This window comes from Cryptomeria japonica, chromosome 3 (assembly GCF_030272615.1).
Source record: "Cryptomeria japonica chromosome 3, Sugi_1.0, whole genome shotgun sequence".
Taxonomy (NCBI): domain Eukaryota; kingdom Viridiplantae; phylum Streptophyta; class Pinopsida; order Cupressales; family Cupressaceae; genus Cryptomeria; species Cryptomeria japonica.
The window spans coordinates 480,493,619-480,637,797 of NC_081407.1; positions in this window are offsets into that span (position 1 = coordinate 480,493,619).

Sequence of the window (144,179 nt, forward strand, 5' to 3'; positions counted from 1 at the left end):
AACATCTACCATTAAATTCATAAGCATTAAATTGCCTTACCAGTGCCTTATGGTTTTGATCTTCATTAGCAGTACCGGAACTTTGTCCTTGCTCAAATCCAAGTCCACTGGAATCTCCAATCTGCCTTTGTCTCTTCAACAACTCATCTAGCTGTGCTGAGCTAATCTTGATTTTTTCTTTATATTCACTTGCAGTAGTTAAATATTCTCTCAGAATTATTATTTGTCTCTCAAGCTCTTGTTCATTACTTTGGGATTGTACTAAATCAATTCTCAACATATCATTCTCCTGAACCAACCTACCACATTCTTCAAATTTGGTTTTTAGGGATACAACAAGATTTTCTTCCTTTTTATTTTGGTCCTCAATCTCCTTAGACATTCTCATAGTTATAACTTGCATTTTATTTCTCATAACCATGTTCTCTTGGCTCAATTTATGGCATTGTTCCTTAAGTGCATCTTTCTCTTTATCATCCCGACTTTGCAAAAGTTCCTTCCTCCTAGCTTGAACAGATGATAGCCTCTCTTGAAGGACAATAATGAATTCCTTAGCAGAATTCAATTCATATTGTAGCTTTAAGTTCTTCAACCTTTCAACATCATAATCTTCAAGTGTCATCTCAAGTTGTTTCTCCAAACCCATGTGCATGGATTCTGGATTGAGGATCTTCCTCAAGCTGTTAAATTGCGTCTGAGGCACAAGGCTCTGATACCAATTGTTGGAATCCAATAACACTAAGAAGGAGGGGTGAATCAGTGTTATACCAGATGAATTAATTTTAGCCTTATTAAAACATTGCATACACCAACCGGTATACCGATACATACAAAATTGAAAGAAGTAAAGCAACCAATAAGCTAATCACATAAATGAGAATCATAAGACACAAAATTATTCATGGAAAACCTCAAAGAGGAAAAACCACGGTGGGATTTGTGACCCACAATATCAATCCACTTGCCACATGAAGAGATATTACAAAATATAAGGGGACTGCACTTGCAGGAAGGCTTATAGCCTAGAGAAAACTGCTTAATTACAAATGGAGCCTCACTGACTACATATAAATCCAGACTACAATCTGAAGAAGTGTTGAAATGCTAAGATAACATCTTCTATGCCAAAATACAGTTTTGGTTTAAGCTCTGTCTGTTCTGGTCTGAAGCCCTAAACCCTTTACCAGAATAATCCTTACATAAATATCCTCACATACATAATCTCTCTGATATATTTCACATTATATCACATTCACATATCCATCACCACATCTAGCATCCCATCTATCTCAAAATGATCTAATCCAACTAACCTATATACCCTATACAACTTATCATGCCTTATGTCGGCTTACAAAGATAATTACAATATCAAATTACATGTCGGCTAGATAACATAAATGCACGAATATCAAAAATAATTGCTGATGCCAGATCCAAGAGATGTCAGCCTCCAATACCGATAACCATATTCTAAACCATGTCGGCCTGCATTGTCGGTAACCAAAGAAATCCTTTTGCCCTGTCGGTGCCAGTGTCGGTGTAGTGTCTGTGAAGTGCCTGCCGGTACACAAATGAACCGAAACATGAAGCCGAAACAAGATACCATGTTGCCATCAATGACAACATAGTGAAACCAACCAATTGAGTGTCAATTGCCAACATTTTCTTCTTTGACAACAAAAATATGTTTAACTCTTCTTTGCCACAAATTAGTTTATAATTAGAGTATTATCATAAATGAAGTTGGCTATTCTTTGCCATCCTTTGATGATTAATGAAGTGATTTGTGGCCTTTGGCCTTTGATAACTTTCCTCTTCCTTACTTTGGCATCCATAACTTTCTTTTAGCATCAATGACTCCTTTGACTTCAGTTATGACAATAGTCTTCCTTTGACATTAATGACAACAATATTTCCAACAATATCCCATTTGTCATTGATGTTAACCTTGCATAGAGATAACCTATGAATATAAAAATAATTATACACCCTTTGTTTTGAACTGCTCCCCCCTTCTGTATCTCTCCCCCTTTGGCATAAATGGCAAAGGAAAATTTAGAACTTTCACAAAGAAAGCTCGCCCCTTCTATAATACTTCCTTTTGGCATCAATGACATCAATTCCCCTTTTTTCCTATAATTTTTCCTCTTCTTAAAATTAACAGGCAACAAGATTCTCATTATACTTCTATCCACAAATAGATCGTGGGAAACATCTTATTCTCTAATATCTACGAGACTTCATCCTTCAAGTTGTCTTTTCCATGGAGCTAACAGATGATGCAATGATTAGCTCTCCTTGAATTCATACTTCTCCTTATGAACTTAGTGATACCTTTTGTGTATGAAGTGTAGTTTATGGGACCAAAGATTTTTCTTTATTCTCATTACCTTGTTCTTTTTTCTTTCCCCAAACTTTTTGTAGTCTTTATTTTATGTTGGGCCCTAGTATCCTTCTTACTCTATTTAGGTTCTGCAAAATAAATTTTACAAAATTGTGCTATATTCCCATGTTGTTGCATTTATAGCATATAACATTATAATCCACTAAATAAGCAAAGTAATTGATATGAGAAGCTACACAATTCGATTATGTGAATGTTTTCTTCATCAACATTTCGAATCACACTCTGTGATTCATCATCAGGGTTCCAAGAGCTCAAGGAGTTTTAAAAATTATTTTACAACTCCTTGAGCTCTTGGAATCCTGATGATGAATCACGGAGTGTGATTCGAAATGTTGATGAAGAAAACATTCACACAATCAAATCCAGAAGCTACTTATATCAATTAGATGGATTGTGGAAATCTACTAGCATTAAGCAAAGTAATTATAATTCCTAATTGAGAACCTACATGTGTCCTACAATCTCTTGCTTTATGACCAAAGTGATAAGAAAAAGGGCAATAATCATAAAAAGAACTTTTAGAACCATGAAATACATGCCTACCTTGGGGAAAATGACTTTATTTTTGTCCTTGCTAAATCTTGTTGGAGAACTTATTTAATTTAGTGGAACTTGATTTTCCTTAATCTTTCTATTTTTGCTTTTGATATGGCCTTTTAGTGTTTAGCATAGCTCTTTGGTTATTCTCCATTTGTTTTGTTAGGTGTCACTTTGGAGTATTCTTCATCGGCCATCTAATTTTCATTATATTTAAGACTAGAGTCTTTATAAATGATAACCTATTCTTATTTATAATAGCATTTAAGATTTTGGTACTCTTTTCAATCTTAAGGCTTTTGTTCAACTTAGTGATTGTATTTTCTAGTTCCTTCATCAAGGGAACAACTTTGGACTCTAATTTTTCACATTTTTACTTCACATTGGATTCTCACCTCTTCTTCAATCCTTTTCTCTTCTTCAATTGAATTTTTAGATTGATGATCATTTGCTCCGACTCTTTAAGATTTTGTGATATTTCAGTCTTAGATTCATAATCCTGTTGAAGCTATAATTTGTGCTTCAAATTCTTCTTTTTAAGTTTCTTTATTTCATTTAGAGCACAAATAAAGTTCCTCTTCCAAATTCACTTCACCTACATTTTCATCATATTGTTCAGTTTTTGAATCAATGTCTTCTTTTATTTCACTCACAAATCCATCTTCACTTTCCAATACATTACACCTTGTTTATACTATCATATGTGCTTGAGATCTACTGTGGTTAGATTGTTTGAAGGATCCTACTCTAATACCAATTGTCAAGCACAAACTTATACTTGAGGGGTTGAATCTATAAGAAAAATTTACTTTTTCAAAACTTAACAACCATAACAATATCAATCACACTAGATATAGCAATTATACAATAGAAGAATAACATAAGATTTATGTGGAAACCCTTTCAAGAGAAAAACACAACAAAATATTGCTTTATTAAATTCTCTTTATAAGATTGGTAGGAATCAACCCACAGGAAACTCCAATTCCCTCTTAGATGATTTGTAGGTATCAACCCACTTGAGACACCAATCTCCACTTGTAGGGTTTGTAGGCACCAATGAGCCTATAAATTGTCCATATTATTCCATGTTTTATGTCACTTTACCTCATGTTTATAATATCCTTCCAATTTATTTCTAAACATTACCTTTGTTTTATAAAGCATTAACTAGGATTAATGGTGTTTGATATGCATTTGTATGTCTATCTAGTTGATGCTAAATAAAGGTAAACTATTATAATAAATGGTTATTGTTTAATGTAAAGTATTTTGGGATGTTTAACATGTTATTTTTTAGTGGTTTGAGTCATTCGTACAACTAGAAAGGAGGAGGAACAAGTTGGCAATTGATAGATGTAGCAGTTGGCTGGAAGTGCAGAAAAAGTCAAAAGACCAGTTTCAATAAAACAACATTCACCAGAAATTGATTGAGACAAAATGGCAGATTTCCAGGTGACAATTAAGGATTAAGTTCTAATTCAACTTGGACTCTTCTACCTCTTGATGAATTCGTGTATTTGGAGTTATTGAACTCAAGGAACACTGGAAAAACTTGTGGAAACAATATTTGGTGATTCATAAATAATTATAACATGTTTTGTACACATGTTTACTCATGACAGTATTTTATAGTTGTAGAGTTTGAAGAGGATTAGAAATCTCTCAACTCTTTTTAGTTTAATCTTTATTATCAATCATGAGTAGAATAGGTCATCTCCTTGTTTTCATGGGAGAAATGACATTTGTAATAAGTTGTTGAGTTTGTAATTACTCCAACTCTTAAGCCTCAAACATAAATATGAGATTTTGTTGAGTTGTGAGATAGTAGAGTTGAGAGTGTTTAGAGAATATCCAGTTAGTGTTGAGTCTTTTTAGTGGTGTTAATGTTCAATCAACAAGTCTGATATATGTCCATGTAATATTTGATTTGCAATAAGAAGATTTTTTTAGCATTGAAGCTTGTTTATTTAAGATGGAATGCAAATGACATATTGAAGCAACTCAAGCAAGGGCCACTTGAGGAACTGAGATTTCATCATAATTTAAATTTGAAATAGTTTACACTGTTATTCATTATGTTTTTATTAGTGAGTTGGTTATGATAGGTTTTGTTTCAACATATTTAATTTCATTAGTTTTAGAATAGTTTGTCTACTACCTGCAACCACTACTGTGTAGTTAGTTTTATTTCTAGAATTGTTGTGTTTTTAATTCAGTTTATTATTCTGAGTTTATTTGCTATGCAAAATTAAAATAACAACTTAGAAGGCTTCCATAGTGCATATACATTATTGTCTCATTTCAAGTTCATGTCCCTGGGTTGATAATTAAATGTAGCTTCTAGTTCATGAAGGGTTTCTTAGTGTGGATAAAAATACCTAAGTTGTGAATTAGTATTCCAACCTCAATTGCAATTAAAAAGATTAACATTTTTGGCACCATTTTTGGGGATGATTAAAGATATGAGAGTCTCTAAGTTTTTTTAGAATGTCTACATTTTGGAAGTACCAACAAGAAGTCAATGAAGCACAATAATCAAAAGTCAATGTCATTACCAACGAGTTTGGAAATCAATGAAGACATATTCTCTAACATAATAGAGGAATTATGTTCATGTATTGATGACAAGATGTTGGTTTGTGAGAAGGTAAAGGAAGACAACCTTGTTTTGCAAAATGAAGAAGTTACCATACACAAGGTTGTCGAATGTGATGTCAAATCAGGACTCTTACTTCAAAAAGAGAGTTATCATAAAGCTAAATTCAGCCTTCTAATGTTGAAAAACAAAGAAGATAATGATGAAGACATGTTTTGGGATGAATTAGAGAAGCTTTTCTTAGAATTGGATACTAAACAAGTATATTTTATAGAGAAAAATCATGAGAAGCAAGAGCAAAGTGCAGAAATTTATATATTTTTGTCAAATCAGTCATACGAAATGGACTCTACAATTCAACAAGATGATGAAGAAGCAACCCACCAACACAAAAGTAACAAGAAGGGTTCCAAATTTGTTCTTTCACAAGGATGTCCCATTAGATATTTAGCTAAGATAAAGGCAAACAAAGCTTCACCAAGAATGAAGTTGCAGTTAAAGAAGAAGTTGAAAATGCAGTTGCAGCTAAAGAAGAATTGTTTCAACTCTCTTATCCACTTAAAACAACTATATATATTGCCATAATGAAGTTGTAAGTGAGTTTATCAATGTCTTTCAAAAGTCATTACAATTTTTTGTTAATTTTTTACTGATGTTGCAACTCTTTTTAGTTTCACATAAGCATGTGAAACATTGTAAGATGCTGAGAATGGGCATATATTTCACATAACCAGTGAATGGCTTTATTTTATTAATTCTTGTTTGTTGGTTAGTGTAGGTTAGGATAAGTTTTTAATTCAATAAGTTCTCTTGCACAATATCTTAGATGTATTTTTCTTCAATTGTTCATGCATAGTTAGTTAGGTGTTGTCTAGTGGAGTTGTTTCCCCAAATCCTTCTTGTTTAAATGACTCCTTTAGAGGTGTTTAAAACCTGTTTGTTGGTCATATTTTTCAAGGTTGTGAGTAAGTCATGTCTTCAATTTTGAAAGTCTCGGCATATGTTGTCAAAAAGTTTCCATTAGGTAGTTGGGTATTCATGGAATGAAAAATGTCTATCCAAATGGTGTAGTTCAATTGATCTACTCATGTTCTATTTACTGATAAATGGAGAGAATATGAAGTTGTATTAAAATCATTAGATGGATTTGTAGTAATTGTTCAATAAGTTTTTAGCCTTTTGAAGTTACTTACATTAGTTGTAGTGTGACTAAATAGTCAACCTACACAATCTTCCAAGAAGTATACAACAACTTTTAATGTCAAATGTGGAGCACTCTTCAAGGGAATTGTAAAATCAACTCTTTAGGGGCCTGTACTTTAAGATCTTCACCAAATTTCCATATTTTCAAATCACTAAAGGTACTTACATTTATAATTTATATTTATTAATAATATTTATTATTTTTAGTTAATTGACTATCTATGCATTACAATGTGTTTGTCAATTGTCATTTTCTAGTTACAATATTGATAAAAGCTAAGGCCTCATCAGAAGCAGTACCTATAAAAGAATGAGAGCACAAGGTCTTTTGGGTCAATGAGGAATAATGCATATGCTACTTAATCTGGGCCTAGCTCTTCCTAAGTTTCGAGGTGGTGTGGGAAAATAGTTGGAATTGGAATGGACTCAAGGTCATTCTCCAATAGATGGCACTGCCTTGGAGAATAGTAGGGCAACCGAAACTTATATTGACTCTATAGCGACCTATAAAATTGGGGTGCATATCTCGGTCTGGATCTTCACTAGGAAACAAGGAAACGGGTGATCCCAAACTTTATTAGAACTCTGAATCTACCTTCGCCTCTTCTCTCCTGGCCCCATCTATACTATTGCTTGCTTCTCTGTCACTTAGCTATCAAGCGATAAATTAACTATATCTCCCACCCAATCCCGGGGTGGTTCTAATCGGTTGACTACTATGCTTGCATCTTTCGGTAGTGAAAGGGGTGTTGTCTTCACAACTGATTTATTTTTCCACCCTCATCCATTTGTTGTCATTTGAGGACAAATGATCTTTTAGCTGGGGGGAAACATCCATGCCTTGTATTGTTGTCCTACACCATAGAAATATGATCTTGCCATAGTTTTATATATTCATACTTTCCTCCTAGATTCATGACTATGTTTTCTTCATTTGACATGTTGTTGTATTCATTTTTCGTTTACAATTTTTGTTGCAAAGTGAAAAAAATAGAAGTGTTTAGGGGCAGCTAAAGTAGGTTAAAATGGTGGAAGCAAATAGCATAGGCAAAGAACAACAAAACATACAATTAATCAAATGACCAAGTTACACCTTCATTTTTTTACCTTATTCCTTGGATTGAGCGAGATGAGGTTGAAGTAGTGCCCCTTCTCCAACCCGATTGGATGTGCTCCTTGATTGAATGTGGTGGCTCTCCAAATGTGCACAAAATTATTAAAAGGATGATGAGATGGATGGGTTGAAAATGGAATGGATATGTAAGGTAGATGACTAAGTGATGGACAAGTGGAAATTTTGCTATAGTCTAGGTGCTTGGATGGATTTTTGGACTCAAAATGACAACATGAACTTACTAAACTTGGAGATGTCAAATAAATGGGTGGAGTCCCCAATTTATAGAAGAAAAGGGGAAGAAATGAAGGGCTAGGATTGATCCAAGATGGAGGGCCAAGATTGCATGTGAGCCCACACATGGATCAAGAGAGGCTGATATGACAGGTGTGGAATCCAAGAGATATGTCATAAAGACATTTCTTGTCTCCACACTCCTCAAGGTTCATTGGGAAGGCTTCCCAATGAACCTAGGAAAGACAAAAGGAATAAAATAATCCCTGGATGATGGGAAGGAGGATTTTAAAATTCTCCAAAAAGGGAGCATGGGGATTTGAGGAATAACAGGAATTAAAAATTCTTTAGGTGAAGGGATACATAGAAGAATGTGAAATTTTTGAAAATCTCACATTCACCTAGGAAAAGAGAATTTAAGGAAATGGTTGGATGAGAATCATGGGGGGGTGAACTCACAAAGCTACTTCCCACTTTTTGGTACATCCTGATTTTTGCTGAAATCATACATTTTTTGGAAAATATAATTATTTAAGCTTTAAGAGGTCCCATTTGAAGTAATTAATTGAAGAGAGTTAGATCAAAGGCTCTTAGATCAAAATTTCTTGGATAGAACCTCTCTACTTCTAAATCATACTTGCAATGGAGTCTCCTTTGCATCTATCAAATGCTGATAAAAAACCAATTTTATATTAGCTTTTGAGGGGTCAAACGAATTCATTTAGAAGTTTTGTTTTCTTAAGGATTTAGTCCTTATTATAAGCTTTCCAAATAGTATAATTTTTAATATATTTAAGTTTATTAATATATTTTTATTTTATTTTTTATGAATGTAGGTTTTTCACCGAACATGAACTTCTTTGTTCAATGCATTGGGAAAAATAGCAAACTAATTCAAAAAAATTCTGAAAAATATCTATGCCCTAGGTATTGATGTCTTCTTTGAAAGACTAGGGGTTGACTTTGTGGCTAATCATGGGGATTAGCCACTAGCAACCCATTAGAAGAAGGATTAGAAAAAATTAGGAAAGGGATTAGGTGGGATTAGAGCAAGTGGGATTTGTAGGAGGATTTGACTAGGAGAGAGAATGAGTGGAGGAAATTAAAAATTGAGGATTAATGCTAAGTAGGATTAAGAGAGTTTCTAGAAGAATTAATTAGACTAATGATGGATTAGAAAAAGGTGAATTGTAGGAATCACCTAGATTAATTAATTAATTGAGATTAATTAATTAAAAAGGGGGAAATTAGAAAGAATTAGTTTTGATTGCCTTGGAAGAAGAAAGGGAAATTGATTTATTAAATAAATCAATCACTGGACTATAGTGACAACATTAATTAGATTAAATTTAATTAATATTGAGAAGAATAAGGATTAACATAATTAAATTAATTAATTATGTGGGAGAGTTAAATTAATAAAAATAATTAATTTAAGTGTCTACATTTTTCCCCTCTTTTACGCATCGGCAAACTTTGGCGTTGGGTAAAAGATAGAAGAAAGAGGATGCCCCAGTGTAAAGCGCACGTGGTGTATACCCCCTTGAGAATTTTTTAGAATTTTTTGAAAGAATTAGTGGAATACTCTCGAAAAGGAGGGAGGGAAAATGATGAATGAACAAGAAACAAAGGAAGGAATGATTGAGGAAATGCGAGAAGAGATAGAAGAAGGGGAGAGACGAAGGGGTAGGCCCGTGAGGGGACCCATATAAGCCACACAAGGCCCAATGAAGGGTCATTTTCACACATAAACATTGGAGCGAATCAGAGCTTAGAAAGAAGAAGGAGAGATGGACCATAGTCTGATACGCGAGCATCGCTTAGAGAGGGTTCACCATCACAAGAGGCCCACCCATAATGGTCCATAGGTACGTACCCTAAGCCCACTTTGTGATTTGATAGGTTTAGGGTAGAATTTAGGGCTAAAATTAGGCTTAAGGTTTAGCGGGGTGGTCGTACTGATCATTGTTTCAGCGTGGGCACCCCTAGGTTAGTGTGAGCATTGGCGAATAGCGCTAGTGCACGTGGGGGAGTAGGGGTCTGAGAAGGCTTTAGGGTGGGCAAAAATGTGTGGTGCAAGCGCTTGCACTGGTCTAGGTTAGGGTTTAGATTTGGGAGGGGAAAAGGGGCACGTGGCGCTAGTGCTCGCATCGATCGGGGTTAGGTCCCAGGTTAGGGGTTTTGGCGTGTGTGACTGTGGCATAGCACAAGTGCCATAGATTTGGTACGAGCACTGGATAAAACAACGTGAGCGCTAGGTGTTGGAATCCAATAACACTGAGAAGGGGGGGTCAATCAATGTTATACTGGAATGATCAATTTTTGCCTTATTAAAACATGCATACATCAACTGGTATACCGGTACATACATAATTGAAATAAGTAAAGCAACCAATAAGCCAATCACATAAATTAGAATCATCACATAGAATTATACTCAGCAAACCTCAAAGAGGAAAAACCACGATGGGATTTGTGACCCACAATATCAATCCACTGGTCATATGAAGAGATATTACAAAATATAAGGGGCCAATACTTGCAGGAAGGCTTACAGCCTAGAGCACACTGCTCAATCACAAATGGAGCCTCACTGACTACATATAAATCTAGACTACAATCTAGAGAAGTTTTGAATTGCTAAGATAACATCTTCTATGCCTGAATATAGTTCTCATTTAAGCTTTGTCGGTTCCAGTTTGAAACCCTAAACTCTTTACCGGAATAACCCTTACATAAATATCCTCACATATATAATCTCTTTGATATATTTTGCATTGTATCACATTCACATATCCATCACCATGTCTATTACCATGTCTATTATCTATTACAAAAATGATTTAACCCAGCTGACCTATATACCCTATATAACTTATCATGCCTTATGTCGGCTTACAAAGATAATTACAATATCAAATTACATGTCGGCTAGATAACATAAATGCACAAATATTAAAAACAATTGCCGATGTTGGATCCAAGATATGTCATCCTCCAATGCCGATAACAATATTCTAAACCATGTCGGCCTGCATTACCGATAACCAAAGAAATTCTTCTATCCTACTAGTGCTGGTGTTTGTGCTAATGTAGTATCTGGTAAGTGTCTGTCGGTATACAACTGAACCAAAACATGAAGCCGGAACACAGTACAATGTTTCCATCAATGACAACATAGTGAAACCAACCAATTGAGTGTCAATTTCCAACAATCTCCCCCTTTGGCATTGATGGCAACACTCATGTGAAAAATGGTCAAGGTTTCATCTTTCGGTTTCATCCTACCTAGTCCCCCTGAGCTAAATATTCAATAATGCAAAATACTCCATACTCCCATATCTCCATATCTCCCCCTAATGTATACAACTCCTATTCTTTTTCACATCTATATCACTCCCCCTTTGACATCAATGCCATTAGAAATCCTAAAAAGAATGTCACAGATCCAAAAACTGTACAATGAATATCCCAAAAATATCTTACCGGAGCTTAACAAATTTCAAAATTTCTAGATAAGCCTTCTCCAATAGCTCAAGATAAGTATCCCAATCAGTTTTGAAAGTGCCAGGAATGGATACAAGTCCACTTAATATATGTGCAAATGAATCTTTCTCATTTACCTCTGCTAGTGTGGGCTTTCCCACCATATCCATACATTCTTTCTTATGTACACTAAGCGAATCCAACCGAGGACTCACCGAGCCTCTACGAGTTCTATCTCCTCTTATAATTTTGTCTCTTTCCTTCTAAAGAACAGAAATTTGGGCTTCCAAAATCAAAATTTAACCATCAATGGATGTATTCAACGAAGTCAATCCATCAAAAGAATTAGCTATATTTGCAATTTTCTCTTGAAATTCTTTTATCTTCTTATCCACATTAACTGTAAGTATATCTCTATTACAACATACGCTATAAATATGTGTACACTACTTCAAAGAATTATCTATCAGTTTCAGCTTTTCATCAATCTTCTTCTTCTCCGATTCAATCACTTGATCAAATGCAACTCTCTTAGCCTAAGTGAACCTCTCTAGTGCTCGCCAGTTTGAAATCTGTTGTAATGATTGAAAATCCTTTGAAATGTGCTCAGTAATTATCTTAAGCTTGCCGGATGGGCTTGCTTCATTGTCAATCTTGCACTCCAGGACTAGTCTGTGTAAAACAGTGATTGACTGATCAATAATCTATTTATCTGTAGATCCCTCCTTCATTAGTTTTTGTGCTGCCATCATCATGAGTTTAGTAGGACTCATCTCGTTTATGTTTTTCTTTACAACCTACGAGGTGTCAATTGACAACAATGATGAACCAACTACCGGTTCTTTGTCAGTTTCCCCTTTCTTCTCATCTGATGATTTATCCTTTATAGCTTCCTCACTTGCACTAGTGGCTTCGCCACTTGGTGCAGTCTCTGTAACTACTAGTTCCTCAGTAGGAACTGTAACCTCAACTTGTACATTTGTATCTGAGGAATGGTTATGCTCAATATTAGTAACCTGTACATCATCAGCCTTTTCACTCTTTGTGTTAACCGGTATCTCAATATTTGTCTGTACATTTGTATCTACTAGGGGCTTGATTTTCACTATCTTAATATTTTTCAAAATTGAGGGTGAAGTACCCATAATCCCCTTTCCTTTTCCTTCAACTAGGGTGTCTATAGTGTCAGTCTTTGATTTCGGTGAAATAAAGAAACCCCTATTCTCTTCAACGAACTTAACCCATTCCTTTTGAGTCTCCTTTATTATCTCATTTACCCTTCCTAGCATTAGACTGGTTATTCTATGTTTGCTATTAAAGAATTTTCTAAATGCCACCTCAAGTGTCCTTTCCATTTCCCCTGGAGCAATAGTAACACAAACAGATAATAACTCTTGAATTTTAATATGCATGTCTTCTTGCATTGCTGACAGTATTCTAGCATCCAATATATTATATAACTCTGCCAATATTTGGTTTTCAATTTCTATTAAGGCTTTCTTATAAATATCCAAATATAATAAGACTGCTTCCTCTACCTCTCTTTGTTCATCATCCTCTAAGTGTTCATAATAAAACTATACATTCTTTAACATGCCATCCTTAGTGATTTCATCTACTAACTTTGCATAAGTTTTAGGTGGAATGATAGCCACATTACCAGATTGAATTTCCAGATCGATGTCACTCTTCTGCTTCCTCTTCGTAGTACCAGATCCAGCTAAAGGTGTTTCCTTTGGTGCTTGCTTCTGTGCCAGTATTTTGAATGTAACCTTCCTAAATGGTTTATTTTTAACTTCTACCTTTGTTTCCTCTGTTTTATTCCTCACGACCCTCTTGAATGCCAAGGGTGTGTCATCCTTAGATTCAGACTTTGTTGTAACAGGCTCAATGTTTACTTCTTGATTCTTCCTTTTATTTCCTTTCTTCGAGACAACATCAATTAATACTTTGATGTCCTGTGAGACTTTCTCAACAAATTTGCTTGCTTTTCTTTTTTGCATCTCTCTCTTCTTCCGGTTGAACTTAGTTTCAACCTCTTACGATTTTTGTTTCACAGTACCACAGGGCTTCTCTACCTCATCAATAGGTGCATCAATCAATATTTTTGCATAAGCCTCAAGGATCTGTGCATCCACTTCATAGCCCATTTCCTCAATCCAAATATTTTGGGGCTTAACTACTTCCACAAGTCTTTCATCCTTCTTCACCATGAACCATGTCAGTTTAATATTTTTCTACAATATGCTTAGGAACCCTTTCCCTAGACTTCATAGATTTCTGAAACCCCTTGAAATATCCCCATACTTTATCATCTCTCTGACTTCCTAAAGTAGCAATTGACTGTTTCAATGGTCTCCCTACAGGGATGTAAAATGCTTGTTGTCTTTTACCAAAACTGGGTGTATCATTCATGAAAAGTAACATTAAGAAAACTATTAAGTTGCCATACTAGAAGGTTCCCTTCTTTTCTCCCTTAGTCTTTCCTGGGTTTATTAATAACTCATCTAACATCCAATTGCATAGATCCAATTTCACATTCTCTCTCATCATTTTGTATGCAACAAAAATGTAGGAACCTAGAAACAAAATTCAGTCGGTTTGACTAAGTTATGTTATACCCGATGATCATGCTACTAAATCTGATGTCTGTGTCGGTAATAGTGCTTATTCTCATAGATCTCCTGTCAGATGTCGCACCGGTGATTTTGTTGACATAATCATTAGAAACCTTCTTATCTGGATGTTTCCCAACCGATGGTAAACTAGTGATTGCTCAGATGACTTGGTGATCTTGTAAGGTCTATCTAACCAGATAAACTCCCCATGTACTCTACTCAAAACATACCTCATTATCTTATCTTTGAATTCTGGGATGTCCAGAATGTCGGTAAACCCTAAGTCTTCAATGTTCATGTATGTTGGTTTGATCTTTCCAGATTCTCCCATTAGCTCGCTCATGTACATGCCCTTTATTTTAGATGTTCCCAAGTCCTCAATGTGACACTATAAGTATGCCCTAATATCTTTAACATAGACAACTCCCTCTGGAACATGAGAAAATGCTCCAAGCAAATCTTCTAGGGTAGCCACATGTGGATACCACTTAAAAATTGTCCTGGGGCGGTCCTTGACCTCTACTACAGTTGGGTTTGCAACAAAGATAGGAATAGATGATGATCCTGCTTCCATGTTTAAAAATAAATACCTGTTGATCACTTTTCGGTGAAAACCCTTAATAAATTCTTTCAGTCGCTCGTTAAATCTCTCTAGAAGAAATTTGATTGCTCTAAAATGCCTTTGATTTCTCTTAATCACTCTGAATGCAAGGTGATCAATAATGAAGTGAATTCAACCTTTTAACCTTCGATAAAAACCCTAATCTTTCATTGACATAAATGACTGCTAGTGAAAGATACTAGATCTCGAACATAACATATCCATGTCAGATAAGCATCTCCAATGTCTAGAACATCTTCTAGAACTTCTTCTCGGGGCATATGCAACATCTTCTTGAATTTTGCCTACCGCTAAGGCATCTGCCTCAGTTATCGGATGAGCTACTTGCTGGTGCAGGAGCAACCTCCTCTACCAGATAAGTAACTGGTGCATTTCCATCTGCTGATTGTTCTTTAATCTTTCTGACCCATATCTAAGTATGATGTTGTCAGATGTCACTAACCTTCTCTTTCCCTTTCTCATTTGATCACCGATTACCAACCGGTGGATTTTTGCTTCTACATAATTTAGCAATATGTCCAACCTCATTACATGCATAACATGTAACATTGTTCCTTTGAATTGCTTTGCTAAAACCAGTGAAATTGCTTGACCTGCACTGATTAGCCATATGTCCAAACTTTCCACATGCATAGCATTTAACATTCAATCTGCAATCTTCTATCTTATGACCATACTTATTGCATTTAGAACATTTACAAGGACCAGAATCAGGGTTCTAATTTGCTCTGTTTCTACATTGTCTAGCCATGTGACCAAATCTATTGCAAACAAAACATCTACCATTAAATTCATAAGCATTAAATTGCCTTACCAGTGCCTTATGGTTTTGATCTTCATTAGCAATACTGAAACTCTGTCCTTCCTCAAATCCAAGTCCACCGGAATCTCCAATCCACCTTTGTCTCTTCAACAACTCATCTAGTTGTGTTGAGCTAATCTTGATTTTTTCTTTATATTCACTTGCAGTAGTTAAATCTTCTCTCAAAATTATTATTTGTCTCTCAAGCTCTTGTTCATTACTCTAGGATTGTACTAAATCAGTTCTCAACATATCATTCTCCTAAACCAACCTACCACATTCTTCAAATTTGTTTTTTAGGGATACAACAAGATTTTATTTCTTTTTTTTTTCGGTCCTCAATATCCTTAGACATTCTCATAGTTATAACTTGCATTTCATTTCTCATAACCATGTTCTCCTGGATTAATTTATGATATTTTTCCTTAAGTGCATCTTTCTCTTTATCATCTTGACTTTGCAATAGTTCCTTCCTCCTAGCTTGAACAGATGATAGCCTCTCTTGAAGGACAATAATGAATTCCTTTGCATAATTCATTTCATCTTGTAGCTTTAAGTTCTTCAACCTTTCAACATCATAATCTTTAGGTGCCATCTCAAGTTGTTTCTCCAAAGCCATGTCCATGGGTTCCAAATTCAGGATCTTCCTCATGCTGTTAAAATTCCTCTGAGGCACAAGGCTCCGATACCAATAGTTGGAATCCAATAACACTGAGAGGGGGTGGTGAATATGTGTTATACTAGAATGATCAATTTTAGCCTTATTAAAACATGCATACACCAACTGCTATATCGATACTTACAAAATTGAAAGAAGTAAAGCAACCAATAAGCCAATCACATAAATGAGAATCATAACACAAAATTATACATGGAAAACCTCAAAGAGGAAAAACCATGGTGGGATTTGTGACCCACAATATCAATCCACTGGTCATATGGAGAGATATTACAAAATATAAGGGGCCTGCACTTAAAGGAAGGCTTACAACCTAGAGCACACTGCTCAATCATAAATGAAGCCTCACTGACTACATATAAATCTAGACTACAATCCGGAGAATTGTTGAATTGCTAAGATAGCATCTTCTATGCTAGAATACAGTTCCAGTTTAAGCTCTGTCTATTCTGGTTTGAAATCCTAAACTCTTTACCAGAATAACCCTTACATAAATATCCTCACATACATAATCTCTTTGATCTATTTCAAATTGTATCATATTCAAATATCCATCACCATTTCTATTACCATGTCTATTATCTATTACAAAAATGATTTAATCCAAATGACCTATATACTTTATACAACTTATCATGCCTTATGTCGGCTTACAAAGATGATTACAATATCAAATTACATGTCAGCTAGATAACATAAATGCATATATATTAAAAACAATTACCGATGCCGGATCCAAGAGATGTTGGCCTCCAATATCGATAACCATATTCTAAACCATGTCAACCTACATTACTGGTAACCTTAGAAATCCTTTTGTCCTGGCTGTGCCGCTGTAGTTTCTTGTAAGTGCCTGCCGATACACAACTGAACCAAAACATGAAGTTAGAACACAATACCATGTTGCCTTCAATGACAACATAGTGAAACCATCCAATTGAGTGTCAATTGCCAACACTAGGGAGGTTTGAAAGATGAAGAATTTTATAAGTATAGGTGTAGGAAGTGGCTTAGGAGGTGTTGGTGCTTTTTTATGTTGAACAACAAAATCAACAACCAATATAATCTCCAACCAAAATTTGAAAGGTAGCCAACCTCAACTATGATTTCGAAGGACTAACTGGACCAACTTAACAAGGATATTTAATCCTTCTTCTCTTTAGGCTCTGCAAGGCCTAGGCGGGTTTACCTATGATGCACTTCAAATACAATCTAAACTCACACATAACATCAACATTAAAGCAGAAATCTCAAACATAGCTCAACAATAAGGAAAGTAACGCAAACTAGCTACATTTACATTGACTCTCAACTATATTGGAGCTTGAGATAGGTGGGTCATTACCACAAAACAGAAAGAAAAGACATTAAATTCTGATTTGATTTTAAATCTCTGAGAAAACCCCAAAATATGCAAGACCAGTGCCTTATCCAAGGGCAACAGAGTCATACATCAGACTACAAATGAAAACACTCATTGCAAATCCATCTTCATCATGAAATATTCCTGCATAAATGCATTACTAAGCTTATCCACAGAAAACATCAGATCCAGAAACATGAACCCCATTTCATTAATGTTTGCTCACAGAGTTTAAAATCTCCCTTGAAGATTACTTACAAACAAGTATTACACTCACAGACACAACTGCTCATGACAAACATGATCCTCCTTAAGAATCAAATTTGAATAAAATGAAAGTACATTTTAGAACAAATTCTATGCAAATTTTTGCATGCCTTACATACACAAGAACCTGCAACAAATAACACCTATAGCAAGAAGACTCCATTACTTAAAATAAGACATTACTCTACAACCTTGAAAATAAACCCAGAATTGGAAACCAAGAAATTTGGAGCCTTTCTCACAAAATTCTGGAACCCTTACAATGAGAATAAGAAGGAGAGGGAAAAACATTAGGTCTGCAACCGAAATTGCCAAGTGTCTCCTTTTCCAACTGAATTTCAATTCCTTCATCTTTCCTATGGAAACTTCTCTCAAAATATCCCAAATTGGTTCAAATTAACTGCATGATTGGATTCCTTATCCCGAGAGCTTTCCGGTGATATATGATACTTGCCATTTCGGGCAAAAATAACCCTCTGAGCGAATTAATCTTGAATGTGGAACCATCATTTAAATTTTTCAAATTTCTCTATAGTTTCAACTATATATTTAATCTAATTTTAACTTTGATTTTTGGCCTGATTTTGCCCTGACACCCTGCCACATGGTAGCCTCTGATTCGTTGATGTGATCCGCTGGGTGCCACCTCAGATGACACCTCATCAATCCGCCACCTCACTGCCTCGTCACTGCCACTTGTCTGCTTGCTTGTCACCACGTCATCGCCACCTCAGCAACACCTCAGCAAGACCTACAAGCTGTCTTTCCACCTAGACCTGCCACCTGTCTTTCGCCATTTCACAATGGCTAACTAGCTTGCATCTTCGGGTCACGAAGTCATGCGGGTCGTTGGATCCTCTGCAAGATGCATGCTCTTTAACTCTTCGCGATTTCACGAACCTTAACAGGAGAGCATCTTTCTTTCGCAAAATCACATCGGCCGTTGGATCTCCTGGACTTGCATGGCCTTTAATTCCTTTCGCTGAGCTTTTCGCCATTTCGCAGAGCTTAACTGGCGAGCATCTTTGGCTTGCAAATCCACATGCTTCGTCGATCTCCTTGGAACATGCTCGAACTTTAAGCTGCCCTTTCTCTACAAAACTTGCCTGCCTCAGGATCTGTGCCTGCATGGGGTCCACCTTGTCGCCACCTGTCAGCCTCCTCAGTCACCTCAGGAAGCGTGCCCACGCACGTGGGGTCCGCCTTGGGCGCCCATAGCACCATTTGTCCAAATCCTCTTGAGGCTTTGACATATTAGATATGTGGAGTGTTACTTTTAAATATCAATAATTTTCATTGCCCAGTGAATGTGGGATAATAGCATTTAGCCTGGGCCTGTTTATTTTGAAGATTTATGAGTTTTTCATGGCTGCCATTCTTCTAAATTGGAAACTTCTTCAATTCCATTCCATCTTCAATTCCTTTACCCATCCATACTGTTGCTGAATGCACTGGTTTTAAAAGTGAAAACCCTTTACCATGCCACGTTCTGCAATTTTATTTGCATTTGGTTGAAATTTTAATAAGCATTGACCCATATTGGTTTAGACGCACAACAGGGAGGATTTGCCTGGGTTTGGCTTGCAACTGCCAACGTGCATTTGCTTTAAGCATTTTATGCCTTTGCTTTTGCTTAAAACCTCAATGTGCCCTTCACCATCCATCACGTGAGAAGAGGTTTTGAGTTTGTTGTGGAAGTTTAGTTTTCTGTTGTGTGCCTTGTCTGTTCCACGTGGGAGGGGGGCTTGGCCCTGCACCATTCTATTTGCAAATTTCATAAACTTCAATGCTATACCATGTATTCAGCTTTGCTTGCCACGCAGAGGAGATGTGAATTGCTTTAAGGAATTTGGCTTTTACACATAACAATGCATTTTACTACAGTTTTAAACTTTCAAACATGCCACACTACCCACTGTTTTTCCTCCTTCCACCTTGCAGAGGGATTCACCATGCCACGTGAAGGAGGAGGGAAGTCATTTGCTGATTGCATCGCATGAAGGTTTCAAAAGCTTGAAAACCCCCAATGTTGGTCAAGGAGGAGGCATGAGCTGCTGGTTGCATTGCTTGAAGACTAAACCCACGTTGGCTTTGCTGAAAGTTTATAAAGAATGCCATTCCATTCATCACGCCACACTCCAATGGGTTTGGCTTAATGCCTGCCAATTTCATCGTTTGAAATTTATAAAAACATCTCAAAACCATGATTAATGCACAAGAAGATGTTGGCTGGCATTTCACATGCCAATTATATTTGCTGAATGATCAATCCCCTCTCCATTCCACACCATCTCCCAAATACATTTGCATTTTTTTTAAAAACTCTTCTCTGTCGCTGAAGGAGGATTTGGCATTAAAATCGCCAATCTGAAATTGCTTGGAGGTCTACAGTCTTTTCAAATCTTATGACACGTCTCATGATTATGATCCACATTTAAATGTATTCTTTTAGAGAACCAAGTCGCCAATAAAATCAATGCACGAGCATGAACCAGGTCGGGCCCCAAAGTGGGTCCGGCTAAATTTTTTTTTGTTTTCATGCAACTGACCTCTGAAATGCCTCATGAACCTTAAACTTACCTCTGGAAATGATCGACACCATTTTTGGATCATCAAACTGAGTTTTACAACTTTCAGGTACTTACGCCACATTTTCGCATTTAATCACGAAGACGTAATTTTCAAACCTGTCAAAACACCTTTCTGGGCCTCGCCATCTGACATGCATGTACTCTGATATACAAGCATGAACTCTACCAAACGGTTTCTCAAGATGAATCCCAAGCGAAGAGATATTAATTATTGAAAATGACCAACTGGCTTTGTTGACAATGCAGACCTGATGAAGTCAATGCTCAGGCAACTCATGATGCCTTTCTTAAAAATATCAAACGACCTCCATAGACCCTCAAAAATGAGACATAGGTACCTTGAAGTACATATCAAAACTTAGAATTCTCAGTTCAACCAAAATTCTAACTGGGTGCAAATGGTGCGCTCATGAAAATGGCTACTTTAATTGATATGACAATGAAAGTACTGATCACTGAAAAAGATGACTCAAGAAACCCTTTTGAAAACCAATCAAACAGATTAGTAGAGGCTTGAAACTTGACACATATCTTGTCATCTATACCGGTAACAGCCCAGACCAAACATTCTGACATGACACTCACTGAGGCAACTTTTACACTTATGCAAAACAGGGCTCCGACTAGCAGCTGAAACAGGGACCTGTCAAAACATACAAACTGCAAACGGATTTGGCTTTGAAAACTAAGCAAATGGATTCATAAGGACTTGAAATTTTGTAATATAACTCGTATTTATTCATACAATTGAATCCATTTTGAAATTATTCATGATGATCAACAAGGCAAAATATATAAACACTCAAAGTAGGCTACTCAATAAAATCTGCATTTGTGCCTAAAATGCACTTTCAGCTCACCCCTCGAAATGGGTACTTGATAAAATGATCCAAACTGAAATCTGAAAGTTGCACATCACTGAATAGGCCAAATGAAAGGTGCAGGACATGATTCCAAAGCCTTACCCTTTGAAAATCAACCGACTCCATTTTACCCTCTCTCTGACTAGGCCATTCAAACTAACTCATTTGGAAAAGCAGAGCAAATTTTTGAAATGGGCCTCTAAACTTGACTCAAATTTAATGAGTCCCAACATGAGGTACCATGTATGCATCGGGAATAAGATAAGGGGAGGGTTAAGAAGAATGACAATGGATAATCAAGTGATTTGCATGAATACAGACGAACTTAAGACCGTTGGCATGGAGGGAGCACTGGCCGGTGACTATGAGGCTTTATAGGTGGTTAGGGGTAGACAAGATAGAGATATTTAGCATCGTAGGATTGCATTTTATTGGCCGATGGCCAAGGATCAAAGAACACACCGCCATGATGACTGCGCTGGTGGAGAGGTGGGATAGTAGGACCTATACCTTCCATCTTCCTACAGGAGAGATGAGAGTGACATTATTAAATGTATGGAGGATCTTGAAGATCCCCATTCACAGTGTGATTGTTGATTATCGGCTGGATGTGACAGACTTCTATCTTTGGGAGGTTTGTGAGTGGGATGTGCTGCCTATGTTGAATAAGAGTCAGATGCATTTAGGGAGAGCGATGGCGATCCAACACATTCCTCACTTGGTACTCTTGATCTGTGGATTCTTGAGTGGACGGGTGATGCCTGATCTGGGAGGGCATGATTTTCCTATTGGGTGGAGCAGGTGCTTATATTATATGGTACATGATCGCGTAGAGTATGCCTGAGGAGCAGTGATGCTTTCTCAGTTATATCATGATATGCATCTCGTTGTGTACAGAGATTATGTGAGTCAATTAGCAGGGGCTACCCTACTACATGTATGGGCATGGGAACGCATCATAGTGACTTGGTTGCATGGGGTACAGGATAGATGGCCTAACCGGCCTTACATTGACCAATACAGGGGCCTGCTTCATTATACATGGATAAGAGCTATATGTTTTTGGTGCCGCATTTTTGATGAGCTCGTGGAGTTTAAATGGCAGCCATTTTTGGATAGCGAGCGGTGGAGGGGAGACTGACAGCTGCATTGGGCAGGTGTGGAGATGTGGCTTTTTGGGTAGTCAGTGTATACACCTAAAAGTGGTCTTAAGACAATTAAATAAGCAATTATTTAATTAATCCCCCTTCCTAATTTAACTGAATTGATTAGCAATTTGATTAAATTATCCCTTTCATCTACTTATTAATAAATCTAAAGATTTATTCATTAAGTTCATTCCATAATTCCCTTTGATTAATTAATCCTCTCCCCATTTTAAATCAATTCTTCTAATCCCGTAATTAATTAAAACAAATCAATTTATGAGTTGTTGAAAATTAATTAGTCTTTTTCCTATTATTTGAATTTTTAAATTCAAATTGCCCACATGCCTCCTAACTTCTAACCACCTAACCTAACCATCCCCTAACCTAACCCATTCCACCTAACCTTGGGTTTTAACTAACCCTATCCTATCTTATCTTGCACATCCTAACTTCCTTATCCTATCCTCTTATGGGTTGGATATTCTCCCCTTGAGACACATGGCACTTTGGCCACAAGTCTCCTCTCTTAGACACTTGCCCTCTCACGAGCAAGGCTCCTTGACACTTGGTACCATAGAGATGACAAGTGTCTCTTCCTCCAACCTCTTCTTCAACCTCCTCCAATTTCACCATTGATATCTTCAGACTCAATCTTGACCATTGATTCCTGCCACCTCACCCCTAGCCTTGGAAATTCTATAAATATCCCCCATTTTGGAGCACAAAGGATCCCATCTCATTTTCATCTTATGCATTGTTATTATAGGAATATCTTTTGAGCATCATTGTTATAGGCAATTGCATCTTAGATTTAGCTTAATTTGATCATTTTCTAGCATAATTGTTGAGTCATGTAGCTTAATCATGCATATCATTTAGCTTAATTAGACTCTTGGATCAATCTAGCATAATCAATCTCATCTTTACATATCATTATCATTTCAAATCCTCCATCTAGGTGTAGTCAAGTCACTGGGATTTCTTATCTAGATCTGAGAGAAAATCCATACTCACATCTCTTAGGAGGTGATAGATCACTTTGTCATGGTTCATCTTTGTTTGCTTGTAATGATCTATTGAGTGTTTTATGTGTGAAAAAACAGAAAATCCAAAAGAAAATCAAATTTGAGAAAAAATGCAATAAAAACAGATGGTGAAAACCTGGCAAACAGGCGCTATCTGTCAGCTAGCTCTTTCATCTATTGGTTCATGCATCCTTTTGCTTGCATTTCATTTTCCATCAGCACTGTTCATATCCATAATAAAGCCTTTGTACCTACGTAGGCATCCTGAGTAGTTTCTAGCCATGGTTTGGATCATTGGGTATATCATAATGAATTTGTTTCTAGGCTTGGGGCAAAATCCTGCACCTAGTTGGGGGCAACATTTTTGATCATTTTGAGCTTAATCAAACAGGTAGAACAACAGCTAGGCAACCCTTATCAAGTGAAAACTGAGACACATCCAACGTTGAACATGAGATCAAATTATCAACCATCAAAATATCAAAAAGTCAGTCTAAGCAAATCACACACTTTTCAATGAATGATATCTTTTGAATAATGATTTTAGCATGATTGTTCAACTTTTCTATCTTGATTTTCACTATCATGATTTTTGAGTAACTCCAGGATGTCTCTGACTAGAGGAACAAGGAAGGAACATGATATTTTTCTTGTCTGTTTTCTGTAAATTAATCATTAATATGTGCAAATTTGTCTCAGGACATGATCATCGAAGACATTTCCAATTTGCGTATTCAAATTATTAATACTGTCTCTTTTACGCAAGCAACACTCAGGTCATCTTGGTTCAATTATACCTCGATACTTGTGCTAACTTGCAATATCAAAACCAAGGAAAGTAGTGCTCAGGTCATCATGGTTTAATTATACCATCAATGTTTGCACTTATTTCCCACATTTTAAAAAGCTCAATGATGACAAAACGTAATAACCTAGTGACTGGTCCGGTCGTAGCTTTGCATTTAACTTGCATTTTATTATTGCATGGGATTCCACATGCTCATTTTATCCAAGGTTAAATATATCGTAGGAATCATCAAGGTATCATCATACGTGTATACGCAATCAGAATGATGACTCATCTCTCTTCAGATATTGTCAACCCAGCCAAAATTTCATATCTCCCCCTCAACAAAACCAACATCAGCATATCTGAATCTTCCTACAACTTGATATCAACAAACTATCAGTTCTTTATCCAATCAATCTTATCAATTCTATCAACCGATCACATCTAATCTATCTTATCATGGCTTATACAGGATGCATCTTTCCTGGAACCAAACGTTCTGACCAAGTCTTATATAGGATATATTGTTCCTAAAACCAGACACTTTGATCATCTTTGTCTTATACAGGAGATATCATTCCTGAAACCAGACTCCATCTCAATCGTATCAACCTAATCCATCAAGCTTTATCAATAATCAAGAACCACATCACCGTTATCGTAGAAATTGCACTTTCATCAACCATAGTTGCAACAATCAAATCATATCTAATTGGGATATCAATTTCATAAAAAAATTTACACACTCCAAAGGTCAATGATCTCAATTGATCTCTCGAGGGGGCGTAATCATACCATGAATTTATCAATCAATGTCTAGGGCATCCTATCGAACTAGTATAATCATCAAAATGAGATTATTCTTTGAATCAATGCATCATCACACCTCGCTTCAAAGAGGGGCAAAATGTATACACCTAAAAATGGTCTGAAGACAATTAATTAAATAAGCAATTATTTAATTAATCCCCCCCCCCTAATTTAATTGAATTCATTATCAATTTGATTAAATTCTCCCTTTCATCTACTTATTAATAAATCTAAAGATTTATTCATTAAGTTAATTCCATAATTCCCTTTGATTAATTAATCCAAATTAATTAATCCTTCCCCCCATTTTAAATCAATTCTTCTAATCCCCTAATTAATTAAAACAAATCAATTTATGAGTTGTTGAAAATTAATTAGTCTTTTTCCTATTATTTGAATTTTTAAATTCAAATTGCCCATATGCCTCCTAACTTCTAACCACCTAACCTAACCATCCCCTAACCTAACCCATTCCACCTAACCTTGGGTTTTAACTAACCCTATCCTATCCTATCTTGCACATCCTAACTTCCTTATCCTAACCTCTTATGGGTTGGATATTCTCCCCTTGAGACACATGACACTTTGGCCACATGTCTCCTCTCTTGGACACTTTCTCTCTCATGAGCAAGGCTCCTTAACACTTGTCACCACATAGATGACAAGTGTCTCTTCCTCCAACCTCTTCTTCAACCTCCTCCAATTTCACCCTTGATATTTTCAGACTCAATCTTGACCGTTGATTCCTGCCACCTCACCCTTGGCCTTGGAAATCCTATAAATATCCCCCATCTGGAGCACAAAGGATCCCATCTCATTTTAATCTTATGCATTGTTATTATAGGCATATCATTTGAGCATCATTGTTATAGGCAATTGCATCTCAGATTTAGCTTAATTTGATCATTTTCTAGCATAATTGTTGAGTCATGTAGCTTAATCATGCATATCATTTAGCTTAATTAGACTCTTGGATCAATCTAGCATAATCAATCTCATGTTTGCATATCATTATCATTTCAAATCCTTCATCTAGGTGTAGTCAAGTCACTGGGATTGCTTATCCAGATCTAAGAGCAAATCCATACTCGCATCTCTTAGGAGGCGATAGATCGCTTTGTCATGGTTCATCTTTGTTTGCTTGTTATTTGCTAACCATGCTTGTAATGATCTATTGAGCGTTTTGTGTTGCAACTATAGGTATCACACTTCACAGGCATGTCAATTAGTATATGTTATGGAGTATTTGTTAGGTCCCGGAGGCAAGTGAAAGGGGGGGTGAATCAGTTGTCTATTAATTTCAAACCAAAACTAACTTAACCAAACTTAGTGCATAATACCAGTAAACCAAAATTTAATGCCGATAGACAATTTAGCAATTAATAACAGTACCGATAAAGTTTAATGCAAAAGACAAATAACATACACACCACACAACACAATTATTTGTACGTGGAAACCCTGTAAGGGGAAAACCACAGTGGAAACCTTACCCACAATCAGATGATACTACTACAGATAGTATGTGTGTACAAATGGGTTCTGCACATGCAGAAAGGCCAACTGCCTAGAGCTCACTGCTCAATCACAAAATGGGAGTCACACTGACTACAATTGGATGGTTAAATCCAATGATAATGTACTACTGAAAATTGCATCTTCGTATGCTGGATTCAATACCGGTTAAGCTCTGATTGTCTTCCTCATACCTTCCTTGAGTCTTCAAATGATGTCTGCATGTATAGCTCTTCTTATATTCACATATACCTTATTACAATCCTTTTTTGACTCTCTTCTACTTAATCTCATAAATGAGATCTTACATATATACCAAAACCTAAGACCAAATGTGTAGGTCGGCTCACTAAGATATTACAATGAAATCAATTACAAATGAATCAATATGTGATGCATGATGTCGGGTCAATGTATTTACAACAATAACAAATCATCTCCATAACATGTCGTGCTGATCTAGAATAGATAATGCTTGCTGATCCATAACCTAGACCTATTTGCCGGTAACAACAAATATGCAAACTCGATTGTACCAGTAATCAAATCACCAAAACCAAGTGTCCAAACAATGTCTTCGACATAACCAAGTAATCTCTAGATGATAACAGATCATCCTTAGTGTCAGTGAACAATATAACCTACCGGTGAACTAGATATCGGGGACTGTGCATAAGTCACTGAACATATCAGTGAACATAGCCAAAGATCTCTAAGTGTTGACAAGTGTTCTCAAGTGTTGACAAGTGTTGACATCAATGAAAAAACCAATGCAACACATCCATAATACCAACAATCTCCCCATTTGGCATTGATGGCAACACAAGATGGAAAAACCATCTAAGTGCCAGAGCAGAAATGCCAAAAACCAAAAACCAACAATCTCCCAAAGAGATCATTGACCAGAAATCAAAATACAGATACAGATAGTAACAATCTCTCCCCCAATGAATAATCTCTCCCCAAAAGATAATGTGTTTTTCCATAGATATCTCTCCCCCTTTGACATCAAATGCCAAAGCAATACAAAACCAAATACAACCAGTTCATAGAACTTGTTACAAATACCAATTGTTATAACCACATTTATTCAATCTACTCCCCTTGAGAAGTATCTTTCCTTCATCAAAGCCGGAAAAAAGATTTCTCTGTTAATTATGTCAGTCTCATGCCATGCTCCAACTATCTAAGTTTCTACCAGTGAGGGTATAACTCCAAGCTACTCTCTTAGATATTCAAAAGTTTCTTTAGGTAAAGATTTAGTAAAGATATCTGCAATCTGCTCTTTAGTATTCACATAAACCAATTTCACTTCTTTTGCTTCAACATTCTCTTTCAGAAAATTGAACTTGATAGAAACATGTTTAATTTTAGAGTGAAATACTAGATTCTTTGATATATCAATTGCTACCATATTATCACAGTAAATGATTATAGGTTCTTTGCATTTTAACTTTATGTCCCTCAACATTTTCTCAATCCATAATACCTATGTACAATTAGTTGTTGCTACAACATATTTTGATTCTACTATTGATAGTGATGTACAACTTTGTTTCCTGCTCAACCATGAAATTAGTCTACTGCCAAGAAAAAATGCTCCACTGATGGTGCTTTTTCTGTCATCTACATCTCCTGCCCAATTTGCATCTATGTATGCACATAAATCAAAATTTTTATCTTTAGGATACCATAAACCAAGATTTGTTGTGCTTTGTAGATACTAAAAAATCCCTTTTACTGCTGATTCATAATTTTCCTTATGATTACTATTAAATCTTGAAACAATACATAATGGATTTATAATATCAGGTCTTGTTTGTGTCAAATAAAGTAAACCTCCTATCATAGACTTGTATCTTGTCAGATTGATAGGTGCTAATTCATCCTTCAATGATAGTTTATTAGTTGTAGTCATAGGTGTACTTACCAGTTTAGAGTTTTCCATGCCAAATTTATTAAATAATTCCTTCAAGTAATTTGATTGATTTATAAATATACCTTTATCAATCTATGAAAACTGCAGTCCTAAAAAGAATTTTATCTCTCCAATCATAGACATTTCAAATTCTTCCTACATCTTATTAGAAAAGTCTACACACAATCCATCTTCCCCTCCAAAAATGATATCATCAACAAAAACTTCAATAACCAAGATGTCATCATTAGTCACTTTGTAATATAATTTGTTGTCAGCATTACCTTTGGTGTAACCAAGCTTCGAAAGATATTTGTCCAATCTAGCATACCAAGCTCTAGGAGCTTCCTTCAATCCATATAAAGCTTTCCTTAACCTGCAAACCATATCTTTGTCATCTGTCATAGAAAATCCATCAGGTTGTTCAATGTAAACTTCCTCTTCAAGATCTCCATTAAAAAATGCACATTTAACATCCATTTTATATACTTTATAGTTCTTGTGTGCTGCAAAAGCTAAGATTAATCTGACTGCCTCAATTCTAGCTACCGGTGCAAAGGTTTCATTTCTATGAATATCCCTTACACACTAATCTTTCTTTGTTTCTGATTACCTTACCATCTTCATTAAGTTTATTTCTGAATACCCACTTAGTTCCAATTACATTTTTGTTTTTAGGCCGGGGAACCAATGTCCATGTGTTATTCTTTTCAATTTGTTCCAATTCATCTTCCATAGCCTTAATCCAATGTTTATCTTCCCATGCCTCATTAATAGTTGTTGGTTCAATTTAAGAAATTAGACATACCTTTTAATTTCCCAGTCTTCCTCTAGTCATAACACCTTGATACTTATTCCCAATTATCTGACTTTCAAAGTGGTTCAATCTTACATACCTGGGTGTATTCACTTGCTGCTATTCTTCAGTCACTGTGGAATTTTCTGATGATGCCGGTGTGACTGGATCAACATTCTGTACCGGTGTACTCATATTAGGTTCATTTGTGATTATCTCAACTGCCAATTCAGAGTCTATAGACCTTCTAAACTGTTCATCAATCTTCACATTTGCACTTTCAATTATTTTCTACAATCTCTTATTAAAACATCTATATGCCTTGCTTTTAGATGAATAACCAAGAAATATTCCTTCATCACTTCTAGGATCAAATTTGCCAATATAATCATCTCTCCTAATATAACATTTGCTTCCAAGGATACCCTGTGTAAGTTTGCTTTTGCTTTTGGCCAACTTATCAATTGGGTTAAAAGCGAAGTGTTTTTCATCAACACTCTTGAGAGGAGACAACATAGAATCAACAAAATTTTGGAATGTCGAATTGCTAATCTTCCGGCCACTTACCTTGGTCTCCCTCTGGGCATTGCACCACTTGATTCCTTTTGGAGTTCTCTGGTGGACAAATTTCAAAAAAAACTTGCTAGATGGAAAGGTGCCCTTTTAAGTCAGGCTGGAAAGCTTCAACTTCTAAAAGCCTCCCTTCAAAGCATTCCTATTTATGCCCTTAGCCTCTTTAGAATTCTTTTTAAGTATGCTGAAGCAATTGAGAAAATTCAAAAAAAATTTCTTTGGTCAGGGGTTGAGGAAATGAAAAGAATGTCTCTTGTGGCTTGGGAAAAGGTGTGCAGACTGAAAAGTAATGGAAGCCTAGGCCTGAGAAGAATTCGAACCCTCAATGAAACTCTCTTGTCTAAACAGGTTTGGAGACTGTTCCACTCTGACAATGAATGGTGTAAAATCTAGAGAAATAAGTACTCTCTTTTGTCTTCTTCTCTTCCAACTTTCATCAATTCTGATTTTAGTATGAATGGGTCCCATATCTGGAATCATGCCTCTAAGTGTAAAGACAACATTGCCAAAGGGGTTAAATGGAATGTTGGCAATGGTAGGAAAGTTAGATTTTGGGAAGATCCCTGGCTCTTCGATAAACCTTTGGTAGATATCCTTGAATGGGCCCCTTTTGCTCCCTCCTGTATTAGAATCTATGGCCCTCTGGTTGAAGGGTATTGGATAGGTGATAAATGGAAGAACATAGAAAGTATTCACCCAGGCCTTATTAGTCTTAAGAACCACCTTTCTTCTGTTTGGTTGAATAAAGAGGAAGACTCCCTTATTTGGAAATTTGATTCTAAAGGCAAAATCACGGTCTCTTCAATGTATGGTGTTCTTTCCCCAACCCTCTCTAATAATCCTTTTTGGTCTAAAGCTTGGATAAAGGGTTTAATCCCTAAAATCATTTTTTTCTTTTGGACTAACGTTCAAAACAAAATCCTAACCTTAGACAATCTGAAGGGTAGAGGCTTTTCTTTCCCTAATAGATGTGCTCTCTGTCTCAAGGAGGAAGAGTCTGTGGACCATTTGGCTATCCATTGTTCCTTTACTGCTTCAATTTGGGAAAGATTTCTTAAGAATTTTTGCATTGATTGAGTTTTTCCTAACACTGTAAATGATTTGTTCCATTCTTGGAATTATCATTGGGCTAACCCCTTTTTGATATCTTTGTGGCATCTATCTCTCCCTCACATTCTGTGGGGATTATGGAAAGAAAGGAACAACCGTATCTTCAGGGATACTTCTCTCACCTAGGATGTTGTTTTCCAGAAAATTCAATGGGCTATTGTGGAGAACATTGCTCATTGGGAATCCTTGCATTTCTGCCAACCCCATGGAAACTCACATATTAAGTTCCTGGAATCTGAAGTATGCTGGTAGTCCTGAGCCCACTCTAAACAAAAGACTCAAAGCTAGATGGCATACTCCCCCACATGGTTGGCTCAAAGTCAACTTCAATGGTTCTACAAAAGGCAATCCTGGTCCTGCAGGATGTGGTGAAATCCTCAGAGATGAAAATGGTAACTATAAGGAAATGATTGTTGTTCCTATAGGGAGTCAAACTAACCACAAGGCAGAAGAAATGGCTGCACTCCAAGGTATTCTCCTGGCCAAAAGATGGAATTGTCCCTATCTATGGATAGAAGGGGATTCTAATAACATCATCAAATGCCTAAAGGGAACCTCTAAGCCTTCATGGACTAGCAATAACATAATAAAGGCTGCTAGAGATCTCATCAACACTTTTGAGAAATGCTTCATATCTCATATCTATCATGAAGCTAATGGTTCTGCTGATTGGGCAGCCAACGTGGTAGTCATCCAAGATAAAATGATCACATGGAAGGGCGAAGAGCACATCCCTGATGACGTCAGATCAATCATTTTTAAGGATCGATATAATAGTGCCCCAAAGATCATAAATGGACAAAGTAATGATGAAACGGATTAAAAGGAGTGCTATGAGTAATACTAAGGTCAGTACCATTTATTGCAAGACTCACGCTACCGCTTCCCATTTTTTTGGGTATATTTGGTAGTTTCGAGAAATTTTCCTAAAGCTCTCTGTAACCCTCGACCTGCTGCTCTGAATAGTGAAAAAATGGGAGGAAACCAATGCCGTTACGAACCCAACAACTGCAAGGAGTGGAAGCAAAAGGAGGTTGTCTGGAACATTTTATAGAAGGGTGGGTTTTCAAAGTTTATGGAGAGGCTCCATGGGCGCGACACCACAGTTACTAAGTTCTTCTGTAAAACTGGAGAAAGGGCACTCTAAAGATGGGAGATCAATTAATCTCCATAGATGAGGAGCTCATTTCTCATGTTACGAGTCTTTGTAGGGAAGGAAGCAATTACGAGTCTTTGTAGAGAGACAAGAAATTGAGCAAGGAGGCCATTGAAAGATATCTTGAAACGACAAAGGAGAAAAAGCGTCTGGTTAAGCTAAGTAAAACTTACTATCCTCCTAGGGCTTTTGTTAAACCATGGAGGGAGGTCTTATTTTCTATAATGCGCTATGTAACTTTGGATGGTAGATTCACTAAAGTGTATGGCTACCATTTTGTTTTGCTGAACCATTTTAGGTATGTTGAAAAAGTCAATATCCCTTATTTTCTGTTGTGCTCCATGAATGCTACCATTAAGGCCCATAAAGAGAACCCTAAGGGTGATACTGCCATGCATCAAGGTCTCATGGTTTTAATTTATGACCACCTTAAAGCCAACCAAATTGCCTACCCTCAGCCTTCTATCTTAGAGTCTAAGGAGGAAGGGTCGGATTCTATTTTTCTTTAGGTGAAGAGTTAGATAGTGATTCAATGAGCGAGTCCAAAGAGAGTCTGGATGACTCTGAAGCAGAAGCTGGTAAGAAAAGAAAACATGTGAGAACCAAGCCTTCCTCCTCGAAGAGAAAGAATAAATCTAAAGATAAAATTCTCCAAATTAGCTCCTCCTTGGAGGAAGAGGTCTCTGAGGATTCTAAGAAGGAACCCCCGTCTCCCCAGAAAAAGAAAAAGAAAATTTCTATTCAAACAAGGAACAAACAAAAGAAACAAGATGCCAACATTACGAAGCTTAAGGAACAGGTGTAGAGAAAGAACCTGGACCTCAACCAGAATGTGGAGGAGGAGACTATTGGGGAAGGTTCTGAATAGAGAATTGTAAAAGTTGGTAAAGTTATTGTTGGAGACACCTCCAATATGCAAAAAGACAATGCTGGTGAGAAATCACCCTCTTCATGTCCTCCTCCTAGGGGTTTGAAAGGCTTTGTGGACACCATTGATTGGCTAATTTCCAGTTACAAGAAAGCTATGGAGGATATTAAGAAGCTCGATCATAGAATCCAAATTTTGGAGGCTATTAGTTTTGGCGGAGGTAAGTCGATGGAAGAATAGGTTGAGGATCTGACTAAAATAGTTGCTAAAGCCAAAGAGATCAGAGACTCCTTTAACCCTAGGTTCGAGCAAATCGAGAAAGACCTGACTGAGAGGAAAAATAATGAGATTGGTATGAATCAAATAATGGAGGAAACTGATAAAAAAGTCAACAAAATTGAAGAAAGCCTTAAAAGCATTGCAAAACAAAGCTTAAATAATCTGAAGGCTTCAGCTGGAAACACAAAAATCCTCATCAGTAAAATGGAAGAGGAGAAGGATTCCCTGGAGATTGAACCTAACATGGATGGCACGAGAGAAGTGCAAGGACCTAGAACAAGGGCCAGAGGTAAAAAAGAAGGAGAAAAAGCCAAACAAGGATCTGGAAGAATTCAAAACTGTCGTGATAAACTATGATTAGTTGGTGAACAAGGCGGAGGAGCTCCTTAAGTATTTTTAGTTGTGTTGTGTTTTCTCTGGTTTTTTCTGCTCGGTTGTTCCTTTCTTGTGCTGTCCTTTTGGCTAACTGGGTTTTTTCCAGTCTTTTTGTAAGCTGTTCCTAGCAGTTCTGGATGCTTTTTGATGAGCTCTTATGCTCCTATGTAAAGGTTTCGGGTCCTTAAAACCTATTTTTCTTATTAATCAAAACATTTGCTTCCAAATATTCTAAAATATTTAAGAGTAGGAGTATTACCAAACCATAGCTCATGAGGGGTCTTACCAGTTTCACCTTTGATGTGAAATCTATTGAATTATAAATAGTTGTATTGACTTCTTCTCTCCAATACACATGAGGTAGGTTTGCTTATAATATCACGCTTCTAGCTGCATCCAAAATAGTTATGTTCTTCCTTTCCACAACTCTATTTTGCTGGGGTGTCCAAGGTGCTGATAATTGTGTTCTGATTCCATTCACTTCCCAAAATATATTAAATTCCTTATATGTGAATTCACCTCCTTGATCTGATCTCAAGCATTTGTGTTTCTTGTCAGTTTCATTCTCTACCATCACCTTGAATAGTTTGAATTTCCCAAATGCTTCTGATTTCTCCCTGAGAAAACTAACCCAACACATTCTAGAATAATCATCAATGATTAGCATGAAATATCTATCTCCTTGTAAACTTCTAGTTCTTGCTGGACCACATAAATCAGTATGAATTAAGTCAAGAACATTATTGGATTTTTCTGGAATACTTTTGAAAGTTTCTCTAACTTGCTTTCCAAATTGACATTCCTTACATACCGGATTGTGAGGTTTAACAATCTTAGGTAAATCTCTTACTACCTTAGTTGTACTAATTTTCACAATGCAATCAAAATTTACATGACACAATCTCTTATGCCATAACCAACTTTCATCAATATGTGCAATCAAGCATGTCTTCTTATTGTTATTCAAATAAAAGATATTACCTCTAGTCTGATTACCGGTTGCAATTTCCAAACGAGTTCTATTCATGATTTTGCATTTACCATTCTTGAATTGTAATTGAAATCCTTTTTCAACTAATTGACCAACACTCAGAAGATTATACTTCAAACCTTCAACATAGTAAACATTATTAGTATTGTGCTTACCATGAAAAGATATAGTCCCTTTTCCTTTGATCAAATAAGCTTTATCATCTCCAAATCTTACTAGAGCTCCATTGTATTCCTGAAAGGTTAAAAATTTACTCTTATCACTAGTCATATGATGTGAGCATCTGGAACCAATGATCCATTCATCATTTTCTTCTATTTTAGCTGCTAGGGCCTGCTCTACCGGTTGAATAGTAGGTGTCGGTTGATCTTCTGTTATAGCAACAAAAGCCCATCCATTGTCTGTCGTTTCCTCATCAGAATCATCACTAACTCCTTCATCAACATAGTAACATGTTTTGTCTCTATTCTTCTTAAATTTGTACCTTTGATATTCGGGGTTAGGCTTATATGTTCTTTTAGCTTCTTCTTTCAATCTTGCATGTCTATTAGGACACCTAGATGCCATATGACCAATTTTATTGCAGTTAAAACATTTAAAAGGCACTTTACCTTCATACTTACTTCCAATTAGACCTTTAGGCATTTTCCTTGCAAATCGTGCTTCAAGCTCTTCAAGTTCTTCATTCTCTCTTCATTCTCTCTTCAAGTTCTCTAGCATAGAGTGCTTTCCAATCAGATTTTTCAGATAATGATGATGATGCTACAGATGATGAATCTTTGAAAGTCAAATCTATCTTAATTGTAGCAATAAGACCAAATTCCTCAAGTTCAAAAGCTGAAAGTTTTCCAACCAAGTATCTCTAGATATTGATGCATTAGGCATTGTTCTCAATTCATTAATAGCAATTACTTTCATTTTGTATGCCAGTGGCAAAGATCTTGAAACTTTAGAAACAATTTCATCTTCACTTAAGGATCCTCCACAACATTGTATGCCCAAAACAATTTCATTAACTCTTTCCATAAAAGCAGAAATCCTTTCATCTTCTTCCATTTTCAGATTTTCATACTTGACCCGAAAGCATTCCAGTTTTGCAATTTTAACAGTGGTATCACCTTCATTCAATGTCTCCAATTTATCTTAAATATCTTTAGCAGTAGATCAGTCTGATAATCCCATGATTTGCTGATCTGACAATGTGCTCAAAAGTGCTTCTCTTGCTTTGCAATCATTTTCTTCATCTTTAGCCAAGGTTGGTGGATTAGATTGACCTTGAGTAGGAGCAACATAGCCATTCTTTGTAACATCCCATATGTCCTTTCCAATGCAATTCAGATGTGTCTCCATTCTAATCTTCCATATACCATAGTTGGTTCCATCAAGCTTTATATTATCCTTCTTGAAATAGTTAGTAGACATAGGATCTCCTCAAGTTGTTAAACTTATGCAAAAAGAGGACTAAGCTCTGATACCAATTATTAGGTCCCGGAGGCAACTGAGAGGGGGGGGGGGTGAATCAGTTGTCTATTAATTTCAAACCAAAACTAACTTAACCAAACTTAGTGCATAACACTAGTAAACCAAAATTTAATGTTGGTAGACAGTTTAGCAGTTAATAACAGTACCAGTAAAGTTTAATGCAAAAGACAAATAACATACACACCACATAACACAATTATTTGTACGTGGAAACCCTATAAGGGAAAAAACCACGATGGGAACCTTACCCAAAATCAGATGATACTACTGCAGATAGTATGTGTGCACAAATGGGGTCTGCACATGCAGAAAGGCCAACTGCCTAGAGCTCACTGCTCAATCACAAAATGGGAGTCACACTGACTACAATTGGATGGTTAAATCCAATGATAATGTACTGCTCAAAATAGCATCTTCATATACCGGATTCAGTACCGGTTAAGCTTTGATTGTCTTCCTCATACCTTCCTTGAGTCTTCAAATGATGTCTGCATGTATAGCTCTTCTTATATTCACATATACCTTATTACAATCCTTTTTACACTCTCTTCTACTTAATCTTATAAATGAGATCTTACATATATACCAAAACCTAAGACCAAATGTGTAGGTCGGCTCACTAAGATATTACAATAAAATCAATTACAAATGAATCAATATGTGATACATGATGTCGGCTCAATGCATTTACAACAATAACAAATCATCTCCATAACGTGTCGTGCTGATCTGGAATAGATAATGCTTGCTGATCCATAACCTAGACCTGTTTGCCAGTAATAGCAAATATGCAAGTTCGATTGTACCAATAATCAAATCATCCAAACCAAGTGTTCAAACAATGTCTTCGACATAACCAAGTAATCTCTAGATGATAATAGATCATCCTCAATTCCAGTGAACAATATAACCTGTCGATGAACCAGATACTGGGGACTATGCATAAGTCACTGAACATGCCGGTGAACATAACCAAAGATCTCCAAGTGTTGACAAGTGTTGACATCAATGATAAAACCAATGCAACACATCCATAATACCAACAAAATTACACACCATATAGGGTAGTGCGCCAATTCAACAAGGTACATGATATAGTAGGAGATATATCATTATATTTGCGGACTACGTGGGAGGTGGAGAGATGGGGGTAGATAGTGAGTCCACTGGAGGGGAGGACCAGTTTTTAGACTACAACTTACTTGGTCTGGGATGAGTGGAGGGGTGCGGGGAAGGATCCAGGCACCACAAGGGGATACAGGATCTGGTGGGAGGTGCACCTACCAGTGCGGTTGACTATTCCAGGGGTGTTGGAGGATGATGAGGTACAAGCGGTTGTGGACGAGATAGTCGGAGGGGAGGAGGATGCACTTGGGGACAAGGCTTTGGCAGGAGGAGGCAGGGGCATCATGAATCAGAGGACGGGAGTGGTACTAGGGAGGGGGCCGCAAGTGGCCATTCCAGCACAGGTATAGGTGGCTGCAAAAGAAATAGGAAAGACCATAGGGGAGGGGGAGGTTAGGAGATGAGGCAACGTCGACGGATATTTTTGATATGCAGACACATGATGCTGGAGTGGAGGGCAATGGTGGAGTTTCTCGGGCAGATTTTGGCAGGCTACTATAGAAGAGGGATGTTGCCAGAGCGAGATTACACTCGCTCAAGGATGAGGCATAGGTGGAGAGGGTGAGGGGGGAGAGTCTGCAAGTAGAGGTGGGGAGGTTACAGTGGGAGGTTGATGATTTGACAAAGAGCCTGTAGTCAGCTAGGACAGAGGTGGATGATCTATGGAGGGAGGGAGAGGAGGCAGAGACCATGGTGGAGGAGGTGGGGATGGGGACTTCTATTAGGGAGTTGTAGAGAACATTACAGTAGCAGGATGAGGAGCTAGGGGGTAGTGGGTGAGGGTACAAAGAGTAGAGGTAGATGTTACTCGTCTGTGGGGAGAGAGGGATGCAGCATGATAGATGTTAGTCCCCGCAAGGCTAGGATGGATGTATTATGATATGATACAACAACGGGAGAGGGCAGAGAGGGAAGGACGGGAGGCTACATATTATAGAGGATTATATCATGGGGTCATCCCAGCAGATCAGAGAGCAACATTGTACACAAAGAATGTACATTCTCATAGGACCCACAACCAGCGTGTGATGCAGAGCCAACACACAGGTGGATCGATGGGTATGAGACCACCTAGGACATGGGGAGCAGAGGGATCCAGAGGATGAGGAGGGGGATAGAGAGAAAAGAGGGGAGAGTTAGCTCCATTTGACATTATGTATTATTTTTTACCCTTTGGGGCGACCATTGTACTATGACTATTATATTCATTTTTTGGGAGGCATACATATATGATTTTGGTAGCGCTTATGCATGCATGTACTTTACTATGGACATTTTTTTTTGTTTTATGATGTGATGCATTGATGATGATTATAGATGTATTGTGTTGACCTATTTGTAATGCATGATGGATGCTTTTGTATGCCTATATTTATTATATGTTACTAATATTTTGATGGATGCAGGATGGTTGTCAATGTGGATGCATATATTTTAGGATTTATGATGTGTATATATATATTTGTATGATGCGTTATTTTGGATTTTATGATGATTTTGAGGATACATAATGTGATTTAATGGATTAATGTATAATGGATATACAACAAAATCTATAATGAAATGAGCATGTACACTATAATGGATAACCTATAAAATAAGAAGTGCAACAAAATTTGGAATGCAAATTAAATGATTAATGATGGATAAGAAATGATTAATGTAACAAAATTCGAGATGCAACTTAAATGATAGATAAAAAATGAATAATGCAAAAATCAAAAGATTAATGAGTAATGCATCTATATGAATAATGCAAAATTTATTTGAGAATATGCCAATCATAATACAATGACCTTAGGTAGGATAGAAGAACAGTGGGGGGGGGATTGAGGACTCCATGGGAATGCCAGATGGGGAGAATTGGACACTGGATGGAAATGCAAGATGGGAATGATGGGAGGGGTTTGTACACAAAAGATGTGGAGAGCCAACCTAGTTTACTATTTCCCTAGGTAACTTGCACCACTGTTTATAGGAACCAGGATGCCATGAGAAACCCAAGGCGTGGATTGACTTGCAGACAAGAGAGAATTCCCTACACAATTATGCAAGTGTTGATAAAAATGGATACAAAGTTGTGGGTACGTGCAAGGAAACCCCCAAATACACATATATCCCTTGTATATGACAAGGTAAGTGTTGACAAACACTAGTACCAAGTCGCAGGTTCGTACAAGAGAGATCCCAAACATGTCATACCATGAAAGCATGCCCCTATATACACCCATCGCAAACATACCAGGATATGGAAGATCTAAGCACTTATATATAGGAGCAGTCGTAGGGCAAAAGATGCAAATCAAAATGAAAACCCAAAAATCAGACAAGTCATGCACACATGACCAACTGACGCCTCTTTCCAAGAGTAGGATTAGGATAAATATTAAACTACCAAGAGAGGGAAGGATTCATCCCAAGGGAAGATGATAAGATGGATAATAGTGAATAGGTAATTGACCAGATGACCATGAGGATTGACTTGCAGAAGTAGGACTGACACTAAGACTTAATGAAGCTCATATGGAGACACAAGCTCAGGATGCGAGGAAAAGATCAGTTTGATGGGATAAAAGCTTAGTTTAATGGGTTGATCATTATTCATTCTTCAGGAAAAGACTCATCATCATGCAGGTGATCACTTTGTCAAGTGTGGGTGAGTGGATAAGGGGATGATGTTCATGCTAGGATGAAGAGAAGAACCGACAATAGATGAGATGATGGATGTAGAGGCAAATATGGATATCTGATGGGTGAGTGGTGGAGATCGAGTCTAATTTGATAGATGATGGATATAGATTATTTACCTTGATGCCTACGCATAGGTTTTCACCAAGGTACTTACCCATAGCGCCACAAAGTGGTTTTCATTGATGGACGATTTATTATTTTTCTTTTCTTTTGTCTTTTTTCATTTTTTCATTTTATATAAATATATATTTATATTTTTCTTGATTTTTTTTATTTTTTAATTTTTAAAGACAATTGGTGACCTTCTAAGGACTAGGAATAGAATCTCTTCAGGTGCATGATGTTCATAGGCTCATCTAAGGGATCTCCTTCAGGAGTAGCCAACTAATGTGCCCTTGATCCATACTTTGTTGTGATTACATAGGGTCCAAGCCAATTGGGCTCGAACTTTCCTTTCTTCTCTCTTTCTTGGAGGTTTCTCTTATTTTACATGAGGACAAGATCACCAACTTCAAATTACTGGGTTCTAACTTTCCTGTTGTAACTCAAGCATAGGCGATTTTAATATACTCAAAGATGGTTTAAGGCCTTGAGGCGCCTTTCATCCAATAATTCTAGCTCTTGCAGCCTGGAGACTCTATATTTCTCATCTGTGAGGATATTCTGCAACAACACCCTTAGGGAGGGGATCTCGATCTCAAGAGGGAGGACAACTTTAGAGCCAAAGATGAGGGAATATGGAGTGGCGCCCGTGGATGTGCAAATGAAGGTATGGTAGGCTCACAAAGTAGGATGGAGTTTGAGGTGCCAAGCATGGCCAGCTTCATTAACTGTCTTTTTAATAATTTTGGTTAAGGTTTTGTTAGAGGCCTCATCTTGATCGTTACCTTGCGGGTAATACAGAGTGGAGAAGTGGTGTTGGATATCAAACTTCTAACAAAGCTCCTTAACATCCTGATTTTTGAAAGGTTTACCATTATATGTGATAATAACCTTGGGGATTCCATATCGGCGGATTAAATAGCTCAGAATGAATTTAGAATTTTTTTTACTAGTGGTGAAGGTAAGAGGGATGGCCTCCACCCACTTAGTGAAGTATTCAGTGGTGATAATGATGAATTTATGACCATTGGAGGATGTAGGGTGGATTTTCCCAATAAGATCAAGTCCCCACTATGAGAAGGGTCAGGGTGTGATGAAAGGCTGTAGATCTTGTGATGGAGCATGAATCTTTTCACCATGCTTTTGGCAAGGGATACATTTCTACACATAATTATATGCATCTACTTCAATTGTATGCCAGTAGTATCCCATTCACAATTTTTTTTTAGCCAAAGTGAGACCACTTGAGTGCTCCCCACAGATACCTTTGTGCACTTCATGTAGTTCTCATTCAGCCTCTTGTTTGTCTAGACACGTTAGGAGGGAACCATCGAAATGCCTTCTGAATAGGGTGCTTGCAAGGATAGTATAATAGGCACATCGATGAATAAAGGTTCATTGTTGGGTTTTGGTGAGGTATGGGGGAATGGTGTTATCTCTTAGGTAAGTGAAGGTCTCCTAATACCAAGGGGATTCTGTACCAACAAGTATGCACACCATTTTAGACTCTGGTAAGTCATATGTCGGTATGAAGAGTTGCTCGACGAAAAACTCATATTTCTAACTATTTGTTGGCATCTAAAGGAGAGAACCAATAGAGGAACCATACTACGATAAGGAAGAATCTTGTCATCTTTTGTTTGATACTCACCATTGACTTGTTTAATGACAAGTTGGGAATCACCATAGACATGTAATTCTAATATTTTCCATTGGATAGCCAGATGGAGTCCAATAATTAATGCTTCATATTCTGCAATGTTGTTAGTGCATGCAAAAGCTATCTTGTATGATTTAGGGATGCAATCTCCTTGAGGTGTAACCATTAGTATACCCACCCCTGATCCGTTCTGTGTGATAGAATCATAAAAGTATAACCGCCATGTAGAGGATGTAGTGAGAGTCATTATGAATTCATCTGGAAATTTTGTGAGGATCAGGTGATCACCTGGAAGCGGAGCATCGACCAAATGGTCTGCTATTACTTGTCCTTTGATTATTTTTCTATCCACATATTCGATGTTGAATTCACTTAATAACATGACCCATTTAGCAATTCTTCCAGTGAGAGCAACCTTTGATAAGAGGTACTTGAGAGGGTCAATTTTAGCAATCAATTTTGTTTTATTATTAAGCATATAGTGTCAGAGTTTTTGTGTGTTGAAGACAAGTTCTAAGCATGCTCTTTCAAAAGGGGTATAATTGATCTCATACCCTACTAATGTATGACTGATATAGTATGTAGCATTCTATTTTCCCTAATCATCTATATGTGCCAATAATGCCCCCAATGCCACTACAGTAGTTGATATGTACAAAAGAAGTGGCTGTCCTGGAACGAGAGGCATAAGAACCAGAGGCGATGCAAGCTATTCCTTACATTTCTCAAAAGCCTTTTGACACAGGAAGTCCCATTTGAATTTGGTATCCTTGCATAATAGATGTGCAAATGGATGACATTTGTCTGCAAGCTAGGAGATGAAGCTCGTGATGGATTGAAGATTTCCTTGGAGGCTGCATAGTTGTCTGAGGGTCTTTGGGGGAGTCATTTCCATGATAGCTTTCACCTTTGAAAGATCAAGCTCTATGCCTCTACAAGAAATAATGAAACCTAACAGTTTCCCACATGTGACGCTAAAGACACATTTTTTAGGATTTAGGCATAGTTTATATTTTTCCAATCTCTCAAAAATTTGCCTTAGGATAGGGATATTCTCATGTCTTGTCCTGGATTTTCCTAGAAGACCATCCACATAATCCTCCATGATTTTGTGCAAAAGGTCATGAAAAATTATTGTCATTGGTCATTGATATGTAGCTCTGACATTCTTGAGACCAAAAGGCATGACTTGATAAAAAAAGGTGCCCCATGGTGTTGTGAATGTTGTTTTGTGTTGGTCTTCCTCTACAATCCTAATTTGATTGTATCCAAAAAATCCATCCATAAGTGATAACATTTTATCTCCTGCTGTGAGGTCTACAATCATGTCTATGTTGGGGAGTGGGAAATCATCCTTAGGGCAGGCTTAATGCAAATCTTGGAAATCAGTGCAAATGCGGATGCCCCTAACATGTTTTTCAATAGGTACAACGTTGGATACCTATTCAGGATAGTCTATTGGTTTTATGAATCTAGCATCCATCATATTTTGAAGTTCTTCTTTGACGAGGAGTGCAATGTGTGGATGCATCTTGTGTAATTTCTTCTCTATTGGTTTTGCATCCAGACAAACAACAAGATTATGAACTACCAAGTCAGGATCTAGGCCTGGCATGTCAGCATATGACCAAATGAAATTGATCATTGTTTCTATGAGAAAATTGATAAAGTTTTGTCTCTCTTGATTTGTTAAGGACTTGGCAATGAGCACATTCCTTGTGGTATCTTCAGTGCCCACATTTATTGTTGGCAATTGACACTCAATTGGTTGGTTTCACTATGTTGTCATTGATGGCAACATGGTATCTTGTTCTGGCTTCATTTTTTGGTTCACTTGTGTACCAGAAGGCACTTCACAGACACTACATCGACATTGACACTGGAATTGATAGGGTGGAAGAATTTCTTTGGTTACCGACAATCCAGGCCGACATGGTTTAGAATAAGGTTATTGGTATTAGAGGCCAACATCTCTTTGATCCGGCATCGACAATTATTTTTGATATTCATATATTTATGTTATCTAGCCGACATGTATATTGATACTGTAATTATATTTGTAAGCCGACATAAGGCATGATAAATTATATAGGGTATATAGGTCGATTGGATAGATCTTTTTGTAATGTAACAGTGTGGATGCGAATAAAGAGGATATCATGTGAATATGTATTAGGAAGGAGATGTGAAATATATCAGAGAGATCATGTATGTGAGGATATTTATGTAAGGGTTATTCCGGTAAAGGGTTTAGGGTTTTAGATCAGAACAGACAGAGCTTAACCAAAACTATATTCTGGCATTGAAGATGTTATCTTAGCAGTTCAGTCATTTATTTGGATTGTAGTCTGGATTTATATGTAGTCAGTGAGGCTCTTTTTGTGATTGAGTAGTGTGCTCTAGGCTGTAAGCCTTCTTGCAAGTGCAGGCCCCTCTATTTTGTAATATCTCTTCATATGGCCAGTGAATTGATATTGTGGGTCACAAATCCCACCGTGGTTTTTCCTCTTTGAGGTTTTCCACGTATAATTTTGTGTTATGGTATTCATTTATGTGATTGGATTATTGGTTTCTTTACTTCTTTTAGTTATATATGTACCAGTATAATAGTTGGTGTATGCATATTTTATTAAGGTTAAAACTGATCATACCTGTAGAACACTAATTCCCCCCCCCTCTTAGTGTTATTGGATTCCAACAATTGGTATTAGTCTTGTGCCTCAAAGGAAGTTTAACAGCTTGAGGGAGATCCTGAATCTAGAATCCATGGATATGGGTTTAGAAAAGCAACTTGAGATGGCGCTTGAAGATTATGATGTTGAAAGGATGAAGAACTTGAAGTTATAAAATGAATTGAATTCTTCTCAAGAATTCATTCTTGTCCTACAAGAGAGGTTGTCATCTGTTCAAGCTAGGAGGAAGGAACTTTTGCAAAATTAGGATGATGAAGAGAAAGATGCACTTAAGGAACAATGTCAGAAGCTAAGTCAAGAGAACATGGTTATGAGAAATGAAATGCAAGCTATAACTATGAGGATGTCTAAAGAGATTGAAGACCGGAAGAAAAAGGAAGAAAATCTTGTTGTATCTCTAAAGAACAAATTTGAAGAATGTGGTATGTTGGTTCATGAGAATGACATGTTGAGAAATAATTAAGTACAATCCCAGAGTAATGAACAAGAGCTTGAGAGACAAATGATAATTCTGAGAGATGATATAACTATTGCAAGTGAGTATAAATAAAAATTCAAGATTAGTCCAGAACAACTAGATGAGTTATTGAAGAGACAAAGGCAGAATGGAGATTCCAGTGGACTTGGATTTGAGTAAGGACAAAATTCGAGTACTACTAATGAAGATGAAAACCATAAGGCATCAGTACGGAAACTTAATGCTTATAAATTTAATGGTAGATATTTTGTTTGCAATAAATTTGGTCACATGGCTAGGCAATGTAGAAATAAAGCAAATCAGAACCCTGATTCTGCTACCGGTCAATGTTCTAAATGCAATAAGAATGGTCATAAGACAAACGATTGCATAATGAATATAAAATGTTATGCATGTGGAAAATTTGGATATATGGCTAATCAGTGCAGGTCAAGCAAGTATACCAGTTTTAGTAAAGAAAATCAAAAGAACAATGTTACATGTTATGCATGTAATGAGGTTAGACATATTGCTAAATTTTGTAGAAGCATAAATCCACCGATTGGTAATAGAGGATCAAATGAGAAAGGGAAAGAGAAGGTTAGTGAAATCTGGCAAGATCATACCCAGAGATGGGTCAGGAAGATTGTAGAACAATCTGCAGATGGGAATGCACCGGTTCCTTATCCGACAGAGGAGGTTGCTCCTGCACCGGTAGGTAGCTCATACGGTAACTGAGGCAGATGCCTTAGGGGTAAGAAAAATTAATGAAGATGTTGCATATGCCCCAGGAAGAGGTTCTAGAAGATGTTCCAGACATTAGAGATGCTTATCCGACATGGATATATTTTGTTCGAGATCTGGTATCTTTCACTAGAAGTCATTGATGTCAATAAAAGATTATGGTTTTTTCTTGGATGATATAAGGTTGAATCTATTTCATTTTTAATCACCTTCCATTCAGTGTGATTAAGAGCAATTCAGAGTGATTAAAGGTGATTCAGTATGATTAGATATCTTCTTGAGCAATTTCACCAACACCTGGAAGAGTTTGTTAGGGTTTCATCGACAATGATTAATAGGTTATTATCTTTAATCATAGTAGCGAGATCATCATATGTACGTATCTTTGTTGCAAATCTGACTGTAGTTGAGGTCAAGGACCGTCCTATGCCTATTTTCAAGTGGTATCCGCATGTGGCTACCCTGGATGATTCAGTTGGCACATTTTCCCGTGTTCCAGAAGGAGTTGTGTATGTTGAAGATGTTAGGGCATACATACACTATCACATTGAAGATTTGGGAATGACCAATATCAAGACCATGTACATGACTTAGCTTATGGGAGATTATGAAAAGATTAAACCCGAATACAAGGACATTGAAGACTTAGGGTTTATCGACATTCTAGAATTCGAAGATGAAATTGTTAGGTATGTTTTGAGCAGAGTACATAGAGAGTTTATCTGGTTGGATAGACCATACAAGATTACAAAGGAAGCCATCAGGGCACTCACTAGTTTACACACAGGTTGGGTAGTTTCCAGATAAAAAGGTTTCTAATGATTATGTAAATAAATTCATTGGCACTACATTAGACAGGCGGTCTATGAGAATAAGCACTATCATCGACATAAACATCAGATTCAGTTATAAGGTAACTCGATCAAATTGGTAGAATTTTGTTTCTAGCTCTTGCATTTTTGCAGCTTACAAAATGATGAAAGAAAATGAGAGATTGGATCTATGTGGTTGCATGAATTGTTGATAAACCTAGGAAAGATTAAAGGTGAAAAGAAAGGGACTTTCCAATATGGCAACTTAATTGTCTATTTAATGCTATTTTTCATGAATGAGACTCCTGGTTTTGGGAAGAGACAACGTGCATTTGATATCCTGACAGGGGGCAACTAAAACAGTCTATTGCTACATTGGGCAGTCAAAGAGATGACAAAGTATGGGGATATTTTAAGGCATTCTAGAAGGCTAAAAAATCTAGAGAAAGGGTTCCTAAGCACATTGTTGTTAAATACTCAACTGATATATGCTTCATGGTGAAGAAAGATGAAACACTCATGGAAGTGGTCAAACCCCAGAAGATCTGGATTGAGGAAATGGGCTATGAAGTGGATACGCAGATGTTAGATGCTTATGCAAAAATGTTGATTGATGCACCTATTGATGAAGCTGAGAAGCCCTGCGGTACTGCTAAGCGGAAGACACAAGAAGTTGAAACTGAGTTCAACTAGAAGAAGAGAGAGAATTAGGAAGGAAAGGCAAGCAAGTTTGTGGAAAAGGTCTCACAGGACATCAAAGCATTGATTGATGTTGTCCTGGAGAAAGGCAGGATGAGAAAAGAACCAAAAGTGTTCATTGAGTCTATTATAGAAGAGTCTACATCTGTAGATGACACACCCCTGGCTTTCAAAAGGGTTATAAGGAATAAAACAGAGGAAACTAAGGTAGAGGCTAGAAATCAACCGGTTAGAAAAATTATATTCAAGTTACCGACACAAAAGAAACCACCAAAAGCAACACCTTCAGCTCCATCTGGTACTGCAAAAAGGAAGAAGAAGAATGATATTGATACAGAAATTTAATCTGGTAATGTAACTATTATTCCATCAAAGGCTTGTACATAATTAGTAGATGAAATAACTAAGGATGGCATGTTAAAGAATGTATAGTTTTACTATGATCATTTAGATGATGATGAACAAAGAGAGGTAGAGGAAGCATTATTGTTATATTTGAATATTTATAAGAGAGCCTTGATAGAAATTGAAGATCAAGTACTGACATAATTATATGATATGCTAGATTCTAGGAGACTATCAACAATGCAAGAAGACAAGTATATCAAGATACAATAGTTGTTATCTATTTGTGTTTCTATTACTCTAGAGGAGATGGAAAGGACACTTGAGGTGGCAGATAGAAAAATATTTAACAACAAACATAGAATAACCAGTCTTATGCTAGGAAGGGTAAATGAGATAATAAAGGAGACCCATAAGGCATGGGTTAAGTTCTTTGAAGAGAACCGTGGTTTCTTTACTTCACCAGAATCTAAAACAGGTACTCCAGACATCTCGATTGAAGGAAAAGGAAAGGGCATTATGTGTACTTCACCCTCAATAATGAAAAACATTACGGTAGTGGAAATTAAGCCATGGTAGATACAAATGTATAGGAAAATATTGAGATACCAACAAATACAAAGAGTGAAAAGGTTGATATTGTACAGGATACTAATGTTGAGGACAACAATCCTCTGGATACAGATGTACAGAATAAGGATACATTTCCTAGAGAGGAACTGACAGTTACAGAGACTATGCCAAGCGGTGAAGCCACCTGTGTAAGTGAGGAAACAATAAAGGATAAATCATCAGAGGAGAAGAAAGGGGAATTTAGTAGGGAACCGATAGTGAGTCCATCATTGTCTCCAATTGACACCTCGCAAGTTGAAAATAAAAGCATAACCGAGATGAGTTCTACTGAACTCATGATGATGGCTGCATAAAAATTAATGGAGAGATCTATGGATAAAGGGATTATTGATCAGTCTATCACTATTATGCATAGACTAGTCCCAAAGTGCAAGATTGATAGTGAAGCGAGCCCATCCGGAAAGCTTAAGAAAATTACAGAGCATATTTCAAAGGATTTTCAATCCTTGCAATAGATTTCAAACCAACAAGCACTAGAGAGGTTCACACAAGCAAAGAGAGCTACATTTGATCAAGTGATTGAGTTTGAGAGGAAGAAGATTGATGAAAAGTTGAAATTGATAGATGATTCTGTAAAGCAGTGTACAAATATTTACATAGTATGTTGTAACACAGATGTACTTACAGTTAATTTGGATAAGAAGATTAAGGAATTTCAGGAGAAAATTGCAAGTATAGCCAATTATTTTGATTGACCGAATTCATTGACTACATCCATTGATGGTCAGATTTTGGTTTTGGAAGCCCAAATTTATGTTCTTGAGAAAGAAAAAGATAAAATCATAAGAAGAGCCATAAGTCTTAGAGGTTTGGTGAGTCCCCAGTTGGATTCACTTAGTGTACATAAGAAGGAGTGTATGGATATAGTTGGTAAGCCCACACCAACAGAGTTAAGTGAGAAAGAGTCATTTGCTCATATATTAAATGGACTTGTATCTATTTCCGACACTTTTAAATCTGGTTGGGATACTTATCTTGAGCTATTGGAGAAGGCATATCCTAAAATTTTCAAATATATTAAGCTCCGGTAAGGTATTTTTGGGATATTCATTGTACATTCTTTTCATTCTTCATCCCGGTTTTGGGTCTTTGGCATTCTTTTTGGAATTTTTTATGGCATTGATGTCAAAGTAGGAGTGATATAGATGTGAAAAAGAATAAGGGAGTTGTATACATTAGGGGGAGTATGTATATGGAAAGATATGGAGATATGGAGTATGTTTGGTTATGATGATAGAAGAATATTCAGCTCAAGGGGAGTAGGTTCATAATGAAACTGACAGATGAAACCATGACCATTTTTCACATGAGTGTTGCCATCAATGCCAAAGGGGGATATTGTTGGCAATTGAAACTCAATTGGTTGGTTTCACTATGTTTTCATTGATGACAACATGGTATCTTGTTCCAACTTCATGTTTTGGTTCACTTGTGTACCGACAGGCACTTCACAGACACTACACCGACACCAGCACCAACACCAGTGGGATGGAAGAATTTCTTTGGTTACCAGCAATACAGGCTGACATGGTTTATAATAAGGTTATTGGTATTGGAGGTCGACATCTCTTGGATCCAACATCGACAATTATTTTTGATATTCATATATTTATGTTATCTAGCCGAAATGTATATTGATATTGTAATTATCTTTGTAATGTAACCGTATGGATGCAAATAAAGAGGATATGATGAGAATATGTATTAGGAAGGAGATGCAAAATATATCCGAGAGATCATGTATGGGAGGATATTTATGTAAGGGTTATTCCGGTAAAGGGTTTAGGGTTTCAGACCGGAACAGACAAAGCTTAACTGAAATTATATTCCGACATTGAAGATGTTATCTTAGCAGTTCACTCATTTCTCCAGATTGTAGTCTTCATTTATATGTAGTCAGTGAGGCTCCTTTTGTGATTGAGTAGTGTGCTCTAGGCTGTAAGCCTTCCTGCAAGTGCAGGCCCCTCTATTTTGTAATATCTCTTCATATGGCTAGTGAATTGATAATGTGGGTCACAAATCCCATCGTAGTTTTTCCTCTTTGAGGTTTTCCACATATAATTTTGTGTGTTATGGTATTCATTTATATGATTGGCTTATTGGTTTCTTTACTTCTTTCAATTCTATATGCACTGGTATAGCGGTCGGTGTATGCATGTTTTATTAAGGTTAAAATTGATCATACCAATAGAGCACTGATTCACCCCCCCCTCTCAGTGTTCTTGGATTCCAACATTGATAATGTAAGTTTCCTCTATCAGTAAAGTTGACTTTTTCTGTTGAGGAGGAACAATGGTAGGGAGGTCAAGTCACTCATCCTCAAGTTCTTGATCCAGGTTTTCACTTTCGGCTACGCCCTTTGTTTTTAATTTTCCTCATCCAAAGGTGCCTTAGAGAGGTTTCCACCTAGGGAATCATGGTTTTTCTTTTTATTATCTTTTTTATGACTAAGGACATTGACCTGACTACCAAAGTATCCTTTTTCATGTAATTGAATCCCATGAACTTTGTTGTAGTCTTCTAAATTGTGCATAGTTAGGAGATTCATGAGAGCACTGTCATTGACACATATGTCTAAATCAAGTTTGTCTCATTGGTCCCAGTCTATAAGCTCGGTGTGAACAAGTTGCAACTCATGCGGGGTGGAAGAGGTTATAGGGGTGATGGTGTTGATGTGGGTGTCAAAGAAGATGTCATCTTCGTACTCAAAAGGCATTTTATGGAATTCCTCTTCATCAGAGTCTTCAATATCCAAGGAAGGACTTGAAGGGGTACCAGTGATAGTGATCTTAGGTATTGGAGTATAACCCAAGCCCCTATTATACTTGTATGAGATCAGATTTATTGGTGCTTTGATTCCTTTCTCTTCCGACCCTAGGTCGTTTCCTTTATAACCCATCTTCTCTATTGGCATTTTTAGTTTGTTGGTGTAGACACCTAAAAATGGTCAACGCTTGCGGAATCATACTTTAACATTTGCGCATTGCCTCATTTTAGGTTTTTGCGCCGCATTAACATTTCTTCCATGTTGCACACTTGGTTTTTATCATTTGCAAGTGTCGAGTCATTCTTCTGCATTCTTCAATCATCTCGCTCTCAAATTTGGTCTTGTTAACGACGCTATCTAGTCATGATTTTGATCGATTTTATCCTATCACATCAATGTGCGTGCTCATTTGTCATCATTTTGGACATCGTCAATCCTAATTAGGGTTTTGTCCTCTTATCAATATTGTCATCGATCGATTTGTCATCGATCGTTGTCATCTTGTCATCTTGCAATCTATTTTGTCATCGATCATAGTCATTTTTAATCTTGTCATCTTGCAATCTATTTTACCATCAATCGTTGTCTGTCTCAATCATGTCAATTTGGATCAATTAGTCATTGTTCCTTGTTCCTCGGCGCATTTATCAATCAAATCATTTATCAATCCAAAATCATGATCAAATCGACATCAAATCAATTTTATATCAAGACCTAATTGTCGTCCTTGCATTCCTTTAACCTTGTTTGTCATTTTCTCTCCATTTTCTTCCTCTAGGTTAAATAATTTATTTATTTATCCTAGGTCTTCGTGTCACAATTAAATGTTTAATTTAATTGGATAACTAATTATTCCTCTTTTTGTGAATTAATTAATAAATGACAAATTATTAATTCATTTACCTAATTTCCTAATGTTTCATCAATTTCTAAATTCCCTCTTTGTGAATTAATTAATAAATGAGAAATTATTAATTAATTCACTAATTTCCTAATTTCCTCATTTTCTAATTTGCTAAATTCAATTTCCACCTAATTAACTTGTCTCTAGTTCTCCCTATTTTTGTGCTTCATGCGTCATACTCTTGACATAGTAAGATGTCATAAGGTTCTAGTTTTCTAAGCTTTGCATTGGCAATATGTCATAATTCATGACATAGAAGGTGTCATAACCTTCTTCTTTCCACTCATTTTTCCCATTTTGAAATCAATTGCTTCTAATATCCATTTCATGCTAATTTGATCTTTTCTCCAATTTTTCTATAAATTGGATGATTTTTCTTCAATCAAGGGTAATTACATTGTCGAAATAATCACTTTGTCAAAACAATCACATTTCAAGTACTCTTGATCAACCATCTTGTCTACTTGCTTTCAATCATGTGTGTGCACTTGTAGGTGAGATCCACAACAAAAAATATTTGAAGAGGAAAGAAGAACAATGGAGCCGCATGAAGGAAGCATTCAGATCTGCATATGGTTTGCATAGTATTTACTTTTGAGTGTTTTATCTTTATGTCTCTATTGAATGTGTTTAGGATAGATCATTACATTTAAGCTTTCGTGATTGAGCTAATAAGTAGTTTCTATATTGTTTTGTGATGATTTCTGAATTCCTAGCTACATTAATTGGTGAACCCGACGTGAACATGCTTGGATCTAATATTTTTTTGAATGTTTTGTGAAGTTGCAGATTTTTTTGTGGAGAAATTGCAGATTTTTCTTCTAAAAAAAAAATAGTCATAATCAATTGATCACGTAAAAAATTTCGTGTAGAATTAAAATAAAATTTTTCTGGGTATATTAGATCACGTTTTTACCTTTCCAGATCATTTTACGGTTTGTGATTTGGATAAATATTGAGGAAGTTATGACATTTTTAATTATGCTTCTGTAAATGGTCAAAATTTTCAAAAAACAAAATCATGCAACCTTCATCTAGATTAATTTAGCTTGGCAAATTAATCATGCATTCATACAAATTTTATCTAGATTAATCTAGGGTGGTAAATTTGATAAATTTCACATAGATTAATCTAAGAGGACAAAGAATCACAACTTTTATGGATTAATTTTGATGGTGATTCATTTCTCTTGATTCTCTAACATTGTTGGTAGCTTTGTGGCGAAACGCTTGACAAAGAATTATTTCACAAACTACTAATGAATTGTTTGCAGGTTCGCTAGTCAAAGACTAAACATATCAAACTTCTGACTTGGGTTTTGCAGGTTGCCTTGGAGAAACAACTAAACTTGGTGTTTGCAATTAATTTTTAGGCACCTAGTGATTTCTAAATAGGTTGGAATGAACATTTTTTTGCTTTGATTGTTGAGTGTGACATTGGAGTAGGAGAGTATGCTCTCATCCTTCTTAGGGTGATCAGAAATCTAGATCTTCAATACCATGCTCATTGTTTTGATTGTGTGTCACCTTTAGAGGGCCTACCTTCCCGACCATTTGCTTTTGCAAGCAAGTGATAATCGTGAGAAGGGAACAACCCAAAGTGAGTACGGCTAGAATACCTTGGCATTCTAACTCACTATAAAAAAATACCCAATGAGCGAAAGCTTTGAAGGAAGGGTTACGTGGGAATTGCAGTTACTTGGGAAGTGATGACCCTTGGACTCTTTCTCATATCAACATCTAAGTAGGACCTCATGGTCTAAATCATGCTTGCGCGACTACATTTGTTTGGTATCTTGATGGGCTTAATGTCTCAATCACGCTTGCGTGACATCAAGGAGTAACGCTTAATAGAAATACTTACTACACACCTTGTTTTAGAGGCCAAAAACCCTTCTAGTTGCTTGAGAAGGACAAGTTTGGATACTTGGAAGAGATACTAAGTTCGCCATGGGGAGATTTCCATGGGGACTGATGCTTGGCTGCCCTGAGAAGTGAGTGTCGTGGAGGGGAGCCCGTGGGGTCAAGCATCTATGTATTCTCCTTGAATCTCATAACAAGTCTACCTCTCAAGTACCTAATGTCCTTGCCTACCATAAGAAATGTGGGAATGAGCATGATTGTCTTGAGTCTATGTTAAAATATCTTGTCTTCTTTACTTGTCAAAAGTTGAATTGCATCTCATTTCAAAAGCAAGACAAATTGATTCAAAACAAGGTTAAACATAAGAGCATTTCATCCAAAAAACTTCAAAACACTTTCAAACATGGTTATCAAACATTGTTCAAAATCTTGTCTTAACATTCATGTCACTTACATTTAGGTTCATCCTAGGTTGCATTTTGCGAAGGTCATTGTCAAGTACCAAGGTTAGGTTTCACCTAGGTCATACTCCTTTGCATATCAACAAGGGTCATCCATTTGCATGTGTCCTCTTGCATTAGAGTAATACCATTGTCATACTTTGCATACCCTAGGTCTCTTCATTAAGCTTAGATCATTAGCATATCATATTAAGGTCACTTGCATATTAATTGTCCCTTTGCATATAGTCTCAAAAACTAGGTTTTGTCATACTTGAGTAATCCAAATCTTTGATAAACCCTAAGTCATTGTTAGGAAGTCTAGACCTTATCACACCTTTTCTCCTTTTGTCATTATTGTCATTTGGTCAAACCTAGCTTAGTATCCAAGCATGTAGGGGAGACATTGTCATTTTTTCCTTTTGTCACTTGGTCCTTTTGTCCTTTGAGGTCTAGACATCAATTCAATTTCCTAAGGGTCTCTCTTAGATTTGTATTCCAAAAAGTTTGTCAAAATCTTGGAAAACAACCAAAAACATAGGTTGCATTCTTGCCATAGATTGCATTCTCATTTATTTAGTTTGCATTTAGTTGCATATCATACATTATCTTTGAAAAATTCCAAAAATATTGCATTTGCATAGTGACATGTCTATTGAAACAAGGTTCCAAGCACCAATGATGCAACAAAGTTTGACATATCAACCGACAATGCAATCATAATTCTATCCAACCCAACAACAAAGCAATATTGGTCAAACTTTTCATGATGATGTAAATGTCCAAATACAAAAACTAGAGGAGAAACTAGCTCAAGAAGAAGAGATATTGGAACAAAGAGTGAAAAACATTGAGAAGAATAGATCACAAATGTCCAAAGTGTTTCAAAAATTTCTAGGTCTAAATCCAAAGATTGAGCCAATTGATGTAAGATCTCTTCTTGAACGATCAGACATACCAGCTCTCCTCTCCCAAATAGAGATGATGAAACAATTTCAAGAAAGGAGACAACATCAACAACATTATGTGCCTCCACAACAAGAACAAGAAGGTGTTTACTATCAATCACATTTTCAACCATCACAACCAATGGTTCAACCAATTGTCCAACATATACAACCAACACAACCAATGGTCCAATTTCAACAATATGTCCAACCAACTATACAATGTCAACAAATAGTTCAACCAATGGTGGAATATCAACAAGTTCAATCAACATATCAATGTCAACAACCACAATCACAAATTCAAAAACAAAACTTGCAACATGCACCAAGCCAAATTTTGAACATGTCAAACCAATTTGAGCAACATCTAGTTCAAAATCAAAACATGACATTAGATCAGAACCAAATTCTTGCCAAACAAGTTCAAATTCTAGATACAACCATGTCAAAACCTCGAAAGAAAGGTGGCTTTATTGCAATGCTCTTAAGGAAATTACCAAGTGAGTTCTTTGAGGAAGATCAAGATAATACAATTATGTCTAGCAATGCTTCATCCCCCCACAAGTAAATTGACTCTCCAGTGGCATCTATCCCTACACCTCTAGAAGTTTCACAAGAACCTTCTATATTGTCCTCATCAAATAATACACCCAAGGATGCAATTACCCAAGGGATATCCATAATTGATTGCCAAGATAATCCAATTCATGATGCACATCCTTGTCATGTTTCTGAAATACAAAACCCAATGCCACCATGCACTTTATTGCCATTACCTGTTTTAGAGGACCCCATTCGAAGTCCCTCTTCCTCATGTTCAAGCATTGATTCCTTGCCAGAATCCATCACAAATGTTCAAAGTGCGTTTCCTTCATGCCAAAGCATTGATCCCTTGTCAGAATCTCTCATGCATATCCAAAGTCCAACCCCATGTCAAGAGGATAATTTAGAGCACGAAGAAACGTGTCTTGAAATAGATGAAGATCAAGATCCTGAAACCTTATCATCCCATCCAATTGTTGACCAGGATCCCATTTCCCCAGACACTCACAATGATTCCCCTATTCTTGTCCATCCTATGCAAAGTCCTATTGACACTCCATTCCCTGAGCAAGATCAAGATATCCCAGTCCATCCAATCCCAAACGATCGCCTTCCATTTCATGAAAAAAATGTCCTTTCAAATCCCATTGACATTCCACTTCCTGAGAAAGATAAAGATATCCTTTCCATCCTTTATGATGATCCCATTGAAAGTCAAGAGCAAAGCACCTTTAAAGAGGAATCCAATGATCTTCCTCCTTGTCAAGATCAAATTATTCCTTTAAATCCTCCACAAGATCCTTTTGTTCCTCCATCTCCTTGTCCTAATGCTCCATATACACTCCAAGATCTCATTCCTTTTGATGATCCCATTATTTCTCCCATTCCATCTCTTGAAGAGCCTGTCATTGAACCATGTCCACTACACAATCCTAGCCCCCCTCATGATCCTAATTCCCCTCATGATCCTAATCTCCCTCATGATTCTAATGTGTCAGTGCAAGATGTTCATGAACCCTCGACATGCATAATGGGTTCTTCCACTTTGGTCCAATCCGATCCACTTCAAGATCTTATTATTTCTCTCATATCATATCCACCTCATAATGCACTCGCGTCTTCTTCCCAAAGAAAAGAGTATCCTACAAGTCAGGATATTCATAAAGGCAAAGGAGTAGACCTTCATGAGCAAGAACCCCTCCATATCAAAGAATATACTAATGGTCATGGCCTCAGTGAAATTCCTCAAGATGTGGGTACCCCTACTAAATCCAACATCCCTTCAAAATCAAAACATATCCCTTCCCCATCATACCTTCCATCCATCTTAGGTCCTTATATCCCTTCATCCTCTATGCAAGGTCAGCAAAGGCACACATCCTTGAGTAAATTTCATCAATCCAAAAGAACTCCACTTCATTCCTATCCATCCATGCATTCCTTTCCCCCTCCAAGCAATTTGGATGCCAAGCATAAAAGTCATAAGTCTAGCAATCCACATGTATTCAAGGATCAACATGTCCAATATAATCGCCATGTCAAAACAAAGAACAATATGATCTATAAAGAAAAAAATATATCTAAAAGGCCACAAAGGCCCACTGAGAAAAATAAAGCAAAGTCAAAATATATATGGGTTCCTAAATCCCTTGTGCAAGCAATGCACTCCAAGGAACCACAAAAGCATGAAAAATCAAAAACCATGTGGATCCCTAAGCAGCTCCTTGAAGCACAAAAGCCTAAAGAAACATCCAACTTGGCATCCAAAGTTGCTATTCCTCCATCCAAACCTCTCAAATTTGTTCCTCCATCACCTTCTTCATCCGTTTTGGGCCCTTATGTCCCAAAATCCATAGTTATTCCTTCATCAAAATCTCAATATCCAAAATCCCAAGCTATTCCTCCATCCAAATCTCACAGTCTGAGATCCATTTTTCCTCCATCAGTCCATCACCTCTCAAGGTGTGTGCCAATGTCGATCTTGCCTTCATTTCCATCCACTGAAGCCCAATTCTTCCAATACCCTACATATTATCCAATGCATATTTTCCATCCTTCGATCCCTCTGATCCAATCCTTTGCATAAATCCTTGCCTTAGTTTCATCTCATTTTCCATGTCCTTATCCTACCAACGTCTTTGAGCATAATTTTAAAGGTCATGGTCCATTTTTTTCAAGGCTACTATCCAAACAAAAAGACACTTGAGTCCTTCTTCCATCCCCTATCATGTGTCCATCTTCTATTGAAAAAGTCAAAATACAAAAAAAAAAAAGTGAAAAAAAAAAATTAAAAAAAAAAGACAAAAAAAGAAAAGAAAAAGACAAAAGAAAAATAATTCGTCCACTGGTGAAAACCTGGCAAACAGGCGCCTTGGGAAAGTACCATGATGAAAATCTGGCAAACAGGCGTCATGCATAATCTATGAACTTCTTGCACACCACACTTGGGGGCAGGTTTCCTCCTTCATATCCTAATCCCCTTCACATCCTATTGTCCCTCATGCACATATCCCCTTTTCCACATTTGATCTTGACAAGGCTGAGGATCTTCATGAGCATCATGCATCTTGTTTGCAACTTTTAGTCTATCATAGCTTTTGGTCATTTATCCATTTGCTTATTACGACCTTTCATCCATATTCCCTAGCTTATTACGACTTTCTGCCACCATCTCGTATCCTATCCCGACCTTCAGTCCATGTCCCTTATCTATTCTTGGTCTTGCTTATTCTATCCATATCTTATCACTATCCATACACTTTTTTTTTATTCCTTGATCTTGTTCTGACATAAGGACGCAAAATTTAAACATGGTTTCAAACACCTCTTGACATGTCCCTCATGCCATGTCACTGCTTTACATTGTCATATCCAGTCTCTTGTCCCATCACGCAATAGCCCTTGGAAATTGCATCCGTATTGTCTCCATGATAAAAGGCCTTTGTCTTCCCTCTATCCACCAACATTTTAGCAAGCCTATTTATTCACCTGTCATATTCCTTGCCTTGCTAGACACTGGGGGCAAAAATCATAAAAATTGAAAAATGTCCTGAAAAAAATCATAAAAATTGAAAAATGTCCTGAAAAAATTCCTAAAAATCAAATAAAGTCCTGAAAAAAACAAACAAACATTAAAATCCAAAAAACAAGCATTTTGCAATAAATGATCCCTTTTGTGCATAGACAGATCGCTGAGCATACATCCAATGACAAGCAATCCAACACAATGTGCTTTAATGAATTCATGCTTTAACAGATGCATTTTTTTTCAATCAACCCAGCTATTCAAACTGATCAAAATTGTCTTATCAATCGAACATCAGCATCAACCTCAAAATCATTCATCCTTGTCACTACTATCATGGGTCTTATACAGGGTGTGGTATACTCGAAACCAGACTGTGTCCTGTCTTAGACAGGGTACCAAATGTCCTGAAACCAGACAGCATGATCGTCCTATCAGCACTTTCAACTTTTGACAATGAAGATCAAGATGTTTGTTTGATTTGTTGGAATTTGTGCATCTTATCTTTTTATTGATTTATCTTTGATCATGTTCCTATGTTGCTCGATGATGTCACTGAATGATTTAGAGCGACCGGGATGGTTCATGGTTCTTTTCTTTTTTGTGATTGCTGTTTGTTTGTGATGTGCCTGTCTTTTGCAAAAAGGGTTGCATTTCAGCTCTGGCCTTCAATGCCATGATGCTACGCATCCATTTTTCCATATCAAATAAAGGTTCTCACCTACTTATGTGCATTTGTGAAAGCAAGTTTTCCTTCATCTCTAACTGTCCTCTGTCTAATTTCTTCTTACTAACATTTCTTCCATCAGTCTTGGCAGTCCATTTGATCCTATCATGTTCTATCATTCTTATCGATCAATTGGCCTCTTTTGTGCATTTTTCCGGCCAATTTCTCGAGGGGGCATGCATACGTCACTGTCATTGTTTGGGGCATTTTTATTATTGTTCTTTGAAACAACGCTTAGAATCACATTGTCTCAAAGAGGGGCAAAATGTAGACACCTAAAAATGGTCAACGCTTGCGGAATCATACTTTAACATTTGCGCATTGCCTCATTTTAGGTTTTTGCGTCGCATTAACATTTCTTCCATGTTGCGCACTTGGTTTTTATCATTTGCGAGTGTCGAGTCATTCTTCTGCATTCTTCAATAATCTCGCTCTCAAATTTGGTCTTGTCGACAACGCTATCTAGTCATGATTTTGATCGATTTTATCCTATCACATCAATGTGCGTGCTCATTTGTCATCATTTTGGACATCGTCAATCCTAATTAGGGTTTTGTCCTCTTATCAATATTGTCATCGATCATTGTCATCTTGTCATCTTGCAATCTATTTTGTCATCGATCATAGTCATTTTTAATCTTGTCATCTTGCAATCTAGTTTGCCATCAATCGTTGTCTGTCTCAATCATGTCAATTTGGATCAATTAGTCATTGTTCCTTGTTCCTCGGCGCATTTATCAATCAAATCATTTATCAATCCAAAATCATGATCAAATCGACATCAAATCAATTTTATATCAAGACCTAATTGTCGTCCTTGCATTCCTTTAACCTTGTTTGTCATTTTCTCTCCATTTTCTTCCTCTAGGTTAAATAATTTATTTATTTATCCTAGGTCTTCGTGTCACAATTAAATGTTTAATTTAATTGGATAACTAATTATTCCTCTTTTTGTGAATTAATTAATAAATGATAAATTATTAATTGATTTACCTAATTTCCTAATGTTTCATCAATTTCTAAATTCCCTCTTTGTGAATTAATTAATAAATGAGAAATTATTAATTAATTCACTAATTTCCTAATTTCCTCATTTTCTAATTTGCTAAATTCAATTTCCACCTAATTAACTTGTCTCTAGTTCTCCCTATTTTTGTGCTTCATGCGTCATACTCTTGACATAGTAAGATGTCATAAGGTTCTAGTTTTCTAAGCTTTGCATTGGCAATATGTCATAATTCATGACATAGAAGGTGTCATAACCTTCTTCTTTCCACTCATTTTTCCCATTTTGAAATCAATTGCTTCTAATATCCATTTCATGCTAATTTGATCTTTTCTCCAATTTTTCTATAAATTGGATGATTTTTCTTCAATCAAGGGTAATTACATTGTCGAAATAATCACTTTGTCAAAACAATCACATTTCAAGTACTCTTGATCAACCATCTTGTCTACTTGCTTTCAATCATGTGTGTGCACTTGTAGGTGAGATCCACAACAAAAACTATTTGAAGAGGAAAGAAGAACAATGGAGCCGCATGAAGGAAGCATTCAGATCTGCATATGGTTTGCATAGTATTTACTTTTGAGTGTTTTATCTTTATGTCTCTATTGAATGTGTTTAGGATAGATCATTACATTTAAGCTTTCGTGATTGAGCTAATAAGTAGTTTTTATATTGTTTTGTGATGATTTCCGTCAATTTGGATCAATTAGTCATTGTTCCTTGTTCCTCGGCGCATTTATCAATCAAATCATTTATCAATCCAAAATCATGATCAAATCGACATCAAATCAATTTTATATCAAGACCTAATTGTCGTCCTTGCATTCCTTTAACCTTGTTTGTCATTTTCTCTCCATTTTCTTCCTCTAGGTTAAATAATTTATTTATTTATCCTAGGTCTTCGTGTCACAATTAAATGTTTAATTTAATTGGATAACTAATTATTCCTCTTTTTGTGAATTAATTAATAAATGACAAATTATTAATTCATTTACCTAATTTCCTAATGTTTCATCAATTTCTAAATTCCCTCTTTGTGAATTAATTAATAAATGAGAAATTATTAATTAATTCACTAATTTCCTAATTTCCTCATTTTCTAATTTGCTAAATTCAATTTCCACCTAATTAACTTGTCTCTAGTTCTCCCTATTTTTGTGCTTCATGCGTCATACTCTTGACATAGTAAGATGTCATAAGGTTCTAGTTTTCTAAGCTTTGCATTGGCAATATGTCATAATTCATGACATAGAAGGTGTCATAACCTTCTTCTTTCCACTCATTTTTCCCCATTTTGAAATCAATTGCTTCTAATATCCATTTCATGCTAATTTGATCTTTTCTCCAATTTTTCTATAAATTGGATGATTTTTCTTCAATCAAGGGTAATTACATTGTCGAAATAATCACTTTGTCAAAACAATCACATTTCAAGTACTCTTGATCAACCATCTTGTCTACATGCTTTCAATCATGTGTGTGCACTTGTAGGTGAGATCCACAACAAAAAATATTTGAAGAGGAAAGAAGAACAATGGAGCCGCATGAAGGAAGCATTCAGATCTGCATATGGTTTGCATAGTATTTACTTTTGAGTGTTTTATCTTTATGTCTCTATTGAATGTGTTTAGGATAGATCATTACATTTAAGCTTTCGTGATTGAGCTAATAAGTAGTTTTTATATTGTTTTGTGATGATTTCCGTCAATTTGGATCAATTAGTCATTGTTCCTTGTTCCTCGACGCATTTATCAATCAAATCATTTATCAATCCAAAATCATGATTAAATCGACATCAAATCAATTTTATATCAAGACCTGATTGTCGTCCTTGCATTCCTTTAACCTTGTTTGTCATTTTCTCTCCATTTTCTTCCTCTAGGTAAAATAATTTATTTATTTATCCTAGGTCTTCGTGTCACAATTAAATGTTTAATTTAATTGGATAACTAATTATTCCTCTTTTTGTGAATTAATTAATAAATGACAAATTATTAATTCATTTACCTAATTTCCTAATGTTTCATCAATTTCTAAATTCCCTCTTTGTGAATTAATTAATAAATGAGAAATTATTAATTAATTCACTAATTTCCTAATTTCCTTATTTTCTAATTTGCTAAATTCAATTTCCACCTAATTAACTTGTCTCTAGTTCTCCCTATTTTTGTGCTTCATGCGTCATACTCTTGACATAGTAAGATGTCATAAGGTTCTAGTTTTCTAAGCTTTGCATTGGCAATATGTCATAATTCATGACATAGAAGGTGTCATAACCTTCTTCTTTCCACTCGTTTTTCCCATTTTGAAATCAATTGCTTCTAATATCCATTTCATGCTAATTTGATCTTTTCTCCAATTTTTCTATAAATTGGATGATTTTTCTTCAATCAAGGGTAATTACATTGTCGAAATAATCACTTTGTCAAAACAATCACATTTCAAGTACTCTTGATCAACCATCTTGTCTACTTGCTTTCAATCATGTGTGTGCACTTGTAGGTGAGATCCACAACAAAAACTATTTGAAGAGGAAAGAAGAACAATGGAGCCGCATGAAGGAAGCATTCAGATCTGCATATGGTTTTCATAGTATTTACTTTTGAATGTTTTATCTTTATGTCTCTATTGAATGTGTTTAGGATAGATCATTACATTTAAGCTTTCGTGATTGAGCTAATAAGTAGTTTTTATATTGTTTTGTGATTGTTTCCGTCAATTTGGATCAATTAGTCATTGTTCCTTGTTCCTCGGCGCATTTATCAATCAAATCATTTATCAATCCAAAGTCATGATCAAATCGACATCAAATCAATTTTATATCAAGACCTAATTGTCGTCCTTGCATTCCTTTAACCTTGTTTGTCATTTTCTCTCCATTTTCTTCCTGTAGGTTAAATAATTTATTTATTTATCCTAGGTCTTCGTGTCACAATTAAATGTTTAATTTAATTGGATAACTAATTATTCCTCTTCTTGTGAATTAATTAATAAATGACAAATTATTAATTGATTTACATATTTTCCTAATGTTTCATCAATTTCTAAATTCCCTCTTTGTGAATTAATTAATAAATGAGAAATTATTAATTAATTCACTAATTTCCTAATTTCCTCATTTTCTAATTTGCTAAATTCAACTTCCACCTAATTAACTTGTCTCTAGTTCTCCCTATTTTTGTGCTTCATGCATCATACTCTTGACATAATAAGATGTCATAAGGTTCTAGTTTTCTAAGCTTTGCATTGGCAATATGTCATAATTCATGACATAGAAGGTGTCATAACCTTCTTCTTTCCACTCATTTTTCCCATTTTGAAATCAATTGCTTCTAATATCCATTTCATGCTAATTTGATCTTTTCTCCAATTTTTCTATAAATTGGATGATTTTTCTTCAATCAAGGGTAATTACATTGTCGAAATAATCACTTTGTCAAAACAATCACATTTCAAGTACTCTTGATCAACCATCTTGTCTACTTGCTTTCAATCATGTGTGTGCACTTGTAGGTGAGATCCACAACAAAAACTATTTGAAGAGGAAAGAAGAACAATGGAGCCGCATGAAGGAAGCATTCAGATCTGCATATGGTTTGCATAGTATTTACTTTTGAGTGTTTTATCTTTATGTCTCTATTGAATGTGTTTAGGATAGATCATTACATTTAAGCTTTCGTGATTGAGCTAATAAGTAGTTTTTATATTGTTTTGTGGTTGTTTCCGTCAATTTGGATCAATTAGTCATTGTTCCTTGTTCCTCGGCGCATTTATCAATCAAATCATTTATCAATCCAAAGTCATGATCAAATCGACATCAAATCAATTTTATATCAAGACCTAATTGTCGTCCTTGCATTCCTTTAACCTTGTTTGTCATTTTCTCTCCATTTTCTTCCTGTAGGTTAAATAATTTATTTATTTATCCTAGGTCTTCATGTCACAATTAAATGTTTAATTTAATTGGATAACTAATTATTCCTCTTTTTGTGAATTAATTAATAAATGACAAATTATTAATTGATTTACCTATTTTCCTAATGTTTCATCAATTTCTAAATTCCCTCTTTTTGAATTAATTAATAAATGAGAAATTATTAATTAATTCACTAATTTCCTAATTTCCTCATTTTCTAATTTGCTAAATTCAATTTCCACCTAATTAACTTGTCTCTAGTTCTCCCTATTTTTGTGCTTCATGCGTCATAGTCTTGACATAGTAAGATGTCATAAGGTTCTAGTTTTCTAAGCTTTGCATTGGCAATATGTCATAATTCATGACATAGAAGGTGTCATAACCTTCTTCTTTCCACTCATTCTTCCCATTTTGAAATCAATTGCTTCTAATATGCATTTCATGCTAATTTGATCTTTTCTCCAATTTTTCTATAAATTGGATGATTTTTCTTCAATCAAGGGTAATTACATTGTCGAAATTATCACTTTGTCAAAACAATCACATTTCAAGTACTCTTGATCAACCATCTTGTCTACTTGCTTTCAATCATGTGTGTGCACTTGTAGGTGAGATCCACAACAAAAGCTATTTGAAGAGGAAAGAAGAACAATGGAGCCGCATGAAGGAAGCATTCAGATCTGCATATGGTTTGCATAGTATTTACTTTTGAGTGTTTTATCTTTATGTCTCTATTGAATGTGTTTAGGATAGATCATTACATTTAAGCTTTCGTGATTGAGCTAATAAGTAGTTTTTATATTGTTTTGTGATGATTTCCGTCAATTTGGATCAATTAGTCATTGTTCCTTGTTCCTCGACGCATTTATCAATCAAATCATTTATCATTCCAAAATCATGATCAAATCGACATCAAATCAATTTTATATCAAGACCTAATTGTCGTCCTTGCATTCCTTTAACCTTGTTTGTCATTTTCTCTCCATTTTCTTCCTCTAGGTTAAATAATTTATTTATTTATCCTAGGTCTTCGTGTCACAATTAAATGTTTAATTTAATTGGATATCTAATTATTCCTCTTTTTGTGAATTAATTAATAAATGACAAATTATTAATTCATTTACCTAATTTCCTAATGTTTCATCAATTTCTAAATTCCCTCTTTGTGAATTAATTAATAAATGAGAAATTATTAATTAATTCACTAATTTCCTAATTTCCTCATTTTCTAATTTGCTAAATTCAATTTCCACCTAATTAACTTGTCTCTAGTTCTCCCTATTTTTGTGCTTCATGCGTCATACTCTTGACATAGTAAGATGTCATAAGGTTCTAGTTTTCTAAGCTTTGCATTGGCAATATGTCATAATTCATGACATAGAAGGTGTCATAACCTTCTTCTTTCCACTCATTTTTCCCTTTTTGAAATCAATTGCTTCTAATATCCATTTCATGCTAATTTGATCTTTTCTCCATTTTTTCTATAAATTGGATGATTTTTCTTCAATCAAGGGTAATTACATTGTCGAAATAATCACTTTGTCAAAACAATCACATTTCAAGTACTCTTGATCAACCATCTTGTCTACTTGCTTTCAATCATGTGTGTGCACTTGTAGGTGAGATCCACAACAAAAACTATTTGAAGAGGAAAGAAGAACAATGGAGCCACATGAAGGAAGCATTCAGATCTGCATATGGTTTGCATAGTATTTACTTTTGAGTGTTTTATCTTTATGTCTCTATTGAATGTGTTTAGGATAGATCATTACATTTAAGCTTTCATGATTGAGCTAATAAGTAGTTTTTATATTGTTTTGTGATGATTTCCGAATTCCTAGCTACAGTTGGCATTTGGCATATAGATTGCATTAATGATATGTTGTCATTGATGTCAATTGAACTGGTAATGGTATTCATGTTATTGTTGTTTTTGATATTGGTTAATAACTAGTAATAAGAGATTTGTGGAAGATGTTGTAAACCAGTATGTAAAGTTTGTAAGTTGAACCGGTAAACTGATGTAAATGGTTAAACCTTTCTATGCATTGTAACCGGTAAACCCTATCAGTTGTTAAACCTTAACCAATCAAGTTTGTTGGTTTATTATTTGATGAACAGTAATGATGGAGACACATGTGATCATTATATGAGGATAAGTTCAAATTGTTTTGGCATGTTTGTTTATTGTCTAGGGAAGGAGAAAAGTGGATTGCATCTAATTCACAGTGTGTGATGAGTAACAAAGTCCGATGAAGTGGTGATCATGGAGCAGTTGGAATTTTCTTGAAGAATGTGAAGAGATTGTCATGATTTCTAACAATCAAGATTGTACCAACTTGTTTATAATCTCGATGATGAGAATTAGGTTTTTGTTGTGTTACTGACCTAATTGATTTGTATTCAAGGTCAATGAAGTTTTTTGTAAAAGTTGTTGGCAAGATTGGCAGAAACCTATTGAGTGTGTTGTTGCCTAACCAGTGAATGGATCCACTCTTTGAGTGAAGGCAAATTGAAGCTTAAAAGGATCTGATTAAGAAAATGTAGTTCTATTCAAATAGATCAGGAAAACCTATTGTTTTCTAACAGTTACATCAAAAGTGAAATCCCTTAACCAGGTAAGCTCTAACAAACTTGGTTACTCATTAAATCCTCTAACAAGGTGGTCCATTAGCTTGGATTCTTAAATCCTCCAATGAGGTTACTCTTAATAGGGTATTGTGCTTTTCATCAAGGCATATTTGTAAATCCCTTAACTAGGTGATTCCTAACTAGAATTAGTTCTTAACAAGACTTATTGTAAAGCTTTGACAGGCTTGGCTCCTAACAGGGCGAACTTCATAAGAGTTCAAATAGCTATCCTTATGAGTCTCATCTCACCGTGGTTTTTACCTATTTGAGTTTTCCACGTATAAACATTTGTGTCAAGTGGTGAATGTTTTTGTGGTTATTATCTTATTTGTTGATTTGATTAACTTCTGATAAGGCATGATAACTAGAAGCTTTGAGAGATGAATATGTTGAGTTATGATTAAGCATTGTTGATGTTTACAAGATTGAAGTTGTTTACTATTAAGTTGTCATAACAGTCAAACTAGTTGATGTCAAGTATTCTTATGAATATTGATCTTGACTGAGATATGTTTACTTTGTGTGATTGAATTTGAGTTTGGGAACTTTGTATCAGTTTTTCAATATACTGATTCACCCCCCCTCTCATTATTCTACCAGATACTTATTCTTTCATCATACCATCAATTGGTATCAGAGCATCTTAGGTCCTCTTTAATCTAAAAGCCTAACAGCTTAAGGAAAAGATCTTGTAGATCATGATGAAGAAAGAAGGTCTAAAGTTCAAGAAAGATAACTATAGAATATGGAGTGACAGAATGAAGATTTACATTAAGAGTCTTGGTAGTCAATATTGGTATCATATAGAAAATAAGTATATTACACCTATTGGAACCCTAGCCGATGATCAAAAGAAAGAACAACAAGAAAATCACTAAGCATTAGAGGCTATTATCAGTTCCTTGTTTGATGTTGAATATGTAGATGTTCATGGTCTTGAAACTGCATATGAAGTATGGAAGAAACTAGAAGATATATATAGCGGTGATGAACATGTCAAGATTACCAAAGAGGTGATTTTAAGAGGAAAGTTCGATGACATGAGAATGTTTGAAGGTGAGAATATCCAATAGTATGGTCAAAGGATTAAAGAGATAGTTGGTGAGATAAAGAGTGCAGGAGGCAAAGTGGAAGATGCCATAGTAATCAATAAGGTACTAAGAACCCTTCTACCGGTCTATGCTATACGAGTTGTAGCTATTTAGGAGCTGAAATGCATTGACAAGACAAAGGTAACTCTTGACTCTATTATTGGCAAACTTTCTGCATTTGAATTAAATAGCTATGATGGTAGTGTACATAAATTAGAATCTACATTCAGAGCTTCTGTCTCTAACCCATCTGTGAGAAGAAGTAGAGATACTGGCCATGGTTATGAATCTAGATCCAGTAGAGATTTTGATGATGAATACAACTTAGTGGAACTTGAAGCATTATTGACAAAATGACTACTTAGAGGCACTGGTAAATATAGAGGTAAGCTACCTTTAAAATGTTTTGCATGCAACAAGATTGGTCATATAACAGTTAATTTCCCTAATGGTGAAAATGAATACAAGAAAGACAAATTTAAGAAGTTTAAGGGTAAAGGCAAGAGAGATTGTCTTGTACCTATTGACAATGGTATTACTGATGAAGAATCTGAGGATGATGCTAGTGAAGATATTGTGTTTGTAGCTATACCAGATCAGAAGGCACTAGTATCTAGGATGGATAGCTTTGATGATTGGATCATTGATAGTGGTTGTTCACATCACATGACCAGTGATTGGAGCAAATCTGTTTCCCTGAAGGAATTTGATGGTGGTGTCAGATTTGGCAATGACTCACCCTATATGGTTAAAGGTAAGGAGTTATTTCTCTTAATGGGAATAGCAGTGCTGACGATGTCTATTGGGTTGAAGGCCTAAAGAACAATCTTTGAAGTGTGACACAACTTAATGATAGAGAATACCCACTAGAGTTTAGAAATGGTATGTGCAAAATCTTTGACAACAAAGGTGAATTGATTGCAATCGGGAAACAGACTAGAGGTAATCTATTTTATCTTAATCCTAAAGTTAGCAACTGTTTGATTGCAAAAATAGATGATAGCTGGCTTTGTATAGGAGATTTTGTCATATAAATTTTGACAATATTGTTAAAATAAGCAAGTCTAAGATAGTAAGAGGTCTGCCTCAGCTAGACAAACCAGTTAATGCTCTTTGTAAAGAATGTCAACTAGGAAAGATGACTTCTTCAACTTTCAAGAGAAAGTCCTTCTCAGCAGAGCACTTGTTAGATTTGGTTCATATAGATCTATGTGGACTAATAAGAACAAGAAGCATTCAAGGTGATAGACATTTCATGATCTTCACTGATGATTGTTCAAGGATGATGTGGGTCACATTCTTGAAGGATAAGAATGAAGCTTTTGGTAAATTCAAGGAATTCAGAGCCTTAGCTGAGAAAGAGAGTGGAAAAAAGATTAAATGTCTAAGAACATATCAAGGCGGTGAATTCACTTCTGCGGAGTTCACTAATTATTATGATGACAATGGTATCAAGCGACAACATTTTGCACCAAGGACACCATAGCAAAATGGTATAGCAAAGAGAAACAACCCGTCAGTGGTTGAAGCTGCTAGGACTATGTTGATACAAGGAGGTGTAGCTAAAACATTTTGGAAAGAAGATGTAAGTACAACTGTCTACACAATGAACCGAGTTCTGGTGAAACGAGTTAAGGACAAGACCCCTTATGAATACTGGTATGGGAGATCACCTGATGTTAGCTATTTTAAGATATTTGGAAGAAAATGTATTATCAAAAGAGGTGATTACATAAGAAAGTTTGAAGCTAAGAGTGATGAAGGCATATTTCTTGGCTACTCCACCAAGAGTAAGGCCTATAAATGCTTCAACAACCAAACACGGAGAATTGTTGAGAGTGTTGTTGTTTGTGTAGATAAATGTTCTGAAGTTTCAGAAGGAACTAGTTTGGAGAAGAAGGATGAAGATCCTTGCATTTTTCTTTTGGAACCTGAAACTGTTAAATCATAAATTAGTAAAGCAAATCCTGATGAACTTGTTCAATCAGAACAAATAAATTCAGAAGAAGATGATAATGAAGAAGCTGAACCTGAAGAGAATGATCATGTTATTCCTAGGTATGTGAGATTGAATCACAGTCCTGAACAGATAATTGGGGATAAGGATGTCGGTGTACTAACTAGAAGGAGAATAAGAGAAAACTCTTGCATGATCTCCACCTTTGAACCTAGAAGTGCTAAGGAGGCATTTGGTGATGATCATTGGGTGAAAGCTATGGAGGAGGAGTTGGATCAAATTGAGAAGAACAACACTTGGACCCTGGTACCCCGACCGGTAAACAAGAATGTTATAAGTACTAAATGGGTGTTTAGAAACAAGTTAAATGAAGATGGTGTTATTGTTCGCAACAAGGCAAGATTAGTATGCAAAGGTTATGTGCAAGAAGAAGGAGAAGATTATGGAGAAAATTTTGCACCAGTAGCTAGACTGGAAGGTGTCAGAACATTACTTGCATTTGCACCTCATAAGAAGTTCAATGTATGCCAGATGGATGTTAAGTCTACATTTTTAAATGGGATATTGGAAGAAGATGTTTATATAGAGAAGCTTGATGGTTATGCATTGATAGATAAGGAAGACATGGTATGCAAATTGCATAAAGATTTGTATGGATTAAAGCAGGCACCCAGAGCATGGTATGAACGACTTCATACTCATCTGATGAAGATAGGATTTGCTAGAACCAATGATGACAACAACATTTATCTCAAGTCTGAAGGAGATGAAATTATGGTCAGTGAAGTATTTGTTGATGACATTATATTTGGAGGTAATGATGACATGAGTAATTGTTTTGTAGATGAAATGAAGAATGAGTTTGAGATGTCATTAGTAGGGGAAATAAAATTTTTCATAGGCTTACAAATATAACAGATGAAGAATGGTATTTTCATTACTCAATCCAAGTATGTGAAAGAGGTTTTCAAGACTTTTGGTATGAGTGACTGTAAACCAGTTGGAACCCTAATGGTTACTGGTTGTAAATTGTCCAAGGAAGATGCATCTAAGTCTGTAGATGAAAAGGAATACATGTCAATGATTGGGAAATTACACTATGTTGTTCTCAGTTGACCGGATATTGCCCATGCAGTTGGTATTGTTGCTAGATTTCAGAAAAATCCAAAGGAAGCACATATGATGGCAACCAACAGAATTTTTAGATATCTAAAAGGTACTGTTGACTATGGGTTATGGTATCCATATGGTGGAAATTTTGATTTGAAGGCATACATAGATGCTGATTGGGCAAGAAATATAAATGATTGGAAGAGTACTACCAGTGTAGCATTCTTTCTAGGAGGAAGACTAGTTTCATGGAGTAGTAACAAGAAGAGTTGTAGTTCACAATCTACTATTGAAGCTGAGTATGTAGCAGCTTATATGAATTGCACACAAGCTATGTGGATGAGACACATGATGGAAGGTTTAAAGATGAAAATCTCAGAACCAATAAAATTTTTGTGTGATAATACAAGTGAAATAAACATTTATAAAAATTAGGTTTTGCACGCAAGGACTAAGCACATTGAATTGAAGTATCACTTCTTGAGGGAAAAAGTTCAATGTAAAGATGTTATCTTGGAGCATGTTTATACCAAGGAGCAACTTGCAGATATTTTTACCAAACTTCTGCCTAAGACCACTTTTGAGTATCTTAGAAGTCAATTGGGGGTTGTCCCTCTTCATGAAGTTAGTTGAGCATGATGTTGATTGCATCAGCCCCTAAATTACTTGCAGAATTTTACATGGATTGATGAAGAAGTGGATGTTTTCCACAGGGGGAGCATCAAGTTGTGGTATGATGTTGATGCACAATAAGAGAAGAATTACATGTTTTTACTTTCACTTTGGCATTGTTGTCAAAGGGGGAGAAGAATTATGTGATTGAGGAGAAGAATTATATGTCTAATTAGGTGAACCATCGGTAGGCTGAAGATAGACAGAGCAAGGTGAATACTTGGTAATGTAAAATAGGATTCCTATTCACCAATCTTAGGAGCAATCAGAGGTGTTGATATTTGTATTGCCATTAATGCCAAAGGGGGAGATTGTTGGCATTTTTAGTTTGTTGACATTTTTCATATATATTTCATTAATGATATGTTGTCATTGATGTCAATTGAACCGGTAATGGTATTCATGTTATTGCTGATATTGTTGTTTTTGATATTGGCTAATAACCGGTAAGAAGAGATTTGTGGAAGATGTTGTAAACCAGTATGTAAAGTTTGTAAGTTGAACCAGTAAACCAGTGTAAAGGGTTAAACCTGATGGTATTTTGGATATGTTGATATGGTTTTGTCATTGATGTCAACACTTTTCATCGCTTGTTAACACTTATCAGCACTTGGAGATCTTTGGTTATGTTCACCGGCAAGTCAAAGACTTATGCAAAGTCACCGATATTTGGTTCACTGACAGATTATATTGTTCATCGACACTTGGAATAACTTGGAGAATACTTGGTTATGTTGAAGACATTATTTGATCACTTGGTTTTGGCAATTTGGTTAATTGTTTATTCGGGTTTGCATATTTGTTGTTACCAGCAAATAGGTCCAAGATAAGCACCGACAGACATATCTATTCTAGATCAACACGACATGTTATGGAAATGATTTATTATTATTATTGTAAATGCATTGAGCTGACATCATGCATCAGATATTGATTTACTTGTAATTGAATTTATTGTAATATCTTTTAGTGAGCTGACCTATTCAATTGGTCTTAGGTTATGGTATAAATGTAAGATCTCATTTGTGAGATTGAAGAAAGGATTTTGTGAAGTCAATCAGAACTAAACTGGTACCGAATCCAGCATATGAAGATGCTATTTTATGCAATACATTATCATTGGATTTAACCATCCAATTGTAGTCAGTGTGACTCTCATTTTGTGATTGGTAGTGAGCTCTAGGCAGCTGGCCTTTCTGCATGTACAAAATTCATATTGTGCACACATACTATCTGCAGTAGTATCATTTGATTGTGGGTAAGGCTTCTCACCATGGTTTGTTTCTTACAGAGTTTCCACGTACAAATATTTGTGTTATGTGTTGTGGATGTTATTTTCTTTCTGTTTCATGCATTAATCTTTACCGGTACTGCAATTAACTGTTAAGACTATTTACCGGCATAAAGTTTGGTTTACCGGTATTAAGCATTAAGTTTTGGTTAAGTTAATTTTGGTTGAATTTATTGGACAATTGATTCACCCCCCCACCTCTCAGTTGTCTCCAGGACCTAACAATTGGTATCAGAACCTAGTCCTCTTTTTGCAGAAGTTTAACAACTTGAGGAGTTCCAGTGGCTTCTAACTATTTCAGGAAGGATAGTCAGAAACTTGATGGAACTAACTATGGCATATGTAAGATCGGGATGGAGACACATTTGATTTGCACTGGAAAGGATATATGGGATGTTACAAAGAATGGCTATACAGCTCCTACTCAAGGTCAACCTATTCCACCTAACTTGGCTAAAGATGAGGAAAATGATTGCAAAGCAAGAGAAGCACTTTTGAGCGCACAATCAGATCAGCAAGTCAAGGGATTGTCAGATAGATCTACTGCTAAATCTATTTGGGACAAACTAGAAACATTGAATGAAGGAGATTCCACAGTCAAAATTGCAAAACTGGAATGCTTCCGGGTTAGCTATGAAAGTCTGAAAATGGAAGAAGATGAAAGAATTTCTTCTTTTATGGAAAGAGTAAATGAAATTGTTTTGGGTATACAATGTTGTGGAGGAACTTTAAGCGAAGATGAGATTGTTTCTAAAGTTTTAAGAGCTTTTCCACCGGCATATAAAATGAAAGTTACTGCTATAAATGAATTAAGAACAATGCCTAATGCATCAGTATCTAGAGACACTTTGGTTGGAAAACTTTCAGCTTTTGAGCTTGAGGAATTTGGTCCTGTTACTACTATCAAGATAGATCTATCTTTTAAGGCATCATCATCAACTACAACATCACATGATAAATCTGATTGGAAAGCCTTCTATGCAAGAGAACTTGAAGAAAGCAGGAGAGAAAATGAAGAACTTGAAGAACTTGAAGAACTTGAAGCACTATTTGCAAGGAAAATGCCTAAAGGTCCAATTGGAAGTAAGTATGAAGGTAAAACAACCTTTAAATGTTTTAACTATAATAAGATTGGTCATATGGCTTCTAGATGCCCTGATAGACATGCAAGATTAAGAGAAGAAGCTAAAAGAATATATAAGCCTAACCTTGACTATCAGAAATACAAGTTTAAGAAGAATAGAGACAAATCTTGTTATTATGTTGATGAAGGTGTTACTGATGATTCTGATGAGGATTCGGCAGATAATGGATGGGCTTTTGTTGCTATAACATAAGATCAATCAACACCTACTGTTCAACCGGTAGAGCAGGCCTTGGCAGGTAAAGTTGAAGATAAGGATGAATGGATTATTGATTCAGGATGTTCACATCATATGACTGGAGATAAGAGTAAATTCTTAACCTTTCAGGATTACAATGGAGGTCTAGTAAGATTTGGAGATGATAAAGCTTGTTTGATCAAAGGAAAAGGCACTATATCTTTTGATGGTAAGCACAATACTGATAATGTTTACTATGTTGAAGGTTTGAAGCATAATATTTTGAGTGTTGGTCAATTAGTTGAGAAAGGATTTTAGTTACAATTCAAGAATGGTAAATGCAAAATCTTAAACAAAACTGGTTTGGAAATTGCAACCGGTAATCAGACTAGAGGTAATATCTTTCATTTGAACAACAATGAGAAAGCATGTTTGATTGCACATATTGATGAAAGTTGGTTATGGAATAAGAGACTTTGTCATGTAAATTTTGATTGCATTGTGAAAATCATTACTACTAAGGCAGTTAGAGACTTACCTAATATTGTTAAACCTCACAATCCGGTATGTAAGGAATGCCAATTTGGAAAGCAAGTTAGAGCAACTTTCAAGAGTATTCCAGAAAAATCTAACAATGTGCTTGACTTAATTTATATTGATTTATGTGGTCCAACAAGAACCAGAAGTATACAAGGAGACATATATTTTATGCTAATCATTGATGACTATTCTAGAATGTGTTGGGTTACTTTTCTCAGAGAGAAATCAAAAGCATTTGGGAAATTCAAACTATTCAAGGTGATGGTAGAAAATGAAACCGACAAGAAAAACAAATGTTTGAGATCAGATCAAGGAGGTGAATTCACATCTAAGGAATTTAATACATTCTATGAAGTGAATGGGATCAGAAGACAATTATTAGCACCTTGGACACCCCAGCAGAATGGAGTTGTGGAAAGGAAAAACAGAACTATCTTGGATGCAGCCAGAAGTATGATATCAGAAGAAAATCTACCTCATATATACTAGAGAGAAGTGGTCAATACAATTGTTTATACATTCAACAAAGATCACATCAGAGGTGAAACTGGTAAGACCCCACATGAACTATGGTTTGGTAATACTCCTACTCTTAAATATTTCAGAATATTTGGAAGTAAATGCTATATTAGAAGAGATGAATATATTGGAAAATTTGATCTTAGAAGTGATGAAGGAATATTTCTTGGTTATTCATCTAAGAACAAGGCATATAGATATTTTAACAAGAGATTGCAGAAAATTGTTGAGAGTGCAAATGTGAAGATTGATGAACAATTTAGAGGAAATTCAAGGTACATAGACTCTGAACCGGCAATAGAGATAATCACAAATGAACCTATTATAAATACACCGGTACAGAATGGTGATCTAGTTACACTAGCATCATCTGGAGATTCAACAGTCACTGAAGAACAACAACAAGTAAAAGCACCCTGGTATGTAAGATTGAATCATTCTAAAGATCAGATAATTGGAAACAAATTTCAAGGAGTTATGACTAGAGGAAGATTGGCAAATGAAGAGGTATGTCTTATTTCTCAAATTGAAACTACATCAATTAATGAGGAATGTGAAGATAAATATTGGATTAAAGCTATGGAAGATGAATTGGAACAAATTGAAAGGAATAACTCTTGGTCATTAGTTCCCCGGCCTAAAGACAAAAATGTAATTGGAACTAAATGGGTTTTCAGAAATAAACTTAATGAAGATGGTATGGTAATCAGAAACAAAGCAAGATTAGTGTGTAAGGGATATTCTCAGAAAGAAGGAATTGATTACAATGAAACTTTTGCACCGGTAGCTAGAATTGAGGCAGATAGACTTTTATTGGCTTTTGCAGCACACAAGAACTATAAAGTATATCAAATGGATGTTAAATGTGCATTTCTGAATGGAGATCTTGAAGAAGAAGTTTACATTGAGCAACCTAATGTATTTTCTTTGACAGATAACAAAGACATGGTTTGCAGGTTAAGGAAAGCTTTATATGGATTGAAACAAGCTCCTAGAGCCTGGTATGCTAGATTGGTCAAATATATTTTGAAGCTTGGTTACACTAAAGGTAATGCTGAAAACAATTTATACTACAAAGTGACTAATGATGACATCTTGGTTATTGAAGTTTTTGTTGATGATATAATCTTTGGAGGAGAAGATGAATTATGTAAAGACTTTTCTAACAAAATGCAATAAGAATTTGAAATGTCTATGATTGGAGAGATAAAATTATTTTTAGGATTGCAAATTTCATATATTGATAAAGGTATATTCCTATGTCAATCTAAGTACTTAAAAGAATTACTAAAGAAATTTGGCATGGAAAATTGTAAACCGGTAAGCACACCTATGACTACAACTGATAAATTATCTTTGAAGGATGAATCTACACTTGCTAATCTGATTAGATACAAGTCTATGATAGGAGGTTTACTGTATTTGACACAAACAAGACCGATATTATGAATGTAGTATGTATTGTTTCAAGATTTCAGAGTAATCCTAAAGAAAATCATGAATCAACAGTGAAAAGGATTTTCCGGTACCTACAAGGCACTGCAAATCTTGGTTTATGGTATCCTAGAGATGAAAGTTTTGACTTATGTGCATACATGGATGCTAATTGGGAAGGAGATGTGGATGACATAAAAAGAACCACTAACGGAGTATTTTTTCTTGGCAGCAGACTAATTTCATGGTTGAGCAAGAAACAAATTTGTACAAGTCTATCAATAGCACTATCAAAATATGTTGCCGCAACAACTAATTGTACATAGGTATTATGGATCAAGCAAAGGTTGAAGGACATAAAGGTAAATAGAAAGGAACCTATAACTATTTACTGTGATAATACAACATCAATTGATATATCAAAGAACCCTGTACTTCATTCTAAAACTAAACATGTTTCTATCAAACTAAACTTTCTAAAGGAGAATGTTGAAGCAAAAGAAGTGAAATTGGTTTATGTGAATACTAAAGAGCAGATTGCAGATATTTTTACAAAGCCTTTGCCTAAGGAAACATTTGAGTATCTTAGAGAGAAACTTGGAGTCCTACCCCCACCGATAGAGACTTAGACAATTGATGTTTGTCATCAACCAACAGAACTAACAAAGAAATCTTTTATTTCGGCCTTGATGAGGAGAGGTACTTCTCAGGGGGAGTAGTTGGTATATTGTATTTGGTTTTTTATTTCTTTGGCATTTGATGTCAAAGGGGGAGAGATTGATATGGAAAAACACATTATCTTTTTATTTTGGGAGAGATTATTCCTAAGGGGAGAGATATTATGTATTTTTGATTTTTGGTTAATGATCTCTTTGGGAGATTGTTGTTTTTTGGTTTTTGGCATTTTTGTTTTGGCACTTTGATGATTTTTCCATCTTGTGTTGCCATCAATGCCAAAGGGGAGATTGTTTGCATTTTGGATATGTTGATATGGTTTTGTCATTGATGTCAACACTTGTCATCGCTTGTCAACACTTATCAGCGCTTGGAGATCTTTGGTTATGTTCACCGGCAAGTCAAAGACTTATGCAAAGTCACATGTATTTGGTTCACCGACAGATTATATTGTTCACCAACACTTCGAATAACTTGGAGACTACTTGGTTATGTTGAAGACATTATTCAATCACTTGGTTTTGGCAATTTGGTTAATTGTTTATTTGGGTTTGCATATTTGCTGTTACCAGCAAATAGGTCCAGGATAAGCACCGACAGACATATCTATTTCAGATCAGCATGACATGTTATGGAGATGATTTATTATTATTGTAAATGTATTGAGCCGACATCATGCATTGGATATTGATTTACTTGTAATTGATTTTATTGTAATATCTTTTAGTGAGCTGACCTATTAAATTGGTCTTAAGTTATGGTATATATGTAAGATCTCATATGTGAGATTGAAGTGTGAATGCGAAAAGGATTGCAATAAGGTATATGCAAAAATAAGCAGAGCTATACACACATATATCATTTGAAGGTTAAAGAAAGGATTTTGTGAAGGCAATAAAAAATAAACCGGTACTGAATCCAGCATATGAAGATGCTATTTTATGCAGTACATTATCATTGGATTTAACCATTCAATTGTAGTCAGTGTGACTCTCATTTTGTGTTTGAGCACTAAGCTCTAGGTAGCTGGCCTTTCTGCATGTGCAGTCTTCCCACCATGGTTTTTCCCCTTACAGGGTTTCCACGAACAAATATTTGTGTTATGTGTTGTGGATGTTATTGTTTTTCTGTTTCATGTATTAATCTTTACCACAACTGCAATTAACTATTAAGACTGTCTATCTACATAAAGTTTGGTTTACCGGTATTAAGCATTAAGTTTTGGTTAAGTTAATTTTGGTTGAATTTATTAGACAACTGATTCACCCCCGCCTCTCAGTTGTCTCCAGGACCTAACTTTCTATGCATTGTAACCGGTAAACCCTAGCAGTTGTTAAACCCTACCCGATCAAGTTTGTTGGTTTATTATCTGATGAGTGGTAATGATTGAGACACGTGTGATTATTGTATGAGGATAAGTTCAAATTGTTTTGGTGCATTTTTTATTGTCTAGGGAAGGAGCAAAGTGGATTGCATCTAATGCACAACACGTGATGAGTTACAAAGTCTGATGAAGTGGTGATCATGGGGTGGTTGGAATTTTCTTGAAAAATGTGAAGAGATTGTCATGATTTCTAACGGTCAAGATTGTACCGACTTGTTTGTAATCTCGATGATAAGAATTAGGTTTTTGTTGTGTTATCGACCTAATTGATTTGTATTTAAGGTCGATAAAGTTGTTTGTAAAAGTTGTTGGCAAGATTGACAGAAACCTGTTGAGTGTGTTGTTGCCTAACTAGTGAATGGATCTACACTTTGAGTGAAGGCAGATTGAAGCTTTAAAGGATCTGATCAAGCAAATGTAGTGCTATTCAAATAGATCAAGAAAACCTGTTGTTTTCTAACAGTTACAATAGAAGTGAAATCCCTCAATCGAGTAAGCTCTAACAAACTTGGTTACTCATTAAATCCTCTAACAAGGTGGTCCATTAGCTTGGATTCTTAAATCCTCCAGCAAGGTTACTCCTAACAGGGTATTGTGCTTTTCATCAAGGCATATTTATAAATTCCTTAACCAGGTGATTCCTAACTAGAATTAGTTCTTAACAGGACTTATTGTAAAGCTTTAACAGGCTTGGCTCCTAACAGGGCAAACTTCATAAGAGTTCAGATAGCTATCCTTGTGAGTCTCATCTCACTGTGGTTTTTGCCTATTTGGGTTTTCCATGTATAAACATTTGTGTTAAGTGGTGAATGTTTTTGTGGTTATTATCTTATTTGTTGATTTGATTAACTTCTGATAAGGCATGATAACTAGAAGCTTTGAGAGATGAATATGTTGAGTTATGATTAAGCATTGTTGATGTTTACAAGATTGAAGTTGTTTACTGTTAAGTTGTCATAATAGTTAAACTGGTTGATGTCAAGTATTCTTATGAATATTGATCTTGAATGAGATATGTTTACTTTATGTGATTGAACTTGAGTTTGGGAACTTTGTATCATTTTTTCAATATATTGATTCACCCCCCCTCTCAGTATTCTACCAGATACTTATTCTTTCATCATACCATCATTCTCGACTATGGTTGATGCTTTTGGATACATGTTCTTGGGTATTTTTTTTGGATCTTCATCTTCTTCGTGGTACAACCATGAAGAAACATGTGTCTCAAGGCATTCCTCATCAAGTGGACCCCATTGCTTGAAGGTGGTATCCTTACATTGTATAATAGGTTTTCAATCTTTTTTTATTTCTTTGGGCTTGCCAAATGACTTAGGAGACAAGGGGAGATTGCCTATTAACAAGACATCCTCAAGTTTGTATTCTCCACAACCATTGTCTAGGATCTTGACTTTGGGTTCTGTTTGAGATGAGGTGGAAGCAAATTTAGAGGCATCAGATGGGGGAGTTGGAGCGGGTCTATTTAACGAGGAATGGTATGGATGTTTCCCCTCTAGGAGCCTACAATACTAGAAAGTTTGTGGATCACCTCTAATAGTGATTTCTCTACCATTTAAGGGAAATTTAATGCATTGATGGTAAGTGAAAGGAACAACTTGAAGGGAATGAATCCACAAGTGTCTGAGGAGAGTGTTATAGGGGAGATCAAGATCTAGAACTTGGTAAGGGGTCTCAATTGTAATAGGGCCCACTTGAAGAGGGAAAGTAATCATTCTTTTGGAAAACCTTTTTGCATCATCATAGGCTTTGATTGTGATTCATCTTGACGTATCAACTAGGTCCTCAAAAATCCCCAATTGCTTTATTAACTTATATGTACAAAGATTGAGTCTAGATCCACCATCTATGAAGATACGTTTAAGCTTTTGTTTCTGGATAAGGGCTTCAATATACAATGGTTTATTATGATCATCATCTGCAAGAGTGTCATTGGAGGTGAAAACAAGGTGTTGTTGGGCAGTGAGGTTTCCAATGAGGGCTTGGAATTGGGTAGCATTGATGCTGTAAGGGACACGTGACTTGAGGAGGGATAGTTCCAAAATCTCTTTGTGGACAGGGGAAGTCTTGAGGAGCTCTAGGATAGAGATTTGTGTGGGTGTCCTCCCAAGATGGTCAAGGAGATCATATCAACAATTAAATGACATGGGGGGAGGGTTTGGTGGAGGAGGGGCTCCTTGGATAGTAACCCTCCCATGACGGGTAGTTACATTGCAGTCATTCTGAGAGTGGGAAGCAAAAGGTGTGGTGCCTTGAATGACTATCTTAGCAGGGTTAGGTCTTCTTGCTGGTTGAGTAGGGGTGGGATAACCTTGAACAGTGATCCTAGGTCTGCTTTTGGAGGAGGATTAGTTCCATGGACAGTGATTTCATTTACATGGTTATCTGTAGGTTCAATGCGACCCACTAAAAAGTCAAATCCGGTTATATGATTGGTATAATCATAGTTCATGACATTAGATGATGACCATTTGCCTTTGTCATGCTTTGGGAAAGGTTCTTGGTACATTTTGAGTTTGTCATTATTATTACCAGGTTTTGGTGTTGCTACCTCAATATCACCCTTATCAATGAGATCTTGTATGTAGTTCTTCAGTTTCATACACTTCCATGTATCATGCCCCTTGATACAATGATAATAACAATACTCATTCTCATTATACCACCTAGGTTTACGTTGATTGGGATCAAACGAGCGAGTTATTGGAAAGACGATCGCACCTGCCTAGACAAGCTTTTGGAACACAACCTCAATGGGCTCGATAAGGGGAGTATACTCTCTTGGAGCCTGATTGTTAGACTGGGGTGGTCGCCCTTGAATTGAGACATTATTGGAAGGCCTCTAAGATTGATTTTGATTGTTTTGATGAGTATTGAATTGGCAATTAGTGGTGGTGGATTTTGGAGGAGCAGCCATAGTTTGAACCCATTCTGCATCAGTGACACCATTGTTGACTATGTTCTTGTTCTTAGACCAAAATTTTGGTTTGTCATTGTGATAAGAGGAAGTATTCTGACTTGATTTTTGATAATGCTTTAGGGTACCTTCCTCTAACAAGACACATTCAAGGGCTAGGCCCTTATCAGTCAACTTCTAGAAAGACTTTATCCACTAAGATGTCAAGGGTTTTGATAGTTCGGGCACCAATTTTTTTTGAAATAATTCAATTTGGTGTTGTTCTGGCATATCCCACTGGAATTTCTTGATAAGGTGTCGCCACCTCTACAAAAAGTTATAAAAATTTTCTCCAGACCTCTGTTTCATGTTATAAAGGTCTGTCATGAAAACATCATTGATAATGTTATAAGCATAGTGGGCCACAAATTTTTTTGCTAAGTCTGGGAAGGAGATGATAGAACCTTGGGGCAAGGATGAGAACCATGCAAGAGAATCTCTTGTGAGACTCCTAGGTAAGATCCTACGAATATATAAGTCACTATAGGAGACTTCTTGGCATAAGATATGAAACTCACGGACATGGTCTCGGGGGTCCCCATGACCCTCATACTTCATGAACTTAGGAGTCTCAAACCCTGGTGGGTAACATGCAACTGATATCGAGGGAACATAAGGACAAAGAAAAAATTCCTCAAACAAATAAAATTTTCTCTTGTTAGTCCCTTCTTTCATGTTTTTCATGATGTTTTTCATGTCCTGGATTTTCTTGATTATATCATGTTGCGGATCTTGGACATGATGACCGTGTTTGCCTCGAGTATCTGGTGAGTCGTGGGAGGTATACCATTACCACTAATATATTGATATGATAAAGAAGCGGGAATGTGAGATGTGATGACTGATGTAACTAGGACTTGAGTGACAATTGGTTGTGACCCGTGAATTGTTGTGACGGGAGGAAGCGAAGCATGGATGAAATTAGCACCATTGTTAAGAGGAATGGAGGATTTTGGAATAGAAACATGTGGTTAGGTAGAAGAAGATGGCATAGAAGCATGTTGGAGAATAGACGTGATCGGATTTGATAATGATATGGATGTCAAGAAGGAAGAAGGTTGGATGGAAGCCACGGGGATGGATATCACAGGCACTATTGATTGGGGCTGAATGATAGGAAAAGGTGTGATTGATTGGGGTTGAATGATAGGTAGAGGCATGATTGATTGGGGTTGAATGATAGGTGTAACAATGTGAGTAGGAGAAAATTCTCCTTATGGTTGTTGAGTGAGAATGGATCTATTAAAATCAAGGGGAAGGCGAGCTCCATTTTCAATAAGATTCTTTACAAGACCACTAGGATTATGTCAAATGAATTTATCCATCATTTCTTGATTATAAGAATCTTCTAGGAAAGTTTGCACTTCCAAGGAGAGGTCATCTTCATCAACCATGTTAGGGTCCCCTTGTGGTTGTGGATCTTGGATATCGGGTTGCACACTTTGCCCTTGTGTAGGATCTTGTATAGGGTCTTGATATAGGGCACTAATATCTGGCATGCCATATTGTTGTTCGACCATCTTCTTCTTTTGGGATCGATTTGTGACCATGCAAGAATAATCATGGGAATATTTATTGGAAGAAAGGTTATGATGAAAGGACTTATCTAAGATTTTGGATTTTGATGTAATTTGGATTTGATGAAGTTGAATAGAATGATTGATGGGGGCCTTGGATTAGGACAAGAGTTTGATTAATATTGCACCTTAGTCCTTGGATGAAAATTTTAGGTGGGGGACATTGATGAAACCACAAGCAAGGTGACAACCAAGTTGGGTAAAATTTAGACCTTAGGATAATGATCAAAGTCTCTTTTCTACTAAGGATTGACTAATGATCCCAAGCAAAATAAAGACATAGGATAGGAGTCTTGATCAACTCAAAAGATGAGGCAAAAGTACTTGGGGGAGATTATTTCCCAAGCACAAAAGCCAAATGATTAATTGATTAAAGATGAGGTCTAAATAAAACTTCACAAGGTATAAAACCTTAGAGTGAGGTTGATTTGATTGAAGGATGATTGATTAAGGATTGATTTGATTGAAGATGATTGATTTTGGATTGAGTGATGTGCTAAGTCTTTAGAAAGTGTCAGTGATGAAAGATCAAAGGCGGCGATAATGATGAATAGAAGGACTTGATGATTAGATTATCCTTGGAATGAAAATGACTCAATAAGTGATAGGTTTGGATGGCAAATTGTATGAAGGTATGCGACCACCCTGATTTTGACAATAGTTGGTATTGAAAGACAAGCTTGATCCTTGGTGTAGGGCACAGACTCTTAGTTCATCACTAGCATCAAACTCATTCCTATGACCATGAATATAATCATGATACTGGTGCAGAAAGGTCCTATGTTTGAGAAAGAGTTTGTGGTTGGTATACCAAAACTTTTAGCATTTAATGAGTTGTGCTTGTTGTGAGCTTCTTTTTCTTGATTGGATGCAAAAGTGACTTCTTAGGATGTTTATACAACTTAGGCGTGTGATACATGAGATGGACGAAGTTTTGACTTGTTCAAAAATTTGGACTTGAGTGTGACTTGGACTTGACTAAGGTTGACTCAAAATTTGACTAGGATATGAATAGGACAAAACTAGGATATGATTAGGATGACAACTCGTACATGACTCGGGTATGACTGGGACATGACTTAAGGATGACTAAGGACTATGCTAGACCTGGATTATAATGTGACAAAGGTTAACTTAGACTTGGACTATAATGATGACTAGGATGTTGACTAGGATATACTATTTCTACTCATGGTAAGAAGACATAGAAAACACATTAGCCATTGACGCAAATAGAGACTCCAAGCATAGCATGCTATCCTAAGAAGTTGGTTAAGGAGGAAAACCTTTTCTTGCTAACTTAGGTACACACCCAATAGCTAATTAGACTACATCCAATGAGTCTCACATAATGGATTCTCAACACCGTATTAGCCGACTCCAAACGCTAATGGGGGCACAATATGACAAGTCTCTTATGAGAGTTACTATCTCCCTTGCACAAATATTATCCACCTTTATGAGGTGAACTGAGTAGCTTCTATTCCTAGAGTTCTTAGTAAGGGTTTCCATTTGAAAACTATCCTTTGTAGTTGTGCAAGTGCAATTGAGGCCTATAGCCCAACAAAGTACCAAGAACAATAGTAGTCACACACACATGATTTAGACCTCAAGGGCCCTACAAAGTGCTTGACATGAGTGTAAACTCAGATAGCTTTGTCCTCTGAGATTTTCATCTCAAAAAGTGATTTGATTATAGTGAGTTGAAATGCTCAGGTTCAATCGTACTCACTTGGGTCGTTCCCCTCTCACCAATGCCTATACTGGTGTGCTAGGAAAATCGGGAGGGCAGGCTCACTTAAGGTAAAAAGCATGCAAACAAGATGAAAATAAAACATGGAAGACAAGTGGTTAGTTCACTTAAACAAAACCAAGTGTTATCTAACTAGAAAAAAGATGCACACAAGAACTAATTTAATGGGAATATTATCTTCTATACAACATCCTGCAAAAAAGAACAGATTAGTAGTCTTATTTAAGCCTTGGACTGCTAGAATAAAGCCTGCAAAACTCAAAATTTTGTTCAGTAACACAAAATTCTGCAGATACAATACTCACGTTGTTTTGTAGACGCAAGTGCCAAACTGCGAGTGCTAGCACTAAAGAGAAAAAAAGTCAGACAACAAATGAAAAAAAAATGGGTAGGCAGGGAGTTATACCGGTGAACGCCAAAGACAGAAGATGTTAGCGGTTAGCAACAAATTTTAAAGATTCAAATTTTAAAAAGAAGTGGGAGATTAACTAAGGCGCTCACACTAAAGCGACATTAGCAACATAAAAGACTAAATAAAATAGTTTAACTAAACTTCTATTTTTATTTTTAGATAGTTTATCCTTTTTATGTGTTTTTTAATAATTGGTTAGAAAGACAGAAAGCAGAAAGAGTGAAAATCAGAGTAGATAAGTAAATGAAGAAATATTACAGGCAAGTGCGTAATTTCTACAGCGCTCGCACCGAACTACAGTCTGCTCTGAAGGTGGGAGGAAAAATTCAAATTGTAGGCAGTCACACCGAAATGTGAGTGCTCGCACCAAAACCTGTATCGCTCACCTCAAACTCATATCTATTGCATTGGAGTGCAGTCGCTCGCATTGATCTGGAACCTAGGAATAAAAAATCACAAAAAACTTCAAGAAAAATGTTAAATTAGGGACGTGGGTCCCATCGGGCATGCCAAAATGAAGAAGGTCAAAACATACAATTAATCAAATGAACATGTTATACCTTCATTTTTTTACCTTCTTCCTCAGATTGAGTAGGATGAGGTTGAAGTAGCCCCCCTTCTCCAACTTGATTAGATGTGCTCCTTGATTGAATGCGCTGGCTCTCCAAATGTGCACAAAATTATTAAAAGGATGATGAGATGGATGGGTTGAAAATGGAATGGATATGCAAGGTAGATGACTAACTGATGGACAAGTAGAAATTTTTCTATAGTCTAGGTGCTTGGATTGTTTTTGGGACTCAAAATGATAGCACAAACCTACTAAACTTGGAGACGTCAAATAAAGGGGTGGAGTCCCCAATTTATAGAAGAAAAGGGGAAGAAATGGAGGGCTAGGATTGATCCAAGATGGAGGGCCAAGATTTCATGTGAGCCCACACATGGATCAAGAGAGGTTGATATGACAAGTGTGGAATCCAAGAGATACATCACAAAGACATTTCTTGTCTCCACACTCCTCAAGGTTCATTGGGAAGGCTTCCCAATGCACCTAGGAAAGACAAAAGGAATAAAGTATTCCTTGGATGATGGGAAGGAGGATTTAAAATAATTTCAAAAAAGAGAGCATGGGGATTTGAGGAATAAAAATGAATTAAAATTTCCTTGGGTGAAGGGATACATAGAGGAATGTGAGATTTTTGAAAATATCACATTCACCTAGGAAAAGAGAATTTAAGGAAGTGGTTGGATGAGAGGACAAGGATATCTAGCCTAGAAAGGCTAGGGGTTGAGTTTATGGCTAATTATGGGGCTTAGCCATGAGCAACCCATTAGAAGAAGGATTATAAGAAATTAGGAAAGGGATTAGGTGAGATTAGAGCAAGTCAGATTTGTAGGAGGATTTGACTATGAGAGAGAATTAGTTGAGGAAATTAAAAATTGAGGAATAATGCTAAGTAAGATTAAGAGAGTTTCTAGAAGAATTAATTAGACTAATGATGGATTAGAAAAAGTTGATTTGTAGGAATCACCTAGATTAATTAATTAAAAATGGGGGAATTAGGAAGAACTAATTTTGATTTCCTTAGAAGAAGAAAGGAAAATTGATTTATTAAATAAATCAATCATTGGACTATAGTGACAACATTAATTAGATTAAATTTAATTAATATTGAGAAGAATAAGGATTAACATAATTAAATAAGTTAATTATGTGGGAGAGTTAAATTAATTAAAATAATTAATTTAAGTGTCTACATCAGCTATAACAGAAAGTGAATGGTAGGTTTGTGTGAAATGTTGTATTATCCTCTCAATACTAAAGTTGCAATGTCATTGGGAAGTGATTTATACCATTATGACACTGATTCATTGTGTTGGAAGGCAGTCTTATAATGTTCTTATGGAATTTTCATGTTAGTAAAGATAAACCTTTAATGGAGCATCACGAATTTAGAGGACAACCTGCTATTCAAAATGCATATGACAGTTATGACAAAGATATTATTTATGATACACAAAGACATTAATATTTAAGACGAACATGAAAATGTTTTAGTGCAACAATAAAAAATGGAAAAAATAATTAAAAATGTCTATCCTATGAAGAGATCAAAAGGAGAAGAAATCATGATACAAAGAGGAAGGAAGATGACAAGAAGACAATGATGAGAATGAAGCATAGTAGTGTAGCAAAAAAGAAAGTTTCTACAAATTAACATACACAACAAAAGTGATGATGGAACAAGATCAAGGAATGATTATAACCAGAAAAGTATGGAAAGAATATTATTAGATCCCTTATAGCAGAAAATAGAATGAGAATAAAAGACAACCGTCAAGGGAAAGGATATGAGTCACAAAGTTTCATGCATAACCAATGTCTATTCCTTGCTTGCGAACACGCAAGATTTTAGCTGGGGGGAGTGATGAGCCTATAAATTATCCATATTATTCCATGTTTTATGTCACTTTACCTCATGTTTATAATACACTTCCAATTTATTTCTAAACATTACCTTGGTTTTATGAAGCATTAACTAGGATTAATGGTGTTTTATATGCATTTGTATGTCTAGCTAGTTGGTGCTAAATAAAGGTAAAATATTATAATAAATGGTTATTGTTTAATGTAATGTATTTTAGGATGTTTAACATGTGTTTTTTTGAGTGGTTTGAGTCATTCATACAACTATAAAGGAGGAGGAACAAGTTGGTAATTGATCTATGTAGCAGTTGACTAGAAGTGCAGAAAAAGTCAAAAGACCAGTTTCAGTAAAACGACATTCGCCAGAAGTTGATAGACAAAATTGTAGTTCCCAGGCAACAATTAAGGATTGAGTTATAATTCAACTTGGACTCTTCTACCTCTTGATGAGTTCATGCATTTCGAGTTATTGAAGTCAAGGAACATTGGAGAAACTTGTGGAAACAATATTAGTGATTCATAAATAATTATAACATGTTTTGTACACATGTTCAGTCATGACTGTATTTTATAGTTGTAGAGTTTGAAGAGGATTATAACTCTCTCAACTCTTTTTAGTTTAATCTTAATTATCAATCATGAATAGAATACATCATATTCTTGTTGTCATGGGAGAAATGGCATTTGTAATAAGTTGTTAAGTTTGTAATTACTCCAACTCTTAAGCCTCAAACATAAATATAAGATTTTTGTTGAGTTGTGAGATAGTAGAATTGAGAGTGTTTAGAGAATATCTAGTTACTGTTGAGTCTTGTTAGTGGTGTCCATTTTCAATCAACAAGTTTGATATATGTCCATGTAATATTTGATTTGCAATAAGAAGATTATTTGAGCATTGAAGCTTGTTTATTGAAGATGGAATGCAAATGACAAATTGAAGCAACTCAAGAAAGGGCCACTTGAGGAACTGTGACTTCATCATAGTTTAGATTTGTACTAGTTTACATTGTTATTCATTATGTTTTTATTAGTGAGTTGGTTATTATAGGTTTTATTTTTGTCATGCTTGTGAAGTGTATACCTGCAACTGCAATGCAAAACACTCAATAGATTATTACAAGTATGGTTAGCAAATTTAAAACAAATAAAGATAAAACCATGGCTAATCAATCTATCGCCTCCTAATAAATGTGAGTGTAGATTTTCTCTCAAATCTGTATAAGCAAATTCTAGTGACTTGACTACATCTAAATGGAGGATTTAGGATGATAATGAGGCATTTAAGCTAGAAAAGAGAATGATTAAGCTACATGATTCAACACTTATGCTAGAAAATAAGCTACATCTAAGATGCAATTGCCTATAATAACAATGCTCAAATGATATGCTAAGAGATATTATGCCTATAGTAACAATTCTCAAGATGCAAATGAGATGGGGTGATTATTTCTCCAAAATGGGGTCTATTTATAGGATTTCCAAGGCCAGGGGTGAGGTGGTAGGAATCAACGGTCAAGATTGAGTCTGAAGATATCAATGGTGAAATTGGAGGAGGTTGGATGAAAGGGAACATTTTCCAGCTCTATGGTGACAAGTGTCAAGAAGCTTCTAGAGAGGTTGGATGAAAGGGAACATTTGCCATCTCTATGGTGACAAGTATCAAGAGGCTTCCAAGAGAGGGGACATGTGGCCCAAGAATGCCATGTGTCTCAAGGGGAGAGTATCCACACCATAGGAGGTTAGGATAAGGAGGTTAGGATGTGCAAGCTAAGTTAGGTTTAATTAAACCTAGGGTTAGATGAAAGGGGTTAGGTTAGGTGGTTAGAAGTTAGGAGGCATGTGGGTAATTTGAATTTAAAAATTCAAATAAGACTAATTGATTCTCAATAACTCATAAATTGATTTGTTTTAATTAATTAGAAGATTAGAAGAATTAATTGAAGATGGGGGGAAAGATTAATTAATTTGAATTAATTAATCAGAGGGGACCATTGAAATGAACCTATTAAATAAATCCTTAGATTTATTTATAAGTAGATGAAAGGAGGAATTTAATCAAATTACTTAGTGAATTCAATTAAATTGGGAAATGGGATTAATTAAATAATTGCTTATTTAATTAATTATCCTCAGACCATTTTTAGGTGTATACATTTTTCCCCTCTTTGAAGCGAGGTGTGATGAGACATTGATTCAAAGAATAATCTCATTTTGATGATGATATTGGTTCGATAGGATGCCCCAGCTCTTGATTGATAAAATCCAATAAGATGATTTTTTATTGATAAAATCTGATATGATGATGCCCCCTCACGAGATCAATTGAGATAATTGATCTTTGCAAAATTGATATCCCGATTAGAAATGATTTGATTTCTGCAACTATGGTTGATGAAAGTGCGAGTTCTACAATCATGGTGATGTGGTTCTTGATTATTGATAAAGATTGATTGATTAGATTGATAAGATTGAGATTCAGTCTGGTTTCAGGAATGATACCTCCTGTATAAGACAAAGATGATCAAAGCGTCTAGTTTCAGGAATGATATATCCTGCATAAGACATGATCCGAACGTCTGGTTTCAGGAAAGATACATCCTGTATAAGACATGATAGAATAGATTTAGATGCAATCAATTGATAGAATTGATAAGATTGATTGGATAAAGAACTGATAGTTTGTTGATATCAAGTTGCTAAAATATTTAGATATGTTGATGTTGGTTCTGTTGAGAGGGTAGCATAAGATTTTCGCTGGGTCGACAATATCTGGAGAGATATGAGTCATCAGTCTGATTGCATATACACTTGTGATGATACCTTGATGATTCCTGTGATAGATTTAACCTTGGATAAAAGGAGCATATGAGATCCCATGCAAGAATGAAATGCAAGCTTAAATGCAAAGCTACGATCAAACTAGTCACTGGATTATTGCATTTTTGTCATCATTGAGCTTTTGAAAATGTGGGAAGTGAATGAAAACATCGATGGTATAATTAAACCATGATGACCTGAGCACTGCTTTCCTCACTTTTGATATGGCAAGTTAGCACAATCATCGAGGTATAATTAAACCAAGATGACCTGAGTGTTACTTGCGTAAAATAGACAGTATTAACCATTTTAATACGCAAATCAGAAATGTCTTCGATGATACTCCAATGATCATGTCCCGAGAAAAAGTTGGGCATATTAATGATTAATTTTTAGACAGCAGACAAGAAAATATCATGTTCCTTCCTTGTTCCTCTAGTCAGAGACATCCTGGAGCTACTCAGAAATCATGATAGCAAAAATCAAGATAAAAAAAGTTGAATAATCATGTTAAAATCATTATCCAAAAGATATCATCCATTGAAAAGGTGCAATGTGCTTATACCGACTTTGTGATAGTTTGATGGTTGATAATTTGATCTCATGTTCAATGTTGGATGTGTCTTAGTTTTTGCTTGTTAAAAGTTGTCTAATTGTTGTTCTACTTGTTTGATTAAGCTCAAAATGATCAAGAAGTTTGTCCCCAGCTAAGTGTAGGATTTTGCCCCAAGCCTAGAAACAAAGTCATTATGATATACTCAATGATCCAAACCATGGCGAGAGATTAGTTGGGATGCCTGCGTATGTACAAAGGCTTCATGATGGATAAGGATAATGTTGATGGAAAATGAATGCAAGCGGAAAGATGCATGAACTAATAGATAGAAGAGCTCGCAGACAGATAGCACCTGTTTGCTAGGTTTTCACCATCTATTTTTATTGCACTTTTTCTCATATTTGATTTTTTTTTCCTTTTTCACTATTTATCTTTATTTTTCTATTTTTTCAAACATAAAATTTCTTCAGAAGCATGTTATTGATGGGTTCTTCAAGTCGATCTTCATCCTGTGTTGATAATTGATATGCTCCCGATCCAAATACTGTTGTGACTGTTGGCATATGCACACTCCAATGAGACATTGTAGGTGATTGAAGGTTTTGTCATTGATGGCAACCTTACAATCCTATGGCACCAGCAAGGTATTACACTACACCAGCACTAGCAAGATTAGACTCTACACTGACACTCAGACCACCAACACTGGCAGAGAAAGGAAGTATACCAACACAAAGGCCGACAGGATTTTTGATATATTATATTTTGTTTATTATTGTAAAAACTTTGTAAGCCGACTTGGCAAGTTGTAAAATGACTCTTATATATAAGAGAGATCATTGTAGACATTTGAAAGTAAGAGTAAGTGAATAAGAAAAGATATTAGGTAGACCTATTATGCAAAATATAGGTTAAGGGTTTATGTAAGAAGAAGAGCAGCAACCGGTACTGGATCTGGCATTATAGATGCTATTGTAAAGCAGTACAAGATATTGGATTTGTATAATCCATCATTGTAAGTCAGTGAGACTTCCCATTGAGCAGTGAGCTCTAGGCAGTTGGCCTTCCTGCATGTGCAGGCCCCTCTTATAGCAGTAATATTCTCTTATTGGCCACTAAGTGAATATTGTGGGTCACAAATCCCACAGAGGTTTTTCCCACACCGGGTTTCCTCATTAAAACATTGTGTCATGGTGTGCTTTTCATGTGGATGCTTTTAATTCTGTTTATTGCTTTATTTCTTGCATACCGGTACACTGTTATAATATGTTCTACATGTTTTAAGTTAAGAAATTCTATTCACTGGTTAGATACTAATTCACCCCCCCCTCTTAGTATCTGTGGGAATCCTAACAATTAGTATCAGAGCTTGGTCCTCTATTTTTAGAAGCCTAACAACTTGAGGAAGATCTTGACACTAGTAGATATGGAAAATCTGATGAAGCAGCTCTCTCAGACTATGATACAGAAAAATTGAAAAATATCAAACTAGAAGATGATCTAAAGGCAGCTCAGGATATCATTCAGGCACTTCAAGAGAATCTTACTATTGCAAGAAACAAGAGAAGAGAACTTTATGAAAAGATGCAAAATGAGAATGACGAAAAGGAATCACTTAATGATCAGATAAGCAAGTTGAAACAAGAGAACATGACAACAAAGAATGAGATGCAAGATATGACTAAGAGATTTTGTAAAGAAATTGAGGATAGGAAAAAGAATGAAGAAGAATTGACTAGAAGACTAAGTGATGCAACAAATGAGAACACAAGACTTAGCTATGAAAATGATTTATTGAAGATAGATCTGATGCACACTTAGAATGACTCCAATGAACTGATGAGGCAGAAAGAAGTCTTAGAAAGAGAACTAGAAATTGCAAATCAACATAAAGAAAAATTCAAGAAAAGCTCAGAGGAACTTGACACCTTGCTGAAGAATAAAAAACCTAAGGGTGACACTTCTGGAATTGGCTTTGAAGTTGGTGAAAGCTCTGGTACTGCAAATACTCAGGATCATAGCAAACCAGTAAGGCAACCTAATACTTATAAACTCAATGGAAAATGCTTTAACTGTAATAAGTATGGTCATAGAGAAAATGAATGTAGATCTAGAAATTATCAGAATACCAACACACCCACCGGTCAATGTTCAAAATACAACAAAGTTGGTCACAACTCTGAAAATTGCAGAATGAATGTGAGATGTTATGTTTGTGGAAGATTTGGACATTTATCTAATCAATGTAGAACACAAACCAACATAGGTTATGGAAAAGCTATTCAAAAAAATAATGTAGCTTGTTATGCATGTAACAAGATTGGGCATATTGCAAAATTCTGTAGGAGTAAAGGATCACTGATAGATAACAAAAGTTCTAGCTTGAAAGGGAAAGAAAAAGTTGAAGAGGTAAAACAAGAATTCTCAAAACAGTGGATTAGAAAAGCCGATCTAAATGTTGGGAATACTCCTTGACCGACAGAATAGAGTATTACTCCATCGGTAGAATAGAGTATTACTCCATCGACAGGACAAAGTAGTGCTCCACCAGCAGGAAGTTCTTCATCTAATTGAAGAAAGTTTCCTTGAGGGTTTGGCAATCTAATGACACATGTGCTATTATTCCCTCGGTTAGAGATGAGAAGTTGGAAATTACTTCTATACCGACAGACAATGTTAAGTGAACACTTAACCAACATGCATTAAATGTGGTAGATGGCAAATAAACATTATAAATTTGTGGTTTTGGCTCCATTTCACTTCATTGAGATTTCAAACATTCGAAGAGCGCGAAATTTGCAGAGCTAAGGGATTTCGAGAAAAGAGGCGAAGCACTTCAAGCAATCAATCCATCCAAAGGCAGAAAAAGGTATTTATCATCATGGCATCCACCTCTACACTTGAATATATAGAAAACCCTACTGTAGTCGAGGTTATAAAATGCCTTAGGCCTGTGTTTCAACTAGTTCCCGAGGTAGCAAAGAAAGATGACACTATAGGTGCTTTTTCTCAAATTCCAAAAGGAGTTGTTTATGTTGAAGACCCCATAATTTACATTCACTGTAACATAGAGGAATTGGGAGATGAAGAGATCAAAACAATGTATAAATCTGTCATATGTGATAATTTTGGAAATGTAAAATCAGAACATAAAATCATTGAAAGCTTAGGATTTACTGAAATCCTCTGCATTCTTGAATTTCCCAAGGATGTGATTAGGATAGTCTTAAGCAGGGTACATGGTGAATTTTTTTGGTTAGATGCAATTCACAAAATTACAGGGAAGTTGTGAAAGCTGTCACAAGGTTACCATCCACCGGTAAAAGACCAGACAAGACTAAAAAGGTCTCCAATGACCTAGTAATAAACTTAACTAGTGCAACATCCAACAGAAGGTCCTTGAGGGTAAATGATGTAATAGATATAAATGTGAGATTTGTTAGCATGATTTTAGGGTATAAAGCTACTCATGCAAATAGACTCAACTCAGTTTCAAGTTTATGCATTAAGAGTGCTTATGATATGGTTACAGACAATGTGAAAATTGACATATGTGAATGGTTAAAAGATGAGTTAATTGACAACTTAGGCAAGATAAAGAAAGATAAGAAAGGAACTTTTAGGTTTGGTAATCTGCTTGTATACTTGATGCTACACATAACTAAATAGGTTCCCAGTATAGGCTATAAAGCACTTGGATTTGATATACCGGTAGGAAAATAGTTAAGAGAGCTATTGAATAACATGGGTGAAGACAAGGAAAAGAACATTCATGATTATTTTCAAGCACTTAAGGCCAAAATGAAGAAGAGAATCAGATTATCATAGATGATTGTTGACAGGTACAAGGATGATATATGTTTTGTAATAAAAAGGATGAGATCTGGATGGAAGCAGTCATCCCTAGAACAATCTGGGTAACAAAGATGGGTTATGAGACTGATGATCATATAATTGAGACTTATGCTAAAGCACTTTTGGAAGCTCCAAATGAACCAAAGGAAGAAGTATTTGGTAGTGCTAAGACCATAAAAAATCAAATACAATCTAAAAAGAGAGTGAAAAAGGTTGAAGCAGTTGTGAGAAGAGGTTCTAGATAGGCAAAGGCTATTAAAGAAGATATACTGAAACAAACCGATATCACTGAGGATGAGTTAGCAGCCCCATAGCCTGAAACTCACCTATCACTGGTAGGCACTTATTCAGAGAGTGACATGCCTACAACTTTCAAAAGAGTTGTAAGGAAAAGAGATCCTTCATCAGCAACCACACCTTCACCTAGAAGGACTAGACATAAACAACAAGTAGTAAGGTCTCCTGTTAGAAAGACCACACCAAAGAAAAAGTTGACACCAAAGAAGAAGAAGAGAACAAAACAAAACTTGGCCCCTCTTGACATATTGCTAAATGAAATTACAGAGGAAGGGAAACACAAAAACATAGGAAAGGTCTATGACACTCTGACAGCAGATGAAAAAGAACAAGTGGAAAATAGTGTTATTTTGCATATGGACATGTATAAGAAATTTTTGAGGGAAGTGATAGATGAAGTACTAGATGAACTGTTCAAAAGACTGGAAGCAAGAAGACAAGTTGTTATAGAGCTTGATAAGAAAATTAAAATTGAAAAGTTACTAGTTGTTTATCCAGTAAACTCACCTAAGGAGATAGATGATTTAATTGCTGAACCCAACCGGTCAATATTCTCTACTGCACACCGGCATATTGCTTTAATGGTTGGAAGAGTTAATGAGGTAACTGAAGAAACAAAAAATGCATGGGATATATTCCTAGTTGAAAAAGAAAAATAGGAAGAGTACATGAACCCCAAACCTATAAAGGTATATCAGAAGGAAGGAGACAAGGGTAAAGGAAAGGTTGGTGGACCTTCGAGCATCAAAGTTAAAGATAACTTATCCCCACCATCTTGAATTACATCACTGGTAAAAATTACTGAAGATCAACCAACAGTTGAGAGTATGGACATAAAGGATACTAATCCTAATCCCAAGGTACTATACACAGTAAATGTTGATACACAAAAGATCATCATTATGGTAGATAAAGATACAACTGGTATGACAGACATGGCTAGTGAGCCACCGGTAATTAAGCAAACTAATCAAACACAAGAGAAACTGACAGATGATAACACAGGAAAACAGATAGAGAAACAAGAAGAGAAAAAGGCTCCAGAACAGGAATAGAGTCATGAGGAAACAATACAACTGGCAATAGGAGAAGTACACAAACCATTGCTTAAGGAAATGAAAACACAGACTGACCTACCAGAGGTCACAACAAGCTTGGTTACTTCCTCCACCAATGGAATTCAAAATGTTGGTTCCTCCTCAGTAGACCACAAATCAACAAATGTAACTGAAGTACTTTTGGATTCAATCAAAAGGATAACAGATTGTAGTTCACAAGCTTATAAAGCTATAGACGACACAATCCCAATTTTGAAGGTAATAGCTCCTAACTGCAACATAGACAATAAGGATTCTTTAGGACAACTTGATACTTTGTGTAAATACATCACTGAGAACACAATGACTATTGAGAAAATAAAGGAAGAGACATTGAAGGACAAGGTAGAAATTAAAAAGCAAAAATTCTTTGAAGATCAAATAAAGAAGTGTACTAGAGATTTTGACACACTTCTACCGGAACTATGTAACTTATTGGAAGAGTACAAAACTCTATACAAAGACACCTGCAAAACAAAATTTTTGACAGTAGACATAGATATGAAGATGAGCATGGTACAGGATGAAATCAATAAACTTGTAGATAATTTTGTTAGCTCACCTATACATTATCAGTTTTTGAGCTAAAGATAACAACTTTTGAGGAAGAGTTACTTAAGGTAGAAAGAGAAAAGGAGAGAATAGTAAATAAGGCAAATAATTTGAGACTAAAATTGAGTCCAAGATTGGACTATCTAGCATCATTACGAAAGGAAATATCTGAGGCACTAATACAAGGACAGAAAACACCGGCAGAGCATATGCGGCACCTCACCAGTACAGTTAAAAGAATAGAGACAACAAAAAGAGACAACAAGAAGTTTATGGAGAGTATAAACTTGATTTTGGCAGAGCTTTTCAAATTGTAACCACCTAGTTACAAGTTTGAGACTACAACTCTATTGACACCTTGACAACCTTTGTCAATGATGCCAAAGGGGGAGTAGTAGTATGAGAAAAATAACCAGCAAAAGACTTATCTAGTTAGGGGGAGTTCTAATATTTTTGGTAACATTTTTGGATTACAGTTTTGGATACACTTTTGAATTTTCTCATGAGTGTTGCCATCAATGCCAAAGGGGGAGATTGTTGGCATATGCACACTCCAATGAGACATTGTAGGTGATTGAAGGTTTTGTCATTGATGGCAACCTTACAATCCTATGGCATCGACAAGGCATTACACTACACCGACACTAGCAAGATCAGACTCTACACCGACACCGACAGAGAAAGGAAGTATATCGGCATAAAGACCGACATGATTTTTGATATATTATATTTTGTTTATTATTGTAAAAACTTTGTAAGCCGACTTGGCAAGTTGTAAAATGACTCTTATATATAAGAGAGATCATTGTAGACATTTGAAAGTAAGAGTAAGCGAATAAGAAAAGATATTAGGTAGACCTATTATGTGAAATATAGGTTAAGGGTTTGTGTAAGAAGCAGAGCAGCAACCAGTACTAGATCTAGCATTATAGATGCTATTGTAAATTAGTACAAGATATTGGATTTGTATAGTCCATCATTGTAAGTCAGCGAGACTTCCCATTGAGCAGTGAGCTCTAGGCAGTTGCCCTTCCTGCATGTCCAGGCCCCTCTTGTAGCAGTAATATTCTCTTATTGGCCAGTAAGTGAATATTGTGGGTCACAAATCCCACTGAGGTTTTTCCCACACCAGGTTTCCTCATTAAATAATTGTGTCATGGTGTGCTTTTCATGTGGATGCTTTTAATTCTATTTATTGCTTTATTTCTTGCATACCGGTACACTGCTATAATATGTTCTACACGTTTTAAGTTAAGAAATTCTATTCACCGGTTAGATACTGATTCACCCCCCCTCTCAGTATCTATGGGAATCTTAACAGTGACCACAAACTGACCTAACCAGTTTGGTTCAAATTTTCCTTTCTTTTCTCAATCTGCCTGGTTGCATGGATTTTCTTTTAGTACTAGTTCCCCTACTTGAAAGATTCATGGTTTGACCCTATGATTATAGCTCCAATACATTCTTTGCTAATATACCTTTAAATGATCAAAGGCATTTTGTCTTCATTCATGGATTAGTTCTAACTCTTGTAATCTAGATACTCGTTGTTCTTCATCTGGGATGAGACCTTTTAATGATACTCGTAGAGAAGGTATCTCTACTTCTATTGGTAGTATTGCTTCTGATCCATAAGCAAGAGAGAAAGGTGTGGCACCTGTTGGTGTGCGGATACTTGTACAGTAGGCCCATAGAGCAGGGTTTAATTGAATATGCCAATCTCTTGCAGCATCATTCACTATCTTTTTGAGGATTTTCCAGTGGCTTGACTACATCTAAATGGAGGATTTAGGATGATAATGAGGCATTTAAGCTAGAAAAGAGAATGATTAAGCTACATGATTCAACACTTATGCTAGAAAATAAACTAGATCTAAGATGCAATTGCCTATAATAACAATGCTCAAATGATATGCTAAGAGATATTATGCCTATAGTAACAATGCTCAAGATGCAAATGAGATAGGATGATTATTGCTCCAAAATGGGGTCTATTTATAGGATTTCCAAGGCCATGGGTGAGGTGGCAGGAATCAACGGTCAAGATTGAGTCTGAAGATATCAATGGTGAAATTGGAGGAGGTTGGAAAAGAGGTTGGATGAAAGGGAACATTTGCCATCTCTATGGTGACAAGTGTCAAGAAGCTTCTAGAGAGGTTGAATGAAAGGGAACATTTTCCATCTCTATGGTGATAAGTGTCAAGAGGCTTCCAAGAGAGGGGACATGTGGCCCAAGAATTCCATGTGTCTCAAGGGGAGAGTATCCACACCATAGGAGGTTAGGATGTGCAAGCTAAGGTAGGTTTAATTAAACCCAGGGTTAGATGAAAGGGGTTAGGTTAGGTGGTTAGAAGTTAGGAGGCATGTGGGTAATTTGAATTTAAAAATTCAAATAAGGCTAGTTAATTCTCAATAACTCATAAATTGATTTGTTTTAATTAATTAGAAGATTAGAAGAATTAATTGAAGATGGGGGGAAAGACTAATTAATTTGAATTAATTAATCAAAGGGGACCACTGAAATGAACCTATTAAATAAATCCTTAGATTTATTAATAAGTAGATGAAAGGAGGAATTTAATCAAATTACTTAGTGAATTCAATTAAATTGGGAAAGGGGATTAATTAAATAATTTCTTATTTAATTAATTATCTTCAGACCATTTTTAGGTGCATACAATTTCAATATATTTAATTTCATTAGTTTTAGAATAGTCTACCTACTACCTGCAGCCACTGTTGTTGCAAATAACCAGTCTGCCTACAACCATTGTTGTGTAGTTAGTTTTATTTCTATCATTGTTGTTTTTTTAATTTAGTTTATTATTCTAAGTTTATTTTCTATACATAACTGAAATAACAACTTAGAAGGCTTCTATAGTACATATATATTGATGTCTCATTTCAAGTTCATGTCCCATGGTTGATAATTAAATGTAGCTTCTAGTTCATGAAGGGTTGCTTAGTGTGGATAAAAATACTTAAGTTGTTAATCAACACTCCAACCTCAATTGCAATTAAAAATCTCAATAGGCACCAACCCACTGGTGACACCAATCCCCACAATTGAGCACCAACTAAACAAGAGACACCAATCTCTTTCTTTTGGGAAGAACCATTTTCTAAACGAGTAATTATAATCCTTCTCAAAATATTTCTTTTTCGATGGATGACAAAGGCTTCATCAAATATGATTGTACATATATTTTCTCACACAAATATGCTCAAGTAATGCAACATATATTCCTTCCTCCACAAATTAACTTATGAACATGATATATCATTTTTACCAATATATTCTTCTCTAAGTCTGCTCAAATTCTCTTGAATATTATTGCACAAATTTCATATACTTTCCTTCAAAATTTTATCACACTTGTACATTCTTCATGAATTTCAATATTATTCTTCCTTCTTGATTAACCTTCTTATATCTCTTATTTTTCCATTGATTGATATGTCTTTCATTTCTCTGTAGTTAGTTATTTTCCAATGATCTCCTCTTATCTATAGTATATCTTCATTTGTTACACCCGATTCCTCACTTTCTTCTTTTTGCGTATTCTTCTAATATATTCATTTTATTCCATACTCACATACTTTCCTTTGTATATTTTTGCCCAATGTTTGCACAAAATCTACTTTAATTAATATAATATTAAATAGAGGAAACTTACCCAAAAATACCCGTCTCACCTTCATTAAATGTTATCTCATATGCCCCTTCACCAAGAGAGGCAATCCTTCACAAAGGGGGTTGGCCTCACATTTTAAACACAATTTTTTTTTTTTTTAATTTTCCCAAAGTGGCTCTATTAAATTATAGACTGGACAACATTTAACACCAATTGAATGTACTTTTAAATCTTAATACATGTGATTCATGAAGGGTGGTGTCTTCTTCCTCTAAAAGGAGCCCTAAACAAGGCAAGGGTTGACCATATCAAAGTGATAATGTTTTTCATTTAAACCAATGTTGTATTGATTGGATTGACCACATAAAATGATCATTATTTAATTTAATTTAAGTGCCTTGATGGGGCTGGCCTTACCAAGTGATAATTATTTCATTTCCCATTGACAATTATTTATCAAGTCATACATTTTATTCTTTGACAACAACACTATGTTTAACTCTTTTATGCCACAAAGTAGATTACAATTAGAGAGTTGTCATAAATAAAGTCGGCCACCCCTTTTGATCCTTTGATGATCTTAATGAAGTGATTTGTTCCCTTTGTCCTTTGATGAATTTCCTCTTCCTTTATTTGACATCCATAACTTTCCTTTGACATCAATCTATTTTGACTTCAATTTGATAGTAGTCTTCCTTTGACATCAGTGACAACAATGTTTCCAATAATCTCCCCCTTTGGCATTAATGTCATCCTCGCATAGAGATACCAGTGAATATAAAAAACATAATAATCCCTTTCTTTTGTACTGCTCCCCCTTTATGTATCTCTCCCCTTTTGACATCAATTACAAAGGAAACTTTAGATATTTCACAAAGTAAACTCACCCTTTCTAAAATACTTTCTATTGACATCAATGACATTAGTTTTTCCTTTTCCTATCACTCTCCCCCTTTCTAAAATAAATGACAATGGGATTATCTATATATTTCCATCCACAAATAGATCATGGGAAACATCTTGGTATTCTCTATTTGTTTCTAAGACTTCATCCTTTGAGTTGTCTTTCCCATGAAATTTAAAGATAATACAATGATTAGCTCTCCCTAAATTTCTACTTCTCCTTATAAACTTAGTGATACCTTTTGTGCATGCAGTGCAGTTTAAAGGAGCATAGATTTTTGTTTCTTCTCATTACTTTGTTCTTTTTTCCTTCTCCAAACTTTTATATTTTTCCTTTTATGTTGGGTCATGGTATCTTTCTTCTCACTCTAATTAGGTTCTATAATAAAACTTCTACAAATTCTTGTTGCATGCCTATAGTTGTTGCATTTATAGTGTACAACATTATAATCCACTAAAAAAACAAATGAATTATGGTTCCTACTAGAGAACCCATAAGGAATTTTATTTTTGTTCTATATAATGATTATACCTCGCATTTGTCCTATAATCTCTTGCTTTATGACGAAAGTGTTAAAAAAAACATAAAAAGAACTTTGGAACCTAACCATATTTGCCTACCTTGGGGAAAAGGAATATCTATATTTGTCCTTGTTAACTCTTGTAGGAGTGCTTATTTTTAGTGGAACTTGATTTTCCTTCTTGCTATTTTCACTTTTTATAAGGCTTTTTTAGGGTTTCAATGCAACTCCTTGGTTCTTCTTCATTTGACTTCTTTGGTGCCTCCTTGGAATCCTCTTTATTGGCCATCCAATTTTCCTTATATCCAAAACATTATTTATAAATGGTGAAATTTTCTCATTTATAATATTATTCAATATTTCAATACTATTTTCAAGCTTGAGGATTTTTTTTAACTTACATTTGGTTGTCTTTTATGGTTCCTTCCTCAAGGAAACAACTTCAAACTCTAATTTGTCATGATTCTCTTCCTTTTACTTCATTTGAATTATCACTTCTTCCTCAATCCTTTTCCTTTATTCAATTTGAATTTTTATATTGATGATCATCTCCTCCAATTCTTTAAGGCTTTATGACATTTTAGCCTTAAATTCACAGTCCTCTTGAAGTTGTAATTTTTGCTTCAAATTCTTCTTTTCAAGTTTCTTTATTTCATTTAGAGAACAAATAAGTTCCTCTCCCTAATTTACATCACCTTTAGTTTCATCATATTCTTCATCTTCTAAATCCATCTCTTTTCTTATTTTGTTGACAAATTCATCTTCACTTTCCAATACATTACACCTTGTTTATATTGCAATGTGTGCTTGAGATCTACCTTCCAATGTTTAGACTATTTGGAGGAACCTACTCTGATACCAATTGTTGAACACACACTTATTTTGAGAGGGGGGATGAATTAGTATAAGATGAATTTTAGTTTTTCAAAAATTAGCAACAATAACAATATAAATCACACTAAATCTAATAATTAAACAACACAAAAAGAGCACAATATTTACATGGAAACCCTTTCATTAGAAAACCACAACAAAATATTGCCTATATTAAATTCTCTACAAGCTTTGAAAGCATCAATACACAAGAGGCCTCAATCCTATCTTAAATGATCTCCAAGCACCTACCAATTGGAGAAACCAATCTCCACTTATAGAATTTGTAGGCACCAACCCATTGGATACATTAATCCCCACAAATGAGAATATACTCAACAAGGGACACCAATCTCTTCCTTTTGGGAAGCACCAACTTCCAAATGAGTGAGTATTCTCCTTTTAACATGTCTTCTTTAAAGGATGACAAAGCTTTCATCAAATCGGAGTGCACATAACCTTTTTCTCATAAATCTACTCTTGAGTAATGAATTGTATATTACTTCCTCCACAAATTAACATATTGATAATAAAGCATTTTTCCATGGTATATCATTAGAAACATAAACTAGTGTAGACACCTAAAAATGTCTCGTTAATTCTACACTAATTATTCATCTATTTAATTAAGTAATTCTTTAATTATTTGATTAAACTAACTATTTCTTCTAATCATTGCCCTTCAACACTTCTAATTATTCTATTTCTATTCTCAAATCATTTTAACCAGTTAACCCTATCTCAGTTATTAATTAAATATCAATTATTTAATTAATTACAACCTTTTCCCTAGTTAAATAATCTTTATTATTTAATTAATTCAATCTCTTAGGTTTAAATAATTTCATTTAAATTATTTAAATCAATTAATTAAATTCCTCCAAATCCTCAAATTATAATTTCACTTGATTCCATCTAATTTCACTTCATTTTCCCCAAATTCGAATTTCATATCATTTCATCTAATTTCACATATCACCATATCTGAATTTCAGTTAATTTCATGTGCATTTCAGCATTCGAATGACCAAATTCAAATCCAAATTGAAAATGAAAATCAAATTCAATTTCAAATTCCTACAACACATGCTAAATCCGAACTGGTTGATCAAATCAGTTGTCTAATCAATTAACTCAGTTAACTCATCAATCATCTTTTTTAACTCAAAATCATCTTTTTATGACTAATCCATCAATTTCGTCATCTCCCTAGTCTATTCAATTCACTGATCAATCAAATGAGTTTACTAGCCAATCTATTGAGTTCACTCTCCAATCAATCCTATTAATAGATCAATCTATTGAGTTAACAAATCAATCATGACTAGTTCACTGATCAATCAATTTTAGTTATCTATCAATCAACACTTGAGTTCTATTTCTCACCCCCTTTGTGTTGAAAATCTATAAATTCAACATCATTTTCTCAATTCAAGCTAGAATCACAAAATTAGAGTCTTCAAAATATTTGTATGCATGAAATTGGTGCAATACCTGAGAGCCACCAACCACTCAAATTGGAGAAGCATAACGGAAGCAAAGATGCAAAATGAGGGAGTTTCATTTATTTGAATTCATTTCTCATTTCTTGTATTAATTTTCATTGATTATGTTTGATGTTTGTTAATTAGTTGAGAATTGGTGATTCATTCTTATTTGCTAATTAGCTTAATAACACATGACATTCAGGCGTAGAAACAATGGTGAACCCGACGTGAATCATGCTAACCTTAATTTTTTGTTTTAAATGACATTGCAGATCCATGCATGGTGAATAAGATCCAGATTTCACAATTGATTAAGCAAAATTCACAATTGCCAGTATTGCACCGCAATTGCTAGCATAATACATCACAATTGATCAGACATTACACTACAGTTGCAAAAGTGTCTCGCAATTGCCATAGAGGGTTGCAAAATTAAATTGTCTTGTGTCATTTCTTCATTATCTAGTCTTGCACATCTAAACCAAAAATTTCCTCAAATTCTGGAAATTTCAATTTTTGCATATAAAATGTATTTAATCCAATGACAGGAAAGGTGACTTTCAGAATTTCAGGTGCAAGGAAGGCAAAATAGCATAGGAGACAACAAAGGACATATAAAAGACTCTTGAAGGTAGAAAGGGAGCTCAGTGAAATTGAAGAAAAAGAGGAGATTGCTCAATACCACAGAAACATCCTATTAGGGGTCCCACAGATACTGAGAGGGGGGGTGAATCAATATCTAACTAGTAATAAGAATTTCTTAAGTTAAAACATGCAGAACATAATATAATAGTGTACCGGTATGCAAGAAATAATGCAATAAACAAAATCAAGAATATCCACATGAAAAGTACACCATAACACAAGATGTTTAACAAGGAAACCCAGTGTGGGAAAAACCTCGGTGGGATTTGTGACCCACAATATTCACTCACTGGCCAATAAGAGAATATTACTTACAATAGGGGCCTGCACATGCAGGAAGGCCAACTCTCACTGCTCAATGGGAAGTCACACTGACTTACAATAAGGACTATACTAATCCAATGACTTGTATTACTTTACAATAGCATCTCCAATGATAGATTCAGTACCGGTTCTTGCTCTGTTCTTTACATATATCCTGACCTATATTTTGCACATTAGGTTTGCCTAATATTTTCCTTTATGCTTCTACCATCACTTTTATAAATGTCTACAATGATCTCCTTTATATACAAGAGTCATTTTACAATTTGTCAAGTCGGCTTACAATAATAAAAAAAATATTACATAACAAAAATCTTGTCGGCTTCTGTGCCTATGCTAGTGTAGAGTGATCTGTTGATGCCGGTGCACTGTCTTGCCTGTGTAATGCTTTGCCGGTATAATGTCTTGCCGGTGCCATAGGATTGCAAGGTTTCCATCAATGACAAAACCTTCAATCACATACAATGTCTCATTAGAGTGTCCATATGCCAACAATCTCCCCCTTTGGCATTGATGGCAACACTCATGAGAAATTTCAAAAAAAAGTATCCAAAAAGTGTAGTCCAAAAAAAAGTTACCAAAAATGTTTGCCAAAAATATGAGAGCTCCCCCTGAGCATATGATTCCTGTATTTTGAACTTTCTCATCCCACTACTCCCCCTTTGGCATCAATGACAAAGGTTGTCAAGATGTCAGTAGAGTTTGTAGTTTCATCTATCCATATCCTCAACCCTGTAGCTGGGTAGTTATTATCTGAAAAAGATCTCCCAAAATTAAGTTTATACTATCCATAAACTTTTTACTATCTTTTATTGCTGTTTCAGTCCTCTTTACTGTACCGGTGAGATGCTGCAAATGCTCTGCTGGTGTTTTGCTGCCTCTGAAATTTCCTTCCGCAAAGATGCTAAATAGTCCAATCTTGGACTTAGTTTAGATCTCAAATGCTTTGCCTTGTTTATTATTCTCTCTTTTTCTCTTTCTAGTTTGAGCAATTCTTCCTCAAAATTTGCTATCTTCTCTTCAAAAACTGATAATGAATCCGGTGAGTTGACAAAATTGTTTGCAAGCTTATTTATCTCATCCTGTGTCTTGCTTATTTTCTTGTCAATATCTATAGTCAAAAAGTTTGTTTTACATGTATCTTTATACAAATTTTTGTATTCTTTCAACAAACTACATAGTTCTGGTAGAAGTGTGTCAAAATTTCTGTTACACTTCTTTATTTCCTCATCAAAGAATTTATGTTTCTCTTTCTCTACCTTGTCCTTTACTGATTCGTCCTTTATTTTCTCAATGTTTTCAGAAATATATTTACACAATGTGTCCAATTGTCTTAAAGAATCTTTATTATCTATGTTACAGTTTGGAGCTATTGCCTTCAAAATTGGTATTGAATCATCAATTGCTTTATAAGCCTGTGAACTACAGTCAGTTATTTTCTTAATGGAGTCTAATAATACCTCAGTCACATTTGTTGACTTGAATGTTGATGATGTCCCAACAATCTGAGTACCAGTGGAAGTAACCATGCTTGTATTGACCTCTAGCAGGTCAGTTTGTGTTTGCATTTCTTTTAGCACTGGTTTTCCCACTTCACTACTTACCGGTGGCATTGTTTCCTTATGAACCTGTTCCGGAGCCTTTAGCTCTGTTGGTTTCTCTATATGTTGTGTTGTCTCTGTCTATGCCTCAGACTTTGCCTTTTTCTCTGTGTCCTCTGCTGGTTTCTCTATTTCTCCTGCTACTGGAGGCTCTTTAGCCATATTTGACTTGTCAGTTGTATCTTTATCAACTATTATGTTGATCTTTTGGGTATCAACATTTACAGTATATAGGACTTCAGAATTAGGATTGCTATCCTCTACATCCATACTTTCTGCTGCCGGTTGATCTTTAGTAGTTGTAATTTTCATAGGTGGGGGTAGGTTGTCTTTAACTTTTATGCTTGGTGGTCCACCAACTTTGCCTTTCCCCTTGTCCCTATCCTTTTGATATACTTTTATAGGCTTAGGTTTCCTGTGTTCTTCTTGTTTTTCCTTGTCAACCAAGAATATGTCCCAACCATCTTCAGTTTCCTCTGTTACTTTAGTAACTCTTCTTGCCATTAGTGAAATGTGCTGGTGTGCAATAGAGAATACTGACCGGTTTGCCTAAGCAATCAAATCATCAATTTCCTTGGGAGAGTTTACTGGATATACAACAATTAGTTTCTCTATTTTTATTTTCTTATCTAATTCTATCACTGCTTGTCTTCTGGCCTCAAGTCTTTTGTACAAATCATCGAGAATTTTATTTGCTACTTCCATCAAAAATTTCTTGTACATGTCCATATGCAATATCACACCTTCCTCAACTTGCTCTTTCTCATCAGCAAATAGAGTGTCATAAATTTTCTCTATGTTTTTCAGTTTTCCTTCCTCTGTGATTTCATTTAACAATATATCAAGAGGTGCCAGGTTACTATTTGTCCTTTTCTTTTTCTTTGGTGTCAACTTTTTCTTGGGTGTGGCCTTTCTAACCGGAGATCCCACTGCTTGTTGCTTTTGCCTTGTCCTTCTAGGTGAAGGAGTGGTTGCCGGTGATGGATCTCTTTTTCTAACAACTCTTTTAAAAGTTGTTGGCATGTCACCTTCCGAAGAAGTACCTACCAGTGATAGGTGAGTTTCAGGTTGTGGTGCTACCAACTCATCCTCTATTATGTTAGTTTTGTTTAGTACATCTTCCTTAATGGCCTTTGCTTGCCTAGATCCTTTCCTCACAAATGCCTCAACCTTGTTTACTCTTTTCTTTGATTTTTTTTGGCTTTCTATGGTCTCAGCACTACCAAATACTTCTTCCTTAGGTTCATTTGGGGCTTCCAGAAGTGCTTTAGCATAAGTTTCAACTATGTGATCATCTATCTCATAGCCCATCTCGGTTACCCAAATTGTCCTTGGGATGACCACTTCCATCCAGATTTCATCTTTCTTAATAACAAAGCATATATCATCTTTGTATTTGTCTACTATTTTCTAGGATAACCTTATTCTTTGCTTCATTTTGGTCTTCAATGCTTGGAAAAAGTCATGAATATTGTTCTCCTTGTTTTCACCCATGGTATTGAACAATTCTGTCAATTGTTTTCCTATTGGTATGTCATATCCAAGTTCTTTATAACCTATACTAGGAACCTATTTTGTTATGTGTAGCATTAGACATACTAACAGATTTCCAAATCTAAAAGTTCCTTTCTTGTCCTTCTTTATCTTTCCAAGGTTGTCTATTAATTCATCCTTTAACCATTCACAGATGTCAATTTTTGCATTGTCTGTTACCATATCATAAGCACTCTTAATGCATAAACTTGAAACTAAGTTAAGTCTATTGGCATGAGTGGCTTTGTAACCTAATATCATACTTATGAATCTCACATTGATATCTTTTACATCATTAACCCTTAGAGATCTCTTATCGAATGTTGCACCTGTTAGTTTTGTAACTAGGTCATTTGGAACCTTCTTGGTTTTATCTGGTCTCTTACCAGTGGTTGGTAACCTTGTGATAGCTTTCACAACTTCCTTGGTGATTTTATGGATTGCATCTAGCTAGAAAAATTCTCCATGAACTCTGCTTAACACTATCCTAATCACATCCTTTGGAAATTCAGGAATGCTAAGGATTTCTGTGAATCCTAGGGTTTCAATAACCTTGTGTTCATCTTTAACATTGCCGGTATCATCACATATTATGGTTTTATACATGGTTTTGATTTCCTCATCTCCTAACTCTTCAATATTGCAGTGGATGTACATTCTAGGGTCTTCAGCATATACAACTCCTTTAGGGATTTGAGAAAAAGAACCTAAGGTATCCTCCTTCTTTGCTATCTCGGGGACTAACTGAAATATGGGCCTAGGTATTTTGATTACTTCCACAATAGTAGGGTTTGCTATGTATTCAATTACAGAGGTGGATGCCATGATTAAATACCTTTTACTACCTTGGATGGATGATTGCTTGGAGTGTGCTTGCTTCTTGCTCGAAATGCCTTAGCTCGGAATCTTCGCGCTCTCTGAAAATTTGAAATCACGGTGAAATGAAATGGAGCCAAAACCTTATTTTTATAATGTATTTTCACCATCTACCACATTAATTGCATGCCAGTTAAGTATTCACTTAACATTATTTGCCGGTAATAAGTAATTTTCAACTTCTTATCTCTAACCGAGGGAATAATTAGCATATGTGTCATTTTATTGCCAAACCCTCAAGGAAATTTTCTTCAATTAGATGAAGAACTTCCTGTCGGTGGAGCACTGCTCTGCACTGCTAGTGAAGCATCACTTTGTCCTACCGGTGAAGCATTTGTTGGTTCTACCGGTGGGGAAGTATTCCCAATATTTAGTTCATCTTTTCTAATCCATTGCTTTGAGAATTCTTGCTTAACCTCTTCAACCTTTTCCTTACCTTTCAAGCTAGCACTTTTGTTGTCTACCGGTGTACCTTTACTTATACAAAATTTAGCAATATGCCCAACCTTGTTACATGCATAACAAGTTACATTATTCTTCTGAATAGCTTTCCCATAACCTATGCCAGTTTGTGTTCTGCATTGATTTGATAAATGTCCAAATCTTCCACAAACATAACATCTCACATTCATTCTGTAGTTTTCATAATTATGACCAACTTTGTTGCATTTTGAACATTGATCGGTGGGTGTATTGATATTCTGATAATTCCTAGATCTACATTCATTTGCTCTATGACCATACTTATTATAGTTAAAGCATCTTCCATTGAATTTATAAGCATTAGGTTGTCTTACTGGTTTGTTGTGATCCTGAGTATTTGCAGTACCAGAGCTTTCACCAACTTCAAAGCCAATTCCAGAAGTGTCACCTTTAGTTTTTTGATTCTTCAGCAAGGTACCAAGTTCCTCTGAGCTTTTCTTGAATTTTTCTTTGTGTTGATTTGCAGTTTCTAGTTCCCTTTCCAAGATTTCTTTTTGTCTCATTAGTTCATTTAAGTCATTTTGAGTATGCATAAGATCTGTCTTCAACATGTCATTTTCATAGCTAAGTCTTGTGTTCTCATTTGCTGCATCACTTAGTCTTCTGGTCAATTCTTCTTCATTCTTCTTTCTATCCTCAATCTCTTTGCAAAATCTCATAGTCATATCCTGCATTTCATTTTTTGTTGTCATGATCTCTTGTTTTAACTTGCTTATCATGTCATTGAGTGATTCCTTTTCATCATTCTCATTTTGCAATTTTTCACAAAGTTCTCTTCTCTTATTTCTTGCAATAGTAAAATTTTCTTGAAGTGCCTGAATGATATCCTGAGCAGCTCTCAAATCATCTTCTAATTTGATATTTTTCAATTTCTCTGCATCATAGTTTGTAAGAGCTCCTTCAAGTTGCTTCATCAGATTTTCCATCTTTACCGATGTCAAGATCTTCCTCAAGCTGTTAGACTTTTGAAAGTAGAGGACCAAGCTCTGATACCAATTGTTAGGGGTCCCATAGATACTGGGAGGGGGGGTGAATCAGTATCTAACCGGTAATAAGAATTTCTTAAGTTAAAACATACAGAACATAATATAACAGTGTACCGGTATGCAAGAAATAATGCAATAAACAGAATCAAGAATATCCACATGAAAAGTACACCATAACACAAGATGTTTAACGAGGAAACCTAGTGTGGGAAAAACCTCGGTGGGATTTGTGACCCACAATATTCACTCACTGGCCAATAAGAGAATATTACTTACAATAGGGGCCTGCACATGCAGGAAGGCCAACTGCCTAGAGCTCACTGCTCAATGGGAAGTCACACTGACTTACAATAAGGATTATACTAATCCAATGACTTGTACTGCTTTACAATAGCATCTCCAATGCCAGATTTAGTACCGGTTCTTGCTCTGTTCTTTACATATATCCTAACCTATATTTCACACATTAGGTCTGCCTTATATTTTCTTTTATGCTTCTACCATCACTTTTATAAATGTCTACAATGATCTCCTTTATATACAAGAGTCATTTTACAATTTGCCAAGTCGGCTTACAATAATAAACAAAATATTACATAACAAAAATCTTGTCAGCTTCTATGCCAGTATACATCTTTTCTTCTGTGTCGGTGCCGGTGTAGAGTGATCTGTTGATGCCAGTGCACTGTCTTGCCTGTGTAATGCTTTGCCGGCATAATGTCTTGCTGGTGCCATAGGATTGCAAGGTTGCCATCAATGACAAAACCTTAAATCACATACAATGTCTCATTGGAGTGTCCATATGCCAACACATCCACCATTTCTTAACCAAGTAAAAATTTTATGATAAGAGTGATGTGATATCTCAAGTGGTGTGGGACAATATCATTGCAGAATAACCCTTCTATCTTCTATCTTTTTTTGTTGTTTTTAAAAATTCAAAAAAAAAAATTATTTTTTACTAATGGACAATTGATCTTATATCAATTCTCAATTGACTAGTCATCACATTGCAATTGCTTAAACAATAATTCACAATTAATGATATATCAATTCGCAGTTGATCTGACATCAATTCACATTTTCTTTGTAGTTAATTTGCAATTGTTAGATTATTTTTTTCTTTTTCTGTCCTGTTTAAGTTCTGGTTTTTATTGTCTGTAAAAAGATAGAACTCTGTAATTGGAAAAATAGTCTGGATAGCCCACCACGTTCTTACTAACATCATTTTTTGCAGGGGTAGCTTAGAAATGCTTCAATTTGGTTCTAATAAAATAAACCACAAACAAACTTGTCTTTTATTGCACAATTGTGATGAAGATTAAAATTGAACCCAATTTTTTTTTGGAGCAACATCTCCAAATAGATTAGAAAATCATTGCGATGAAAAGTTAAAAATAACCCTTGTTTTTTGTGTCTTCGAAGGGATAGGTATTATGCTCTCCCCTTCAATGGGTGATCAAAAATCCTAACTCTCTTCTTTCATCCTTTCATTTATTTTTTGCGATTAAATCCTTTAAAAGGCCTTCCCTCCCAAGTTGCCCTTAGGGCGCCATTAAAGCTGATGAGAGGGGAATGACCTAAGTGGCAATGAATAAAGCCAAGTAATCCAAACCACTATAAATAAATACATGTGTGATGAAAATCATATGTGACGAGTGTTACATGTTGTCACAACGATGTTATGCCTCCCTCAGTAACTATATGGTGCGTTAAAATCTATAGAGAATAACCTCTATAGACTGGGAAACCTCCCTCAATGGAGTGTAAAATGTTGCTGATTGTGACCACTCGAACGAAACCCCTTCTAAACACCTTAGGAATTAGAAGCCCAACTAAGTCAGTAACTAGACACTTGAATTATCACAGTGCAAGGGTGGGGAATAATGTGCTCCCAAGACACTCACCATATATCTCCCAGGATAACGGGCCAATTGAGGAGCAATCTTCTTTGGTCTAATTTCTAAAAAAAACCAAAAAAAATGGGCGCACCTTAGGGTGTGACAAGGTTGTTTGAGCTGACAAAGTATCAAGATGTGGGTTGTGATAATACTTGTGACCTTTTGACCTTAGGAGAGTCCACTTGATGTGATATCAAATTTTGCAAATACAACGAAAACAAATTGGGGTCTTGGAAAAGAATCCAACATTCATGGGAATTTAAAAAAAGTTCCTTAAACAAGTATTCTTTTCATGGTTTTATTCTTTTTGATGTGCCTATTGTGTCCTTTTCTATATTTCACCAAGTTCAAACATTTTAGAAAATACCAAAAACAAAGTGGGATCTCAACCAAAGTTTTGTCAAAAACATCAACAAGATCAAATCCCTCAACAAAGTCAAGTTTCAATATTAACACGATCAAAACCCTGCAACAAACAAGCTTGTCAACATCAACATCAAATCAAACTTTTGAAACATTCTATAAATGAAGAAAACATCTTACATGTTGTGATCTTAGGTTCAAACCAATCAAGACAACATCATGGATTGGCGTTATGCATTTCATAGGGAAGGTGAAGAATTCGTCTCTTCCATTCCTATTCCATCACCATCCATAGAAATATTAGCTCAACAAATCAATACTTTGCAACAACAAATGAGAGACATGACTAGTCCTAGCAACCATAGGGGCTGGTTAGAAAATATGGTGAGGGAGGTGATAATCACGAGGGAATCATTATCAGGCCAATTTTCTTCTTCTTGTGAGACCATTCAAACATGTCAACCTTCATTCTTCAACAAAATCATTCCTACCTCAGTTCAACGAACATTAGAGTCGTGTCAACCTTCTTTCAACCTAACATATCAATCATACCAATCATATCAACCCAATATTCAAAGTACCCTTTTCCACTAAAATCAAGCCTCTTTCAACCAAAATCAACCTCCTTTCAACCAAAATCAAACTCCTTTCAACCAAAATCAAACCCCATTCAACAAAAGTCAAAATCAAAATTCACACCAACCCAACATTCAAACTCCTTTCAACCAAAATTAAATCCTTTTCAAACAAAGTCCAAGTCAAAAATCATTCAATCAAAATTAAACCTCTTTCAACTAAAATCATACTCCTTTCAACAAAAATCAAATCCCTTTCAACCAAAGTCCAAATCAACCACATTTATCCACCATTTCATCATCCCCTAAGGTTACACAAGACCAATCCATGTTATCTTCATCCAATAGCACAATCTCCCAAGGGCTATCCATATCACAAATCTAATCTAATCCAAGTCATGATTCAGAGAGTCTCGTTCAAGCTCCTTTCTCATCAAGTAAAAAGGTTGAAACCTTCCAAGAATCTCCCATGAATATCCAAACTCCTTCCCTATTTTAGGAGGACAATCCAAAATCAAAACAAATCAATCATGAAATAAATCAAGATCAAGAAAAAACCTTTTCATCCTACCTAGTTTTTGATGAAGACTCCATCTATCAAGAATCTTATGATGATCCCCTCATTATTTTCTATTCCACTTATAATAACACCCTTGTTTCTCAAGAGCAAGATGTTCTTTCAAGTACCATCTAACATCCACCTCCTAAACAAGATCCCATTATCATTTCTCCTAGTCTCTCTCATGATTCCAATACACAAGTTGTTCATGAACCCCTTATCAATAAAATCAACAATCTGGATCATACTACATAGGACAACTTGTCAACAATGGTATGTGCACCATCATCAAATGCCAATGTCATGACTAAACAAGCATAACACTAGCTAATGAAATCAACACCTATATTGTTACATCATCTTCTTCAAGCACAAGCATAACACCAACTAATGAGATCAACACTTGGTTGGCATCATCATACTCTTCAAGTGCATCAATAAAATTAGGCATAGCACCCACTCATGTCACAACTTTGAAACCAAAATATATTTTCCTCATACACCCACACTTGAAAGACTGGGGGCAAGAATATTTACCACAACTGAATTAGTTTGAAAATAAGGAGGCTATAGCAGAAACTATACATGAAAGACTCACAACCACATATCCAATTGAAAAAGACAAGTTCATCCAACTCTTCAAACAAAGACTAATGAATTATATACACAAAGTTCATACCAACTCAATAACAACATGCACCTAAAAAGATAATACTTCTAAGGGTGGGTTCATTTTAATTTTCAGTACTGCATTGCATATCTCCATTTTAGAGTGCATCATAGTTGCTTGCATATCACCATTGTACAACATATAGTTGCATATCATTATTGCTTTTTCATATAGTTTCATCAATAAAAACATGATGATTGTCTGAGTTATTAACCTGTCTGCACTAAAATGAATGAAGGTTGTCTCATTTCCTAGATACTTGTTCATGAAGTCTTTAGGAGGCCTTTAGTCACTCATCTTCAACATCATATTGTGATTAAGCTTTATCCTTGGTTGGGTAGAAGTTTCACTATCAATTCTTGTTACCCAAAATCTATCAATTGCTACATTTCACACATTAATCAAAATCTCTAAGTCATTACAAATACCTAGTTGGTCATGTGGTTAGTGAAAAATCCAATATTATGTTTCAGTGTTGCTATAATTGTCATACCCAGGTAGGTTTTATTACTTACACGCCAAGGCAAGAAAAAAAAAGTGTTATGCCAATATCCATCTCAAGGCAACATAAACAATGATATATAACTAAAATATCATGTGCAAACAAATCTTGACTATGGGAACATGCAAGTAACTCCATCAAGGCTATGGACGCATGTTGGCAATGGAGCAATGTTTGAGAGATTATAGTGCATAACCTCACCAGAGCCCTAAAAGCTTGCTGGCAGTGAGGTTCTATCCAGTTTGCTTTTGAAATCATAAAAACTCACATAGCTAGCCACATAGGATTCCAAGGGTCTTTGATGGTTATAAAAGTTGGAATGAATTCAATTGCACACACATGGGAAAAAGAAGATCAAAATTTCAAGAATTAAAGGAGAGTTTTTTGCGCCTTCATTCATAAATATTGGTTACATAGTGTGTTAGGTTGGATGGTCTAAGTCTTTTGAGAATGGATTGAACTCCTATCTCTGAAGCGTTTCACACCTTTAATCCAATTAGTACATTTCATAATGAAGGACACACACACTCATCCTTGTTCAATAGGAACTGCTTTTTTGTCATGCATCCTACATTAGCATAATTCATATAAAAAATATCATTGTCTCCATATGCATCATTATGCTATCATCATAGGTCTGCATACTTGGGGCATAACTGGAAAAATTTTAAAAATCAGATAAAGTCCTAAAAAAATCCAAAAAATTAGACAATGTCTTGAAAAAATTCTAAAAATCAGATAAAGTCTAGAAAAAATTCTAAAAATGAGATAAAGTCCTAAAAAAAAAATCAAATAAAAAAACATTCAAATATCAAAATCACAACAAAAACATTTAGATATCGATCCTGAAAAAAGCATAAATTTTTTGAGAAAATGCCAAAAAAACCTAAACATCGAAAAGCTCTTCGAAAACAAACTAAAAATCCAAAAACATAAAACACTTGCAATAAATTGTCTCACAAGAATCAAACACCCTAGCGGATATCTAGCAAGCACTTCGCACGAAGTTAAACAAAGGATACAACTATCTTGTCAAAACATCTACAATCAAGCTGATCAACTGTCTAATCTATTGAATCACTATCAAACTATCAACGCGATCAACATCTTGTCTTAAACAGAATTGGTACACTCAAAACCAAATAGGTCAGTCTTAAACGGGGTCCAAAACTTTTGAAACTAGACATTATCAAAATCACATCAAACATATCAAAGCAAAGGCACAACCAGTCCAACTGCTGAGTTTTGTCTATAAAGATCATTTCTTTTAGCTACTCAAGGATGTCCAAAAAGTGACTAGAGGAGTTGTGATGGGCATGATCCTTTTCTTTGTTTGTTATTTTTGGTTTGAACCAATGAAGTTCTGGGGAAATTTCTCTAGTGGGTGTATGTGATATGAGCATTCATCTTGTGAATGCCACACATACCTCCACCCCTAACGTAATTCCTAGAATGAAGGGTTCATTCCTTGTGTGCTACATGTTTATTTCTTTTCCATGAGATATCTATACATCTTGGTTCCTCATACCATGGTGTAATAAGCTCCATTGTTACATAATAAGGCTCAATGATGATAATGTATTACACTACGAATAAAGCAATGAAAACTTTCTCATCAAAATTTTATCAAATCATTTCTATCATATCTATTTATGGAATAAATAACGGTTGATTCAATTGATTGATCATTTCATATATATTCTATGTCTAACAACTAACAATTCTTCCAAATTCAATATTTTCAACACCTATTTTGACACACAAAAATAAACATCATCACATGACATTTTCATATATATCATTTCATAATTTTAGTCCATTGCATTATAATTATAAGAATTTCATCAACCATTATACATTGCAAAAAAAAGATATATCACATCATTGCATGATACCACATTCACATTGCATTCATCATCACAATAGCATGAAACACAACAAAGAAACATTAGACCATGAAATTCATCATCAAATAGCTCATCAAGAATGCATATCATATATCATATAGAAATTTGTCAAAATACATTGTATCTACAACATCAACATCAATATCAAATCTCTCAACCTATGTTGCCTCTATCAGTAGGTGCATCCCGCCTAACTCCAATCTATCCAATGGTACCCTAGGTGGACCCATCACTCCTCCACTGGTAGTCTACCGAGAGGTAGATGGACTCGATCTCCTCCCCATGAAAGAACTAAAACTAGGCTCCTTGTGACCCTCATGAATATCTCTCTCATAAGCCCGCCTTTAATAAAAATCCTCCTCTATAGCAGCAAAATATCTTTCTGCCTGGCTCCATGCCTCTATCACCGACCCAAATAACTGATCATATGCATCCATTGTGATCTGAGCTCTCCTAACTATTTCACTCCTCTCCCTTTGTAGTCAATCTCTCTTAGTAGCTATCCGATCCCTCTCTGCAGTCAACTCCTCCATCATCTGTCAGTACTGATCTCTATCCTCCATCCACCGCTACCGTAAAGTAGCGATGAGGTCCTCTAAACTCCTAATATGATCTCTCAATCCCTCCTCATCTCCTCTCTCCACATCTTGCGACTTCGTAGCCTGGGGCATCTCAACATCATGTCCACTATCCCCACCCTCATCCCCATCGTTACTCGATGAGCCTGATGCTGACTCATCGCCCTCATCAGAACTGATCATAGATGTAGTCTCTCCACTAATATCCACATCCTCCTCTCCACTATCTACCTTCTCTACAACCACTAATATCATATCTATACCACCTCCATCTCTACCTCCTCCATCACTATCCCCACCTCTCCCTATCCCCCTGGGACCACTGCCATGTCTAATATGTTGAGCACCAATCAGAACTATCGGATCTGTTAAAGGTATAGGCCTGTGTTGTATCCACCATACACTATACTGTGTTGTGGACCCTGGATCCGCTACACCAATATACCATCCCCACAGAATGAGAGCAAGAGCATCAAACTCAGCAATAGAAACATGAAGCTGCATGCAAGCACCCGAATCACCAACCTCTCGAGTAGTGTGATTAAAATAAGCTATCACATCTGGAATACCATGTATCTCCCCGAACTATCGGAGTACATGGCCAGGAAGATGCATATCAATGACCCTATGACCACCCACGTCTCAACCAATAAGATATCTTTGTTGTCAAAAAAAAGGAAGATGATGGGCATCATCAGTCCAACCGAGACAAGTAAGATAAGGTCTCCATGAGAAATACTGTAAGATATCAATCTGATGATGCCAATACAAGATGTTACCTAATGCCCTATTTCTCACACCAATATTGTACCCGTAAGAATATTGTTGATCTGTCTCTAAATCAATATGTAATGTAGGATGAAAGATAGCTATGTGCTCCCAAGTCCATGTCTGGAGAAAAGTAATGCCACATCCAACTGATTTCTGCTGCAAGTAAACAATCCCATGCATCTGATGATACAAAGTGGAAAGAAGACAAGGACCCCAAGCAAATACACATCTATCAATAATCATATCATGTATGACTCATCCCCATCCAACAGGAAAACCATGGGTATGTCTATCATGGATCAATAATCCAGCAACAGTGCAAGCAAGAACAATGGTGAGATCATCATAATCAAGATCATCCCAATGAATCTTGTAACAACCATGAATATGTAGATCCTGTTCCTCACACTTGAACAATGTACACAAAGTAGAAACACCATCATGACGATTAAAAATAACTTGTGTACCAAATATTAGAATGTGTAAGATACGCCACACATCCTCAAGTGCGATAGATGCCTCACCTGTCGGTAGATGAAAAGAACATGTCTCTGAATGCCACCACTAAATCAAAGTAGTAATCAAGGCCATGTTGGCTGTAACCTTAGGCAAATGCGCTATGTAATACAATCCAACCTATCATAACAAAGCGGTATCCTATGGAGCCAACTCATGACGTCGATCAAGACCATTTGGCCTCATCTATCTAGCAAGTAGTACTGGCTAATGTGCCTACATTTGGGAAACATAAAAAATGAATCAGTTACATCATCAAATTATCAGAATGCATAAGAAAAAATTGCCTTTAATATCAAATGTGACATACTTGTATCAACTATGAAGTAAACTTAGCAAATGTGAATTAATTTGAGGAAATGCGAAGCAAAATTTGCAAATGTGAATCAAGAGAAGCAAATGTGACATAAAATATCAAATGTGGTACATTAACATCAATTGTAAAATATTAATGTCAATTGCGGAAAAATCAAGAGTCAATTGCGAAATTCACGAAAGATGACATATCATCAAATGATTGAAATTTTAGAAAAACAGATATAAACGAGCAAAAAATCATGACAACTAACCATGCCACCAGTGTTGGGAGGTCTCTGATAAGACTACACTCACTTGGATAAATGCAACCTCGCTTTATGACCTTCCATTTCGCTCCAAGGATGTCGAAAGCACTAATATCTTTAAGGGCTTCTTGCAAAACAAAATAGTGCAAATGAGCTCAAATCAATACCTATCTTCAATTTATAAGCTCAAAATTAGGGTTTTTCTCAACATAACACCTATGGACCCCTCCAAATTCAACGCAGTTGTAGACATAGCAAACGAGATCGAAACCATTTCAAACTTCATATTATCACTATCTAGCACATTTCCAAAAAACTGGTCTTCATTCCACAATTTTTCGACCACTTTTTCGAGGGGGCATATTTATACCCTAAGTGTCACTGGGGCATATTGGGGCAGTTTTCTTTTTGTTTTCTTTGAAACAACATCGTTCCAACATTGTGTCAAAGAGGGGCAAATGTAGACACCTAAAAATGTCTCATTAATTCTACACTAATTATTCGTCTATTTAATTAAGTAATTCTTTAATTATTTGATTAAACTAACTATTTCTTCTAATCATCGCCCTTCAACACTTCTAATTATTCTATTTCTATTCTCAAATCATTTTAATCATTTAACCCTATCTCAATTATTAATTAAATATCAATTATTTAATTAATTACGACCTTTTCCTTAATTAAATAGTCTTTGTTATTTAATTAATTCAATCTCCTAAGTTTAAATAATTTCATTTAAATTATTTTAATTAATTAATTAAATTCCTCCAAATCCCCAAATTATAGTTCCACTTAATTCCACCTAATTTCATTTCATATTTTCCCAACTTCGAATTGCATATCATTTCATCTAATTTCACATTTCCAAATTCACATTTCACCAAATCTAAATTTCAGTTAATTTCATGTGCATTTCAGCATTTGAATGACCAAATTCAAATCCAAATTGAAAATGAAAATCAAATTCAAATCCAAATTGAAAATGAAAATCAAATTCAATTTCAAATTCCTACAACACATGTTAAATCAAAACTAATTGATCGAATCAGTTGTCTAATCATTTAACTTAGTTAACTCATCAATCATCTTTTTCAACTCAAAATCAGCTTTTTATGACTAATCCACCAATTCAGTCATTTCCCTAGTCTCTTCAGTTCACTGATCAATTAAATGAGTTTAGTAGTGTAATACCCTAAAATTGGTCATTTAAGCCATGGGCCCCTAATCTCGACAACATCACCAAGGTCCCAACCAAAGGCAATTAAATCAATCTTGAGCACATTAATTAATTCTTTAATCATCAAATGTCACATGGCAAATCAATTACTCAATATTAATTAAATATTTATTTAATTAATTAAATCATTCCAAGAATATCATTTTGATCAATTATCCTGTTTAATTTATTGAATATCCTAGCATATTTAATTAATTAATAAATTTTCCATTTAATCATGCAAAAAAAGGAATTAATTTATTACAAAAGAGGAATTAATCACAAAGCAAGAGTTAAATTGAAAATAGAATAAAAGAATTGAATTGAGAGATAAATCAAACTTGACATATTATTTCTTTCTTCTAAATTGAGAACTTGAAATTAGAAAAACAATTAATTGAATTATTAATCATTCTCTAAAATTAGAACTCCAAGCTTTTGAGAAAAAGAAGTTCAGTTGCATTAAAAAGACTCTTTTCTTGAATAAATCAAAGAATTATTTATTTTTATCACAAATGCATGGAATTAATTAATTCTTATTTCTAATGCAACTTGAACTTCTTATCTGAATGCATTTCAATTAAACTATAATTGGAATCTATCTCAAGGTTAACTGAACCTGATTTCTCAATTATTTCAATTAATTCTAAATTGTGCTTTTTCTTGATCTCTCTTGTGAATTTCTATAAATTCAGCCTTCAACTCTCATTCAAATCACCCTAGAGATACTTGAGAAACACCTTGGAGATTATTATTATTATGCTGATTTTGCTCTGGAGTCATTGGAGATATTGTGCTTGCTTTTTTGAGATTATTGCATCTTAGTTTAGCTTTTTCCATATTTAGTTTATTCCACTATTGCTTAAATCCATATTGCTTGAATCACTATTACTTGAATTAATCATCCATCTTGCATCCATATAGTTTAATCTCATGCTCATATAGATTAAATCCTTCATCTTGGTGTAGTCTAGTCACTGGTATTGCTTATAAAAATCTGAGAGCAATCTTATACTCACATCTTTTAGAAGGCAATTAGTCGATTTGTTATGCTTTATTATTTATTGATTATTGATTTACTAACCATACATGTAATTGCTTAATTGAAGTGTTGTGCCTGTAGCTATCATACCTTATTTCACTTTTTCACACACACATTTCTGGCGCCCACCGTGGGGCAGAAGACTAACTTTTTATTTTAATTTATTTTTTTGGATTTTTGACTTTTTGGATTTTTGTCCGTACAATTCCTGTGTAATATCATATGATATTTCCCATATGCCAAAATGACAAAATACAAGTGTCATACGACCTGGTAAGAATTATCGCACGATTCTGTATTTTCTTGGTCAAAAAGAAGATTTCATTCTTCAAATTTCTCATTCAATGTTCGATTATACTGATGACTGACCCTAGCTGTTTATCTGTCTATCTGAGAATTTTTCATAGCCTAATCAGTTTTTACAAAATGCTTGTCGAAGAATATGCTTGTTGCACAAAGACAATATGACTACTGATTTGTTGTCTTTGTAGGTTGCCTAAGGAGATTCGAGCAAACATCGTGCGTTCTTTAAATTCATTTTTAGGCACCTAACTTGCTATCTAGTTAAAGAAAAAATTTGTATTTCATGTTTTAAGAAAATTCTGAGAGGTAGGAGAGTATGCTCTTGTCTGTATAGACAATCAGAAATCCAGACACTTGAGGCATTTTCTTTAAGTTTGAGATTTGTACATCTTTAGCGGGCCTGCCCTCCCGAGGAGCTAATAACTCTTAAAGCCTTTATGGCCGGTGAGAGGGGAATGACCCAAGTGGGACTGGCTAAACGCCAACTACTCCAACCCACTATAAAATAAATGTGATTTGATGAAAATCAAGTCAACAAGAGTGCTCAGGAATAGCTCTCCTCAGTACCTTTGGGTATATTAAACCTTGGTTTTCAAGGCTGGGAGACCTCTTAGTTGAGTTTATACCTCGACGCACCGAACAAACCCCTTACTAGTTCCAATTCAAATGAGAAGCTACCCGGTTCACCTCCGAAAGGGGGGATAATCTTTGTGCAATAGTAACTCTCCCAAGATACTTGTCATTTCGTGCGCCCATTAGCGTTTGGAGTTGGCTAATGCGGCATTGAGAATCCATTGCGTGAGACTCAATGACCGTATTCTGATTAGCTATTGGGTGTGTACCCGAGTCTACAAGCAAAGGTTTTCTTCTCTCACCAAATTTCGTAGGGTTTGCATGTTGTGATTGGAGTTATTATTCATATTACGTGTTTTCTGTGTTTTTCCCTGAAACTGAAACTGAAATACCAAAACTAGAGAAAACAAGAAACAACTCAGTGATCAAAAACTTTGTCTAAAACTAGTATCCTAAGTCAAAAACTCTGTCCAAAACTAGTCTATCCTAAGTCGAAACTCTGTCTGTGTCCAAAACTAGTCTATCCCAGTCAAAAATCTATCCAAAACTAGTCTATCCTAGTCAAAACTCTATCCATGTCACAAACTAGTATACTTTAGTTGTCAAAAACTCAGTCCACCTCTAAACTGCTCATCATCAGTCAACGATCAAAACTTAGTCCATCTCAAATCTGATCATACTCAGTCATTGAAAACTCAAAATTTTACCTCTGTCCAGCAAACAGTCGTACGAGTCTTCTGATTTATCATCCTAGTTCATATTCTGTGTCGTACGAAACTTCATCAGTCCTAACAGTCTGTCATTTCATCTTCAATCTTGTGTCGTATGAATCCTGATTAGCTGTCATCCACTTCTAAGAATTATCATCTGAGCTTTACTCCTGTGTCGTACGATAAACCTTTGCATTGATCAGTCTATCATTCTAGACATACCCATCTGTCATACGATACTAGGCAGCAACTCGTACAAAACACTGTTGTTTTCATCCTAAAACTTTTGAATTGTCGTCTGGTCCTAAGAAACCTGTCGTATGAATCTCTGATTTTGTCAGTCCAGAATAGTGAAACTTTCCTAAAATAGTCTACAGTGAGCATAAAACTGGTTATCATCATCCTGAGCATAAATAGATCAAAACAGTGTACCTCTGCCATTTGTGTTGCACGATTTTGTCGATCATCTTTCAGCTAGTTCAATCAACTACATATCAAACCTAAGTCACTTAGATAAACATCTTATATAGGATACATCTTTCCTGAAACCAGACTAAGTCTTAGTCACTTCTCTCGGATCAACTTAGATAAGTGTCTTATACATAATAGATCATTCCTAAAACTAGACTAAATCTTAGTTGCTTCTCTCAAACAATACGTTAACTTAAGAACTAGCTCTGAATTTGATCTTGACTTCTGCATCACAAACAACTTTAGGTCACACCAATCAATACAAATGCCTATTCAAACCCAGAGTTCTCATAAGAAAGATGCCAAAGGCAAAGGGCGACCCTTTTCATATAAAGATAATCCATTTTATGAAGAGGATCCCCTGACTAATAAACCTTCATCATCAGAGATACTCATTTATGATGAACCTTTATCTCCCACTATACCTAGAACAGAACAAAATGATGAAGACAACCTCAGTATTCATGAAACCGATAATGATTCCTCATCAAGTGAAGCTGAAGATTCTGAACCTCCAGAAAAAGATATTCATAAATGTCAAAAGGATAAAGATTTCTAAAAAATGACGAAGGCTATCATGGCTAGAGAAAAAGAAGACTATTTTCTAGAACTAGCAAAATAAGGTGCCAAACTTCCTACTGGATATGATGTTCAGACTCTCATTACTAAAAAGGAAGAATCACCTATAATAATGGTCCATAGACAATTACAAGCTTTACAGACTGAGATCACAGAACTGAAAAACAAGGATAAATCCCCAAAACAATATTCTCTGGAGATAATATGCCCATTTCCATTTGACAAAAACCTATACATGCCTCCATTCCCTTCACGAGTTGAGATTCCAAAATTTGACAAATATGATGGTACCTCAGATCCTCAAGATCATGTCAGAGAATTTTTTGCTACCTGCATGGAGTTCATGCACAATCAAACGTATCTCATGCACCTTTTTCGGAGGAGTTTGGGAGGACAAGCTATGGAATGGTTCTCAATTCTACCTAAGGGGATAAAAACTTTTGAAGAACTAATCCAATTGTTTTTACAACAATACTCCTACAACATTCGACATCCTGTTACTATGATCAAACTTTCCAATACCAAATAGAAAACAGGGGAGCCTTTTTTTCACTTTCCTCCAACATTGGAGAAAGATGTTCCCTAGGTATTCACAACCTATCCCAGATGCTGAGAAAATGGATATATTCGTCAACAATATGATCCGTGAATTGAAATATAGTATCCAAATGCAAGTACACCCATCATTTAAAAAAATGGTAGATAATGCTATCCAAATGGAAGATGTGCTTATAAAGAAAGGAGATATCACACCTTGGACAGAAACACAACCAGGATCTAGCTCTAAAGAGAAGAAAAAGTATTGGAAGTATGGCAAAGACAACAATAAGAATGTTGTTAATGACAGAGTAGTAGACATTGTTAAAACCAACTCAAAACCCATGATATTCAACTTGGCTAGTGGCACACAAGCACTCAAAGCAGTTGAAACCACAACAGAAAACCCTCCGAAGAAAGCAAAAGAGTGGTTCAAAGAGAAACCTTGGCTTCCGAAACCTAGACGCGAATTCACTCCTCTGGAAGAATCATACGAATCTTCTTTCAAAACTCTATTGGCAAACAACCTGATAATGTTACTAGATAATTCTAGGCCATATGATCCGAAAGTCAAACCAAAATGGTGGAGAGAAAATGAATAGTGCACCATAGGAATAAAGGTCATAACACAAACAACTGCATGAAGCTCAAGCATGATATCCAAGATCTCATAGATGCTGGTAAAATTGTTGTCGGGAATCACCCGACAAATGTTGATCATAAAGCTTTTAAAGACCCCTTACCTATTTACGAACAAGGTGACTCCTCAAAGACCAAAGGAGGTGCCAAAGTAAATTATATTTATACCAGCAATGACAACGTCATCAACATGATTGAGTCTTCCCATTCTGAATATTGCAATGTGATCATAATCCAAGATAAACAAAATGAATCACAATATGCAAAGGCTATGACCCATTCTCAAAAGAAAGTAACTCTCCAAGGAGCTAGTTCTTTAACTTCTGCTCAAACAACGTCAAACCTACCAGCCTCATCAAACAAATAAAAAGAATAAACATTTGATAAATTTAAAAGGCTAACTTCATCATCATCCTCTAGATATAGCGTTGTTGAACTGTTGAAAAAGACAAATGCTCAAATTTCCATCTTTGAATTACTAAAAATATCTTCTGCTCACAAAGAAATCTTGGACAATGCCTTTCTCACCACTAATGTTCCAAAAGATTTAGATATCGATCGGTTCAATCTATGGTGGGTCATCTAACTTCACCTCACTATTTGACCTTCTCTTAAGAAGATGAAAATTCCTTAAATCATCCACATAACCAGCCATTACACATGGAATCCATGATCCATAAACATAGAGTCAAACGTGTTTTGATAGATGGAGGCATGGGGTTGAATATATATACTTACAATCTGCTTACACAACTAGGATTTTCTAAAAATGTCATTGATCCGGTCAAGAAAATAATATTTAAAGCCTATGATGAAGAGGAAAGAACCTCTAAAGGTATGATATCATTACCAATCAAGGTGGGACCTATAGAAAGGGATGTCATTTTATAGGTACTTGATCTTCCTCTATCATACAATATCTTACTGGGTAGGCCATGGATTCATGAAATGAAGGTAGTTCCATCTACATACCATTAATGCTTAAAATTTCCTTATAACAGAGTTGAGGTCAGTATTCCCATTGATACAAATATCCCCTGTAATGCATTGACAAAAGGTGTTGATACCTTTGTGCCTCATAGTTGAGCAACCTCTATAAATGAAAGTTCATAAGCCCCGATGAAAGACTTGGAAAAGAAATTGAAAATTACCATAACTAGCATGGATGCATACAAGATAGAACCAGTACTTTCATTAGTCTCTCTTCCTCCATCGCCAAAACAGTTGGGCAAACCATCAGAGGCTATGAAAACACAGACTTCAACTTTGAATATCATATATGATGGTCTTTTTGTACAATCTTCTACTTCCCTGACATATGAAATAGAAGAGGATGCTATTCTAAAATGACTTTTTTAGGAAGATAGTGAAAACAAAGAAGTACGACATTGTGAGATTTCCTTAACACAATATGTCCAGGCTACAAAATGATTCAACGCATGGGATATTTAGGTATTGGTCCCCTGGGAAAACATCAAGAGGGTATTATTGAACTGATTCAGATGCAAACAAAATCAACAAATGATTAGGCTAGACTGGGGTACAATCCAAAAAAGACATCAGACCAAAAACATGCTTCTAAGTCTAAGTGGCAGAAAAGGATATTGCCTTCAACATTATAGAAAACAAACAGTCAACAAACTCAAGCAGAGTTTGTAAAAGAAAAAGAGGAACCATCAATAAAGAAAGAAGAAATAGTCAGCACTCAAGTTCCGATGGTGTAAGCTACAACAATACAAGGAGTTGAAGTCCCAGAGGATATAAGAGATGAAGTAGAAAGAATTAGAGAATTGTTTGCACCACTGAAAGTTCCAGTCACATACACTGGTAGGAAGCAAGTAGACGATTTAGAAACTAACTCAAACGAGTATGAATGGAGTCCAGAGCACCTCTCAGATACATCCAGTACAGAAACTCCAGAAGAGTCTAGCGGTATCACAGATGATACTCAAGAGCTGATGCACTTAAAGCTAGAAAAGGAGATACAGGAAATTAGACTAAAAAGACAAGCAGACTATGAACAAGGGCTAAAGGAAGGAAGAATACCAGAAAAATTTTCATCTATTATATACCCCTCTAAAAAGATAGAACAAATCAAGTATGGGATTACACATGAAGAATTGGAAGCTACAGAAGTAGAACCGATCATCAGTCCACAGGAAGCTGAATAGAGTAGACGACAGGGAGTCACAGAACCATCAAGATCATATCAAAAGGTGTGTCAGATACAAATGCTAAATGAGAAAAACCTTGAAGGAACTTGTAGCATTAAAGATGTTGGTGTTGATACCATACATACATTCACTCAACCACTTGAAGAAGACTCAGAAACTTCATCCAATGACTCTGAGGACTTTGACAATAGTCTTGTTTATGACAATATCTACTCAGCATCAAACTCTAAATCCTCTGATATAAATGGCAAGAATTTGTCTACTGATCTTGTTACTGTTGAACCTCAATATGAAGTTCATTCTGGCATAGAGAACGATGCCATAATTAGGTCTATTGGATTAGGTTAACTAAATATTAACGTGCACTTTAATAATCATGTTCTGACTTTTCCCGGTCTCGAGACATTTACGCAAGGTATCCTTCTGGAACTTGACTTTTCGATCCACAGTTGTGATGACAATATCATGAACTCCCTCGAACCTGTCCACACTCTATCCTTGGTACATCCTGAATTAATTGATTGTAGTCCACAAGACCAACCCATGAATGTACCTACTTTTGCTAATGACTACACACTAGCCTATTACCTAAATGCACTTGAACCCATGTACTCTTCTGCTAGTGAATAGAGTGAAAACATGACTAAAATAGATATCAAGTATCTTAGTCACAAAAATCAAAAAAATACAAATAAAAGATCCGATGGCAAAAACCACATTGTGGCGATGTCAAAATCTAAAAAAGAGAAAATAACGGACGTACCTAAGGGTGAAAACCTATCTGAGGTGCTTGAAGGTGAGATACTTGATATACTGCCAAGTCACTTCCAGAAGAGATCTTCTATATTGATTGAGCCAACTCAGCCAGTGAACATTGGAAGTCAAGAGACACTACACATCATTCATGTAGCTCAATCACTATTAGCAGAAGAATTGAAATATTTCACTCATCTCTTTTTAGAAAAGAAGATCAATTTTGCATGGACATACTCTGATATGCTAGGTTTGGATCCTGATCTTGTCATGCATCATCTTTCTATCACACCAGGAGTTAAACCAGTCAAGAAAAAAATTCGTAAGATGCACCCTCACGTGGCACTACTAGTCAAAGCTAAGCTAGAAAAAATACTAAAAGATGGATTTATCAGAGCTATAGACTATGCGGAATGGATTTCAAACATAATACTTGTGTCAAAGGCAGAAAAATCTATTAGGGTTTGCACAGACTTCAGAGATCTCAACAAAGCTTATCCAAAGGATGACTTTACATTGCCAAACATTGATATGATAGTCGATATGACTGCTGGGTATGAGATGTACTCACTAATGGATGGATTCTCCAGTTATAATTAGATCAATATAGCTCCTGGAGATCAAGAAAATACAACTTTCACCTATGCATGGGGAACCTTTTGCTGGAATGTCATGCCATTCAGGCTGAAGAATGTAGGAGCAACTTACCAAAGAGCGGTAACTACTATTTTTCATGACATGATGCATAAGAATATGGAAGATCATGTTGATGACATTTTAGTAAAGACTATGAAGAGATCCACACATATTCAAGAGCTAGGCCCTATACTAGATAGAATGGAAAAATTCAAACTTCGGCTAAATCCAAAAAAGTGTGCATTCAGAGTCACATCTGGTAAACTACTTGGCTACATCATTTCAAAGAAGGGAATCGAGGTTGATCCTGAGAAGGTCTAAGCTATGATGGAAATTCCACCTCCGAAGAACATCAATCAAATGAGAAGTTTATAGGGACGTCTCCAATCAATCAGACGCTTCATTTCTCAGCTAGCAGACACAGCTCAACCTTTCACAAAAGTATGGAGGAAAGGAGTCCCTTCCATGATGCCTTCATCTCCTAAGACTTCTCAGAAACAATCCATATCATCTCCTTAAAACAATGAAACTTCTCATGTTGACCTTCAAGGGCTATCTCCTATGGAAATCCAAGTTAATGCCAATATTGATACAAGTTTCTCACATGATTTAAAAATCCCATATCCTATGCCATCATACACTTTAATTCCAAACATACCCACTCCAGAGAGAGTCCCACTCAAAATGCTTCCCCATCATGCCAAAATATGGAGATCTTCCAAGAATCCCCTACGCCTATGCAAAATCCTATCCCTTCCTTAAAAGTGACTCCATGTCAAGAGGATAATCTGAAAAATGAAGAAACAAGTCCTATCATAAATCAAGATCAAGACACCAAAACTCCTCAATCCCATCTAATGATTGAAAAAGATCCCATTTCACTAGAATCCCATGATGATCCCCTTATACCTTTCCATTTCTTCCAAGATGACTCACTTCCATTTCAAGAGCAAAGAATCCTTCCAAATCCCTTTCCTAATCCACTTCCTAAGAAAGATCATGATGCCTCTTCCACCTTTTCAAATGACCCTACTCAAAATGAAGAGTCAAACACCCTTCCTACTCTATCCAATGGTCCTCTTCCATGTCAAGATCAAAGTATCCCTTTGTCTCCTTGTCATAAGCCTCCATTTTCACCTCATGGATCCATCATGCCTACAAATCCCTCTTGTGATCCTATCATTCCTTGCATTCCACCTCCATCTCATAATGGACTCGCACCTTATTTCCAAAGCAAAGTGTATCCTACAAGTCAAAATATTTATAAAGGCAAAGGGGTAGATCTCCACAAGCAAGAACCCCTCCATATTAAAGAAAGTGTTAAAGGTCATGGCCTCAGGGACATTTCTCAAGATGTTGGTATCTCTCATAAATCACACATTTCTCTAGTTAAATCCAAATATATGCTTTCCCCATCATCGCTTCCATCCATTCTAGGTCCCTATATCCCTCCATCCCTTATGCGGGATCAACAAAGGCACACATCTTCAAGTACCTTCCATCCATCTAAAAGACCTCCATATCATTCCTATCTATCTACGCATCTCCCTCCAAGCAATTTGGATGCAAAGCATAAAATTCATAAGTCAAGCAATCCACATGTATTCAAGGATCAACATGTCCCTTCTAATCGACATGTCAAAACAAAGCAAAATATGATCCAAAAAGAAAAAGAAAAAAACAAAACGCCACAAAGGCCCACAAAGAAAGAAGAAAAATCAAAAGTTATATAGGTTCCTAAGGCACTTGTACAAGCAATGCGCTCTAAGGAACTACAAAAGCATGGAAAATCAAAAACCATGTGGATCCCTAAGCAGCTACTTGAAGCACAAAAGTCTCAAGAAAAATCAAAATTGGCATCCAAAATTGTTGTTCCTCCATCACCTCCTTCATCCATTTTGGGTTATTATGCCCCAAAATCTGTAACCTTTCCTCCATCCAAATCTCAAAATATGAGATTCACTTCTCTTCCATATGTCCACCATCCCTCAAGGTGTGTGCCAATGTTGATCTTTCCAACATTTCCATCTAGCCATACACAATTCTTCCAATGTCCCATCCATTATCCAACACCTCTTTTTCACCCTTCCATCCCTCTTATCCAATCCTTTGCATAAGTCCTTGCCCTAGTTTTATTTCATTATCCTACCAACATCTTTGAGCATACCTTCATAGCCATGGTCTATTGCAACTCATATTCTAAAGGTACCATCCAAAGCAGCAAGACATTGCGGTCCTTCTTCTATCCCCTATCATGCCTCCATTTTTTTCAAAAAAAAAAAAATGATGAAAAAGTGAAAAAAAAAAAATGATGAAAAAGTGAAAAAAAAAAGAAAAAAGTAAAGAAAAATAAATTCATCCTTGTGTGAAAACCACTTCTTGTGGCGCCTTGGGCAAGTACCATGATGAAAACCTGGAAAATAGGCGTCATGTGTAATCCATTATCCTTTTGCACTTTACATAGGGGGGAAGTTCCATCCATGTACATCCATCTATTATCCATCTTCCTCCATTATCCTTCATCCTCTATTATCCCTCATCCGCTCTATCTATGTTCATATCCCTTTTCCACCTTTTATCTTGACAAGGTTAAGGATCTTTATAGGTTTTGTATGTCCTATCTATTATACTTGATCCAAACCCTTTAGCTCCTATCCATTGCTTCCTTACATCCTTCATTACTCCCTTTTGGTCTTGCTTATCATATCTGCCTCCTATCCAAATCTATCCCTCGATCTTGATCAACACTATGGACAAAATGCAAAAACATGTTTTCCACAAACCTCTTGACATGGCCACTTGTTTGGACCATATGGCTTCATTACGCTATATCGTTGCTTCATTGCGCTATATCCTTGCTTTACATCGCTAAAATCCTTGCTTTACATTGCTAAAATCCTTGGTTTACATTGCTATATCTTAACCCTATACTTGGATTACCGTTGTGAGATAGTCCTTGAAAGCGTCCACCATCATTCGCTTATCCATTCATGTACTTAAAATCCCTTTTTCCTTTCTAGACACTAGGGGAAAACATTAAAAATCCTAAAAATTAGAAAATGTCCTGAACAAATCATAAAAAATCAGAAAATGTCCTTAAGAAATTCTAAAAACCAGAAAATGTCTTGAATAAATCCTAAAAATCATAAAATTTCCTAAAGAAATTCAAAAAAAAAAATATAAAAAGAGAAATTGCCCTGGTGAAAACCTAGGAAATAGGCACCTTGGTAAAAAAAAAAAAATGAATCTCTGCCAAGCAGGTGAAAACCTGGTAAATAGGTGCCTCTTGTACTCAAGCACTCCATCTATCAACGCAATGTTGGCATCCCCGCTTTCATGCATATTTGCTTTCACTTGTACATATTTCAGTCACATTTGTGACATCTTGGTTTGTTGGAACCCTCATGGCTTGAAACTGATCAATGTCCTAGTCTAAGGTAATTGACAAGAGCACATTACATATCGTAAGTAGTGTCAAACAAGTCATCTTTACGTCAGTGAAACCTGGTCGTCCACTCCGAGTTAGTCACCTGTCTCCTGACTACTGAAGAGTTTTATCATTGAGTAAACAAGCAAAACAACAAAACGGAAAACAATCACTAAACAGTTTGAGCTATGAATGAAAATTTTCTTTATGTGTTGTCTTTTAATTGGTTTTCAATTATTATCCCTCTGAGTAACTCGAGGAAGTCTATCTTGACTAAGAGGAGCAATGATTGGGGGCATAATATCTTCTTTGTTTTCTGCTTGAAGGAATGATCCCAATGATCTGGAAACATCTAAAGTAGCTGGGTGTCTGTGATAAGAGCCTTCACATCAAGGTGAAATCGCCTCACATACCTTGACTCCTCTTATTTGAATGCTACAGGGAGGTTCCCATCATTTCTTTGTCTATTTTGAGGAAATTTCTTTATTGTGCAATCTGGGTCCATGTGTAATTTGTCCAAGGATATGAACGGAAAAAGGGTCATTGCGGACAAGATCATTAAATATTGCACATGAAAAGAAAGGAGCTCTACTCTGCCTGCAAGCAAGTCAAAAGTCCTCACTGTACCTGCCCATCATCATGTCCCAACTAATAGAACGTGTCAGAATATCGAGATCCCTAAAAATATGTCTGACAGCTAGTAACCCAGGAAGCTACGCTGCATCATAATCAACCTTATCCCAAACAAAAGGGATACAAAGAATCTTGTACACATCCTCAAGAGTGATATACATCTCCCCAACTAACAAATGAAATGTGTTATGCTCTGAGTGGAATCTCTCAACTAATGTGATCAACATACCATGATTCACACAGATATCAGGTAAATCAAGAAGGTGGGTCAATCCACACAAATCAATATGTGCCCGGTCAACCTCTGATAATTGACTGATGAATACTAAGAGGGGGGGGGGGTGAATTAGTATACCAAAAAATGTTGAACTCAAACACTTTATCAGTCTAGCAGCAAACTGGTATAACAATTTAACTAACAAACTGGTTAACACAAATGCAAACCAAACAGCAAGTAAGGCATTCACCCACAGAAGCACAATCACCATAACACAAGAGATTTTGACATGGAAACCCAAATGGGAAAAACCACGGTGAGATGAAACTCACAAGTAACTATCTGCAGAATAGTAACCAGACCGGTTAAGGTCATATAATGTTCTTTACCAGAACAGATCCTGTTAGGAATCTCAATCTCTATTAGGAAATAAGTCTGATTAAAGACTACCTTGTGAGACGATTTCAGATCCACAAATGTGAATCACCTTGTTAGAGTATTTACAAAGGTTGTTCTGGGCCTACTTGGTTAAGGGTTTCTGACTTGTCAAAGATGTGAGTAATCAACAAGTGAATGATCTAGCAAATGGCACAGTCTGCTTGGTTAGATCTATGATAGCTCATTGCTAATGCATTTTAGCATTACTTCAGTCTTCTGTAAATCCACACTCTATTACAGCACAAAGACTTGATCTTTTATGTTAAGATCGCACATACAAGAACTCATCTACCACCACAAACCCTAATAACTATACACATAATAAAACCCTAGACATGATGTCCTTAAAAGGAATCTGATTTCATGTCGGTCCAATAGGATTACATTGCAAGTTTCTAGGTTCATTGTATCTAGACACATTTGGTAACATGGTACAAAATCACCATCAAAGTGTTGGTGGATGGTAACTCATCATAGAGTATTATTGGTTTATACAACTTTACCGATTACCGGTTGGTAACTCAGAGTAATACCGGTTTAACTATTAAACAGAATACCGGTTGACAAAAATGAAGACTGGGAAAATGATAACTACCACTTCTAGTTCCTTTGCTTCGTTCCGCTTGAGATCCTCAAACCACTTGAGGTCCTCATGCTGCTTGAGATCGGTAAACACTTTCTACAAGACACCGATAGACTAAAGACTATAATATAATACCGGTTTGAAACAAATACCAGTTGAGCATAACTCATACATACAAAAGTGATCTCATAGAAAGTGTGTGTCCATCAATGACAATCACAACATAATCATAAAAAATGCCAACAATCTCCCCCTTTGGCATTGATGGCAATACTTAGGAAAAATTTTGACGTCTAAGTGTTTTTCCAAAAAAAAATGCCATAATAAAAAAAAACTCGCCCTAAGCATATACACTATCCCTTTACAGAAAATACAATGTATACAACTTCCTTATAGAGATAAACATGAGATTATACATAGCATGCATCAAAATTTTAAATACTAGAATACTTCTCCCCCTTTGCCAACAATGACAAAATACAGCGAAATAACCCTTGTGTCTATTAGCTGAATAAATGTTTATGACAATAAAGAGTGAAACTTGTCAAAAACTGATTTAAAGTCCTACATAAATTGCTTCATGGATAAGGACCATGACTCAAGCAATGAGGTAGCAGGCTCACTTTTTGTTTGCATCTAGGATACTTGTTCCTCCATGGTGTCCAAGGTACTCATCTCTTAAGTAACCATCAAGGCATCCAGATTGAGATAGCATTTCTGAAGTATTTGCAGTCTTGGTAGTAGAACCAGTTGGAGTTTCTGCAAATCCTTGGTCCAGTTTCTGATCTCCAAGTCAATTCTTGTAGCCCAAAGTTGAAACCAGTGAACGGTTTGCCCATAAGTGGTAAAGGAATCATATGGGGTCTTGAAGGTGCTTATGAATGTCTGCAAATCAGTTTGCAGTTTGTCTTTTTGGGCAAGCACCTCATCACAGAATAGATGGGGTAGACATATCTTACTGAGCAACAATTTCCCCTCATCCATTGCATCTCTGATGTCCTTCTGTTCCTTCTGCAGATCGGACTGGAGCTCATGTAATTTTTTCACCAAGGCAGTCTTCAAAACCTTTTGATGCTCCTTCTTGGCATGCACTTCGACAACCTCTTCTAGGATTTGTACTTGGTCCTCCACAACTATGCATAAGAGTTTCAGTTGGGTCAGAGAGGAATCGGTACTAGGGAGGTTGGTACCGGGTATCAAACCGATAAGAGAGTCCACTGCAGCTTGGATTACGTCTCGTTCCTTCTTCCTCCTTATTGTTAGGCCCAATATGGAAAGCTAATGTACTGAGAGGGGAGGGGTGAATCAGTACATTAAAACTTTTCTTCAATAATAACTTTACTGTTATGCATAAACTGAATAGTGCAGTAACATAATATAAAGCTAAAACAAATAGATAACAATCATACATGATTCACTCCATAACACATATATTTTGGTTACGTAGAAACTTTTGGTTAGAGAGAAAAACTGCGATGGGGATGGCACCCACAACTCCACTACTGCAATAATAAAGAGTGCTCAGTTAGAGCTACATGTTTAGCTATTTTTGATATCTTACCCTGTTAGGAGTAACAAGATCTGTTAGATCTACCTTGCTAAAGGATTTTACAACACTTAAACTAAATGCTACACCTGGTTAGAGGCTTTACAATTTATAGACTTGATTAGAGTCTTTTACCCTATTAAAGGTTTCTATTACAACTTCAAAATATTTCAATAAATCATTACAAATATCTGCAACTTTACATCTGGAATGTTATAGCAGATTTTATATGCTCAGAATAAGATTACCTTGCTTATAGCATACCTCGGTAGCCCATATAGTAACTCGGTAAACCCTTCTATTTACTCTGTTCTTTGACTATTCTCTGAAATCCTTCTCGGTGACCTCTGTGTCTCTATAACAGTCATAACACTTAGTGCTTTCACATGTCTTGCTTCATATATCTCTATATCTTCCTTTCAGTCATGCTACATGTATATTTCTGATCTTAATCCATGTTGTATAAATAGATTTCTTATGATGGTGATCCTTTCATTGCTTCGATCTTACAAACATGTTTTATCAAATGAATAACAATGCAAAATATTTCATTGGTTAGATGACCTCAAAATCATACACAATCTTTAAGTGCAATATCCAATGTGATAGCGGTTAGATGTTCCTTGATTTTGTAACACATTTTCATATGTATGTCCAGGTTCAATGAATCTGGTAACACGTTTCACTCGGTGTGTCATATTTGTTGCTCGGTAGACTTGGAATGATACTCGATAGACAACTTGGTGTTTACTACGTTCTGAGACTACTTTCTTCAATAACCGACTAGACTGTTCATACCGACTGAATATTTCGGTAGTAGTAACTGACTAGAGTATATAGAATAACTTTGAACATAAAACTAATGGCAACTTGATAAGTAGTAACAATCTCCCCTTTTGACATTAGTTGAGATGTTTGACAAAAACTACTTTCAAAGTTATAACTCAATAATCTATATACTTGCAAAATTTGACTATACTGACAGTATATACAATAGTCAATGAAGATATACTCCCCTTATCAATATACTTGTACAAAACTCTGATTTTACATGCTCGGTGATCTGTTCTCGTTCTTTGCTTACTATTCTATTTACTGTTCGGTTCACTACTCTTGGATACTCTGCTTACTCTGCTCGGTATACTCCCCCTGTATACTATACTCCTTTTGTTTGATACTTTGAATACTACACTCCCCCAATACTGTATCACTCCCCCTTTTTGATAAACATCAAAACTTAATTACCATTCGGGGGTGGTAACTGGTCAAAAATGGATTTGTACTTGGTCTGTGCTTCGGTGAGAGTGAAAGAGAGTGCAATCTTTACACTGTCCATTAAGTAATTTTGTGCTTGAATATCAGCCAATAATGATATTAAGCCATCTAGAGTGCTTCCCTCTTGTGTAGTAGATAAGGAGGTGGCTCGGTTGATCTGTTCTTGGATGGATGAAAGATGACGAAGGAATAATGTCTGAAGTATCATTATGTCCATCCTGATCTTGTGTTCTTCATTTCTTAGGTCCAATTGTTGAGCCATGAGCTGGTGTAACCTTGTATAGAAATTCTAAACTGAATTTGGCTTTGTGGTCAACTTATTTGAGAGATCGGTGATCTCTTTCTTAATTGCCTCTATTTTATTCTTAATGTCTTTAATGAATAAAGAAAATGTGTGCAGAGTTTCTGAAATAAATAAAGAATCTGCTTGAGTTGAGGAGTCAACTCAACAATAAATTTGACAAGTTTAACTATGCCAATAGTTATAGCTTTATGTACCTCTTCTATCATTTTTGCAGTGAGCTCTTTGTCTTTTAGCTTGCTCAAATACTCTGATGCATCTACTCCAGATGTCTCTATCTTTGTTAGGAGTTCATCTAGTTGAATGTGGATGGCTGCATCTGTTGACACTGTAGCTTCAGGTAGCATATCTATTAAGAGTGCTTTCACCTTCTGAAGTACCTTATTTTTCTTTTGAATTGCCATTTGCTTCTCTTGTTCGGTCTTTGCTTTGCATAGTTCACCAAAATCAATGAGTGCTTGCCCCTTTAATTTTGATATATCTATATTGGGAAACACTATTGGTTTTGACAAATCAACTTTAAAAATATGCTTTTTCATCTTCTTTTCTTTACCTTTCACCGATGGAACTAAGACAATGGCTTGTGGGGCTTGATGACCTGCGGTAGGTTGCTCGATAGAGGCAACACTTTGGTCGGTTTCTTTAGCCTCTGTAGAGTCCTTTGGTGTCTTAGTAATTGGTGTCTCAGTTGCAACATTCTCAGTGCTAGAAGGTGCTTGAGATGTCTGTTCTTGAGTAGTACCTTCTCCTGCTATAGACTTGTGGCCTTCGGTGCCTTGATCCATATCATGAGGGGTTTCGGTTGAGACAGGTTGTTTGACTGGTGGATAAGGCTGAACTTGTTCCAAGACTGATTCACTAGATACAAGTTTTGCATATGCATTGCCTTCTATCATTTCCTGTTCCGGTGCCTCTGTATCCATGACATCTTTATCTATTTGAATGGTGTCAGCAGGGTCTTTCTCGGTAACATCAGGATCTTGCTCAGTGACATCAACAATTTCAACTGTAGCTTGCTCACCGACATCCTTGATTTTAAATATTTCCTGCCACTTTGCTTTTGTCTCATTTTCAACTTCAATATACAGCCCATTCATCAGTTTTAAGGCTCTCTATTTGACAAGAAACTTTGAGTTGTAGGTTGTCAGATGTTCTGTTATTTCAGCTATTGACATGTCAGGAAAGAGATGAACCAGACTTCTTTCTCTGATTTGTTTCTTTGAGTCCATTGCATACTTCCACCTATTATCAATATGCAAATAAAGTTCATTTGGAAGTGACTTAGCTAGTTCCAATGGAGATAACTGGAATTTTAGAAGTGTGCAGATGACAACTTCTTCAATTTGCCTCTTCTCATCATTATTTCTGGTTTCATACTTTATATATCTAAATGATCCAAATCCTCCATATTCTTTCAGATTTGCACAGAAGTTTTCAACACTATGTACATTTACCTTCTTGCTTTTGACAATCTGAAATTTGCTTGCATCCTCTGATTCGGTATCACTAGACTCTTTTGCCAAAATGCGTCTCTGAGTAGATTTCTTGTAGGTCTTTGTTACCTTGGGAATAGTAACACTCTTTGTTTTCTTACTCGGTGAAGTTGTAGATGCTCTAGTGTTAGGTCGCTTTGGAGGTGGAGTCGATGAGGCCTTTGATGTGTCTTGTTTCTTTCTCTTCAACAGTTTTCCCTTAGGCAATTCAGTGCTCAATGTTATAGCTGCCTCTTGGGCTTCATATTCCTCTTTGGTAATGGAAATGGTGCCTTTGACAGGTGTAGAGGAAGAGTCTTCTCTGAATTTCTCTGATAATGCCTTTATCATCTTTGTTGCCTTTCTTGTAGCTTTGGGTACTACAATGCTCATTTTTACCTTGTCCTTTACTTCTTCATAGGTTCCATACCTCAGCTCGGTAGCATGTCTCGGTAATGTAAGAAATGCATCAATTTGCTGTTGTGTGATGTCAAAATCAATCTCATAACCCATCGGTGACAAAGATTGAGTTCTTGGTTCCACAACATTCACATAATAGTAATCAGTGTCAACTTCAAAACATGTCATTTTTGTATTTCTCCACTAGCTAGGGTGGAATCCAGTACCTGTTATGCATTTTTTCTTGGAACTTATTAAACTAATCATCCATAATATCATTGAAATTATCACCTAACTTCTTAATGAAGTCATTGATCTGATGGGTGATTGGTCGGTGTAGTTCCCAAACAACTTTACCGACTGATGGAAAGAATTTTTCAAAATAGAAAAACATGCATATAAGTAATGATCCAAACTCTAGTGTATTAGCCGAGTTGTTTTTCTTCGGCTTCCTGATGGTGTTTAGATTCTCAAACAGGTTCTTCAGCAACACCTCACATAGATCAATTTTCATTCCCTTTTTCATAATTTTGTATGCTAGGTCTACTGCTGCATAGGGTACATTGTTTTCCCTTGCTGATTGGAAGAAATAGTAACCTATTACTCTTACGGAAAATTTTAGTTCTTCATCTATGACATTGTTCAATTTCAATCCTCTGCAATCTGATTCCACTCTGGTTAAACTGATCAATTCCTTTTGTGATATCATCTTTTGGGCTCAAGCATGATCATAAATAGGGTAACCGATAATCAGATGAATGATTTCCTTGGTAATCTTAAATGTTTTCTTGTCTAGCCACATGAAATCATCGTGAACTCTGCTCAGAACAAACTTGACCCACTGGGGTTTGAACACACGGGGATAGGTTAGGGCTTTAGTTAATCCCTTGATCTTAATGTGCTCATACTTTCTATTTAATTTACCATTTGTACATAATTCATCATAGGTGTCTTTAATTTCAACATGACCGAGTTCTTCAACACGACATTTGGTGAAGAATCTCACATCCTCGACTAATAACACTCTATCCGGGATGAGTGAAAAAGCGGTTTTGTCATCCGGTTTAGATGCAACTTTGGGAGTCAAAGAGTATTTTAGTGAGGGCTTCTCTACATTCTTAACAACAATGGGATCTTGGATCTTAGGTGCCATTGTAGATTTCAGATAAAAGCTAACAAAGGATCCTTAGGGTTTCAGGATTTCAAATGACAGACGCTTCACACTTAGCAAATAATAGCAACTTGATAAGATCGGTAAACCAGCTTAACAATGTGTTGAGATTGATGTAAATACCTTGAATTTTCTTTGTAGGAGGTTTGATCACCTTAGATTCGCTTTGCTCTGCTCTCTTGAAAACTTGGTGAGTTGAAAATGATCGCGAAAATGTTTTTAAGTACACAATATGCCTTATTGGGCTCTATGCAGGTTAGGTCAAAAACATTAAATGTACTCAGTTCCACTAGACCTTCTTTCCTTTTTCCGCTTTAACCGAGTAACCAAACTTCCTTCATTCACCAACTTGACAGGCTTCCTGTATTCACCGACTTGACAGGTTTCCTGTAAAGTGCTTCAAAAGAATTTGATAGAATTTCAAACTTACTATTACATCTTAATTATGCAGATTTTGAATTAAGTACATAATAAAATAGGAACTGTTAAGATTTAACCTTGATAGAATGCATTCCCTTCATACCTTTACTGATTAATTTGGAATAGGTGCACCTAACTTGGTAGGTAAGGTGATTTTTTCTTTTGACACAATTTCCTTCTTTTTCCAAATCATCTTTAATTTGTCTTTTATTTCTTCAGTGTCTTTTCTAGGTTGATCTCTGCAATGTCCAGCTAGGTGTCCAACTTTTTGACAATGAAACCATTCCATACCAGGATTTCTCCATGATCTTCGGTTGTACATCCCAAACCTTATAAAACAGTTGGCAATTATATGTCTATATCTTCCACAACATTCACACCATATCCTTGTATTGTAATCCCATGGTATTGCAGAATACTGTCGGTAAGGATTTGTGTGAGTTCGGTAACCTCTAGCATTTGCTCGGTGTGCATACCACATATAGTTCTTTTGCTTAAGCCAACACTTCTTGGTACTATGTCCATATCTATTGCAGTTTTTAAAAAACCCTTTGAATTTTGCCTTCTGATAATTGTTTACAGACTTTGTCCTACATTGTTTAGATGTGTGACCATATTTATTGTAATTGTAACAATAACCATTGGACTTAGTGACATTCAGTTGCTTACCTTTTCTAATTTGGTATATGTTGGCAGTATGACCTTGATTTCCACAGTAGTTGCAAATAGGCTTCTTTCCTTTGATGTTCTTCTTGAATCCAGCTTGCTTTGATGATTCTCCTCTCTCGGTAGTATGAATTCCCTTCTCGGTAGAGTCTTTTCCTTTGTAACCGAGTCATGCATCTTTGTTGGGTCTTCTTGTATTCAGTTGCTCATCCAACATCTTTGATGCTTCATAACTCTTCTTTAGTGTTTCTTTGGATTTTTTCTCTATTTCAAGTTCATCAGTCAACCTTGATACTTCAAGTTTCAATGCTTGATTCTCATCATCCTTCAGAATTGCTTCATGATGTGCATAACCTAGTTGATCTGACAGATTTTGTTGAATTCCAGTCAACCTTGTGATTTCATCATTCTTATCAGATACTAAGACTTCAAGTTGTTGTTTCTCTCTTTGTAGATCTCTTACTTTATCCTCGGCTGTCCTTAATACATCAAGATTTTCAGTCATCTATGTGCTGAAATGTTCATGTTCTCTTTTCATTGCTTTTAGTTGATCAACCAATGCTTTGTCCTTTTCTCTCAATACTCCAATCATTGCTTCAATTTCTTCAGATATATTGTTCTCAGATGATGTCTCAATTTGTTCCACTAACTCTTGAGAGTCCTGCAAATCATCAGATAATCTTCTTCTCACTTTCAGATATTTTTGCATTTGTCTTTGCATGTCTACAATCACTTGATTAGCATGATCCAGCTCTTCTTGCAGATACACAATCCTCCAAGATTTTTTATAGCCTTCCATTGATAAGATATTTCTCTTTAGGTAGTTAAACCCTTTTCCAAGATTGAAGCTCTAATACCAATTGTTAGGCCCAATATGGAAAGCTAATGTACTGAGAGGGGAGGGGTGAATCAGTACATCAAAACTTTTCTTCAATAATAACTTTATTGTTATGCATAAACCAAATAGTGAAGTAACATAATATAAAGCTAAAACAAATAGATAACAATCATACATGATTCACTCCATAACACATATATTTTGGTTACACAAAAACTCTTGGTTAAAGAGAAAAACTGTGGTGGGGATGGCACCCACAACTTCACTACTGCAATAATAAAGAGTGCTCGGTTAGAGCTACATGTTTAGCTATTTCTAATAGCTTACCCTGTTAGGAGTAACAAGATCTGTTAGATCTACCTTGCTAAAGGATTTTACAACACTTAAACTAAATGTTGCACCTGGTTAGAGACTTTATAATTTATAGACTTGATTAGAGTCTTTTACCTTGTTAAAGGTTTCTCTTACAACTTCAAAATATTACAATAAATCATTACAAATATCTAAACTTTACATCTAAAATGTTATAGCAGATTCTATATGCTCAGAATAAGATTACCTTGCTTATAGCATACCTCGATAACCCATATAGTAACTTGGTAAACCCTTCTGTTTACTCTGTTCTTTGACTATTCTCTGAAATCCTTCTCGGTGACCTCTGTGTCTCTATAACAGTCATAACACTTAGTGCTTTCACATGTCTTGCTTTACATATCTCTATATCTTCCTTTCAGTCATGCTACATGTATATTTCTAATCTTAATCCATGTTGTATAAATAGATCTCTTATGATGGTGATCCTTTCATTGCTTCGATCTTACAAACATGTTTTATCGAATGAATAACCATGAAAAATATTTCATTGGCTAGATGACCTCAAAATCATACACAATCTTTAAGTGCAATTTCCAATGTGATAACGGTTAGATGTTCCTCGATCTTGTAACACATTTTCATATCTATGTCTAGGTTCAATGAATATGGTAACATGTTTCACTCGGTGTGTCATCTTTGTTGCTCGATAGACATGGAATGATACTCGGTAGACAGCTCGGTGTATACTACGTTCTGAGACTACTTTCTTCAATTACCGACTGAACTGTTCATACCGACTG